At 40.7% G+C, this 121,896-nt stretch overlaps 3 protein-coding genes and 1 long non-coding RNA gene across 8 annotated transcripts in view; 3 read left to right on the top strand and 1 right to left on the bottom strand.

Annotated features, from left to right (window-relative positions):
* Nucleotides 1-631: 631 nt before the first annotated feature.
* Nucleotides 632-2,669, bottom strand: LOC119900693. Its single transcript, XR_005444088.1, has 3 exons — nt 2,517-2,669; nt 1,595-1,662; nt 632-993 (listed from the first exon to the last, which is right to left on the bottom strand). It is a non-coding gene; the product is annotated as an uncharacterized LOC119900693 (long non-coding RNA).
* A 9,922-nt stretch (nt 2,670-12,591) lies between these two features.
* Nucleotides 12,592-67,857, top strand: LOC119900690 (unconventional myosin-IXb). 5 transcript variants are annotated; one of them, XM_038715870.1, is made up of 45 exons: nt 12,592-13,008; nt 31,556-31,776; nt 31,942-32,161; nt 32,577-33,086; nt 43,631-43,725; nt 46,398-46,460; nt 48,077-48,176; nt 48,629-48,729; nt 49,116-49,245; nt 49,339-49,428; nt 49,781-49,897; nt 50,117-50,251; nt 50,626-50,747; nt 50,878-51,019; nt 51,149-51,344; nt 51,809-51,884; nt 52,444-52,536; nt 54,113-54,226; nt 54,575-54,614; nt 54,789-54,911; nt 55,021-55,101; nt 55,390-55,500; nt 55,799-55,924; nt 56,045-56,194; nt 56,309-56,469; nt 56,627-57,772; nt 57,883-57,958; nt 58,138-58,253; nt 59,045-59,160; nt 59,842-60,035; nt 60,128-60,235; nt 60,350-60,520; nt 60,604-60,645; nt 60,755-60,866; nt 61,013-61,086; nt 61,895-62,087; nt 62,219-62,347; nt 62,629-62,734; nt 62,876-63,007; nt 63,846-63,969; nt 64,269-64,319; nt 65,219-65,334; nt 65,431-65,570; nt 65,692-65,743; nt 66,062-66,203. In XM_038715870.1, the coding sequence occupies exons 2-44, from the start codon at nt 31,619-31,621 to the stop codon at nt 65,703-65,705; spliced, it is 6,414 nt and encodes a 2,137-aa protein (XP_038571798.1). In that variant the 5' UTR covers nt 12,592-13,008; nt 31,556-31,618; the 3' UTR covers nt 65,706-65,743; nt 66,062-66,203. The 5 variants fall into 5 exon arrangements, with proteins under 5 accessions (XP_038571798.1, XP_038571794.1, XP_038571796.1 ...); XM_038715866.1 differs by lacking the exon at nt 65,692-65,743 and having other exon boundaries at nt 66,062-67,857; XM_038715868.1 differs by lacking the exons at nt 52,444-52,536; nt 65,692-65,743 and having other exon boundaries at nt 66,062-67,857.
* Nucleotides 67,858-69,396: 1,539 nt separating this feature from the next.
* On the top strand, nt 69,397-75,816 carry use1 (unconventional SNARE in the ER 1 homolog (S. cerevisiae)). Its single transcript, XM_038715871.1, has 8 exons — nt 69,397-69,545; nt 70,773-70,822; nt 71,101-71,179; nt 72,243-72,395; nt 72,713-72,728; nt 72,822-72,852; nt 73,130-73,292; nt 74,058-75,816. The coding sequence occupies exons 1-8, from the start codon at nt 69,408-69,410 to the stop codon at nt 74,238-74,240; spliced, it is 813 nt and encodes a 270-aa protein (XP_038571799.1). The 5' UTR covers nt 69,397-69,407; the 3' UTR covers nt 74,241-75,816.
* Nucleotides 75,817-98,603: 22,787 nt separating this feature from the next.
* LOC119900689 (insulin receptor-like) overlaps nt 98,604-121,896 on the top strand; it is a 94,528-nt gene continuing 71,235 nt past the window's right edge. The window contains exon 1 of the mRNA XM_038715865.1: nt 98,604-100,046. Coding sequence (XP_038571793.1) covers nt 99,953-100,046 — 94 coding nt within the window. The 5' untranslated portion in view covers nt 98,604-99,952. The remainder of the gene's footprint in view (nt 100,047-121,896) is intronic.

The following is a 121,896-nucleotide window of genomic DNA, read 5'->3' as shown; positions in this document are numbered from 1 at the left end:
CCTGGTGCCCAGACAGCTGCAGAGACCTTGGATTGTTGTGGTGGCAGCCCAGCTGACAGTGAGTGTCCTGGCTTTTTCTCCCTTTTTGTCTGTGATTCTGTTTTTTCCCTGGTTTTCTCCATTCTGCCTGCCTCCCTGTGTCTCCTCCCCTGTGTGTGCGCTTTCTCTCACTCTCCCTCTGCTCCTGAGCCCAGCCAACGACCCACACCTGCACCTCTGCTGGCAATCAGCCTCATCTCCAACAATTCTTCTACCCCGGTTCTCCAGTCAACCCTTGCTTGATCGTCGTTGCTCCTAACCCAGTGCCGCAAGTTCTCTGTAGATACTCACATTTCTCAAGTTCTTGTTTTTTTTCCCCCCCTGTTCCACACTGAGGTCTCAGAGCTGATCGAATGCACCAGTTGTAAATAGGTTCATCTTCTCAGAGGTTGCAATAAATTACACCTCCTTGGGGGTTTCAAAACTATTCAGTGTCCAGATAATTCTTTGTTTTGCACATAGTGTAACTTCTCAGTGAATGTCACATTTGTCTCTAAAAAAAATGTTATATGCTAGTTTTATTTGGACATCAGCTTTTCATTTTCTTTCTAGCAAATAAGCAGAATGTTAACTTATAAATACCACCATGCTATTTTCATTTAAAGCTGTTTACTGTAAACTGATCATTGAAGAATATAATTTTATTCCAAATACATTTAGTCTGAATTCCAATACACAAAACCATATTTTGCATTCATGAAATCATCAATATTAAAAGGTTACAAAATTAACAGTTGTTTTGTATGACTACAAATAATGTGTTGTAACAGTAATTATAATGATAGAACCTATGGATGGGAACCTAATCAGTAGTGTTCATATATTGTGGAGTAAAAGTAGAAACAAAAGGTTAAGCAAAGCAGCAAGGTGCACAAGCTGGAAGCTGGGACTTTTACATTGGGTAGAGGGGGACACAGGTGCTCCACTTCTGGATGGATTCTGCAATCAGCTCCCCTGGCACCAAAAAATACAAAATGGGTCTAAAATTATTGACCAAGCACACGAACAAGCAGTTTCCTCCTATATGCCATAAACCTGCTATACTCTGAGATAACCTCAGCATGATAATCTCTATAGCATGTAACAGTTAGGGTAGCAATGTGCATGTATGATCTCTGTGGTATGTCACCTGTCTAAATGAATCTCTCAGAGCTCGTCAGGTTGGTACTAACAGCAGATTTACTCGCATTTAGGACAAAGGACAATAGTGTAGAATCGTCATCTCATGTGGACAAATATTGCATGCTCTGTCTAGTGGCAAATCCAATGTACAATACATTGACACAACAACACATTGGTCGCATAGAGGATTTAAATTCACTATTTGATAAATAAGTAAACTAAATAAATGAAGTAACACAATTTGTCCCTCTTAAATTGTGAGAACAGAACAACATGCATGAAAACGTTACGTTTTTATATGTATTTTTCCATTTTATGCTAACAGTTATGTAACTTGGTTACATGACAACATACAAGAGGCAAATAACAGAAAATGCATAAACTTAATGTTTAAATACTACTACACTCTTAGGAACAACACACTGCAACATACCTGCATTTATGACAAAGGACAATAGTTTAGAATCATCATCTTGTGGACAAACAGCAGCAACAATCTGTCTGGAAAAACAGCATCGTGTTAAAGTTAGCAAGCTACCCTGGAGAGAACACAAAATTAATGCTTAACTTCATTTAAACATGGCGAACTAAATATTTGACAAAATAAGGCTAGCTCAACCTTTATGTAGTTTTCAACTTAGTTAACATTGTTTAGTTCATGGATATTCACAGACACCTTACCTAATAGCAAATCCTCTGTTGCTTGGAGGATTATCCATAATCCTTTACATTATTGAACGTTACTTGACGCAGGTACAACTTTATAATAGCAGGTGGCATAGTTGTCCCATTTAGAAGGATTTAACCTGAATTTATTTAACTTTGTTAAACAATACACTATTTATTCAAATGTGCAATATTAATCTTTGTTTCTATTTAGTCAAATATGCAATAATAATCTATGCTGACAGGCAATGTGCAATAATCTATGCCGGAGGCACCACTTTAACACTCAATTTTGTTGTATATTTATCATTTAGCTCTTACAGCAACCCATTTTAGCATTTTGCAGAGAAATACAGAGAGAGTTATCTATTACATAACAGGCCGTGCACACGGTGGATATTTACAAGCACAGTAAAGTAGTGTTGTGTCGTTCAAAGAAAGTTTTGTTCATAAGACCTAATCGTGTGTATGACTCGGGAGGAACGGGTTGTCTCAGTGAGTGATTCATTCATTTTCACGCATGCGTGAAAGGTTGGCTGTCAGGTAACTGACAGCCAACTGACTGACATTATATCTAATATCTATTTTTGTTATGGTGGGTGTGGGTTGAGCAGGTTGGAGGACCCAAGGCAGAGGAGGTACGGTTCAAAAGGTGATTTATTTAACAAACAAAAAGCGAGCACACTTACATACTGAGTGGCTGAGTCCATAAAAAGCCAAATGAGAAACGAAACCAAAATCCAACACAGGTAATCCAAAACACCAAGAGCAGAAAATAGAAAGATGAAACACTGGGCGACTGAAGCCACGACTGACAGGGAGTAACACCAACAATGACCAGACAAGGGCTGAACAGAAAGACCACACTTATATACCAGGGATAACGAGCAGGGCAGGAGCAACACAGGTGACAGACATGAGGCTAACGAGGGAGGCAGAGAGACAGCAGGAACAAAGAGAGGCAGGCAGGCAGAGACAACAGGGGGTAACAGAGAGAACACTTAGACAAGCAGTCATGGGTGAATAACCAAGAATGCACAAGTACGAGCTAAACAGAACCAGTAAATGAACAAGGTAATACACAAGACTAAACAGGGAACACAAGACCAGGAGTAAACACAAAAGATATTAACTAATGTACAGGACTAGGAACTAACTGAACAAGACTACACAGAGAAACACAGAACCAAAAACAGACTAAAAAAGGAAAGACATGAACACAAAAACCACATTCCTAACAATTCTGTGACATTTAATAAAGCATAATGTTATTACAGCGCAGTGATGTTGTGCCAAGTTATAGTTTTAACACAGCCGTACAGCAACTTTAGTCCTGCTAGTGTTTAACATTACAGCTAACAGCTGATGAGAGTTGTTCTGGGTCCGCTCCACTTCAGAGCCCTGACAGGATTCTACCTGGAGCCGAATTACCTCAGAGGTCGTCTCCTCTCCAAAACAAACAGACCCGGTCATTAAAACATTAAAACACAGCCACGTAGCAACGTTAGCGTTAGCCCTGTAAACAGCTAACAGCTGATCCAGATCCGCCAGAGAACGCAACTAAACTTTTCCTTTTTATTTACCAACAGAGCCGTGCTGTTGTTTCATAGCTCGTGACTGGTGAACAACCTGCAGTGTTTGATAGCGATGTGCTCATGTGTGTTTCTCTGTCTTCAGAATCAGGACCTGATGTGGCCCATTCTGGGTCCAGAACTGCCAAACTGCTGCATTTACATGTGTTTATTTCTTTGTTCCTCTCTCTGTCCTGGAGTTCTTTAAGAACTTGGTGGCTTGATTCAGATTAGTATTAAATTGGTTGAATTTTAATAAGAGTGTGTTTATTCATATAGTGTATCAAGCTTATTACTTCAATTTACTGCAAATCTGATATTAATATTTTACTCATGGATAGGGACGTTAGGCTACTGTATGAATGAGCACCTTAGAGATAATGATAGTAATTATATACATAAGCCTTTATATGGCTGGTCTGGTTGTATACTCTGGAAAGATTGTGAAATTGGAAGGATTGAGACGGAGTAGTGGTGATTACATATTGACAACATATTTCTGTGTTTTTTACATGGTTTGAATTTGGTTGTGGGCCCAGGGGGGTTTATATAATGATGATATACAGTAATCAAGAGGTGAATTTGTGCATTATACTTTTTTAATCGCCCACTAGAGGGCTGCAGCGCCACAATAACCAGCCTAGTTCAAATGAACGAAATGAACGAAATGACTCAAAAAAAGATTAGTTCACTTTAATGAACGAGATTTGAATAAACGAGTCTGTCAAAAGACTCGAACTTGCCATCACTACAGTAAAGCCACAGTGAACACACTGGTGCAGATTCGTTATCTACCACGTTGGTTTCGTTCTGATAGACAATTTTGTCAACAGTCCACCTCCTCTGCTGCCTTCTGGGAAGAGATAAAGAATTTTCAGCTGCTGCACCACCAGACTACAGAGCAGTTTTCCCCCCAAGCTATCACAGGGGCATAGAAGCAACTTTGAACTTGGGGGGGGACACTGAAATGCTAGGTGAGTTTGGAGGCATGGCTCCCCGATTTTCTTTAAATAAAGCACTAAAATGCTCATTTCTAATGACTTTTGAAAACAGAATGTACTTATTAGTGTGGCTGAAAGAGGGTCTTTACAGTGAGAGAAGATGGAGAACAGACTGAGGAGGGGTTATTATTAAGACTCACGTGCACAGTCAGAGAGATGGAGTATATTATAACTAGAACAAAACTCCACTGACTACATACCATAAAAATCATGGAACAGATGCTAGTTAATGTAGCTAGCCACAGTACAAATGTATTTAGTTATCCTAACGTTACACTTGTGAGCTGATATTTCCTGTGTATCACTTGGCCCTGACTCTCCTTGTAACAAATGTTTGTGAATACAGAACTGTCTTCAGTGCAAACTCTGATGACATGCCATTGGACTAACAAAGTCTTTTTACTAACTCCCTGAGTTTTTCCCTGGTCAGCCCACTCTCCAGACAAAGCATTTGTCAGGGCCTCTGGGTCTTTAGAGACCTTTATTCCTGCATTCTTGAGAATATTATGCGAGTGGAGTACATAACTAAATTAACCTTTAAAATACATTTTCAAAACTAGAAACAGCTCTTTAACTCTCAAAAGTACAGTGATAACCTCAGTTGAGCCCTTGAATACAATAAATAAATAAATATCATATCATTATCAATCTTACTATAAACTAGTGCTTTGGACAGTGCTGGCTTTGGCTCTGTTCTGCTATTGCTTTCATCTCTGCTGCCTGTCTCATGTTCACCATGCATTAGTACTGGTACCACTGGCTAGTAGTGGGTAGAGTAGCTACTAAAAACCTTTACTCAAGGAAAAGTACATTTACTCCCATAAAAAGTAAAAAAAAATGACAAACCTACTCAAGTAAAAGTAAAATATATTTAATAATATAATTAATCTGCTGTTCATCAGGTTAGAAACAGCTACTGGGCAACAGGTTATTTCTAGGGAATGTAATTTGCTTTGCTGGTTGATTATTTGTAATTTAGCTATTTCTATTTAATATAATTATTTTCCTTTTTAAATCTCCATGAATGTATTGATAAGATCACTTTAAAATATCACGCTTACTGCCCAGCCACGATTTGCAGTAGCACAGGCAGCCAATATAATACGATTATTCCTAAAGCATCTATGAACATAATGTTCACAACGATACAATGCCGGAGGCACCACAGAGAAATACAGAGAGAGTTATCTATTACATAACAGGCCGTGCACACGGTGGATATTTACAAGCACAGTAAAATAGTGTTGTGTCGTTCAAAGAACGTTTCGTTCATAAGACATAATCGTGTGTATGACTCGGGAGGAACGGGTTGTCTCAGTGAGTGATTCATTCATTTTCACATTGGGAGCAGCTAGCTGTTGAAGCTGGGTAAGCCTTCATACAGAGGATGCTGTGCGACATGCATAACGCCCAATAGGACTGTTTCATCCACCCATATTTTCTCTCTCTCTGTGCATCTCAGAAATTATTGTTTGCTGAATAAATAACAGCTGGTAACTGCTGAGTCAAAGCCAAGATTAGTTTCACCGGCAACATTCTGTTTATGGACTTACGGTCGGACATCACTATAAAACAAATATAACCAATGTGAAAGAAACAGGCTAATGTCCATCAAAAGAAAGCAATGCCCTTTTCATCAACATCGACGCAGGCTGCTTTCCAGCAAGCCACCAGTGCCATGTTGTGCACTCAATGGATTTCAGTTGTATTAGTAGAACAATAAAGCCTTAAACTAGACATTTGCCTGATTTTCTAAATGTTTGCATCCAGCTCTGTGACTGTGACAAGCGCCGACACCAGGGCTGATCTGTGTAACTGCACGCACAGCCTGGATGACAGCTCATTTTGGTTAATAAAGCCGAATGCAGATTACAGACTGGTTAAGATGTAAAGGTATGAATGGAAAATGTAGCGATCAGACTCTTGAGCTCAAATTCATCCTTTGTACATTGTCTGCTACTTAGCAGAAGGGAGTTACAAACTCAATTTCACTATATAACCTGTTATAGTGTGACAAAATAAATCTATCTACCTATCATTACCTAACAGTTACCTAAATGCGGTGCACCATCAACTCTGATTACTTTTGTTCCAAAGTTTTATCACATTAAATGCAATCACTAATTAGTTTTGATTTCTGTGCAGGACTCTTCAAAAACGGCATTAACCATGTATCTTACACTATTGTTTTTTGAGCATCATTAGCACAGCTTGTCTCGCTTGAAGCTGGCTAATTAGCTAGTTAAACGGCTAAGCTAGCGACTTAATGTAATGTATTGATACCTGCTAATTATTGCTAACAACACATTAATATGCTAGGATTTCACTTACCAACTGGAGCACATGCTTCTTGGAGGGTCTTTTAGTACAATTAACCACATAGTAAGACATTGTCCGCCCAGTATTTGCATGAAAAATCTCCAAAAAGCACAACAGGCTGGTAGCCAAATTGCATGACTGGAATTAGCAGAGGGAAGCTGCCTTAAACACTTCTATGATTGATTAGTTGGACTTAGTGGGCAGGCCAAAACACATTGATTGACAGGTTGGGCTCGCAACGAAAAGGCAATGACAATAGGTTTTCTAAGGAAAAGGCAAAAGCAAATGTATGTATTTATTCATATTCTTTCTTATATTTCGGCATTTATTTGTTTCTTCTTTTATTAATTCTCATTAATTCTTTCTTATATTTCTGCATTTATTTATTTTTTCTTTTATTCATTCATTCTTTCTTCCATATATTTCCACAATTATTTATTTATTCTTCTGGCACTTTCGGAACTCCATACAGAGTCGCTCCTACGCCCCTGTCTGTAATAGAACATGTGTTCTCTTCTGCAGGTATGAAGCATTATTTTGTGTATAACAGCTCCCTCAGGGATCCAAAAACTCAACTATGAAAACGTTAAAAGCATTTTCGTAACACTGTCAATATTCGAAATCTAAGCAGTTGATTTCTCGCCTTAAAACTACTCAGAAGTGAATTTAGTGATGAAATAACATACGAAAGTTGTAAAATTTAAACTTTCTCTGTCTGGCGCGTGCAATGATGATACAGTGAATAGTGACGATTCTCTCTGACCAATCAGTAGTCTGTTGTGTTTTCATGTCACATTTAAGTATCACCTCAGCTCAACTCAGCTCGCTTGGAACCTCAACGGAGGTGATATGAAAAAAGTTACCAGGTAGCAGGTATATGTACAACTTCTCCCAGATGGAAAACTAAAAGGCGGGTAGAGTCGAGGCAAGTTGAGCTGGTACCATGCAGTGGAAAAGGGGCAGTAGACAGTCAGAATGGCTCTTTAGGCTTGTCTTTATTGTCATGGATGTGAGACGCAACAAAACTAAACTTGATTCATGACTACGACAGGGTTAATTATCACAGTTGAATTTTTTTTTTTGCCATTTGAAAAGTTGTCATTATGCTTTTCAACATGTCCACTTGCAAATGTGGTCTTTGTCAAAATAGATGCAAAGGTGAGAGATTCATCTCGTGTAGTTAAAAGCTAAAACAACCCAGAAAACGGCTGCTGTACTGCTGTCTGTAGGTTTATACTTTGAATTATTTTGCGTTTTTTTATGACATGCATTCAGCTTTCTTGTAAAAACGTGGCGTTAGACATTTCCCACAATGCCACTCAATTGCTGACAGTTTGGTTAGAGATTCGGGAGAGCTATGCTAGTCGCAGCTAACGTAGCCTCGAGCCGCTAGCCTCAAGCATAGATGAGAAGGGAGCTACAGAGTTCTGATAAGCTCACTTCTTTCTAACTCCACACCTCCCAGATATTTCCAAACCATGGTGTTTGACATCACGTGAAGTAATTTATTAGATTTCGCACTGCTCCCTCTACAGCCACAAAAGCATTTATACAACTATTTTCACATGCTGTAGCAGAGCTAAACAAAATATTTTTCACCTGTCAGCAAAGCTCTTCCGCTCCTTTCAACTGTAAACAGTCTTTGATGTTTGGAGTTTCCTTTTAAAGTTTCAGACCATGCAGTTCCGCATCCTCTGTTCTATGTCATTCAAGGTCATTTAGAATAACTCCACAACAAGCTGACAGAGACACCTGACATGTAAGATCAGGAGAGGACAAACATGTCGCACAGACAGCCTGAGGTTTTCATTGCAACCAAAGCCTCTATCAACTTATTAGCATACCTTTAAAGTTCCAGTGTGTTATATTTAGGAGGATCTATTTACAGAAATTCAATATAGTATACATAACTAGGCTATGTTTTCAGTGGTGTATTAACAACCTACATTTTGAACCGTTATGCTTTCATTACCTTAGAGTGAGCCATTTCTATCTACACACCTCGCAGGTCCCCTTAACATGGATGTCACCATGTCACCACCTCCCTTCCTGTTTTGGTTCATTGACGTTAAATTACATTGTTTGTTGTGGTTATACAACTACAACTATCAGAACTATGAGGATGATGGAAACAGTTACGCCTGGTTGAGTAAAAATCTGATGACAAATATGTACAATTTGAGAGAGAAATGGCTAGATGGTGGTAACTAAAGAGCCTGAAATTAAAAAAAAGCTAACTCCAATCCTCTCATGGCTGAGAGGTTAGTGGTCACAATATAGAGCGTGTTACTATGGTGACACTATCTGGTCAATTGGTGCAATTTATGAAACAGGATATTTCAAATAAATGTGTTTGCTGGAGTCTCAACCTACAGTATTTGAGGTAGGCTAAAGATACTGACTTGCATTGTGTTGAGCAGTCAACATCTAGTGGCCACAAAGCAGTACTACAGTCATTTTCCATCAAAAGGAAAACATGCAGCATCACTGTGAGACTACAGGAAGATGCTGTATAGCTCACTGAACTCTCAATTTCTCAATGTAAAATCAATGTATTCAAATATAACAAGTCACTTTTGCATATTTAAGAAGGTCTTCTACACTTCCCATCTATGTCTAGTGAGCTCAACATTTCCAATAAAGTTTGAAGACAGGTTCCTTGTAGATTGTACTGTATGTAATGGTCAAATTATGAAAACAACAGATTTAATGATAGTGATTACAAATCAGTAAAATAATGAAATGCCACTAACCATACCATGAACAAGAGTTAGACTAGTTGTATTTAAAAGATACATTAGTACAATAATTAAGAAACTGGTAAGTACAGACTATCTGTAAAATTAAGTACATTGCAACTAATGCCAGGAAGAAACAAAATATCACCTATCTAGTCCACATAGGGATTACACAATATTGGCTACTTAATCTAGTAAACATGCACATAGGAGTCCAAAAGAGTAAAATTCACTGGCCACAATCAGCCAAACAGTAAGTGAACGGTTACTAAGAACAGTGGAGGTCAAAGTGAGGTCTGTGGACCCCCAGGGGTCATTGAGAAAGGGTCCCCAGCAAAAGGCAGTGACAAATAAGGTTTTCAACTGATCAAAAATTCAAATAGGTTAAAACAGTACATCAAAGTAGTTGTTATCTTTATGAGGATGTTTTTTTACTTATTACTAAAATCTCATCTCCAAACAATGTATTTTAAGTGGTTTAACCGAGAATCATGTGACAACACCAGTCAAAATGTCATACGGGATAATGGTAATGATTTTTCTAAATATTATGATATTATAACAAAATCAATAATACTTAATGAATATATAAAGTGAGGCCGTAAACAATATTTAGAGCTCAGAAAAAAAACTTTTGACAAAAAAAACAACTATTTTTTCTCATTATACTGTGATTTCTCTAAATGAGACCCTACTTGTTCAAGTGCTTTACCCACATTTTAACACTGAAATGTGATTTAAAATGCAAAATGTCTGAAAATGTTTTACAGTACTTGGCATCACAGTCAATACATCATCAAAGAAATACAGATCCCCTCTCAGTGTGGTTTCTTCCACGGATTTGGTAAGTATACAAATAGATTTAAACAATAATAAATAAATAAATAATCAAAACAGCACAACTTTTCAACATCAGGTTTAATTTAGTGCTGAAAAGTACCTTGAACAATTTTATTGAAGATCATAGTCACTCTACATCAATATTCATAACAAAATGTAAAGGGTTAAAAAGTTGGGGAACTTTCAATCATTCAAATCACTTCTTTGAACAACAAATATACAAAATGATGTTACTGAACAACATTTTTAATAAAGAAAAACCTTCTTATTGGGTTAAAGTACCTTGAATCACATCATTTAATATCAGTTCATGAACAACACATTTTTTACGCTCCGTTGGTTTTGTCTCCATTGTTTCCTCTTTTTTCAAGTGTATCAAGAGATCTAATTGGCTGCAGGAGTTAATTTGTGTTATTACGTCTGTGGTAGCTAGATGAAAAATAACAAGAAAAAAAGATTAACACACTTAACCCCTAGTTGCTCCAGAGGTGTGCAACCTCTAAAATATAAAGCAATTATAAGTCGCTTTGGACAAAAGCGTCAGCTATATAAGTTAATGTAAATGTAATGAAGAGAGAAAAAAATTTAAAAATGACATCATGATGTCACTAGAGTAGATGGCCTGCTCTTAAAGGGGTAGATTTTCCAATTTGACAGGTTGGATATAATTAAATGTAATTATAATTTAATCTTATTATGAATAACATAATTTGTTAATATTTAACTAAACAATGTTAATAATATGTTAATATCACAATTTGAATGTAAATTACACAATTTAAAGCTGAAAACTGTATAAAAAGAATATATTGGCAAACACATGTCATCCAAGATAACTGTTGACATTATGGAATAGCAGAAAATATCCTATGTGACAAAATTGTTATCCAGTATGACAAAACTCAGTCTGAATCTTAATCATGCAGTAGTTTTGGCTACCTACAGAAATCTGTGACCTTGTTCTTCAACTATGTAAATTCTTGCTAAATAAACATATTTGCATAAAATCAACATTATATATGTTTTTTTGGCGTTATCCCATATGACACAGGATTTTACTATATAGTGTGCTAGTGAGTAAAAAGGGTAAGTTAAACACATTTTTTACATTTTAAGACATACTTACCTTTCACCATTATTTGGGGGTGCTTCAGGGTCTTCTTGATTGTGTGACATGCTGTCTGATATCGTCTCAAAATAAAAATCCCCCCAAAATTGCTCCAGTTTCCTTGTTATCCCAGATGAATTTGGCTGAATGCCAGTTTTGGGACAGAATGCTCCAAAGCACAACAATCAACTGGATGTCATTTTCTTTGTAATATTTAAATGTATTGTTGTCAACACTCAAACAATAATGCCTGTGGGAGAGATGTTAGAGTTTTTAGATTTTTTACAGTTTGTTTAGCTTTTTGCATTTCAGCCTGAGGTCTGGACAGTTATCCGGTATGACATTTTGTGACTATAATGTCTAATAATTCCTACACTTTGTAAGACCCTCAATATATGTTCATATCATTTCATAAACAGAGATTAATAGATTCAATAAATGTGCTTTTTATAAAACATTTCCTTATTTTGACTTCATAAAGGGGTTTGGACATCAAAATTGCATGTCACGTCACTTGGGGGTTTCATACATTTTCTGTAAAAAAAAACAAACAGATGGGAGTCTGGTCTAATTTGTGTCAGTTTAGTGGTCCTTCATGTGAAAAAGCTTAAGAACCACAAACTTATAATGTTGTATTAGCAACACATTAGCCTCAGACATTTAGCTTAGTTGGCAGTAACATTATCTGACAAAGCAACAATCACAAAACAGCTATAATTAACAAAAATGTACTTTCATGTTGCTGCATCAATGGCATTTGAGCAGAGGATAAAAGATGCATGTCAATATTAGCTTGGCCACAGATCTGACAAAATGGTGGATGTTAACAATGTCACTTAAACTGCCATGGAACTGTGCCAGTCATGGTTGCTATGGCAACAGAATTTTCAACTGAAACCAATGGCTGGTGGCAGAATACTGCTCATAAGCTCATGAGTCTCTGTGTGTCTACTGTAAAGAGGTTTTTCTACTTAATATCTAAATCTAAATAATAAAAAGTCTGTGGACATCACCTCTGCTGGTAGTTTAGCAGTGTTGTTGACGCCAGAGCCTTAGTGCAGCCGTGTAGTACCACCGCCGTTATCCTACAGAGGGCGCTGTTATTTAATGCATGTCTCAGAGCAACAGTGTGCCTTCATTGAATCTGGTTGTGCCTTTTTCCTCAACTTTTTTTTCCTACACTGCTCAGACTGCTTCTGTTATTTAGGCAAGAGAAAGGAAGTAGCGACAGGCTAGCTGGTTAGCCGGTGTGAAATCACACAGTCTGTGAGGAAAGAGTGGACTTTTGAGCCTATTTTATCTCCGCGGACGGCTCTTCTTTATTTAATATAGCGTTAAGAGTGTAAGTAGACTACATTTTTTGGCGGTTCGTTTTTATTTTTTCTCCACCCCGTTTGAAATCTTCAGACTGACTCAACTGGGAGCTTTGTCTAGTCTGAGACTCAACCGTTGTTAGACTGGTTGATTACAAGTCGGTCTTGATCTAATCAAAGGAGAAAAAACGCTCCGACTTGGTTATCGTGTATTTTTTTCACCAGTTGGTTGAATTGCGAGGAATGCAATTAAGGATTACACCAAGACAATGAGCAAAACAGCCGGGAAAGGTAACTGTTACGTTAAATAACGTTACTGTTTGATTGTGCATGATCTTGTTCTGTAAGTTAACGTTAAGTTAAAGCAAAAGTGTATGTAAGTTAGCCATGTAATGAATTAATCGAAGTATGTTGGTTTATTGTTGTCGAAGGATTAATTTTTTTTATGGCTACGAGACACTGCATTGACAAAGCTGTTAACGTTATAGGAAGTTACTGTGAAGTAGCTCAATAAATATATCCTCCTCCTAACGTTAACGCTTTTAACTTAAAGTCCAATTTTAACACAAAATGCAGCTAGCTTACTAGCTAGCTTTCACAGCAGTCCTGGCTGACTGTAATGATAACGTTAATAGTTGATAACAGTGTTTGGTCAGTGCCACAGTAGCATAGTTGCATGCAGTGTGAGAATGAGCTGAGAATGTAGGCTGACTTGTTGCAGTGCAACGTCCCCACGCCTGGTTCATTACGTGACTCCATGTCAGTGGGTTGTTGTTCAGTTAGAGTCAACAAGGCTCACTTGGGTTTCAGAAAAAGCTCCACAGTGTGGAGGTTTTTTACAGGCTCTTGAGTCCCTGACATAAATCCAGACAGAATAGTCTGGAAAGGGGCAACTACAACTTATCCAAATTACCAGTGCATCATTACTGTTATTATGTGACCTCCATGGGGCACAATTTATGGCTGAGTACAGCCATGATTGCCAGTGATTGGTGAAGTAGTATAATACAGCAATAATAAAGCAACAGATCTATTTAGAACTGGGAGGTATGTAGATATAATATTGTTATCGTTATTGTCTTTTATTCTGATTTAACAATATAGCTTAAATGTTGTCTTTTCCATAGACTTAACAGCTTTATTGAACTAACAAACAAAAGCTTTCTGAACTTAATTGACTGTCTGGCTGAGTAGTATCAGCAGTGACTGCCTGTACTTACTTTTCCTGTCACTGCACACTAATACTACTACTACTACTTATCACCCACCCCTGGTTTATCATGTAAACATGTGTAACTGCTGTCACTTCATCAATTTAGAGGCCAACAATTAGGACTGGTGATATGGTGAAAGCAATGTTTCCTCGTGTTAATTAATATAATGGCATGGTAAATTTATTCAGAATCAAATAATAACTAATAACGCATTGCTGTAAACATTTTGTAGCTGGTTCTTCTATATAGGAGCACATTGGCCAACCTTAACAAAATATTCCACACAAGCTGAAGGATCATGCTCTCGCTACATGACTAATGTCTGGGTGGTGGAAAAAAGTAATCACACATAGGAACACTAAAATTACGCACATATGAACTTCACTTGGAAGTTCCTCTCCATTCCATTTCCCTCTTTCAATTTCTATGATTTACTTTGGTCTGAACACCTGACAAGTAATTTCCTCATGATAAAATAAGGTATTTACATTTCCTTCTGTCACACAAGCAGCTCGTGCACATATTGTGACCCAGGCCTTCGTGAATGGCTTGAAATACAATATCAGACTAAGAAGTGGGAAACGGCAAAACAGTTAGGTGGGGAACCGGTAGTGGGTGGAACTACAAAAAAAACATTTTTATTTTAATTTCAGTTTGAGTGTAGGTTTCAGAGCAAATTACTGTTTTAAAAGGTATTTTAATTATTATATATTTTTTGCTTTGGGTTTATTTCTCTTCTGATGATAATCAACAAGAACATTGACAATAACAAGTAATTTCTTTACCACAAATGTATAAATAATTATACAACTAAACACAACAAAACAGTCAGTTTTTTCACAAGATGTTTTTGCATTCAAAAAAGCACATAACAGTTCTACTACAAAGCTTCTGCATGGAATATAAATGCGAGTGACATCTACAGGAGGCGTGTGAATGTGTGGTGGGTGTGTGCGCAGCATCTCTAAACCCACTGGTGGTGTAGGGGCCTGCCAAGCACACTGTGCTGTGCATCACATATCAATCCAATCAAAGTCTCCATCTGTCAAATTCAAAATCTAATTAACATCCCAATCCCTCAGAGAAAGCTCAAGTCAAATCTACATTTATTAAAATGGTTCCTTCAATCCTAGCACCTTCTTAGAAATGGTAAAAGGATGAGATGGGATGTAACTGACTATGGATATTATTCTGATATGAACACATAATGCCTTCTAAACATGTGAATGACATCTGAACTATAGCTCTAATATTTAGGAAAATTTGTTGTTGTTTTTTTTTTACCACTTAACATACCTGTCCCAATAGCCTCAAATTATTGCCAACACTAATCCCCTTCCCCAAGTAATGTTGCAGTACAGCCAATTTTATCCCATACCTCCTTTAAGTGCTTCTAAACACTTAGGCAATCCACAGAATGGCTCTTTGAAAGAAAAGGGCCATATGGCCCCCTGCTAATGGTTGGTACTCTGCAAACCCCACTGCAGAGCTGACAGTGGTTGAGGACAAGAGGGGGGTGGGGGAAGGAAGACCAATTACATCTCCTGCTCAGCCTTGAGTTGTAATTGGCCTACACATCCTGGCGGATGCAATTGTGTGAAACTGCGGATGAAAAGATAATTGCCTCAATCATAGCTGTGCCGACATTTCTCAGAGGAGAGATTTAAGGTTTTTCTCAGACTCAGCTTTCATATTCAGTTATATTACAGTTTTTTCAGCCTCTAAGTCATACCTTGTCTGTTGTTAAATATTAATTTCGTCATAGATAACACTATAAATCCTATCTCAGCTGAGCATTGTGTGTTTTTAACAGTCCTCCAAGTTGAATTGATTGAGTTGAATTGTTGTAAATGTAGGTCTGTAGCTGTTCTGGATTGTCAGACGGAACGACACTAGAGGAACCTCAAAGTTGTTTCCTAATATTTCCTAAAACCTATCGGGCAAGTTGCTCTTTGCTGTAATGCTGCAGCCAGCAAGATTATTTATAAAAATGTAAATGTTTTTTTTTTTTTTTTTAAGGCAATAGTGATGAAGTGGTGAGCGAAGAATGGTGAGGAAATTGCATTAGCTTATTTTTACACTGATGGCATGTGAAATTGAATTTTGTCTTGTGGTTAGCTACATATGAGCTTTTTTTGTTTTTAGCTGATGATGTTAGAGGTGTGAGGGCTGTTTTTTGCATTGTAGATAGTGAAAGCAACACTGTGGAGGCTGCAGTGGATCTGTCAACACCTATCTAGTGTCTACCTTATCTTGGGTCTTTTCAGGGTCACATGTGTCGGGGGTTTCAGTTTTGCTTGGAAACTATTTTGTTTCTCACAACTGTTAGATGAATCGTGATTAGTGTGGGAAATTGGTGGCTGTAGATATGCTATATTTCGTTAATGCCCACCACACTAGTGTTTTAGTCTAGTTTCAGCCTGCTGTTTGGTACTAGGCATAAAGCCTGCAGATTGTGCAAGGTTGGTTGACTTTCTCTTATGTTAAATGATTATGATAACATAACATAGTAGCAACATAGCACATAACATAGCAAAGATGTAGGGTTTGTATCGCAACCCTGTTTAATATTATTTCAGTTATTAGGCCGATCTTGTCTCTGACAGAACAAGGACAAAAGAACAGGTTGCGCTATGGTGTGCTGTGGCAGCCGAGTTATTTAATTAAGTCCCTTAGCAGAATGCTTTGTCCCTATGTGCAGTTGGTGTACTGGGCCAAGATGATGTACGCTGCCCATGAATGACGCAGACACCTGCAGTCCCATGGCTCTGCAGAACAGTCTCAGTAGGTCAGATAGACCAGCTAACTCACCTATCTTGAGGCATGTGTAGCACACTTCCTATCTTTGGATCAATGGTATGTTCTTAAAGTGGCTGAATTGATCTAAAAAAAAATTGTTTCAGGTAATCATTTATTTGTGTGTGACCTTAGGAGGAAAGCAACATTTTTTGTTATGCTGTATATACTTGTGTGCTATTGCTATTGTGTGTACTAATGTGAAGCATGTGTTGACCAAGTGTCAATATGTTTGTTACTACATTAGGTATACTGAACTGAAGGGGCTGATTGCCAACGAAGTCAGACATGTAGAAGCTTGTGTTTCTATTACCTGTGTGCTCATCACCAAAATGTCTGTACACTACTGGAGCCTCATTACAAAAACATTTTAGCTTTTTGTTTGTCCTATCTTAACTTAACTTTCAAGGAAAGAAACCTTAACGCTAACCCCTAACCCTAACCCTATCTTCCTATTACAGAAGCAATTCCTAAACTCATGGCTGTATCCTATTCTTTCTCAGACCTTGGCTCTTACTTAAGAAATCCTAACTAGAAATTTTAACTCAATTCTTCAATCCACACTCGTCCTGTCAGGCCTGTAACTGTGTAAACCAACATACATGGGACTGCCACTCACTTTTAGCAATGAGTCGGAGGCATTAATCATGCCGGTGGAGGAGAGGAAACCTCACCTTTTTTGGTTTTCCTCCAAATTATGGCCCAGTGCCAGGATAAAGATTTGAATGGATGTAGCATATCAATCAAATTCAAATGTTAAAAAGTAGCCATTATTACATGGTCGGGAAACTTCAAGCACCATCATGCACTTTGAGTAGCCTTTCAATCATAAGATTTTGGCGTTCATGTTGTTTGTTCCCCATGTTAATTATATAGTATGTAAGAGTTTGTTAGTTATATTGAATTTAGAACATTGTCTATGCCATCCTGCAGTTAGGACGCTTCTGTAATAGCTAAATTCCTATCCTAAGATAAGATGTTTCTGTAATACCAAAAATCCTAAATGTCATTCTGAACTGAAGATTTCAGCCTTGGGAAGTTTCTGTAATGAAGCCCCCAGTCAAGAACAAAAGGCAGGGCTGGGTTAGGTGTCATTCTGCCTTTTGTAAACCTGTGGTTTCGTTCAGCTGCTAGTATGAAAGCTTGAGGAGAGCACAATCTAAGATCTTATATCACTCAGCCATTAAAAGAGCGTCATCTCTATATCTTCTCATCTTGGATGTTGACAGCTGTTTTGAAAAGCTGCGATGGGGAAGAAACTGGAAGATTCCCGCTGTGTTACCTGTTCACTCTGTAAAGATTTGCAGTGACCTGTATTTTGTAGGGACTGGACCAGATGGAGAGCAAATGGAGAGGAATGGTTAGGGAGTGAGCAAGGAATTTTGTGTGAGTAGACAAGGAGAGGTAAAGGGAGGGAGAGTGGTGAGGTTTTAAAGTCATCAATTCCTCAAACTCCTTGGTAACTTGGCTCTTTCAATGTGGCAAGCTGAATTTATGGGCTTCATAAATAGACCCAGCTGTAATGATAGGGTATAAGTGAGGAAAAAGGCAGACTGACTGTTTAGCGATGGCCTACTTACAGTGCATTTATTTGTTGTGCCTTATTCTTTGCTAGTCACTTCATTACTCAAGATGATTGGGATCAAAGCGTGACTATGATTATGCCAAATCTGCCTGTTTAGATTGTTATTATAGGCACAGTTATAAGCCAAGCAAAAGTTTTAACCAAAATATACAACTAAAAAAGTGGTCTGTCAACGTCATGGAGGACATATTTTAACCACTTTCGGGCAGCTTGAGCACACTGATTTCATATGGCATTTAGGTTGAAATCTACATGTGGTGGCATCTTTATTGGTCTTCTTTTTTTGGGTAGTAACCCTCCACAGTGTTTACATTACATGTCTTATCTAATTCAAATGTATGAGAGTGAGCAATCCCCCTCTTTAACAGTTGTGCTACATGCAGTTCAGCAGCCTTATTTTTCAAAAGGATTTCAGCTTTTTGACTCTGGCTATTCATGTTGAAGGGATAGTTATACTTTTTTGACATGAGAAGGTATAAGTTACTTCCCGGGCTTTAAATCCGGCAGAGGCTCCTGTGGTTGGAGATCTCCCAGTGAGAGCCTGCAGCTTGTCAGCCAAAACTGAGTGGCAGCCCCACAGGCTGCAAACAAACAAAAACATTACAGCTACAAAAACACACAAAATAGTTTAACTGTCCACAATAGTTTGACATCTTTTGCACGAGTCCACCGTTTGTTTCTCAATAAACTACATTGTCTGTTGAAGTGTAGTATATTTCTTGCATCAGCATCTCTACCGGTGAACAATGCATGCACCCTTTTGCAAAATAAATCCAGTCTATGCTTGTATCTCAGATTTCACATTTCACACATTGAGTTGAAGCCGTTCTGTCACTCACTCCCTGCCCCCTCACCTGCAGTGGTCACCCTCAGGAAGGAGACTGTTGTGTTTGTGTGTGCGTGTGTGCGTGTGTGTGTGGATGGATACAGATTGACTGACTAGTTGATGTCTGTGGTGAGTGCTGTAACCTCCCCCTCCATCCTCTCTGTGGTCACTGATCCTGTCCCTTAGGTCTGTATTATGGGCAGAAAGAGGGCACACCCTGAGGCACAATTTGTTTGCTGTTACTCTGCACCATAAGCCAGTTCTGAGAGTGACTGTCATATTTGGACCATTAGGCATAGCTATGAAGGGCCAGGCAGATATACTGTCTTGAGTGTGTGTGTGTGTGTGTGTGTGTGTGTGTGTATATCATTATTATTTACCTAAATGTCTATCACAATAACCTCTGTCAGATTTTCCAGTTGTAGGAAACTGACAGAAACTAGCAATAAGAGAATTTTATGGTCCATTGTTGTAGGCTACATTGGACTTAATTGTACTTTTTTGTTGTCTGAACACTGCCTCCAACAAGCACATACAAAAAAACATCATCTACCTCATCTCTCCTGCTTTATCTTTCACTATAGTAATGTGTAACTGACTTTTTTCCAATTGATATAAGTAGTTTGGGTTGTTTTTAGTGCACATAAAGTATTGATTATAGTATCTAATGTACATTCTGAAAAACATGAATTCCTGCCTATAAGGTGGACATGAATATACACCTTGCATATGGCTGGGTAATGACCAAGGACATTGTTATGATGTCTTTTTGTGTGTACTTATTAAAACAACCCACATTCGCACGCGTTGTGGAGACTACAGAGGGTAAAAGAGATTTAAGAATGAACCTGAAGTCCTAAGACTATAAAGGTAATGAAAAGGTACCTAATCTACTACTTAGTCGGCCAAAATCCTCTTCTACTCACTCTTCTCTGTCTTTAAAATGAATTGAGGAAGAAATGAACAATCTCAGCCAGGCAAGGCGGTAGAGGTGACAAACCATTCCCATTATACTTATCTGCCAGGGCAGAAGCAAGATAGTGTGTTACGGATGAAAATGGTGGAGGTGGATCAGTGTTGGACTTGTGCATACAGGGTCCACAGATGGGTATGGTGTTTATTCTACTTTACTTGCATATTGCCTTGATTATGGTTTGATCAGGTTATTTGTGTATATGTAAACATAGCCTAGAAATGGTTAGACTTGGTGTACTATATGACAAGGCTTGATCTTCTTTGGAAAACAAAAAGCAACATACGTATGTGTCTCTCTGTCCTAGTCTCCTAACGACAGCTCGGTCTTACCACTGGATGCCATAAGCTGTGGAAAGTGTCAAGAGAAGTGAAAGAGAAAAGGCAAAGCTGAGAAGAGTACAGACATGGGAGGCACAGATGGGGAAAGAATTGGAAAGAAAGAGACGAGCTGAGGGTAGAAGGAGAGTGAGATGGAGCAGGAACAGTAGGCCTTGGCTGTGTGCTCCACATTGGCTGGGTTATCCTCTGTTCTGTTTGTTTTTGCTCTATTTTTACAGTGCAGTCTGGTCACTGATGAATGGCTCCATATGTAAGTTACATTTCATCTGACAGAAATCATTCAGCATGTCTGGCCCAGGTGGGGGAATAAGGAGTGTTGAGAGACATGATGTGATCCGTACTTTTTTTTTTTTTTTTTTTTTTTTTTCAAGGCATATGACCTTGCACGGCATCATTTTTGTTCTTTCCGACTGTTACTGCCCAGCCCACTTCTTTTAAAATAATGTAGCCGGGTAGATTTAGAAGAAGATCGCCCTAGGCCTAGATGTTAGAACGACATTATCCTTTCTAAGATGCTTATCATCCGCACGCTGGTGTGTGAATCTGCCAGACCACCCAAACATCATCAGGACACACCACAGGGAATATGTTTAATAGATTGTACTAGCTGCACCACATATAATCTACTGCATAATGTCTGAGATTATGCTTTTTCTCCCCTTTGTTACTCCCCTTCATTACACATTCGTCATTACAAGCTCTTTTTTAGCACTCCTGCTGCTTCCTGACCACGTTTTTTAAGTTCAAACTGAGGTCAAGGCATGTATAAAATATTACTAACACTGAGGTGTTTTCCAGTTGGTAGGGCATAGTTTTGGCACTGCTGTGAGCCACCCACACTAAAACATAGTCCCATAGCAGAGAGATCAGAGGCTTTAGTTTCTGTTAGCTTGGTTAAATCTCAGTTTCTTCCTGCTACTTGTGATGTATGCTTTCGGAAAACGGAAGCGGTTTTCAGATCAAGATTTTGGCATTTTACTGTGCTGTCAGAACTATTTGTTTCCTTAATAAATAAGGAATAAAGAATGTGTGTGCGTGGCATATGTAACTGGGGGCAGGGGTAAGGGATTTTAGATAAGTATGAACTTGGTGCAGTGACTATTCTGGTACTACAATGGAGTCATGTGTTTGGGAAGTGTTTTTAGAGCAGGGTAGCCCACATGGGTGAGCGTGTACAATAATCCTCTCTGTCTGCCTCCTTCCCTACGCTTCCTTTTCTCCTCTTCCTGATTTCGGCCTGCAGCTGCCCCACATCTCCAGACGACGTACTGTATGTTTGTGTGTGTTTGTGCGTGTGGTTCATCATGCTGAGTGGGGAGGAAGTGTTTCCGTACTGGAAGACCATCCTGAGCAGCCACATTTTACCTCATACGCACCTGATTTAAATTGTGTGCAAATGTTTGCTTTTATTTAGAGTGGTCTTCTTGATGCTTCATGCTGAAACATCTATCTTGAGGTGGTTTTGATACTTCTATACAAACAAAATGGTAAATGAAAAGCAGAATTTTCCCTAATAATGCCCATTTATCTATAAAATAATCAAACACAAAATCATTGTTATGAGCTCAGGTAAAAGGCATAAAACAACTTCCTTGCAAATGTCATTGCTCCCCAGATAAAATCTCACCAGATCCTTTCTATTTGTAAAAACCAGTCCATCTCAACCAGGAACTGTTGAGATAAGGCTGCAAATAACATTTTTTATTATTTTTGATTACGGTTGAACAATCGATCTGTCATTTAGTTTACTACCACAGAAGTAGAACCAATAGAGTTTTTGTATTTTTTCCTAAAGACTGAATGACAAACAATTGAATCGGTTATTAAAATTGTGACTGATTAACTTTCTGACGATCAACTCATCGATAAATTGACTAAACGTTTATGTCTGAATTTGGGGGATAGAAAGTTCCCGTAATACCTTTCAGCTTCCTCACTAGCACAGAAGAAAGAACCCCCCACATGTCATCATTGTACTGTATTTGTCCACAGCTGCACCAAACTAGTCTATTAGTCCAACATGGCTGAGATGACTGGTCCGGAAAACTCTCCGGAATCTCCTGTCACCACCAACCAGCGTGGAGTCCCAAAACAGCCAATCAGACTCAGTAGAGCCTTCTGGGTTGCATTAAGTCAGACATGCTATGGCCTGACTGGTCTGGTGTATTTCATGTGGATGCTGCTGCTTTGGATCTAGAGTTTCAGCTCATCACACTGATTGAAAACATATATTTCTCAACACCATCTTGATTTCTGTGCATCGTCTCATCCCACTCTTAACCTCTGGATGAAAGACCCTTTGGGACTTGAGTCTGTGCAAGGCAGACGTTCAAGGCTGGGATATTGTTATTTGAGGAGGATTTGCATTTATATGTACATGTGAGCTTCACTGTGCTCTGTTGCAGCACATTTTGAGTGATTTGGTTAAATACAAAGCAGTTCTAATAATTTGTGTTTCATCCTTTCTACTCTGCTCACTGGGCTTGTCCTCAGGTCTGATTGACTGGATGCCGGAACAGAAAAGGGGCAGTATGTGTAAACCAGAAATACCAAGACATCGTTTTTTTTTATAGTAAGCAACGTTCCCTCACCACTGAGGTCCTCCTCCATTCTCCTCTCTGTGACTTTGCATCTGGACTGAGTTAAAGTAGCAGTGCCAAATGTTAGGTGGTGGGGAGCAGAAGGGGGTGACCAGCGGGAGGTTTAAAGGGGGACACTGGGGGAGATTTTGTAAAAGACAGTGGTATGACAGGAGAGATGGAGGGAGAAGGGGCACAGTTAAGGAAGCAGTTAAAATACAGCGTCACAGCTGAGGCAGACGGGTGGCGAGACACAGGGGAGTAGTGTAAGGCTATACCCGGGCCTCTTAGATTACTGACCTGCTGTGAAATGTACATAAAGTAGGAGTTCATAAAGCTGTGGCTAAAACTAATGTTGGATTGCCTCAAGCAACAGCAGGCTGACGTGTGGAGACTTTGGAGGAGTGACTTCAGGTTTGATTTTTAAACTAGGTTATCCAGTGTGTGTTTATAGCCCCCAGCTGTTGATGTTTGCGCCTCTCGCTTGACTTGGAATGATCTGCGTGTGATACGGGGTCATACTTACCTCCGAGGGATGTCAAATGAACAGCAGCCCGCTTTAGCTTGTCAATACTTAAGTCAGATACATGATATTGGCAGTGACAGATCAATGGAGTGCACTCAGACTACTGTGTTGTAATTGATTAGCATTGTCTATGTCCACAGTTGTGGTAAGTTATTGTGACAGACAGCTGGCTATGGCAGCTGTCTGCCACAGAGTTTAGTTATGGTTTGGCAAAAACTAGTGGTCATTGAAGTGTGTGTGTGTGTGTATGTATATGTATATATAGGTCTCAAGCCACTGTGCAGTTTGGCTTAAATGTATCATCTGTGATGTCTTTGTCTGCACTCCATGCTCTTTTCTTTTTTTTCTAGCAGCTTACTTTTGGCAGAGAAGAGGATTTTGACCATGAGCTTGGGCTCCATATTGAATGAGTAGGGTAATATCAACAAGTCAAAGACTGGATCCCTGCGGCTCCTCTCTCCTTTATCCTCTTCTTTAAACGGAGGCAGCAGATGCTCCTCAGCTCTGGTTTTATTGTTCGTGGCTGGCCAGCCTGGGAGCTGACTTAAAGACAGGGGGGAGGAGAGGAGCTTTTAGTTCCCCTTTTCTTCCCTTTTCCTTCACTCTCTCTTCATAGTTCTCTCTCTATCTGTGTTTGTCTTATTAAGCCCAGTTGGTGCCTGCTGGATGAGTTAATTCCCTGATTGAGGTTTCAGTCCCTTTTTAAACAAAAGGCTGCATCTTTGAATAGGCCACATGGCTCTAGTGGGAGGGCTCTGATCCATTCACAGCCATTTGGGTGCATCTGCATTTCCTATAGAGCCTCAACTGTGAGGCTGATTTACCACCACTCGGCAGCAATGAGAGAAATCTCTCTCTCTCACTCACACAAGTCCTGAATGTATTTATGAATCCTTCAGAGAACACATACACACAAGCCAAAAGCCACGGGGAGCACACACAAACAGACACACATCGAGTGAATCTGTACTTCCCTTGCTTCTGTCTGTCTTTGTGCCCAAAGGACAATACAGCCTGCTCTGGCAAAAAGCCAGCCCCTCTCATCTCCATTAGGTCATGCGGAGAGAGTTGTAGTGGTGATGGATACTTCAGTGGCCCCAGCTCCACTTTCCTGGAGGGGGAGGAAAGAAGCTTGGTTTACAGCGTTGTAGCCAGCCACACAGATGAAATCTGGAAGGGATGTATTTGGACCTGGTGATTTTGAAATGTTTGAAATTCAGTGTAGAACAAAATCATTACATTTAACTTGAGCGCAGATGTCCAATTGGTTAGCCTAATCAACCCCACCAAACCTTGGCGCGTCCATCATTACAAACACATGTTGTTGCGCCAAGCACGGTTTAAATCCACAGAGCATTATTTAAATTCTAGTCAAGATCAAAAGATTTCCAACGATATCAGAATTATCAAAACATTGGCAGATGGAACAGTTTATTAATGAAAAAGAAATGGCTTCAACAAAGCCTTGGAACAAGTTAACAAAAAACAAGTAAAATTGTGAAATTAAGTGTGGAAAGAAAATATTGATAACCTATATAGTAATTTTTCTGTCTGTCCAGCATCTTGATTGCTTCACGAAGGAGTCAATCATGTAGCCTAGATTTTTGCGTGAAAGTGGTGATTACCCTGACGCATCCTTTGTTACTACGTAGTCACAATTACACCTAACTTGCTCATCCTTTGTGAGTCAGATCCAGAAATGTCTACAACACTCATGATGAGGAATGTAGCCTTGCATTTACTTGTTAGGGCTGGGTCCTCCAGGACATAGTTTTCTTTTGGTCATGACAATATATTCAATTAAATTAGAAGTGCTGTTGCTGTTAAAATAGCTCTTACAAGGACTCTACACACCTCCACAAACTGTTGAAACCTCCTCAGTTAAACTATGACTTATATATCTTATGGTTTTTATTGTACAGGGAGCCTCCTGACTCTAGTTCTATTGGCACAATTTGTTCTTGATATATTTGTCTGACATGTTTTTTGAAATATTTGTATTAATTGTTTTGGGTTTGGATTGATCTTTGAATGATTTCTCTGCATGGCTGTGGCTCAGATAGTTGAGCAGGTTCAGTTTCCCGCTCTCGTTGTCTACAGTGTCTTGTCCTTGAGCAAGACACAAGACACACTAGTATATTCTACTAAACATATTTCATTTGATTTATCAGATTATTTTCTCAAATAATCAATGAATTGATTTGTCTTTAAAATGTCAGAAAACTGTGAAACATTCCCCTTACAATTTCCTAAAGCTCAGTATGCCATCTTCTAGCATTTCATAAGACAAAGATATCAGTCCACAATTACATAGAGCAAAGAAATGCAGCAAATCCTCCCATTGGAAATTTAGTTGCAGAGAAATTTTCAGCTGATCGACTTATTGATTTCTTGTTTGAGGTATTTTATAATTTATCGCAAGTTATCTATTACCTGTCCTGTCTGCCAAATAGTTTTACATTTAGGTAAATGTTATGCAGATTATGTAGATGAATACTTATATATCTTCTCATCATTTAGGGTTAAGTTAAGATTAGTACGTTTCAAATTACTTTTTAAACCAAAAAGAAGAATTACACAATCAATGTTGGTGGAAATGTAAACAAACCATGGAGGTATTCAAAGTTTTGCTTAGCTTTGCAGTATTTGAAAAGATCATAGTGATTGACTTGACTAACATCCTACTGGGTCCCATAAATGTCATTGTCATGTCGGGACTACTTACGTCCATGATAAGGCGCTGCTTGTAGCCCTGACTCATGAGATTTATAGGATGTCCTCCTGTGATGCTGAAGGGGAATGCTGGAAGTCACCATACCTTTGGTCACACACTGCTGACACCGTAACTTGCTTCCTTTTTGTTCAACTTCCTGTGTACACGTGTGCACTAGAGTGTGAGGCATATAGCCAGGGAGAGACGGGTGTGAGAAAGAGAGTTAACATAGACAAATACAATCTATTCCAGCTGAAGTTTGTTCACCCTCTATGTGTCACTGGGTCATTCACTTCCTGCAAGATCATAGTCAGTGGTGTCTCAGCACTGACTGACTGTTTATACAGTCTGTATATATGAGTGGGTTCCAGTCTTGGGAGGTCCATTAGGAACAAAATGTACTGTCTGTAGCAAAGACTAAGAGCCTAACACTCAAGGCTTTCACACATCTCTAAGTGAGATCATAAACTCTACAACAACTGGCCATATAAAGGCAAAATATTTCTTTTCCTCTTTCCACTAATTGGCACTGCAGACTTACTACTACTCCTCCTCTTCCTTCTTGTTTGGGTGGAACCTTTTATGCTGTTTCTTTGAAGGTGGATGAAGAAGACAGTAGGAGTGGGAGTTGAGAGAATGTTAGTAAGACCTGGTTGGCTTATTTCCCATTTGCATGTGACTGTCAAACAACTCCCTCTTGTTACCAAGTCCAACTTCATTACAACTGAAGTGCTTGTTTTATGCAGCTATTTTTCTTTTCTCCTTCCAGTTTGCCAGATGGGTATTTACTGTTCTTTATTCTTCCTGTGTACATGCAACACACAACACAGTCAGTGTTTTTTGTACACTCTTTCTCTTTAAAAATTCTGCTTGTCAGAATTACAGCATATAAAACGGGCCGTAACTTTCAGTGTTTAATTTTATCTAATGGTTCCCCTGCAACAGAGGATTGGAAGTCAGGGCAGGAGCTTAATCTTAAAAATGTAAAAATATAAAGCCTGACTAGAAATCTTATTTTTCAGTAAGTGATGTTTCTGTTGATTGTACTTGGCTCAGTTTCTGTTGTGTTGATAAACCAGCTCAGTAACATTTCCGTGTGTAGGCCAACCCTTTTTAAAAAAATCTTTCTGGTGAATACAGTGGAATTAATGTACCGCAAGCCTATTCTCCATGACTGGATAATGAGGGGTTAGTTGGGATAAGGTGAGTCCAGTTGGGATGAGTGGTACCTTTTTAAAATAGGGCTGGGCAATAAATCAATAATGATAATTATTGCAATATAATTTTCCCCAGTAACAATATAACAAATGTTCAATATATAGTCAATAAATGTTTGATTTAATTAATCTGAATCACAAACAAATCAGCACTTAATTTTTCTGTTAAGATATTTATTTTGTTGAGGAAAAGGGACTGAAAAAAGATTTACTAATCAGATTTTTTTTTATGTTCTACCTCAGATTTGTTAAGTGATCCACTGTTTGACATCAAGTGTTCACATTCTGACCATAAGGAATAGTTTAACCACACAATTAACCATCTGGTTTCTTCAGTTTTACTCAAGAGCAAAAATCAACTTGAAAGAAATAATGATTTAACATTTATCGGTATAATTATCAGTATCGCATGGTATGAAATGTTTTATCGTGATAACATTTTTGGCCATATAGCCCAGCCCTATTTAAAAAATAAATAAATAAATAAAATAAAGCTTCCTAGTTTGCCTCCTCCTGCCCACTGTAAGCAGTGTCTTCCCATCAACCCTCAGTAAGCAGCTAAAGTGCCAGGCTAAGCTTACGCAAAGCAGACAACCCGAGGACTTATCTTGGAATGCTGGGCATCCTTGCAAAGGATCTCCTCCGCAGGGAGGAAGCTGTATTATCTCAAAGCCTCTGTCTCCTTTGATTGTCCCCAGGGACTTCTCTCTTTTCTGTCTCACTTTTTTAGATGTTTACCTGTATCTCTCTCTCTCTCTGTCTCCTTCTGCCTTCCGCTCTTTTTCTTTGTTCAGTTTTCTCGATGTCACAATGAAATGATTTATGTCTTACACATAGATACTGAAGCTTTGTTTGCTCGTTTGAAACTTGCAGCTCAGGAGCCCTAGGCTTTCCAAAGCCACAGCAGACAGGGCCCATGATGGAGGATAAATGATGCTGTCTTTTGTGGTCTAAATGTAGTTTTGCATGCCTTGGCATTTTACAGGCTTGCATGTTTTTGGGACTGTGGTCAGCTAGCCTGGCAAAGGCACAAGCTCATGAGTCTCAAGTTTCTCTATTTTCCCTCTAATTGTCTACTGTGACCTAAATGATTCCAGAGTTGTTGATGCAGTTTTGTTTCTGGTCCATTATAATATGTAGTGATCTTTGTCTTTTTGCATGTATTAAACAGATTCCTATTATTGCTTTTTATTAATATGTACAAACGGAAACATGAACAGAACTTGCTCATGTGTCGTTGAAGCAAAAAGAAAAGGTATCTGAAACATGCTTGAACAAAGAATCTGTGAAAGCAACTCCAGATTAATGGGTAGATATAACCAACCATATACTAGCAGTACTATGTGGTTTAGTTTAATGTCCTTGTTGATTAAGCAGAGGTGGCTACTTAGTAGAATGTCTGTATTATTCATGTTAAATCCACAGAGCACAACTGGTTATATCGGTCATTGGAAACTTTCAGCAAAAACAAACCTTGTAATGGAGGAATGGAGAACTTGATTTCATAATGCATGCAAACATCTGTGAGAGCCTCTCTTCCCTCAGCCTGCTTTTTTGGGGCATATCTCAGACTATAACATTTCTTATTTTTCAGGTTGAGAAAATAAACTGTCTCCGCTCTAATGATAAAAGTGATAAACTGGCCCGGGATCAGGTTACCAAAGCAGTGCAGTCTGCTTGCCTTACAGTGATTTAAACCAGGTTATGGTTTCCCTGAGGGGAACTTAGAGTTTACACAGCATGCATTACAGATCGCTACATGATCCATCATTAGACAGAACTTTACCCAGCTGCTGTCTGTGTGATTCACACTCAACTATAGATCACTGTTCTGCATTCAGATTTGTTACAGACAACTTTAACCTGGATCACATTTCTTTGGCTGTGGTCTAGCTGGATGCTGCACTGAATCACTCCTGAAATACCTACTTTAAAGGGTTGCCTTTAAATGAATCGGTAATGTTGGCCAGGCTTTCTGTTCAACGCTGATGATGTAAAGTTAGTCAGTAATTTGGGTGTGTGGGGTGAAGTGAACCTGCAGTGTGACCTGAGTGTGATTTGAGTGCTAATTATAATGACGCTTTGGCTGTACATGATTTTATACTGACTCTACCACTACACAGTAGATGTGGAAAACTGCTATTCATACATGGATGAACCTAGAATTGGACAATAAAGCAATGCTAATTATCGCAATATAATCTCTCTAATATAATTTCTTCAATAAAATATAACAAATGTTCAAAAAATATTTGATTTAATTAATTTGAATCACAAACAAATTAGTACTTTATTTTTCTATTAAGATATTTATTTTGTTTGTTTTGTTATCATAATTGTTTTGAATGTTTTACCTCAGATATGTTAAGAGATCCATTTTTCTGCAAGTGTTTGTCACGTTCTGACCATAAAGAATATATTAAAACCACAATTAACCATCTGGTTTCTTCAACTTTTACTCAGAAGCAAAAATCAGCTTTTAAACTTTAAAATAATGTATGGTAATTATCAATATCGAATTGGATATGAAATTTGTTATCGTGATAACAACCCTAGATTAACCTAACTATTGTCTGTCTTCTATGCACAGGTTGCAGATAGCCATGTGTGTACGGATGAGTTATAGATTGGTATTTAAAGTTTAATTTTCTTTTGAAATAAGATCACAAGACCATGTAGCGCATATTTGTCACGTCACCAGAAACCAGTCAAATAATTCATCAGGTAGAAGTTTGCTGTCCCTCCGTCGTTTATTGTGGTTCAGTTCTTAAAAGACCCAGATACATCTGTAAGGCAGCTTCACCTCACCCAGGAAATCAGGGATATCTGTTTTAAGGACTGAACAAACCACTACTTACTCTACCTTTTGGTTTTGGGACCTTGCCAGGCAGAAAAATGGAGTTATGTGGATAGGGAGTTGAGTTGCTAAACACGTTATCCTGCCATCACCATGTTCTACGTTCACACGTCACTGTAGGTGTCTTGTCTGTGAGAGTGAATAGTGTGCAGGCATTACGCCATTTGTGGTTTACCCCAAATGTTTTCTGTTTTTGTGTCTTGGTTGCTATCAGTGAGCGGAAGGGTTTAATTTCTGTGCAGCGCCTGCAGCTGCAACTTACGGTAAAGATTCAGTGGCAAAGCTTTTTACATGTGATGTGATAACAATGCACTGCTGTGTTATTAAATTTGAGTCATTGCCACTGCTGATGCACATGTCTGAGCCCTTTACCCAGGCTCACATATTTTCTAGAGCAATACAAATATTTTTCTTCTATTTTGTTGAAATGGAGCCACAGTTTAATTTTGTTTAACCTACTGTGATGACTGAAGTTGTATTTTTTTTTTTTTTTTTTTTCTTAAACCACAAACTGCAAACTAGTTACATTCACTGTATTATACCGTTGGCTTGCTGTCAGACTAAATATCTTGAAGTTTACCTTAATCTTTGTTAAGTGCATTACATTGTGTTGCAACTATTTCCCTAATACATGCTTCACATTTTGAGTTTTAGTAAATTTTGCCCTTTGGGCACTTGTCACAGTGTCTGTTTGGATATCATTTAAGAAAAGAGCAATTTTTAAGGTTTAAAAGTCTCTGTTTACTTAACTCAAAATTTTAATGTTGAGTTTTAACATATTTTTAGGATAAATCGCTGATTACAAAGAAAGAGGTCTAGGCAAGTAAATAACTTGATAGGACACGGGCCTCACAGATGATCTGTTGCTCATTTATAAGGGCTGTGTCCTATCAAACTGTTACATTTACATGCATGGGCCTCTTTTCTAGGCTAATCTAAGACACACCTCTGTAGCAGAGTTACATTATGTCCCGGGGTCATTTACCAAGGATGAGCTCTCCATGTGGTTTCAGTACTTTGTTGGAAAATAAACTGTTCTGTTTTAAATTTTCGCTTTAAACCATTTTCAAATGCTTGCTCAGAGCTGCAATGCTTTGTATTAGAAACTGCTCACTATCTGGGCTGTCTTACTCTGTTTCTACTGGCATTACACCAGCGGTTGTATAAAAGTGAAAATAACTGTCACTGATCAATCAACCTGTCTTTTTCAGGTGCTGCACGGTGAGAGGAAAGCAGTGCGTGCGGCATGCTGAGGCCACTCCCCCTGGCTCAGGATGAGTGTCAGAGATGGCGCTGCCACTATGGCAACGAACGCAGGTGGAGGAGGAGGGGGAGGTGGGCCAGCTAGCCCTAACAATCACGATGGCCGCTCATACCTGCTCCAGATCTACCCACGGTTGGCTGCCCAGCCCACCACCTGCTGCAACCTTAGGTAAGTGTGCCACAGCATTGTGGCTAGAAAATGTGTAAGCAGCATCAACAGTTTGTGTTTAACTGTGATGTTGTTGAAGTATTTTTATTTTTTTTTGTATTTAATATGTAGAGGAACTACTATAACCCAACACTAATCAGACTTTTGTGCAATTCTACTCATCAGAGTGCAGAAGGATGCTACAGCAGACTCAGTGATCTCGGATGCTGCCACGGCACTGGGGCTGGACCCTGGCCGCAAGTATGTGCTCGCAGAGGTGAAGGAATGTGGCGGGGAAGAATGGGTGCTAGAGGCGGGAGACTTGCCAGCACAGAGGTTTTTGCTGTGGCCTCGGAAAGCCCAGGAGCAACATCCTCAGAGCCTTGGCTTTTACTTCTTACTACAGGTAGAGTTGACAGTACACCGTTCACCTTGCACTCAGACTCAGTGGATGTGGACCACTGACAGAAGTCTGACTATTGCATTGTGCTCTCTTGTCCTATTTGCTGCCATTTTCAGTGAGAAACAAACACGAGCAGTCATCCTACCTAGATAACAAATTACACACTAATGTTGGAAAAGGTATATCAACAAAGTAAGGCGAATTAGCCACATGCAAAATGTTTCCCAATATCTTTTCACCCTTCTCAATGTGTAACAGGAACACATGTGAGGTTAATGCCTTTTGGGCCTGCCCTTACAACTTTCACCACTTTAAGGAAATTCACACCTAGAATATAACCCAGATTATACTGTCTCAGAAAGATTTCAGTTTCAGCAGTAAATGCAAAAGTTTTTTTCTTGTCCTTTCCCTAATCCAGGAGAGGAACCATGATGGTTCTATCCGTTATGTCCACCTCCCCCCTGTATCTAAGGAGCAAGAGGCACTGCGGCTAGCCGCCAGAGGCTTCCTTCCCCCTCCACAGGACAACTTTGCAGACCTCTGTAACCTCCCTGTCCTCAATGAGGACAGCATATTAAACAACCTGCGCACACGCTTTTACAAGAAAAAGATATACACCTATGCAGGCAGCATCCTCATCGCCATCAACCCTTTCAAGTTCCTTCCCATCTACAACCCTAAGTACGTCAAGATGTACGAGAACCACCAGCTGGGCAAACTGGAGCCTCATATTTTTGCTATCGCAGATGTGGCCTACTATGCTATGCTCAGGAAGAGGGTCAACCAATGCATCGTCATCTCTGGGGAAAGTGGCTCAGGCAAGACCCAGAGTACCAACTTCCTGATCCACTGTCTGACTGCGCTCAGCCAGAAGGGCTATGCCAGTGGGGTGGAGAGGACCATACTGGGAGCTGGGCCAGTCCTGGAGGTAAGATGTGTGTCACTGTCAGTGAGTCAAGTGTGAAGTACATTGTCATTTTGATTAAGTCACATCCAGCAATGACAGTACTTCCTCAAAAGTGACTCAACATGTTGCTTTGGCATGTAAAAGCGCACACACACAACACACACAGGCAGTCAGAGAATGCAAAATACACTGAAGTTATATATTGACATTGTTTTATGGGACAATAATTATCCCTAGTTCAGTGGTTATGAATGATAAAACATCCCATGAAAGTATCAGATCCCATACAGCAGTGAGTAAATGTATTTTCAGGCTGTGAGTCAATTGCACTTGTGCGTAGGCTGAGCTAATGGGACATATGGTAGTCCGAGTACACTGTAAAATACTTTGGTCTACTCAGAAAGAAGAAATGAAAAAGAGGATGGGAAGTTAAGTTGCGTTATTAACTCTTCACGTGGCCCCTTGCCTTTGAAAATGCTGTGGGAATCTAGACAAGATAGGGCTGTTTGTTGGTTTTCTATCTCTTCCTACTTTGGAGCACTGATGTTTCTGATTATGTGTGAAATGCAACTGCTAATCTTGGTCTGTTTTGGTAACTGGTTGTGTAACATAATGGTTTCTGGTTTTGACTTTACCTCTATGAACAACATGAATTAAATTTGGATCTGTTGTTGACCAACAGCTGGTATTTCTATGTTGCTGTTTCGGTCAGGTGATTGTGCTTCTCTTCCTGCTTTCTGCTCTCTGAGAACTTCGATGCTTGTACTGACTTTCTCTCTGTAACTGCTTACAGGACAGAATAAACCAAAACTAAAGCTACAGAAAGCTTTAAGTTACTGATTTTGATAGCTAGTGGAGAATGTCAATAAATTATGATGTGCAATATTTTTGTGCAGGGCATCTGAGCAGTATTTTTGTGCTGGGCATCTGAGCAGTATTTTTGTGCAGGGCATCTGAGCAGTATTTTGGTGTAGGGCATCTGAGCAGTATTTTGGTGTAGGGCATCTGAGCAGTATTTTGGTGTAGGGCATCTGAGCAGTATTTTGGTGCAGGGCATCTGAGCAGTATTTTTGTGCAGGGCATGTGTGCAGTATTTTGGTGTAGGGCATCTGTGCAGTATTTTGGTGTAGGGCATCTGTGCAGTATTTTGGTGTAGGGCATGTGTGCAGTATTTTGGTGTAGGGCATGTGTGCAGTATTTTGGTGTAGGGCATGTGTGCAGTATTTTGGTGTAGGGCATCTGTGCAGTATTTTGGTGCAGGGCATCTGTGCAGTATTTTGGTGCAGGGCATCTGTGCAGTATTTTGGTGCAGGGCATCTGTGCAGTATTTTGGTGTAGGGCATATGTGCAGTATTTTGGTGTAGGGCATCTGTGCAATATTTATTTGCAGGGAGCAATATTTTTGTATATGGCACCTGTGCAATATATTTGTGTAGGGTATCTTACAGTATTCTTGGCGTATATGTTCTGATGTTTATACAGTACATCTGTGTGGGATGCTTCATAGAAACTGTAGTCAAATTGTACATGTGTGCTGCTACGTCAACCGTGTTCCCAAGACAAATTTCTCCTAAGGGAGACAACAAGGGCTAATCTAATCTAATGGTGCGCAGTGTTCAGGACTGACTCTGGATGGACAGACTGACCAGCAGTCTGTTCCACTGAGTCATATGAACACAGACAATAGAGCATCTCCCTTGCTTAGTTGTCTGATTAACTAGAGTGAGTAACTGCCAGAACACACATCTTTCTTCACTCATGCATTTATATTCACAATTAAATTTTCAGACTGTTAGTGAACCAGTTTAGGACATACTTATTTATTCATTTTTGTCATTTTAACTTGTCTGTGTTTTTTTGTGTGTGTGTTTTTTTTTGTCAACTAAAAAGGAAGAGTAAATAACTTTGTATGCTAACAGACATTTAGAAACAGATACTGCATGAGGTGTAACCAGTGAGTGAAGGCTTCCGTCTGTAAGGCTGCTCAGGGTATCTTTTATGTTGCAGACAGTTAAATAGCAAGGGCTCAAGGGCAGACTGCAGCTCTCTGTGTTTGGTGACAAGAGGCACATACAAATGCATGCAGACAAGTGACATCTGTTAGTGCTTACATTGTTTAACAAAAAATGGTTGCATCATGAAAGGTAGGTTTTTACACAGTATTGTTTTTGCTTGAGTTTAATCCCCAAGCTACGTGGCAAAGAACAGAGTTGACTTCGATTTGTTTATTCTTCATCTCTGTAATGAGAAACGGGGTCTCATCCACTTTCACATATGGAAGAATTTACCTCTGGTTAGACCTCAAGCAGGGTTATGATTGTGAAGTCATTTTCAGCATTCACATCACTCCCACTCTCATGTTGTCTTATAAGCAATGGTTCATTATGACTGTCGTCTCACATTGTACTCTTGTGTAGTGTAGGCCCCCATGACTGGAAGTTTAACCTCAGAATTAACTATATTCCTAACTTATAATGTATATTTTCTATTACACATTTTATATTCGACTGCTGGCTCTGCTGAATTAATCGTAATGGTGTGAGTGTGATATGGTGTGCTGAGTGACCCCTAATAGGGTGGCTTCCTGTCAGCGATGTAATCTGAATGTATGTTTGTGATTTGAGATGTATAGAAGCACTGGAGATGAAAAAAGATCTCCCTGAGGCTGCAAAGTAAATGTCAGACTGGTAAGGCCCCTATCACCTGAATGTCATATAGACAAAAAACAGAAATCCCAGAACTTCAGTTTCAGTTTAATAGCCCTCCTTGGTGTGAGGAACTAATTACTCAGCCCGGATCTGGAAGTAAATCTCCTCTACATATTTTTTTGTTTTATTTTGCAGTGGTGTGGCTGAAAATAAACCTTTTAGCCAGAAAAGCTCTACGTGGAATGTGGTTTATTCAGTACAACACGGTGCTTAAAAGTAAAACCCCTCTGATCTGTGGGAGAAGCACACAATACTGTGGAATAGAACAAATGAAACAGAGATAATTGCCAACAAGTCATTGGTTTGAGCTTTACTAGCAATAATAAAATGTGGGCAGCCACACTAACTTGCAGGCACAGTGTATCCATCCATCAACTGTCAGGTCTCTGTCCAGACCCTCTGACTCAGTACTGGAGCCTTCACTCACAGAACTGCTGCTTCTTTCAGATGCATTTGAAGAAGTGCAGCGTTGGTCCCTTGATGCGTGTCAGTCTGTCAGAGTGTTTGGTTCCGGACGGCTGATTGAGGGAATGGCGGGGGGGGCGGCGGCGGGATGCAGAGATTTTCCCCTCCATCAGCAGAGTTCTGGTCCCTTTGGCAGACACACTGCCTCTCTGCAGTTCACTTCCAGAATGCATTGTGTGCACGTGTGTTAGCCCTGTTCAGAGCTGTGGTTGCAGGGGCAGACAGAGAGACTGGTTCAGTCTTTGCTGGTCTGGTCAGTGGAGGAAGTGGAGGTTGGACTCCATCTGCTATTGAACAGCTGTACATTTCCCCTTGGCCGCATTATTGCATCTAAATTTGCATACGTAGACGCAGTTGCTTTTATTGCTTTTTCCACATTTTTATGCACTAAGAAACCCTCCTAGTTAGTTTATGTGAAGAGATTCTGTTTTGACAACACTCGCCAGCTTTTGCTGCACGCTCATAAGATGGCTGACATGAAACAACAATCACTTTACAGAGGAAGCAATAACTCCTCTGAAATTATGTTCCCTGCAGTTTCTCTCCACACAAATAGTCCACCTCCTTCCTGACAAGTTCCAGTCAAGGCACTATATATTGTGTGTAGAATGTTATTTTTAGATAAGTTTACCAAAATTACTTTAACAAACTGATTTTATTTGGTCCTGAAAGCTGATCAGGTCACAGTGATGGAAAGTGTGTGTGTGTGTGTGTGTGTGTGTGTGTGTGTGTGTGTGTGTGTATCTGTGTATCTGTGTATCTGTGTATCTGTGTATCTGTGTATCCGTGTATCCCCAAGCTATAGGGGAGGTCTCCAGGCCTGGGTCACACATTTTGAGGAGATGAGATCACCGTTTGTGGTGTTTGACTCTGGCTGTGTTGCAGGCAGATTGAATGGCCCCAACCTGAAACCATGTGGGAATTTCCTTCCTTTGTCTTGAAAATAATGCAGGTAAAGGAAAGATTGCCCTTAATACTTACTGCAGTTTGAACAAATGAGGCTTCTACCTGCAAACAAGCTCTATATTAGTATTTCACTTGTGAACTGGTCCAACTGGTTGATCCTCTATTACGTGGTTCTTTCGGTGTCTCTGTTTTCTTTTGAAGCCTATTCATTCTAATGCCAACAGGGCCATCCTCTGTTGTAGTGAGTTGGCTGACGCATGACAGGCAATATATTGGAGTAACGTTTTGTGTAAACTGTATATTTCTTTGATGTGTTTTTGCTCCATCCATGCTCTTAAAAACACATTTTGGTAAGTTGACAGCTCTGTACTCGCAGAGGTTAAGAGGAGAAAATTATCACCAGACCAGTCAGTGAGATAATATATAGCCTTTTTACCAAATCCTAACCCCCTAGTTGTTAAGGAAGTCCCCTGTAAGTCCCCAGCCTCCTCCATGCCACTCTGTCTCGCAACTTCAGACAGGAAGTTCCTATCATCCGGAACCCTTTTTAACAGGAAGTAGCTACGACACAGGAAGTAACTGCAGTAGTTCTCTCTGCCATTAGCTCAGGGCTTTGAGGGGTGTGGATATACCAAAGTAATGTATTGTTGTTCAGGAAGTGCAGAGGAGTAGCTGGCCATTCTGTCTGCTGATCCATTGTTTATCTCTTAGTTAAGGGTTCAGATATATTTGGTCAAGCTGGGTGGCATTGTATTAGAATCTGGTAAAAGCTGGCATTAGAGAGTTTAAGTCACTGCATCCTGCACATTTGTCAAAAACGCATACAGTATACAAAGGCCTTATTGTAAGCATACCATCACACCAGAATTTTATTAAAGAGTATAAAATGCTGTTCCTTACATGCCAAATACAGCTTACATGTAGCAGCATGCTGCAGGCTACTTTAATGTCTATTCATGGTACTCTGACCACACCACAAGCTAAGGTTTGATGTGGTACCCATCTAGACATGGGTGGAGCTGCTTGAAATTGCTCCAATCTGGTAAAACACCAGACCACAAGAGGAGCAAAAACTGGTGCTTGAAAACTTTATTCTAACTATTCCAACCTCTTACATCTTCATTATGTGACCCTCTATTATGTACGCACACAGGGGTAGACCAAATCATTTAGCCGTTTCAAGAAAACACTGAAATATAACTCTCCCATGTACTGTCATAAGGGGCAGATTCTGGATGGTGGGAGGTGACATAGTAAACAAGTGTTTTGGCAGCGTTGCTCACACATCATGTACATCATGACCTTGGCACTCCGTATGTTACCCCATGACCCAGTCATATAGACTTCTCAGCATAAATATAGGGGTGAAATAGAAATTGTTTATTTTTTGTGTTTTTTTGGCAGTTATTAATTAGCTCAGTTTGCATCTTCAGGTATTTTCAAGAACATCTTTCCCCAGGGCAAAACCAACATTTAAATCCAGACGTGGACAGTACAGCAAAGAAAAGTACCGCAGTGCACTTCTGCAGAAAAACTGGGCACAGTGTAGGGGAAATACTGGATTTAAATGCCCTGAGCAAAGCTGTTCTGTTACCAGGCAGACAGCAAACACCTGTGAGGTTATGAAATTGGCTTTGATGATGCAAACTGCTGCTGGATAATAGGCAAAAAATTATGTTTGTATTTCCCTCCCCAAGAGAAGTCTATGTGACAGAGTCGCGGATTAACATACAGAGTGCTGATATGACATATGTCAAATACAAATTTGGGCCAACTTATTCCAGCAGTGATAAACACAAATACCTATAAATGTAAAAGTTAGACACAGAAATGAAAAGATTTAGTTTCCCATTTAGGAATAATGTAAGAGTGTGTTAGCAACTCTACCTTTTTGTGAATTGCCCAAAATCTTAATGCTACGGAAAATATACCAGGACTAGATTGGTGTATGGTTGCACGGTTCAGTTCATGGTGTCATTGCAGATTGCATTCTTATGTTCAGAAGTGGCGTCACTTACCAGTTGTGACACCATGTATGATGTATACTCTTGATGCTGAAATGCGTGTGTGGACTTTGCATACTAAGTTGTTCATACTATTAAAGATGAGGATTGCCGAAAAGTTTCCACTAGATTAATAAGTAACAGACAGTAGAGCTTAGAAATACTATTTTATTCTGACCTTCATGCGGTAAATGAATGAAGTGGTTCTATATAACTGCATTCAGTGGAACATTGAATCAAAGTACCAGCCCCTCTGAGCGCTATTGACGATGTTATTGTACCTTAAAGAATCAGTTCTTTGTTAACAATTCAGTTGAGTTAAGCTCAAGGGGTTTAAGTGTAGTTGGTGGGATATAGTGGCGGCTTGAAGGCCAAGCATAGAGGAGGAACTGTGTAGAGATGTGGTTGCATTCAGTCACTGCCAACGTCATGTGATCTCACCAAAGCATTTTTCACATTCAGGACAACAACAAACAGTGATTATTTTGTCACTAAGTGCCACTGGTGTTTTGACTCAACATTGTATCTACCAGTGATTATATAGTTTATTACCTTGCTTCTTCGTTCTCTGTAATTGAGTATACAAGCTTGAGTTGGGAACATGATTGTTGTAGTAGTGGGTGTGAAGTGTCTGCAGCTGAATAAGCGAGCACATCTAGAGGTTTGATGAATTTTTGCATGAGCGCCTGCCGTTGCCTGCTGAGAATGTGGGAACTGTCTTTGTGGCGGTTGGACTATTTAAAGTCCTTTTGTGAGTGTATCCATGCTGTAGCGAGGTGTCTATGTCAGGGCCTTGGCAGCGCCTGTGGAAACATTGAACTGAAGCTCTTTTGAGCATCTAGACTTTAAAGGATGCAGCAGTGCCTCAGTGTCATAGCAATAAGCCCAAGTACCCAAGCACCAGCTGTAAGGTTTTACTGACCACAAAAGAGTTTTTTCTCTCTCCTTTCAGTTTTAGTAGTTGAAGACCTTTAGTTGTTGTTGCGTTTTTGAAATTACACTAAAAACTGTAATGCTCCCGGATCATCACAGAACAGCGCACCAGTAGCGCTGGTGCTCCCAAGATTTAAGAGCACCACTTAAATCGACGTGCAACTCCCCGGGGCCCTCAGCACAATTCTATAAAGGGGCCCTCCGACCTGTCCTGGGAGCTATTTCCACCATTTGCCATTGCCACACAGTCACACCTGACACACCAGTGTAACAATCCTCCTTCCTTTAAAATTGTTTGCTCCATCTGTCGATCTAAGAATAAGTAGACCTCTGCACAACAGAATGAGGTATAAACAAACAGTATTTTGGAAGAATCTTAAGAGAAGTGAGTAATAACATTTCAGTTCATTATTTAATCAGTAGTCAGTGTCATTCCATTGCTTTGTATTTTGCATTAGTCCAGAGTTGTAACTAAACCTTAACTGAGAGACTAGATAATCGTTATCTTGTGTTAAAACTACGTGTGCCTATGAGGAGTGGACTGGTCCACACAGAGGTCGCTCCCGGAAAGTGCAAGTTTCATGACTTGTTCACAGTTCACACGCAATGCGGCTACATTCTGTTGCCCGTTGGTGTTCATCAGAATTGATAAATAGTTGTATTTCACAATCACTTTTGTCAGTCACAAAAACACAGCCCTGGAAGTGACACAGACAGACCAAGACACAGTGCACGCTAGCACATCATCTTAACTGTTGGCTGACATCAAACCTGGAGAGGAGAAAGCACAAGTTAACTGGTTGCTGTTACCACAGTTCACTCTCTGGTGTTTGTTTTTTTTTTTCTTCTTTTCGTGACCAAAAGAATAGTTCCGCTTCATCCTCTCATCAAAGTTAATAAGTAAAAGTAAACACTGAAACCAGCTTTGACACGTGGGGTGGCTGGGCCCTATGCAACTTGCATGATAATATTTGCAAATCACAATGGTGCTCTGATTCATAAAATTTTGTGATGCTGTCTGCAAAAATGGTTGCAAAATGTGACTAAATGGTCACAGTCTGAAGCCCTGCAGAAGTGACTTATAGGAGCCACCACACACAGCTCAGGGAAAGTATGACGACTCAGAAAGTTGTTTCTGAAACTGAATTTGTTTATTTCTGTTGTCATCTAATCTTGTATACCACATCAGACGATATCCTTACGAAGATGTTTTTTTTGTTTGTTCATATTTGCGCAAGTTTATACTACACGTAACATTTAATGTCCCTTTAGAGTATATAATTTATACTTTCTCGTCTCTGCCCCATGTGCCTTTGAGACAAACAACTCCTGAACTGCAGTGTTTCAGATACATTCCCCTAGTTTGGTTTGTAAGGAGAAGTGTGTGTGTGTGAGGGGCTGAATGGGGATGTGAGACTTAATTCGGGTAGGTCTGGCTCTGTTGAAGTGGGAATGTACAGGGGAGCTGGCTGCCAGAGAAGGCGGCTCACCACAGAGAGGAATCAGTTAAAATTACATTAAACGTCATGAGATGATCACTGGATCTACGTACCCACAGCATGAAGATACTGTATGTACACACTGCAGATGGCTGTGCCTACCTTTCTTTCTCTACTTCTCACTTTCCCTTCCTTCTGTTTTTTCCGTAACCTCATTGAGATCAACCCCTATTTCGTAAGAGTTCAGATTAGACCACATCTTTCCGTGGACACGATTTGACAAGCCGTTGTTCCGCTTCTCCATACCTGCTGAGCCTTCCAGCCAATCCGATCCTCTGCTCCTGGGCAAGTTTGAATATGAAAGATGCTGTGATATGTTTAGCATTCCCTCCATGGTGCAGCGGTCTGGGCTTTGCAGACATTTCCCAGGGTTTTGTGCATTTGGCTGCAAGGTTTGTGGAGTGGGGGTGATCAGAATAGTACTGGGCACATTGGGTCGCCTTGAGCAATAAGACGCTTTGGAGTATCAGTGCCAAAACACACTTATTGACCCTCAAACCTGAAACAGAAGTGATGGCATTGTCAACACAGGCAACACCTGAATGAATAAATAAATTTATGATCTTACACATTATATGTAAGCATTACTAAACATGCATCCAGAAATGCACATACCACAATACCAGTGTGGTAGAGTTTGTGTATGTTATGCACACAAATGCAAAAAAATGATTAAGAGAGAGAAAGCCCAGTGAGTGGGTGTGTAGGAGCCTTGTCTGAGCAAGTTCAGGTTACGATGAAGTTGGATGAAAATGGTGACTGATAAGAGAAAAGTGACACCTGCATCTCTTTCGTCATCCATCAACGGGCAACAACTCTTGCCTCATTCTTCCCTCAGGTCTCACATGAACTATTTAAAATCACATTTTTGTTTTGAAGTTATATTGGTGCAAATGGGTAAAAAGAGAAGAAAATATTTAGTAAGACAAGAACAGAGCTACTGCAAGACTGGCAGATCTACTTGAGCAGCAGAAATGAAAATGGGTTAATGGATCATCCTAAGGACTCTCAATCAGACCCTGTAGATTGTGTGTGTGTGTGTGTGTGTGTTAGTGCCCCCTAACTTTAATCAGCCCCAACACCACTGTATCAAATTCACCCTGCAACTGCTTTGAAAGATACAATGTGGCTCCTATTTAACATGCACTGAGTCAACTTCCCCTGCAGTGGCCTTTTGTGGAGTGTGTGTGTGTGTGTGTCTCTATCTGTCTATCTGTAACCATGTGAGCATCATGAAAGAAAAAAGAGAGCTATTCTGTGACCGTATTAATGTGATAAACGGGGCCCCTCTGCGAGGCCTAGTGGCTGGGCTCTGTGAGCCCCTGGCTGAGTTAGCTGTAGCCTGAAGCCTGGGGAGAAGCTGGTCCTCTCTGTTTCTGCTGCTGGTCTGACACTGCTATACAGAACGGCTGTCCCAACCTCATTTATCATCACTAACTTATGTGCATATGCTCTCTCACTCACTCACTCACTCACTCACACACACACACACACACACACACACACACACAGTGAACAAGGGAATGAGGGGAAAGGTCTTGAAGGAGGAAAGAAAAGAAAGGGATGGATGGGAAGAGAGTGAGAGGAGGGCACTGCAGATGCTCGCCCCCTCCTGAGACCCCCAACATGCACAAGCATGCGCACACACAGGCACACACACACACACACAGTCCCAGCCCCCTTCTGTGGTCTCAGCTGCTGTTCAAAAACAAGACTTAACCCCTTGACTGTCGAGTTTCTCCGTTGTTATGGTGATTTGTTGTTGTTGACTTCAGAGAGGTTGCTAATAGACAAGCTGGCTTGAAGATACACTCCCAGATTGTGTTGCACCCAATTGTACCTCCATAAAGGTTTAAAACTCAGCTGAGGCACTGCAATCAAACCCAACTACAATTTTGTTGTCTTATAAACCTGTTACCTCACTGACAAGGAAAAGCGACCATAGTGATATTACAGAAAAGTTGTTGATTTGACAACACACTGCATGTTTTTGACTTCAAAGCCTTAAACTTTACTTTGTGTTTCTGTTTTCTCCTGCTCTTCTCTGTCAGGCCTTCGGAAACGCCAAGACAGCCCACAACAACAACTCCAGCCGCTTTGGTAAATTCATCCAGGTTAATTACCTGGAGAGCGGTGTGGTCAGAGGGTGAGTAATTAACAGAGGTCGCATGTCTGTGTGTGTATCTTTCACTCTCATCAAGGCCTCAAACAAAGTCGAGTCAGGCCACGTTGCCTCAACATGCATTACACACCATACAGGGGCATTTAAATGATTGCGCTCTATGTCCTCTTCCTCTTGCTGTAACTCGTCATCCCTTTAGTCTAATATCTTCCTCTTTGCTCTCTTTTATCATTGGTCATGTGGATTCTACTCTGTGCAGTGTGCATGTAGACTAAAACTTTCAACCAATGGCATGCCCTTCCTTTTTCTTAGCAGTCAGACTCTGGTTAGGAGCTGCATCAAAGTCTGGTCGACTGTGTCACTTCCTCATTTCCACAACAGCAGAGGGGAACAGCTGCTCAATACAGTGTCTTAAAAAGACAACATGATGTGCTGTAATTGTGGTGAAAGAGTTGAAAGCCCGGTACAGTGTTCATACTAAAGGCTAACAAGATGATATTTTTAAACGCTGGTGTGTATGCAGGTGTTTCATACTAGAAATAAAATTTGATTTGAAACATGTAAATGCCTGTGGCGACAGCTGCTCAGCAGCTCAGTAAGTGGGCATCCCCAACCTGATAATCCCCTGATGGCAGCAGGTTTCATCATGCTCTATTGGATTGCTTTGACTTTATTTTATCCCTTTTTTTATTCTATTTTACTTATTTTATATGTATCTTAAACATGTATTTTGGTCTTTTCAATGTTTTCTTGCTTGTATTGTTGTCTTTGCACTTGTTGAAGCACTTTGTAACTTGTTTTTGAAAAGTGCTCTACAAATAAAGATGATTATTATTATTACCCTGAGAAGGGTCTGTAATCCAATCAGGAGAGTTGATTTTAGTTGGCTGATGCTGCTGTGCTATAAAGCGAACCCACTTAGACGAGAAAATGCTGAAAACTACGAATGTAGTCAAACAAACACTTAGTGTACCATCACTGTGTAGCCTTCTGCTTCACATCAGTAAAGTGTTGGACTCGGAGTACCACCACAACTCTGCCCTGTAGACCTGACAAAGGCTGCCTGTCTATCTCTCCATCTCCTGTGGCAGCCATTCAGATAGTCAATAGAGGAGATTAACAAAGAGAAGGCTGCTGTTGTGCTCTGCTTTCTGAGTGGACTGACTAACTGACAGAAGAGATATTTTTGTACTCTTTCTGTGGGTCTCTGTCCGGCTAATCCTTCCTCACTGAGCGAGATGAAGCAGAACGATGAAAAGGAACACACATTTTTGAGGAGGTGTAAAAAAGAGGTGGTTTCCATCCATTCATACAGTGCGGATGGATGTTTCGGTATGTACAGTATGTGTTGTGAGACTTCTCTTACCCCTGTGATAAATGCTGATACTGTATAGACAGTATGTCAGTCGGCTCCTGTGTACTTTTCTGAAACAAGGCTCCTGTCAACATTCTTGCTGATGTGCACTGTTCTCAATTAAATTAGCTCATAAACATACAATCTTTTCAGGAGATATCATATTTACATACTATCTCCTGTGGTGGCCCATTTAGATTCATTTATCATCTGGGCTTAATGCTCAGAAACCCCCTCAAAATACATTTACAAACATTACATGTGCACAATTTACTTAAACTCATCATGTAATGCGTTCAGATGTGAAACAGGTTCACTGAAACAAATGTACCTCCACAAGTACAAAACCACAGAACCAAGAAATTTAATTTAGATGCCTAGTTTGGCGGACCTCTGTTTAAGTTTTTCAAGAAGCAGCACCAAGCTGTAAAGGCCTATGTGGCCTGTATTTCTGTATGTATTCATGGATGTTTCAAAAGCTGTTGACACGGTTAACACCTGTACAAGATACCTGTAGCTAGTTACAACTGGTTCAAGGGAAAGCCTAATCTAAATTCATCAGTTATTCAGGGCACGCCACAAGGCTCTGTCCTGTCAAATTCTTAAAAATAGTATTTGTGGGTGTGTTTGTGGCCATGACACTTCCAACAAACGCCAACCCAACATTTTTATAATATAAATTAAAGTAAGTGCACTGTTCTGAGAAAAGGGAACTCAAACTAGCGGATCTATACAGCAGATGCATGAACTTGGTCTCAATAAATCTATCTATAGTTTTGGCTGCATTTTTAGCAGATGTGTTTCTCACAGCACAGCTCTATTTTTGGTGTGTCGTGAGGACTGGCGTCAGTGTTGTTTTTGCCTGGTTATAGAAAAAACAGCTCTGACTTATAAAATCTTATTTAGACAACTTTATGACCTTAGTCTGGTGTAGTGGGTAAATAAATACCAGCGACTGCAGTGGTCTGAAAGCATACCTCTACCCCTCAGTCTCCTCTGTCCGGCTAGATGTTACACAATAAAAGAAATTAATTCCAAAGTTGCCTGGTTGTTGTCTGTATGGGGTGTGTGATTTGCTACGATCCATCCGACCCTATTCGAACGCTTTGTTCACTCTTTGATTGTTCCGACCATCTGCCCTGACTTCCCCTCCCACTCCTCTTATTTTTTTTTTTTTTTTTTTACCAGCCCACTTTCACATATGACCTGAAAACGCACACACACAGACAGGGCTGAGTGACCTTTAGAGTTAAGTGATTCATCCTCCATTGTTTTTCTTCTTCCCCATTTTTCTTGTCCGTTTCTACTCCACTCCTCCCCTACGCCCCCCTTTCTCATTTAGGGCTGTGGTAGAGAAGTATCTCCTGGAGAAGTCTCGTCTGGTCTCCCGAGAGAAGAACGAGAGGTGAGGTCTTGACCCTTCACCCTCATTGACCTTCATGAGGCCCTCTGTACAAACATGGGGAGCCTCTGATGGTTAAATATGAAGTTCAGCTGAAGACTTCCGTCTGAAGTCTTTGACTTTACATGGCCATCTGCCAAAACGCTTACAACCCCACATACATGAACACACCTATTCAGACACTGTGGGTTGAAATATTATTCACCTAAATGCTTGATTATGTACTAACTGTTTGATAATACGAGCATTAGCTGTGTGTCCATAGTGAACTGAATAAGGTCATATACCATACGGTGTGTACTTGCGTTTTGAATGTAGCAGTGATGGCTGATATTGATATAATTTGGTTTTGCCTAATTTTAATGTGAACTTCACTGATTCTGGATCATGTGAGTCATTGCTCCAGAACACTATACAAACAAGTGAGAAAGAAATAATCACTTTCCTATCTGCAGGGTTAATTTCGAGAGAAAATGCCTCACTCACCATGTCATCCCTCACTTGTCCTTCACATCATGCAAGCCTTTGTTGCTCACTGTGACATTCACTCCCAAGTAGACTATCAGTCTGTTGCTACTTGTGTGAGTAATATGCAAACAGATATTTGGGCTTTGGTAATTGGGAAATACTGTCAGAGTGCAAATCACCCACTGTCGTTTCATATGCACTAATATATTTTACTGAAGAATGAGTTAAAAGAAGAGACTGAGAGACTTTTTTACATCCAGTTACTGCATCAATGAAACCAATAGGGGAAAAAACCTGATTTTTAAATGAATAGTTACCCTTTATATACAGCAAAGCTTTAGCCATGAAGTGGTAATGATTTAACTGTTTACGCAGAAAGGCCATTTCTAACTGCACAACAAACAAGTCAAGTTTTAATCCATTTTAGATTTGCTCAGATAAAGATACACACAAGCAGTCATCCGGGTAAAACCACAGTCTTCCACTGAGCAGCTCAGCTGAAGCAGCTGATGCCTTGTATAAAAACATACTGTGGCTGTTTTGAGTGGGAAGAACATTACTCATTCATGTTTCCTGTCCAGGTTTTCCCACCTAGTTTTGGAAAATGTAGTTGCCTTCCTTGACAAGCCCGCCTTCGTTACGTTCACGCTTCTAGCAGCCTACACAGTGTACTGTTAATCACCTGGCCTACAGTTGCTGTTGACAGTGTAACTTGCCTGTCTAGTCAGGGAGTGACTGTACTGTATATGATGTCATTATTTCTTTGTGATAAGTGTGGAAACTCATTACTCCCTTGTGCTTTTACAACAAAGCTTTGCCGCCTATCTACCTACATGCCCACTGATAGCATGAGTGGAAAACTGATATTAACATCACTGAGTTCCAGACATTGTCTTCTTTCTGTTAGCTTTTTACAATGTTGACTCTTGGTTTATCACCAAAACTACCCTTTATTTGTGACCATAAACATGAAGCTCAATTCCGCTGATAAACTGCTCACCAGATAATAATACAAACAAATCATGGAAGCACACAAGAATTAGTTAAACCTTTTGAAGAGCAGTTTAAAGAAGTTCTTGCAGTTATAACTTGGTGTGAGTACAGTTCTTGAGCAGTACAGGCATTAAGAACGATGTTTGTTGTTGATCCAGGAACTACCACGTGTTTTATTACCTGTTGTTGGGAGCTTCAGAGGAGGAGAGAAAGGAGTTCAAGTTGCTGCCGCCTGAAGACTACTTCTACCTCAAGCAGGTACAGTACAACTCCAGTACATGTCCCATCACATCCAGCAATTTATAATATATCCATTTTATATAAATGGTACTCTTACTCTTCACTTTATTAACTTATTTTCTATCCTGTTCAGTCTGCTTAAACCACTGCTTAAACAACCTTACAATCATGTTAATGAACTATAACCTGTTTGTGATTTGACCTCTAAGGTAATACTGTAATTCACTGTGAGTGGACCTTGCATTCATGAAGACTGTCAAGCTTCTGAATAAGCTGCCGTATACACTGCGCACATGTGTCCTGCATGTTAATGAAGCAGTCTTTGTTCTCTCAGTTTTTTTTATTCCCCTCTCTCCTCACCCTCCTTGCCATTCACCTCTGTTCTTCACCTGTTTGTGAGTCCATTTTGTGCTCATGCTGTCTTTTTCTCATATTTATACATCTCTTCTAACGTCTGTCTTTCCTTGTAGCAAAACTTTAAGATAGAAGATGAGGAAGACTTGCGTCATGACTTCGAAAGGCTGCAGCAGGCGATGGAGATGGTTGGCTTCCTTCCTGCCACAAAAAAACAGTAAGTGAATCAGTAACATGTTCAGTAATAGTGCGTGTAATTCAGGAAGGAGAAAGGATATTCTTCCAGACAAGTGGATGGGATTTGGATGAAAATTCATCCTGAAGTATTACATACATTATATACATTACCAAAATATCAGTTACAACAAAGAGACCCTTTTAGAGCACCAGCCACAAAATTAGCTAATGGGCTAATGTAACAGTTTATTAGAGACAGTGTGCACTGCACTACCATACAATGCTTCAATTCACTTCACTAGTTATTGATCAAAAACAGATAAGACGGAAGAACAGCATGTGTAACATTGTTCCTGTATTTGTCATATGACTGTATTGTTGCAGTTGCTTTCACTTTATGCAATTTTTGTTGTGACTGTGTTGCAGGATCTTTTCTGTGCTTTCGGCCATCTTGTATCTGGGCAACGTGACCTACAGGAGGAAGTCGACAGGCCGAGACGAGGGGTTGGATGTGGGACCGCCAGAGGTCCTGGCTACACTCTCAGACCTGCTAAAGGTAACGTGTGTTTGTTTCTGTATGACTCCATATTTCACTGTGTGGCGAATTACCTGTGTATGTCAGTATTAACCTGTGTGGGTTACCTCTCAGGTTAAAGAGGAGCTGCTGGTTGAGGCGCTGACGAAGAGAAAAACGGTGACAGTCAACGACAAGCTGATCCTCCCCTACAGCCACTCTGAGGTATGCACCAGCCATGAAGACGCCTCTGCGACTTGGCATTACTAAAATGGCGTCCAACTGCGCTCTAACTTATGTCTGCTTCTTCCTTATGCCTTTCTGCTTCTTTATTAATACCACACCTACAGTAGATTTTCTTCTTTCTTGTCAGTGTGAAATGTTGTATTATATCCTCCTTTTTCTCTGTTAAAAAAAAAAAATCAGTTAAATCCTTCATTGATGTTTGCCTCCGTCAGATCTTTGTTGTAACATAAGTATCCTAATTCCAAAGCACATTATGAAATAGCGCAGTTATTTCTGTTGTTTTGAGTTTTCGTCACAATATGCCGAATCAACCCTGTCTTTCTCCCGTCAGGCTATCACAGCAAGAGACTCCATGGCCAAATCTCTGTACAGCGCCTTGTTTGACTGGATCGTGCTACGCATCAATCACGCGCTGCTTAACAAGAAAGATATGGAGGAATCTGTCCCAGTGAGAGACTCACACACACACACACACACACACACACACACACACAAACACTGGAAATTAGATTTCCTCTGCTGACTTACCTGGAGGAATTTTCATGAAGAACAGAAGAACACTCTACATCACTAAATGCTATAAATATTGTTACTCTCGGCAAGATGATTGTTATACATTCCCCTTCCTGCTCTTCTTTAGTGATGTGTTGGTGTTCCTGTTTTTCAGTGCTTGTCCATTGGTGTTCTGGACATTTTTGGCTTTGAGGACTTTGAGACCAACAGCTTTGAGCAGTTCTGCATCAACTATGCAAACGAGCAGCTGCAGTATTATTTCAACCACCACATCTTCAATTTGGAGCAGGTGAGCAGTCTTGTTTCATTGCCCCCACCCCTGCCCCTTGAACAAAATTATGTCTGTTCTCTTCTCTGTGTTTATAATAACGACTGTTTAAATGGTGACTCATCCAAACATTTCCTGATCTCTGAAGGGACAAAAGTATGCATGCAAGTTCATGTTCAAAATATTTAGTCATTTAGTCAAGCTTTACTGGGAAAACTGCTGCATCTTTTTAGCATATACAATAAAAAAATAATTAATCTGTTCTGGATCTGTTAGTCACTGTTTTGCATTTGAGACCAATCGGTTAAGTCATTCAGATCAAAAGATCAACCGTGAATTTGCATGACTAGATTTCACCAGTGAGCTTATTCTCTGATATGTCTTGTCTCATCCAGGAGGAGTACCAAGCAGAGGGAATCACCTGGCACAACATCGACTACACAGACAATGTGGGCTGTATCCACCTCATCAGCAAGAAACCCACTGGCCTGCTCTACTTGTTGGATGAGGAGAGCAAGTAAGAACAGCTGCAGACAATGATGATGATAAGATGTCTTATAGCTGCGAGTAGGAATGACAAATTTTCTTTTCCTCTCTTTCTATTCTTCCTTCTTTCCTCTTTCCTTCCCTCTGTGCCTGTGCTCCAGCTTCCCCCATGCCACAGATGAGACATTATTGGCCAAATTCAAGCAGCAGCACCAGGGGAACAAATACTTTGTACCCACACCAGTCATGGAGCCTGCCTTCGTCATTCAACACTTTGCTGGGAAAGTCAAATATCAAATCAAGGTGAGGAGGACGGACAGCGATGATGTGAAGTAACATAAGCAAAAGAGTTTGAAACATACTGTAGTTAGTATATAATATATAACCTGATGGTGCCGTTTTTAATGTTCTTGATATATTCAACCATGGCAGGATTTCCGGGAGAAGAACACTGACCACATGCGTCCCGACATTGTGGCGTTGTTGCGGAGTAGCGATCGTGCATATGTGCGGCAGCTCATCGGCATGGACCCGGTGGCCATGTTTAGATGGGGCATCCTGCGCGCCACAATCAGAGGCATTGCTGCTTTTAACGAAGCTGGCCGCTCCTGGGCCGCCAAAACTTCAGGTACATTATCACTGTGTTAGCGTCAGGCCATCCCAGGTGAAATAGTCTTTAAAGATTCAGTCTTAGAATATGTTTTTGTAGTTGCTGATCTGAATTATGCTAATGCTAAACAAAGACTATCATTCTTGTTTCTTCAGTCAGAATTATGTTATAAAAGTAAAGGGTTTTCATTATAGGTAGATAGGAAATTTATCTTTTCTCAGGTAAGCACAGAGAGGAATATGGAGAAACATAGGAATTTTTTGGTTTTCCGTGCAATTCTTAATCCTCCAGACTATTCTGGTGCTCTCAGATTTAGCCCATTGACGTAGGAGCCTTTTTATGTGGATTATCAAGATTAAATAAAGTCAGGACAAAAACTAAAACAACAAAAACTGCTGCAATCATGTGACTTTTATCAACCGTTGTTCTACTTGAATACCTACTTATGATAAAAACATTGTGTGTTTGTGTTTTTGTTTTAGGTGTTGTCCGGCCAATCTCCAGAACTCCTTTAGGAGAGCTTCAGCGGTCCAATGCCCCTATAGACAGAATGTACAAGTAAGTAATGTACACAATTGAATATAAAACTATGAAACTTGTCTCACTTGTTTTTTGTGGTGTTTGGGCTGGTTTTCTAATTGTCAGATCTGTTTCCACTGGAGGAATCTGTAGCACCTGTGGATGTGGAGGCAGACTGTCAGTCCTGTTTAGTTTATGGTCAATAACTCAGACAATCAACAGACTCATTGTTTAAAATTGGATCAATATAATATACAGCCTTCATAAACCTTTCCTCAACTTATAAACCTCACAGAAGCATATTTTCTGTTTGATGCTCATTGTTTAAGGTGAACGAAATCACCTACAAATAGTTGGTGAACTGTGGACCTCCACATTTATCCTGTGGTGCTGGATGAGATGAGGAAGGACAATGTCAGACACCTGAATTCTGTTCAGCTGGGTTACTGTAACTTATCCAAACTGAATCCATAAACACTGACAGTTTTTTGGATTCACCCTGACAGATGAATCCCCGTTCACCTCATCTCAGTCCCCCATATCCTCTCCACCTTTTGGTGACCCCGGTGTGTGCGGTTCTCTCCTTTCCCCTCCACAGACGAGCGTCTATGCTCGATTTCTGCTTTGATCACTCAGAGGAGCGCCCACTAGAGGCCTTTGAAGACATCTTTGCTAGCTATGAGAGTAAGAAGTAAGTGATTTGGTGGACAAGAGAAAGGAATGAAGACATGAGGCCAAGCAGGAAGGAAATATGTTTTAAATGGGGTAATAGATACTGGTTTGCTCTATTTTCTGAGTTTGCTCCCATCTAAAAAAAGTATCTGAATTTTTTCTTTGCTGTTTAATATATTTTAATCTAAACCAATGTATCAAGTGTTTTTTTTTTGTTTGTTTGTTTGTTTTAATCAAAGAAGATCTGGCTTGTCAAATGTCGCAATATCTGCTTCTTTAAATATAAAAGCAGAGGAAGTTCAATACACAGACATAACGGCACCGCAAAGTTGCCCTTTACTTTGTTACTTTCCCTCACTGTAATCCCCATCTTTTTCTGTTGTCTGTTCTCTCCCTCCTCACATTTATTATTCTTGCTATAGAGCACAGGAAGGTGTTTGTACTGGCCTACTCTGATTAGCTACCCGGATTACTTACATCAACTGTGCAGCTTTGGAAGCACGCTTGTATTCATACACGTACATAGGCCCCAAGTCAAATAGACAAAAACAATAGGGGGATCTTTCTCAGAATGGGAACAAACCCTGAATAATATTTTTGGATTCTTGGGCCCAATGAATCTTGACCTTATACCTCCTGCTTTCAGATCTAAAATTACTTGGTTGGGGGTTTTTTTTAGTTTTTTTTTTTTTTTTTTTTTTTTTTTTTTTTTTTACAGACGAGTACCTGAACTGAGTTCAACCTCTCAGCACATTGTTACCATTATTAAATCATCCAACCCCTACCAGATCTGCAAACACTGAGGTGTAGAGGTCAGATTCTCAGTGAATCATTTCACTGTATACATTGCCCATTCCTTCACTGCCTGACCTCTGTTCTCATAGTCAGTCTTGGTAAGTATAGAAAAGTATTGCATGGACTAGCTCTGGGACACGAACAGTTCCCAAATTAACCTCACCAGACCCAGAGTCCAGTGTAACACCAGTCCCCATTTAAAGGACCATAAATCCAGCAGCCTCACCACCAGTAACAACTTACAGTCACACAACCAGTAACAACCCCAGCATGGAAACAGACCAGCTACAGCTAGCTACATGGAACGTCATCTCAGCTCTGCATGTTAACTACCACAGTGGCAGTACATGCCCCAATCTCTCTTTGTGTGTGTGTGTGTGTGTGTGTGTGTGTGTGTGTGTGTGTTTTTCTGTTCTTAAAAGGGATATGGCAGCATGGTTGGGTGGTTTAGTGTGTCTTGTGGTTTTCATGTACATAAACATGAACAGTGGGAGAATACAAATATTGGGTTATTCTTCATGGATGAGCAGAGCACGAAGTCCCCCTTGATTTCAGACTTCCAGCCATACTGCAGTTTGTGTTCTTGTCTTGGGTAACTGTGGTGGTGGTGGTGTGTTTTCATCTAAGGTGTCCTAACAGTGGAGTTCTATCACACTCCGCTTTATGTTTTTTTTTCTTTCCTTCCTCCTTTTGTCGGATTTTCTCCTCCCTACTCCTGCTCCCCGTACTCCCCCTGTGTTTCCCTTTTCCACACTGTTGTGTGTGTTATGTGTGTGTGTGTGTGTGTTCGGTGTGATTAGAGACATGCATGCAGAGATCATCAGCTCCATTAAGAACTTGCAGCTGGATGGTGAGGACCCTCGCAAGCTGCTGCAGTCCTGGGGTCGCCTCCGCTTCCCTCGACACGTCCTCCAGTGAGTCTGCAGACAGACCTGGCATCAGTTCTTCTCCAGATCAGTCCAGTCTAGTTGGCTCAGGCAGAACATGCTCCTATTAAACATCTTATCTCCTGCAGCAAACTCTCCCTCCTCTCTGTCGTCCTTACCTTCATTCATCCCTTGTCTCTGCCCGTCATTCATCCCATTTTCCAGGTGCAACGCCTGATTTCATCACTGACTTGACAGCGCATGAAGAAGTCACCCGTCCATACTAACCCGGCTTCACGCACTCCATCCACTACTTGTTCCATCCTCCTGAGTCAGGCCTTTAACGCTTCAGTGCCTCTAGCTCACCCTGCATCTTTTTTCTCCCCTTTTTCACAGGAAAAACAAGAGCACCAAACAGAGGCAGGTCATCCCCAAGGTAAACCCGAGTAAAGACATAAGACCCCAACTTTAGGGGAAGATAAACTGAATATTTAGTGTTTAAAGTCATATAAAACAACTTGGTTGATTTTATTAGTTTGCCGTCATTTCATTAAAATCATAATGATTGAGTGTAAAAAGGAAATGCATTAACTGTATTACTGCTGTGTAGAGTTTGCTGGATTCTCGGTCTCTGAAGTTCATTGTGAGCCTGACATTGCACGATCGCACTACCAAGTCTCTGCTCCATGTGCACAAGAAGAAGAAGCCTCCCAGCATCAGTGCCCAGTTCCAGGTAACATCACCTACAGCAGTTTGCACGTTACGCACAGAAACAAGCCTAAACACACCATTCCACCAGCAATCCTGAACATTCAGCAAATCCCTTTCCTCGTCTTCTTTAGACCTCTCTCACCAAACTCTTGGAGACTCTGAACAGAGCAGAGCCTTTCTTCATTCGTTGTATCCGCTCCAATGCTGAGAAGGTAAGACTCTGTTATTGTTAGTCATTTGTAAACGTGTTCTTTAATATCTCCTGTTCAAATCCCAAAGTTATCTTCCAGCTATGTTAAACCAACCTCTTTGCTCTTCTGCATAAAGACATTACTAGAAAAAATCAAAAAGTCTAAAGAATGACATTTTTCACAAAATATGCAGCCCTAATGAATGATAAAATTCTTAAATATGCTGATGATGACCATTGTTTAATTGGTCAATATCTAAATGGTAAGAGAATAATGGACCATGCCTCTTGTGTCCTTGTGTATGAGCAGAAGGAGATGTATCTGGATGAGGCCTTGGTGGTTCAGCAGCTGCGATACACAGGAATGCTGGAAACCGTTCGCATCAGGAGGTCAGGCTACGGAGCCAAGTACACATTCCAGGTACTATATAGTTCCTCCTCTTAATCCATGTGATAATCACACATAAAAATAATGTCACTTTACAGACACTGAATAAAGAAATATTTGGATGTTGAATAGAAGCTGATGAAACAATGCTACAAACACACCCAAAGGCAAGATCATTGTGCCATAATAATAAAAAATGATGATGATGATGTTGAGCACTGAACAGTTTAATATTGAGCATTAGGTTTTGACCATTCATCTGCCATATAGGTCCTCTCTTCAACAGTCTGTTCATTTCCTCTTTGTGTTAATTATTGTCTTATTCCTGCAGGAGTTCATAGAGCAGTTTGGGGCTTTGCTGCCAAAGAACGCCACCGCCTTTAAAGAGGACATCTCAGCATTGTTTGAGAAGAAGATGGGCCTGGACCCCACCACGTACCAGATAGGCAAGACTAAGGTACACCACTAAACTCTCCTGAGTTTTATTCTGCTAATAAATAATAAAACCGCATTCTTGTCCGCATTTGCTCCCATTCCCTTCTGTGCATGTGAACTCCGGTGTGTTCTGTCTGTTCAGGTGTTCTTGAAGGAGCTGGAGCGACAGCAGCTTCAGGACACTCTGCACAAGGAGGTAATGCGTAAGATCATCTTCCTTCAGCGTTGGTTCAGAGCTCACCTGCAGAGGAAAGAGTTTCTGGACATGAGACAGGCAGCCATCTTGATTCAGGTAAGGGCTGCCATGCCAGTTTATTCATTCTGTTTGTTATATTCCCATGTTAATATTCAAGAGAGAACTAAAATATAATACTTGCATTTAATCCTGTCTTGTACTCCTGCTTAGCGTTCATGGCGCATGTATTGCAAGGAGGAGCAAAGGCGACGGGCAGCCACTCTGATCCAGGCTGTGTGGAGAGGGTACAGACAGAGATCCGAGATCCATCGCCAAAGACAGGGTGCTACCAAGATACAAGCTCTAGTCAGGGGACATTCAGCACGCAGAAGGTAACAACACAGAGACACTCAGATAGTGTGCCACTGTGGACAGTATATTATTAAAAGTCCAGTTCAGAACAAGCCAATTGGACAATAGGTGGTCATGCGATGCTCTAACGGCGTTTAAAAAAAATGCATATTCATATTCATGCCTTGTGTCTTACAGGTGCCAGTCCATGCGTGAGGAGAAACGAAGAAAGGAGGAGGAGGAAAAAGAAGCTCGGAAGAGGGCAGAAGAAGAGGAAAGCCGGAGGAGGAAAGAAGAGGAGGAGGCAAGGAGAAGAGCAGAGAAGGAGGAGCAAGAAAGGAGGAGGATGGAAGAAGATTCAAGGAGAAAGGCAGAAGAGGAGGAAGCAAGGAGGAGAGCAGAGGAAGACGAGGCGGCCAGGAAAGCGCAGAAAAAGAGGGAGGAAGCAGAGAAAAGACTGGCGAGTGAGCCTCAAACAAGAGATGATCCGGATATAGAGCTGGTCACAGAGGAGACGCTGGATCAGAACCTCCCTGTCCAAAAGACAGAGGAGGAGAGGGGAGAGGAAGGCAGAGAGGTAAATACAAGCTCACATATAGAGGAGGAACAGGGTGAGAAACTAGATTTGGAGACCAACGGTACCCTGGCTGAGGCTGGACCACAGCTGGATGAGAAAGAAGAAGATGAGGATATGGAGAACCAAACACTAGGACAGTCAGATCCAAAACCTCCTCTGCCCTCTGATGGGGTCACCTGTAATGCACTTACACTCACATCTTCACATGAGGGGATGGATGAACAAGCTCCCTGCGATACCTTCACCCCTTCCAATGCTGAGCAAAAGAGAGCTCCAGCTATTAACAGGGGCCAGTCATCCAGGAGCCTGGAGAAGAGAGAGCAGAGGAGACGAAGAGGGCTGGAGCACAACCAGAGAGAGACCGAGCGAGCTTCCACCTCAGCCAGCAAGGATGAAACTTCCCCGCCAAAGAGCAAAAACCAGGAGACCTCTAAGTTAAAAGAGCGGGCCGACAGCAAGGAGCTGGACCAGTACACCTTTGTGGCCTGGAAAATGAAGGAAGACAAAGGGCCAAAGAAGGAGGCAAAAACTTCTCCTCCTTCTGCCAGTCCTGTTCGTCCGTCTACTTTGTCCCTGCAGCCTGCTGACCCTGTGCCCGAGAGAAACGGTTTAGGTGAGGGTGCTGGAGTGGTAACCCTACATCGCCGTCCTGGGGCGATTAAGGAGAAGCCGGAGAAGTGGAAAGGGAGGAGGAGTGATGGAGAATTCTCTGAGAGCACTAGCCCTCCTCAACCATATAACAGAGAGGAAAGGAGGAAAAAAGCACTGTATGTCTTCTATTCTGTTCATTTTCTCTGATCTACCCTCATGTTTGGTCTCTAAAATATAACTTTTTTTAAATATTAGAATTAACAGTAGATCTTCTGTTCACCTGCAGGAGTGAAACAGCTTCCGCATCGATTGACAGTTTGTCTCCAGGTTCTGAAGGGGCTGCTGCTGTTTCAGCCAGAGAGGTATTTTAAATGCTTGAAATGGGGAAGTGCTTGTTTTAGAAGTTCAAATATAAACTTTTTGACAGTTGATATTTTACGTAACAATCTGTGCTAACAGGCAAACATTTTCTGGTCCAGTTATTCACTAATATATGAATAGTAGTAAATAATAATATAATAAATAGTTTTCTGTTCTGCAGATGATTTCCCTCTCAGAAAGCCATGGTGATGGCACAAAGGCAAACTCCTTCAGAAAGAAACACGACGGTTCTGGTCACCAAGACTCTGCACACTCCATCCCATCCACACCAGACAGGTACTGGACTGCACTGGATGCAGCAGGCATTCTATACATTTGTTTGAAAAGGAAATTATTGAGTGGGTACAGCACAGGACTGTGTGGGCGACTGTGTCGATAGTATCTATAAATAAACGTTCTGTGATATCATACACTGCTGAGGCAAAGAATTCACATCATCATCAGTTTTATGTTTACAATTACAATGTCTGCTTGAGTCAGACTGTTCATGGGAAAACTGTTTGTATTGTGTAATTAAACTATCCCCCGCTCCTTTTGTGGTGCTGCACGTTTACAGACGGAAATTTGGACAGAATTTCCCCCAAAATGGATTTATGTGCCAGAAACGTGTGCTTAAGTCACTGGGCCAGAGTTTTTAATCAGACGGAGGCATCGGGTGAATAGCTTTGTTTTAATTTGTATTGTTGCTATGGGGACACTGCTGGAGCGGAGCTTGAATATGTGGCACTTTAAAAACAGACTCTTTCAGGATAATTTATTTTTGTTGGTATTTAAAAAAAATTGGACATTAGCTATTTACTTAAATTATCTGTTTTGTCTGTTACCAAGCAACAATCCATGGGGTTACACACATAGTTACACAAGTCATATGACTTGGAACACACAACATGTCAGAAACACAAAAAACAAGCTATGCTGTTAGAAATGAATTGGGAGATATGACATTGTGTATATATGAGGCATTTTAGAGTCACACACAAGAGTTTTGCCTAACAATGTTTGTGAGTAGTCTTTATAGATAGATAGATAGATATATTTTATATTTGTATATATTCTGTGCCCTGCAGGTCAGGTGGTTTCTTCAGCAAGATTTTGAAAAAGCGGCCGCACAAGGAGGCCCAGACTCCAGACAACGGAGAGACGCTTGCTCAGATTCTCAATGAGAGGCCAACTGGAGGGGAAGGTAAATACAAACGGGGGACTGTTCAGTCTGTCTTTGTCAGCTTTCACAAGAATCAGGGGATTAACTGGAGCAGCGAGATTAACTTTAACCCCTAAAATTTGATTGGGTTTTTTTGGCGCATACCTTACCAAAAAATTACCAACCTATCACCCAACACCCAACACAAACTGCACTATTTGCTGGACTGCTGCAGTCCACTTTCATCATACATCATGACATGAGAAATGGAAAGAAAACACAGGTGTATTATCACTGTTACTCTCAGGCCTTAACTAATCCTGCTGATTGCTTTCTGAAAAAATACTGACCCGTGCAGGAGCACACTCGCTGCCTACAGAGTAACTTTACTCCGGGTTCAAGTTTCTTCTGTGGTACTTTAGCGCACTTTACATTCTGCATTAGAGGTTTGAGTTCAGTTTAAAAAAGGAGGAGGAGAAGTAGTATGCGTTCACTTTTTCCTCCTGCAATATATGTTGCTTTTATGACGATATATTGGTGGTGGAACAGTGGATGAGACACATGCCTTTGGTGTGAGAGACCCGTGTTCGAATCCACTGTGAGACACCAACGTGTGCCTGAGCAAGACACTTAACCTAGTTGCTCCAGAGACGTGCGACCTCTGACATATTTAGCGATTTTAAGTCGCTTTGATGGTATAAAAACATTCTTCTTCCCTTTCAGCCCAAATGTCTGGACATCCATCTCGGCCTCTTTCCCAGCAACATGGGGACCGTGCTGGTAAAGGTTTAGGCCGGAACCCCACCATAAAGATCAGTCGTGCCACGCGGGTCTCTGAGAAGTGGAACGCCTCGCTGGATCGGGAAATCACAAACGCCAATGAGTTGCGGCACCTAGATGAGTTTCTGGGCAATCAGGTGAGTGATTGGCACCCAGATGTTTACTTACTTAAGGAAATCATTTTCTCATTTACCCATGAAAATATTTTTTGTTTGTGTTCCCTTTATAGGTCAATGATTTCCGCTCCAGGGGGAAGCCGCTGTCAGCCACGGAGGCCATCTTTGTAACAGCCACCATGCAGTTCAGAGAGACAATCAAAGCCATGTATTCTCTCCCAGTGAGTCTGTCTGCAGGCACATAACACAAACATAATGCATCCTGATAAGAGTTTTTTACTCACTTCACCCTCTCCTCTTCCTCACTTTCTCTCCTGCCCTCTGAACTATACTAGAAACCCACTATTGGCTACAAGGATCTGATGACAGGCTATCAAAACAAAGTGATCCACCTGGCGGGCGACAAGCAGAAAGGAGAGGTTCAACTTGTGGTTAACCTCTTCCAGTCAGTGCTGGATGGCTTCATCAGAGGAGAGATGAAGAAGGAGGAGGCAGAGCCTGCAAAGGTGAAATTCTTCATCATGTAGTCTGTTCAGTCTAAATATAAAAAAATAATGTACCCATGCTTATGATTGTCTGTGTTTTTCAGCCTGCCAAAGCTAGGAAAAAGAGGAGAAAAAAAGATAAAAGTGTAAGTATGCAAAGTTTTTTCCACCTAATTTTGTATCTGTATTTATTAAAATGATTTGTAATTTAATACAGATTATGACATCTAATCGAGTGAATGTCTGCCTTGTTAGATGGAGAGCCCCCTGGATCATGTTTTTGTCAACTATCAGGTCAACATTGTGCAGTCATGTGACCAGTGTAGTTCTTACATCTGGGGCATGGAGAAGGCCTACATGTGTAGCTGTGAGTTAACACCCTGACAAAACACAATTTCTTCTTTTATGGTTAATTGATTGGATTTTTCTTCAGATATTACGAATAAATCTTGCATCATAACATAAAGAAACAAGTTCCTGTGCTGATTAATTTTTAAAATATCTTGTCAACAGATTGTAAAATGGTGTGCCACAAGAAGTGCCTCTGCAAAATAGTGACTGACTGCTCCACTACCAGTGCCAAAAAGGTAGGTTCTTATTTTTAGAAATCACAGGCCTTAGGCCTTAATTAATGACATGCTTGTGATATGTAAGGGTTTGGAGCGAGGCAGGCCTTTTTACAGTATAGAGAGTTGATGTCCTACTTTAAGCTAGCCTCTGTTCCACTAGGCACTTTTCTCATAAAGTCTGAAACTTGTAGTTTTTTCTCTGTATTCTAAGATAAATGACTGACTATCACAGCACTAGCTGGTAAACATTTAAGCACCTCATTTTAACAAAGATGAAATTATTTTGTTAGGACTCAAAATGAGTCTTTGCTACAGACGCACTGTCAAGCCTGATGGGAACTGTAGCTGTTGAATGTTAACAACACAATCTGTCTTATATCTCTTGTTAAAATTATAAGGGGGGTTAAATTTTACTACAGTAAAGAAATGGATATATAGCTTAGGATATGGACAAACATTAAGTATCATGTTTCAGCTTTTCAAAAAGGCTGATAAAAGTAACCCTCTATGACAAATTAGACAAAGAATGCTGGAGGAACAGTTAACGGAGAAGTGGGGCACTACCATCGCTCTCTATATTGCATTGCATCCAAATGTTGACGTATTATTTTATTAAGAAAGTTCATTCTTACACAGTATAGGGTCTCACCTGGTAATACTGTAGTAAAACCTTCCTTTATCATAGTTATAAGGAGCTATATTTCAACATCGAAAACGTTTTGAAGTGAAGCATATGTGATTTCCACGTATGTTATAGCTAGACTGTGGTGAGAGGACTGGTGGAGAAAACTTCTTACTGACGGCTGCTGTCTGTTTGAATCCACAGAGTGACGAGGACTCTGGTGGTCTGCACTTTGGGGTGCGTGTGAGTCATCTGGTCAGTGAGAAGAACCCAGTACCCATGGTGCTGGAGATGATGCTGGAGCACGTGGAGATGCACGGCCTCTACACTGAGGGCATCTACCGCAAGTCTGGCTCTGCCAACCGCATGAAAGAGCTGCACCAGCGATTAGAGACCGGTTAGACTCCTTCTAATTTACATTTACAGCTAACTGAAAAACACATCCAATTTCAGGCAGTGTTTTTTTAGTTGAACATACATTTAAACTCTGTCATGGCTCCTTTTTGATTTTTCTGTTGGTGTGTTTAGACCCCCACCTGGTCTGCCTCGAAGACTATCCCATCCACACAGTGACGGGCCTGGTGAAACAGTGGTTGAGGGAGCTACCAGATCCACTCATGACCTTCACACATTACAATGACTTCCTGCATGCAGTGGGTGAGGAGGACATTCCCCACCAGGAGGCAGCATTTTACAATAGACAGTGTTTTCTTCTCAGTGTTTTCCCTCTCTGCTGCTGGGTCATAGACTGTTTAAGTTGCTTATGACTGTCTTGCTTTAAATGGCTAGTAGTTAGGGGAAACTAAGATTTGACATGCATGGTGGAAAACATTTATCAGTCATGATTAAAAATTAAATGGAGGCATTTTCAAAAATATTATTAGTGTTCATGGTCAGATATGGGGTTTCATTTATTATGTGTTTTTTCCTCTTGGTAGAACTGCCAGAGAAGCAGGAGCAGCTTCAGGCTATATACAAAGAGCTGGAAGAGCTTCCTACAGGAAACTTCAACACATTGGAGAGACTCATCTTCCACCTTGTCAGGTTGGAGTTCTCTCATTGTGATCATGACATAAATGCATCAAGGCAACTCCCCCAAAATGTTTGTGGTCCACACATACTACTCACTACTTTTTCAAGTGTGCAGCTAATCTACCCGCTAAAATCTAATAAATTTTCTTGCAGGGTATGCAAAGAGGAGGCTCACAACCGTATGTCTCCTAACTCATTGGCCATAGTCTTTGCCCCGTGTGTCCTGCGCTGCCCAGACAGTGCAGACCCGCTGCTCAGCATGAAGGATGTTGCCAAGACGACCACGTAAGACTTTCATGAAAGCAAATTTACCAAAATCCGCTTTTTGCTTTTCCTTTATTTTGTACAAGGTCCCCGCGGCTCCTTCAAAGGTTTTAAAATAGAAAAAAAGAGAAATTACTACAGACTATAATAGTGTTCCAAAGTGTCTCTTGTCACAATAATTTGTTTTTCTTCATGGATTATCCATGTTTACCTCTTTAACACAGCATTGTATGAGTTCACGTTCACAAACAGACACAATCAGTTCACCAAAAACAAGACATGTTCAATGACCTGTGCTGTTAGTGCAGACAGGAAGCGTGTCCATACGGTGCATGAACGTGCCCAGTCAAATTTTTGGATTTTATTTACAGAAGACTGCGACCAGTACTTGTACATGTAGTTTTTGCATGCGGATGTGTAAACAGCCTGCATGTTCACTGATTGGGAATATGCAAAGTCATTCACTTGTGATGAAAATAAAACCGCATATGTTGCCAAACATGACATTGCATCATTCATTACTTTTTTAAATTGGGTTGAATTTGATATTAAATGAAGGGGGGAAAGGATACAATACATAAGGCTAATAGCAGAGACAATCAAACATAGAGCAACAGGTCAATGAGTCTTGTTAGTAGCATTTGTACATTTAAAGAGGCGCATCTCTTTTCTATCAAATAAATTGTTTTGAAACTTTAGGGTCTTAAATTATATATATGTTAAGGTCTTAAAGGGTCTTAAAAAGCATTGAACTTGACTGTTAAAATTGTCCAAGAACTGTGGTGTAGTGCATTGTTAATTTCACATACTGTATGTAACGCGTGAATAACCAGTTTGTTTGACCCTCCTTGCCCTGTAGGTGTATAGAGATGCTCATCAACGAGCAGATCCGACGCTACAACGAGAAGATGGAGGAGATCGAGCAGCTGGAGTATGCGGAGGCTCTGGCTGTTAACCAGCTCAAACTCAAGAGACAGAACACGGTGAGAAACAAAACGTTGCCTTGCTCTAGGTCGTACAATTAGTGTGGTGTCAACACCATGGCAGCAACACAAAGTTTTAGATTGTTGCTCAGCCTCATGCCTAGATTTTAAGGAAAACCATTTAATAATTTAAAAGGTCACTTATCCATAATGTCTTATTATATCGTACACTCAACAAGGCGTCACTAGTTAATAACATTTTCCTGCCTCGCTAAAATTGTACAATAGCCTCAGTGTCAGATACTGTTGTTTTTTAGGTTACGTGGGTAACATGGCCAATGTTCCTTGTCTCTCTTTAGCACTACTGGCATTTACCTCTCAGGTTCTCAGCTCCTTACAAAGGAGTGGTGGTATGTATCATCGAGTTCTCCTAGTACAGTAGATCTAGTAGTTGTAGTGTGTAGTAGGCTGCCATGTAGAAGTGCCTGTGCATGGCATGTTAAATGTGGGTGACACTTTGGCTGTTTTTTTGTTTTGTTTTTTTCTTCCCGTAATCCCTTTTACGCTTCCTTACTAACTGGTAGTAGTTTGCATGTTGCTGTTTGCTATTATTCTTGTTCTCTTTATGAGATGACAAGATGGTTCTGGGTTGGTGTCATAACAATACACTTGTTGTCTTATTGGAAGACTACAGACTGACAAAAGTGTGACTTGCTGTTGATGGTTATCATTCTTATGTTCTCTTTTTGTGCTACTCCAGTGTCCCCTTATCTTATTCCATTTTTTTTTATTGGAGGAAGACCACAAAGCTCTGAAAGTCATGTTATATTTGTTGTTGAGTGGTCCGACATTTCTGGATTGTAGTGATGTGTCTTTTAACGTTTATCATAGCTCAAAATTATTTTTTTGCATATTTAAACCCATTAATCCAGTAAAGTTTTGAAAGGGTGGATGTTGTAATGGGTTTACAAGCTTCTTTTACATCACAGCAACTTCTTTTCTCTACCTTTCTAAGTTATTCTGATTCACAGATGTGCTGCAAGAATGTGCAGATGCATGAATGCCACAGGCACAACCTGCCTCTTCTTTTTTTTCTTCACTAACAAATTCTGGAATTGGTTTCAGATTTGGGTCAAAGCTGTGTGTATGTTGTGGTCATTTATGTTTATTGTGTAATTATTGTATTCATGTATTATTATTGATTATTATGTAATCAATAATTCCATTTATATAGTAATTACACAATGGACTTTGGATTTTTACGTTGAGCTGGTTGAGGTATCAGTGTGTGATTTTCTGTCTTCTGCAGGTGCACGAGAAAGTCAGTTCAGATCTCAGCGTGGTCCCCGAGAACGAGCCTCTGGACTCAGACACTGAGGCTGAGAAGAACTTGGTGGAACGCATCAAGTCCATCAAACAGGAGAAGTAAGGATGCTTTCTGTTTTATTTCTCTGCCCACCCCGGTGTAGCACCCCCCTCCATTCTCTCATGTTGCTACCCTCGTCATCTGTTTCTCTGCAGAGAGGATCTGGCCTGCCGACTGCCAGAGATGGAGCAGCCTGGTTCCGACCAGGAGAACTTGGACTCCGAAGCCTCGCTGAGCTCCGAGAGTCTTTTGGACGAGCAGCAGCGCTCCTCTGTTCACAGCTCAGAGCCCGAAGGTGAGCATTAAGGTTCAGCCTGGCCTTTCCATCCTTCTACCTGTTTCTCTCACTCCCCTGTGGGTTTCTGACCAGACCACGGGGCCGCTGGTTTGGGCCCTTCCTGTCTTTTGTGGTGCAGGTCTGGACCAGTGATGGTGATGGGCGGTGACGTCTGCTCTGTAACGAAGCAGGTTGGAGGAACAGCAACCGTGTTTGTGTGTTTGTGTGTGTGTTTGTGCACAGGTCTGCACGTGTATGCATGTAGATGCACGTGTGGCACCGAAGCATGCTCAAACTTTATCCAAATTAATGAATTGAATATTTGGTACATGCCCAATCAAATGTTTGCCAAATGGTGCTTGAACATAACGTTTGGTAGATAACATACATGGTTGCATGATCTTCCATTGGTCTTCACTCTCTCAGTATTTTTGTTTGAATGTAATAAGTAGCTTTGAGGAAAATATGTTTGTCTTCCTCAACTCTTCTTCTTTCCTCTTTCTCTGAAGGGCGAGGTAGCTTCCAGCGGAGGAGACACAGGCCAGTTGGTCCACCCAAATCATCAGACCTGGCCCAGCGACCTAAAGTCCCTGGTGAACGCACCTCTCTTCCAAACCTCACCCCTGCTAGCTCCACCTCCTCTGTGTTCAGCTGCGCTTCTTTAACCTCTGAATCCTCCAACGCCTCCTTCAGGCATCAGCTGCAACGCCGCAACCCCGTCATCCCAGACACAGTTAAACTCCCCCCAGGCGTCCTCACCCTGTCTGCAGTCGTGAATCCAGGTCAGACTCATACCCCTCTGGGAAATCAAACATTAAAGTACTTGATCAAGAGAAGAGAGCAGCCTGGCCGCCGTAAAGACAGCACCCAGTCCATGTACATCGACAGCCAAGAGTCTGACCTGTTGTTGCATTTTTCCTCCTGCCCTCCCTCCGCTTCCACCTCCTCGGCATCCATCTCCACGGTCACAGCTTCTGCTCAGCAACAGCACCACGACACACAAGCCTCAAAGGGCCAGAGACGTTTTTCTGACCCAGACATACCTTACATGGAAGATGATGTCTGACCGGGGCAGAATATAGTAAGACTAATATAAATGACCTACAGAGTTGCCACAGATGACACTGATGGATTGGGGCCAGGAGATGAGAAGAATCACAGTAGAGGAACACAACCTGTACATTTGAAGGTGAGATGATGAGATGTGCATTATGCATGGCGAGTCTACAAGTTGAACAGGAGCGACACAAAATGGAGGCTGTTCCAGTTGCTGTCGTCAGTGGGAACCAATCAAGGAAGTGTAAATGTGTCTGAAGTCTTGTTGTCCTCTATGACAGTAAAAAAAAAAAAATAACATGATGTTGCCAAGCACCTTTTCTACCATTTTAATATATATATAGTGTTTACTGTTGATGAATTCAGTTGGGACAGAGGTGTGTTTTCTGTAGCCTCATAACGATGGACCAGCCATTTTGTTTTGTTTTTCTCCTGTTTTTTTAAAAACACATTTGTGCTAATTTGGGGAAATAGTGCAGGTTCCAGCCACACTTTTCTTAGTTGTCCTAATGAGCAAAACATGCTCACTGAAATGTTAGCTAGTGCCTTGGTAATGTACAGTAAGTTGACAGAGTTAATTTCTCATGTCATCTGCTTCCAGAGTGAGTGAGTGAGTGTGTGGGGAGAGCTGTGGGATAAAGAGAGGTTGTCTCAGACTTGTTTATTGTACTGAACCGACACAAGACATTTTTGAAACAAGGACCTAAATGTGCAACTTTTGTATAGGGGCCTTGTCACAACAGCTGCAATGGACAACAGTGTCTTTCCGCATTTACCTTCCACCTACCGCACAAAAAAACCACACAGATAGGAAGTCATCGCCTCACATAGCAAAGGGAAGCGGGAGCCGCACACGCCACTTTTTCTTCTTTTGAAACAACAAAAACACAAACCCAGCCTTGACGCGACAGCCGTGCCATGATGTCTTCAAAGCCCGAAGTCCTTGAACTCACTTGACCCTTTTCTAAAATGAACTTGGCTTCACTCAGCTGTACCGAACCTGCCGTTCAAAGCAAACAGTCCTACAATGAGCAGGTCCTGCTGAAGCACAGCTCTTGGTCAACCTTGTATAAAATGTAATACTAATGTTCCCCTCTGACTGCTGTTGAATGATGTCTGTTAGTTTGTCTGGAACTTTGAGGACGATGTTCTGATGTGTAATGTGTAACAGTGTGTGGTTGGGACTGAATGACGTGAACTGTAATGGTGATTAGTATTAACATGACAATACAGAACGGGATGCTTGTAACGTCTGCTGCCGTGTGTTTTGATCAGGAACTCCTTTTGATACACTAGGTGAGAAAAGGTCAGCTTAGTTAAGGGAAGAATATGCAGGTTATGTACTTTTTTGTTTGTTTGTATGTTTTATGTAAACTATGAACCATGAGAGTTGTGAATTTTCCATAAACTAGGCTTTTCCAAAAAGGCTTAACAGATGCACTTCACCCATTATCGCCAGTAGTTTGACAAGAAATATAAATGTAGTCAGTGACAGATTAATTAAAAATGAATTGATTTGCTTTAATTGTTGTATTTAGACAGAATAGCAGCACCTGAATGTTACTTAAGTCTTGCAGTTTTTACAACGTGGATATTTTGTCACACAGGAAATCCTTTGCTAATTGTAGTTACACGAATGCTGCTGTTGAAAGTATAGATAAAGACGAGTTAAACAGTTATGTTGAATCAAAAGAAATAACCTCAGGATGAAAGCCTTTGCTGTTTTTAAAGATCTTCATCTTCATTCAAAAAATTGTTAGAGCTATCATCACATTTTCTTTTAAAAATAGATCTTCTTATATTAACTATAAACTAAAGCTTTGGCTGTTTAAATGTTCACTTTCACTGTTCCCCGTGAAGCTGCAGCAATGACTTGATAAACCTGAGGTCATCTCAAAGGTAAGTAGAGTTGTGTTTTAACAGGAACAGTTCAAGGACTCCATTTAAGTTTAGTCATATAGTCCACGTGGAATCGCAACCATCATGGCTGCCTGCTGTGATGCTCAGCTTTCACACAATCACAACACTGACATTGTCTTTGGCAGGTGAACTCCTACAGGAAAATCCACAGCCATTTGAAATTATATACCAACTTCAATGAAGTTTTTGAAAATTGTTTTTGATTTTACCATGACCTGGTGGAGAATAGACAAAGCAAAGAAAACTGTATCTACATAGTGCATATTTCACGCACAAGGGGGATGTGCGTGTTTCACAGGTGTTATTATTCAGTACAATAATGACCTCCAAAATAAATAAATGAAATGCATGTAGTCTACAGTATATACACAACTGTGGAATCTCAGATCCAGATATCCGTTAATAATAAAACTGGTCATGTGGTGAATAAAAGAAGAAAACTATGAACACATTCAGTCCTCGTCAGTAAGTGTTACACTGTGTTTTTAGTATTGCTTCATACTGCTTTTGCTGAAGGAGACTCCGATGTGGTTGAAAGCTCTGAGCTAGTGAGTGTTGGAGGTAAGAGGTGAAAAACAAAACTGGACATGGAAAAGCCCTGAATGGAATAAATCTCCTAAATGTTATTTTCTTCTATGTGCTTTGCATTACTGCCTTCTTCTGGATTTAGTCCTCCGTGTACATTTCATAAATGTCAGGCCCCTTTCTTATTAGTTAAACTGGTATTATTTAGGCAACGAAAAACATAATAGGCAAAGGTCGTTAAATTAAATAATAATTAACTCGTATAATGAATAAATAAATTGTTTTTTGATTGAATTTAGATCACTTTAAATGGTTTAGGTGAACGGCTCGATCCCCCGCCTGCGTCCACTCTGAATGACGTCATACTGTTGCGACGGTGTGTCGGCTTCAAACATGGCTTCCAGATTAGAAATAAATTTTATCAGATTATTGTCTCGCTGCGAGTCCATAGCGTCTGAGAAACGAGGAGAGACGGAATGGAGATTAGAAAAGGTAAGAGAGTGTAAATAAGGAGTATGTCATACCTCCCGGCTGTGTTTTTCTCTGACATTTATTAGCTAAAGTTAGCATGACTGTTGTTGTTGTTAGCTGCAGCTGTGAGCCTGTTAGCCACGTCGTCACTGAAACCGGTGACTGAAGATTTTCTTAGATGGTATCTTTCAGTGGTATTCTACTCCCGACGCATTGAAAGCATTTAACTAGTACGGTGTACAGTTGACTTGTAGCTTGTTTGCTAACCACGTTAACTTACTGTACGAATGACAGGATAACTTAATCCTTAGCAAGCAGTCACGTTGCACAGTGCATCTGAACTGCAAAAGTTCACATTTAAATCACCAAGAAATCAGCACATAAACAAGTATATACCAGGCCAACCAATATAAAAATACCAAGACCATCGCTACAGTACCATACTGACACTATATCCACTCAGTTTCCAGTTAGGTTAGTTTACACTAATGTAGACTAATACAACAGTCCTGCAGAGAATCCAGTTCATGAAGGTTATCATGTTCAGTTTTTACTGAAACTGTTTTAAAGAGAATGTAATTAGTGGTGCTGTTGCCTTACAAGAGGTGTTTCTTTTTGTCCACCCTGTCAATATCAATGAGAGTAGAATAAATATTAAAATAACACAAGCTGCAGCATCCAGAATGACAATAAAGTCGATCTGACACCTCTGTAAAACAAAAACCGAACATTATAACCTTGATGGTGGCTTGTGGCTAACTGTACCTAATAATCTGGCAGGTGATTGTATATGCTTTCCTTGTTTACAACACGGAATGGCACATTCATTAGTTTGGTTTATATATAAATTTTATATTAATATGTTGTCATGAATGCTATCACTTATTCAGAGGTGGTGAGAATGAACGTCCTCAATCACTACTACTCAGTCTTCTGTTCTGTAAACACTAATTCAATTTTATGCCACTGCAATGTTCATCACAGCAACACGCTGAATTTCTAGGTGACATAGTCAAATTATCTTCTTAGTAATACATTGTAAGTGGTTGACAGCCGCTATTAACACCTGGCTGGGTTCTTAAAAAGGGTTTAGGTCTTCAGTGCTGCTTTGTGCCTGCTTTTTAATACAAAAAAGCACAACAGAGTGCGCGCAACTTGGCATCACTCAAGTTCATGTCTGTTTCAAACATAATCTTCCAAAAAAAGTTAGGCAACATATAGTTACTGTTTGTGTTTTCTCTCCTCTAGTATGTTGGTGCCCTGGAGGAGATGTTGGTGGCTCTGAGGAAAAGCCAGAGGTGAAGTCTCTCTTAACTCTCATGTATCTTATTGATATTATTATTATTGCTAATTTATAACACACAAGTTGTTGTAATGTTTACATTTAGTGTAATGAAAGCAACTAAAGATTTTCAACACTTGTGAAGCCACTCAACCTTCTGATGCAGGCACATCTCACTAACACCCTTGTTTAGTCTCTCTCACTGTTCACATTAGCGTTGTGCTTGGCCATGTAATTTATTTATGTATACATTTAATAATACTGTTATTCAACAGCAACTTGTGTCTTTTTCAGCAAGCCCACACCAGAAGTACTGACTGAATACACAAGAAAAGTTGATTTTCTGAAAGGACTTTTAGAGGCTGAGAAACTGGTAAGAGGCAATATTTTACAAATTCATCACCCATTTACACCATTCATCGTTTTAGGGGCAGGGCCACCTATGGTGTTGTCAGTTTCTTGAGGGCCCAAATGCCAGGGCAGCAAGACCATCAAATAAAACAATGATTTAAAGTCCTTATCTTGTTAATGCTTGTCAATAATCATAACCAGTCATCAGGGATGCTGGCCATCACTCACAGCTGAGGGGGCTGACAGAAGTCTCTTCAATGATGTACTAAATGGTGTGCGATATTCTGGTTGATTTGGGTTTTTTTTTTTATTTGAATGGTCAGAATAACTTATATTTAATAGTTATTAACATTGATCTCAAACAATTCGAGGAAGTTTTACATTACATCAGACCGACACACTTGAACACCAGCATACTGTATGTCAAAGCAGCCACAGCAACCACACAGTCAACAACAGGGACTTAAAGTTCATCATAGCACAGCGAGGAAACAGGCATTTCATAGAGGAGACAAGCGTATATAATGCAGCTGTATCTGTCTGTCACTATTAACAGATTTCAGTCTGCAGCAAAGTTTATACACTTCACTGATAAAACCACAGACCTGTAGAGTAGCATTAGGCTTCATGATCAAAGAAAGCCCACAGAGCGACCCGGTGTGTCTGACGGGCAGTCGGAATAAGGTTTCTTGTCTTATTCTTTTGCTAATTTATCAAAGTTTGTTGCATCAGCTCAGTCGACCTCAGAAGTTCAAAACCACTGTGGCTGCAGGTCATATAATTTATTGAGGGGCATAAGGCAAAACTGAAGGGGCACTGCATGGCCGTTGTGGGCCCCATGAAATTTCTGCCCTACCCTCAAGATTATTTCCATTTTTCCACACTATGTACTGGATGTGTTATTGTCACTTTAATATTTATAGCAGTGTTTAAAACCTGTTCTCTGTATTTTGTTATCTGAACTGTACATTCCAAATACCTAAAAACATGAAGCAGCCAGTTCTTGTTTCAATTTTCTTTTATAGGCTTTTTTTGACTGTTCAGTCTGTTTTCTCACCTTCAGTCTCTCCGGATCTCATTCACAGTCTTCACCAACAGAAAAAGCTTTAGCTAATCAGTTTCTCGCCCCCGGGCGAACACCCACGATCGCTAATGAGAGGATGCCTGCCACTAAAACTGTCCACATGCAGACGAAGGCCCGGTGTACAGGAGAGATGAGGGACGAGCTGCTCGGCACGGTAGGACAAGACGCACACTGTAGACAGTTCTGTCCTGAGCTCTACCTCCCAGGAGAAACAAAAGCTGATGGAGATGGACATCTACATTTTTTTGCTCACACCTCCAGCTGACAGTCCATTTACAATTGGTTTACCATTTAATTTACCTTGTATGTTAGCTTTCAACTAATGTTATTGGTTTTGAGGTTAGTACGTTGTACTCACGCTGCAAAAATAGTGCTCTCCAGATGAAATACATAAGGTTAAGAAGAAAAAAAATATACCCCGCACCCCACATTCTGTCCAACTCACGAGAATATTCTTTTGTATCATTACAGGGGTTGTCAGGCAAAGGTAAGAAATTATTCCTCGTATTTAAACATGCTAGTTCTTCTAATTGAGAATGATATTTTAAGAAGGTGATGTTCTCCTTTCCTCTCTATATAGGCTCATCCGAAACAGACTTGCGAAACAGAAGGTAAAGCTGAACATATTATTTGCCGTCTCACAGAACTAAGGTCCATTACACTGTATTTATTTATATACACGACTGTAATGTTGCGTGATTGTTTCTGAAAAATTTAAACTCTGTTAGATTATGTCTTGCTTCATCATTTAGTTTGTCACTCCTCACTACTGCTAATGCTAAAAGTTCCTACTTCTAGCATTTTTTTTGTTGCGACTGTGTGTAAGCGCCTCGGCTATGTGCCTGCAGCAGAATAAAAAAGTAAATCAGGCTGTCCCGCCTTGTGCAGAGGTCTCCCTGTTGATGAGCGTCAGTCTGCTGCAGAGCTGGAGGCTGTCCTGCAGCACCACCACAACCTGCAGGAGAAGCTTGCCGAGGACATGCTCAACCTGGCCCATAATTTGAAGAACAACACTCTGGCTGCACAGAACATCATCAAACAGGACAACCAGGTAACTGGATAGACACTTTGCAAGTATCACAGTATTTATAATACTGTATGTTTTAATCATACTGTATTTACAACACTCCCAACATTACTAAAATGTGAAATATTTACCTGCCAACAGAGACAGGAAGAGATCAGATTTGTTTGTGGGAATAAGCTGAATATTTAACTAATTGTTAGCAGAGAGACCGATGTTTAGAAGCTTCTGCTTTGTGATAAGTTGTTGTTGTTGTTGTTATTATAATGTCAAAGAGGATGTTTTGCTCAAAAGTTGCAGGTGACTGTTAATCATTAACGCCAGATTAGGCAGTAGCATGTGACTAGAAGGTAGTTGGAGTTTGTTTTTAAAGAGGCAGATTTCCGAAGCACCTAAACATATCAAAATAAGCAAAATTAAGTTCAGGTCGATGACTTGTTAATAGTGTATTTTATTCTTTATTTTTTAGTTTATTGTCCACCCCTATGTCAAATTTTACCACTAACAAACTAAGAAATGTTGTTTATGTTCCAGATCTTTTCATTTTCTCTGTATGTTATTGGGCATACATTAGATGTATTTTGGAAGTTTATTAGGTTTCAATTTATGTTTCTGTTCCCCAAACATTTCCCTCTTGTGGTGCCATGAGTCTCAGCTGTCCACAAGTGGGCAGTATAAGACAATTAACATTCATAACCAACCTAAAACCCCTCCACATAAAATCTAGTCTAGTAATCTGTCATATTTATCTCAATGTTTACATTATCGGTCTTGTGTTCCTTTCTCTCCCAGACTCTGAGCCAGTCGCTGCGTCAGGCGGACATGAACTTTGAGAAGCTGAAGACAGAGTCGGAGCGACTAGAGCAGCACACTAAGAAGTCCGTCAACTGGCTTCTATGGCTGATGCTCATCCTGGTTTCCTTCTCCTTCATCAGCATGATCCTCTTCATCAGAATCTTCCCCAAACTCCGATGATGACCGTTTCCAATCATGAACTCTTTAGCCCTGCAGCCTCCTGTGTTTACAGAGCAGTAACTACATAGGCCTCATAGATCTGAACAGCGATGTCTGTATGTGTGATACCGATCAGTAGTGTTCAGAACCAAAACAGTGGGACTGAAACATTTGCACTTTGGAAACTGAAATTCTTCCTATAAATGGGAAAGTTTAAAATGTGGTTTGAAGCATCAGGATTCCTTTTTATTATTATTTTTTTTTTTTTGAAAAACAGAACATGAATCGAGTTGAAGAGCTTCTTGGAGCAGCAACGAAGTCTTAATACCCAGACAACAGAGACTTGAGCCTTAAGTGTTTTCATTTCTCTTCAGGTAGGCTACTAGCCATTAAATACATTAATGTACTTTCTCACTTAGTGGGACTCAAGTCAAAATCATCTTTGTGTAGAACATTTTTTTTTCACTGTGCATACATATGAAAGAGGTCACCAACCGTCCATCATCTACCGTATGCTAGCCACAGTTAACGCCATGTTGAATGAATTGAATACAGAGACTTAATTAATTAATAGTTAATTAATATTTAATTAATAATAGCTGTGTTTTACTTTAACTGCCCTTATTTAGCATTTATTAACACTATACAACACACTACAAACAGCGTTAATCAGATTTTTAAGTCTTAATCATTGTTTAGTATTTGTAGACAATTATAACTTTACACATGTAGACATTTTATGTTATTTCAACAGGGTTTTACTATATTATCTGTGCTTATACCAGCCTCCACCTATGAGTTACAAATACAGTCAACACTTAAAATCTGTTTACCACTACGTTATAGTGTGTTGTAAAGCATTTATTACGTGTTTATATAGTGCTTAGAAATGCTAAAGAAGGGGGTAAAAGCAAGTCTTACCAAATGCTCACTAAAATAAAACATTATTATCACAGGTGACATTAATCTTTCCGTGGAGCCATTCATTGTGAAGCGATGTGGAGCTTTGTGCTGTTCGGTTTGTTTTAGTTCACCTCTTCTCACGTGTCTGATATCATCACTCAGTCCTGTTCATTTTTTATGAGTCTGTATGTTTTGGTTGTTAATATTTGTGATGCTTGCTGATGTTGATGAAGTAAGATTTGCTTATCATATGACTGTAACCCCATATAAACATTCACATATAATTTAGAGCGACATCTTTGTATATGTGTGTGTGTGTGTGTGTGTGTGTGTAAGGTTGACAAGACATTACTTCCAGAAAGTATGAAGATGTTAAATTGCAAACAATTTCTTTTAATTGTTTTGGCATAATAATTGTGAGTAGTGTGTGTTGGAGCTTTGTATGACCATTACTTATAAACTAAATACCAAATTGCGCCCTCTGTTGCTCTGAATATGACGTGATGCAGTGACTTGATGCCACCAGTGTGTGTCAGTCATATCCTTAGAAGATGAACAGATAATGACCTCAATGACCCTGATGGCCTGATCAAGCCCTGAATCCTAAATTAATCCTACTCATTTAGAAGTGATCTGAGGGTTGAAGTATGGCTAAATAAAGGCAGTTGGCCACAGAAAAAGCACACAGCAACCATATGTGACTCTGGCTAATTTGTGCATTTGTCAGCTTTTGTGACTTCTTTATTTAGTGTGATAACATTTGGGAATCACTGCTCCAAAAAAGGGTATTTTTCATGCAAGCAGACACGGTGAAAAAGCTTCTAACAGGTTAACAGTCCTGCTGTGTTGTCAGTCTGACTGTCATCTGAGGTCTGTGGAGCTTTACTGGCTTGTCCAGGCTTGCAGCTCTGCCCCCTCGCCCTTCCTCTCTCCTCTCCCCTCTCCCTGGCTGCTTCCCCACCTCACGGCTGGCTGGCTGAGCCGAAGCCCGGCCTGCAGTGTATTTTAGGATCCCTGGGGGGTATAGCCGAGGTATGCAGGCCACCAGGAGACCAAATGAGGTTGTGTCACCGCGGAGGGTCGTCATCCCTCAGTTAAATCACAGCTGTTTGCTCCTACATTCTCAGGCTTTTGCTAATGCTATGGCTCTGTGATCTGCTTGTCTGAGGCTGCAGCTCTGCTTTTTGAACTGAAACTACCATACATGACTTCATCGGCGGTGTGGTTTCTCATGTTCATTATGGTTGTATTATCCCATTAGCTGAAAGAGACCGCTTAGTTTTGAGTTTCCTACACATACTCCAGGGTTCTGGGGTGTGTTACGAGTACAAGTTCCTGTATCCAGCAAATGCCTCAAGATGTGTGGGGCCCATTCATGGCTCTTTTAACCTCTGACCCAGGAAACCTGAATGGGTTCCTTCCTGCACTCTTTCCCACAGGGACACTCTGAAAATAGTGTTTGAGGCTCTGTGCTCAAAAAGGTTGAGTTGTAAATTTAACTCAATCGATTCAGTACCATTTACCATTTTTATAAAGGGGTTGTACATTTTAACTCAAGTACTCTACTTAAGAACATTTTTAAGGTGCAATGATATTTTTCTTGAGTATTTCCATTTTAACCATTTTATATATTTTTACTCCACTACATTTATTTAATTGATATCGTTACGATTTTGCATGAATATCATCAGGTCATAAAATTTGATGCATTGTTGTAGATTTAACTACCCAACACAGTTAAAACTAGCTACACAGTAATGCATTAATACTAATAATATCATGTAACACCCTGACAGGGACCATTCTACAGACTGATGATTACTTTTAATTGGGAATTAAGTACATTTTGCTGCTAATACTTTTGTACTGAAGTAAAATTATGAATGCAGGACTTAGTTACCCTCTAGAAATTGGCTGCAGACGACCTGGGCCAAAATCCATTTATTAACAACTCATCAACACTTTCAGGTCTGATTATTAAAAACCTTTATCAATGACGTTTGAACATTTATAACTGCAGGCTTGATGGCTTAGAAAGTGAATATGAGTGACTGAAAGGCAAAGAGAAAAGGATAAACACCAGCCAAAGGGGTTATTCACAACCCGGGATCTCAAAAATAGTTCTTATTAAAGGCTTATAAGTGACTAACTTTATTAATTATTAATAAGCCTTAGTTTCAACTTTGGTACCGCAACTTTCTTTAAAAATCTTACTTGTGTAAAACTTTTCAGTGACCTCTCTTTAGTCAGGAACTTTTTTTTTTAAATAATAGTATGCATGCAACACAAGATATAAACAAACAGAATACACATAAAGATGAAATACATTTACACATAGTGTGCATATCTGCAAATACACATGAATATGTTCATACATTTCTTGAAAATGAAACATTCAGACCAACATATCTGAGGTTGCACGCTGTGTGAGGGATCTTCCAGTCAATAGCAAGCAGGTTTTCTCAGCTGTCAGACCTGTGAGGTACACTCTAATTTGTGACAATAGTAAATGGATCAAATAGCATCATTTAGGATTAGGACAGTTCATTAACAAGGAGTATATTCAGGTATTTGTGCTGCTTATGTTTGAGCTGGCATGTGTGTGTATGTGTGCGGTAGTATGCTTTTAATTGGTTTGATCCTTCTGAACAGCAGAATGCAGAGGAACAAATTGTTAAGCATGAGAGAACTTCCATCCCCTCTCGGTTTAGCACTGTGCCTGTTAAACACCCCAACACTTCAGTCTTTTTAATTTAATTTTTGGCTGCAGCTACAGGAGGATTTGAGTTGCCTACGGAGATGATGAAGGAGTTTTCTCTTTCATACTCATTTTCTTTTTTTTCTCCATGTACTTCCTTGAGGGAGCAAAAGGGTAAAGGGGGCTTTTTGTTTTCTTTAAAAAAAAATTCTTCTTGCCAAAATGTTTGAATGTGCTGTAATGTTAATGACCTAAAGAGAGCGTCAAGGGGCTGCACTTATTAAGCTTGTAATGTGAGTCACTATCTTGCACACACACATTCCCATTCATGGAAAACAGAACTGATCTGCTTCTGTCTTTTCTCTCAGTCACTGAGGCACGGTTTGCAGTGGCTTTGAATTTATTAAATCACCATGAGTCAACAAACTCTTTGATTTATTTTATTGACTGGCTGCTTTTCTGGTTTAATTTTCCACTTTGTTAGCATTGGTTTCCAGTATTTCTTAAGTCAGACATGGAAATCCTGTCTACATCTATATTAAAGTTGGTGCACAGCTAAAAGACCAGGGACAAAGATGTAAATAAGTGTTTTTTATCATTTTACCCACACAAAAACTCATGTATTGTATGTTATTAACACATTACAAAGTTGTCAATAAACCAAACCACTTTTGGCGCAGTTAATTTTTATTCACAGAGCAATTTTGTAGTTCACAAGGCACAGCTGCATAAGTAAATTAATATTATAACAGTAAAACTTTTGTGCAGTAATGACTTCTGTGTTTACTGGAGTCTGTGTCCTCTGATCAGGGCTGCACCACTGTTGATCTCAATCTCTTAACCTGTCATATCTACACAGGTGCTGTGGAAGTTTCTCTGTTTTCATTTTGCCGTTACTGTTTCCTTCCACAGGACCCGCCTCCCTGTATCTCTGTCTGTCTGTGTGGTTGTGTTGTGTCTGTGTCTCTTCCTCAATCTTAACAGCCTAATGAGGGTTCCTCTCAAAGCTCTATCTCTCTCTCTCTCTCTCTCTCTCTCACACACACACACGTACAGCTGTGTTGTGGCAGCTCTCTGACTGGAGGGATGAATTAGCTGAAGCACCTAGAAGGACCACTTTCACTTCTCTTACAGTATGTGTGACAGCTGAGGAGACAGGTTGATTTCAAAGACAATCCACCAAGAAGTAAATCACAGTAAAACCAACCTGCCATAGCTCCTTTGCTGTATGTTTGGTGTGTGTTAGTACATACCTGTGCGTTTTTTTCCTGTTCATGCATGTGTGTTTATTGCACCCCAAAGACCTGAGCTATATGTCATTCCCTGCAGACCCCTATTGCCCATCTATCACTACATGTTCGCAGCCTAGTGTCAGCCTAATGTGGGTTAATGCACTGAACCTTCCAGCCTATTTGTCAGGCAGCACGGCGCTGAAAGCGTCCCCAGTGAAAGAAAAAAAACCTCCCTGCTGGTTTCTGCTCAGCTTTTGATGTATAGAGCCCAGGTAGTGCTGCTGCTGAGAGGCTTAATTTCTTGGTTCTCTGCTCCTTCACCTTTCTAGTGATTCAGGATCTCCCAGCGGGCTGTTGTTGGTACTACAAGAGGCTTTGTGGCTTGATGCTGGGAAGACAAGCTAGTCTCTCTCTTACTATGCCATAGGAGCCTACAAGAGCAGCAGACTTAAAGGAATAGTTTGCCATTTTTTGGATATGTGCTTATTTGCTTTCTTGCCAAGCGTTAGATGAGAGGATTGATACCACTCTCATGCCTGTATGGCAAATACGTAGCTAGAGCCATTTAGCTTATCTTACAGGGAGAAACAGCTAGCCTGGCTCTGTCTGAATGTAATAAAATCCACCTACCAGCACCTCTAAAGCTCACTAATTAACATGTTTTTATCTTTAATCAATAGTGAAAAAGTGTAAAATGGCAATTAACTGTCTTGTTTTTGTTTTTTTTACGGTTTTTGGTAGGCTTCAGGAAGTTACTGCTCCCAGCCAAAAAATAGTTTGTCACCATTAATCAGTGAGCTTTAGAGGTGCTGATAGGGAGATTTTTTTCACCTTCAGACTGCAGAGCTGCAACACTTAATTGACTATTGATAAACTGTTGATAAATTGTTAAATTTGAAAAGTTGAATTAAATTGAAGGGTTATATCAAGCAACAATGCCTCACATTTTCTTGTTCCAGCTTCTCACAGGATTTGTTGCTTTTCTCTGCTTTACATTTTACTAAATTAAATATTTTGGGGTTTTTAGTCTGTTGGTCGGACATCACCTTGGTCCCTGGGAACTTGTGATGCATATTTTTCACTATTTTTGGATCTGTTATAGACTAAACAGTTACTTAATTAATTAAAAAAATAATAATAATAGTAATAATCGCTTTGTCAATCAGCCTGACTTCATTCAGAGCCGGACTAGCCGTTTCTCCATTTCCAGTAAGCTAAGCTAACCAGCTGTTCACTACCACGGAGAGTGGTAGTGATCCTCTTATCTAACTCGCGAAGATAACTAATGAGCGTATTTCCCCAGATTTAAAGCTATTCCTTTAAACTGGTGTTTAAACCTGGAACTGACATGAAGGTAAGAAGTCACAGGTGGCTTGGATGCAGCACTTGTTTTTCTCTGCATAGACTGAACCTTTGGCTGGGAGTCGCTGCTCAGACAGGGAGGAGGCCTTGAGGGTAAAAACTGTCAAGGACATAAGGTGCTGAACACGATATGAATGAATGAAGCAGGGCCCAGCAGATGGGGTTTTGGGTTCTACCTGAGGCTGTAGCCGAGACCGGCTGGATGTTTGTGGAAAAATGTGTTGTTTAACAAAATCTCAGGGCCTCTCCTGGGCCCCTTCAGCGTTCTCCCCCCGGGAGAGCCCCTTGATGCCATAGCAGGTGCAGGGCCCCTCCTGCAACAAGGGAGGCTCCTCAGGATAGCAGATGAGGGGTGTGTATGCTGGGAGTGAATGTGTGGTGTTGTTTGCATCTACAAGGTTTCTCTCTCAGCCTGAACCTATGTATGTTGCGAATTAAAAACAAGCGAAACTACTTTTGAGTTTGATATGAAAATAATCCAATTCTTATCATTATGTGTGTGGTAAAATACTGTGTTGATAAAAAGGAATTAATCCTTGGCTGAGGTGTTATTTGTGAGGATGTTTGAGACCAAGGATTTCTTTCAAGGGTAGTTTTAACGTCATTCATCACATGTTTTGTCCGCTGAGTTGGTATGTCAAGGCCAACCAGATGGTCCATGATTAATCGCAAATACAAAATTTATCCATTTTGGCAAAATTCTTCTCCAAGGTTTCCAGCAACCTGTTACTTTCTCAGTTCAGCCTCTGAGAAAATGCAGCCCAAACAAAGAAATGATACAAATTCAGTAACAGCAAGCATTTTTTCAAAATGCTCAGTTGCTAAAGCCCTAACCATATTTTGCAAATTTAACATGTTGTGTAAATTTAACATGTTTAACATTGTGGTCGCTACTAATCCTGTCTACACATGGATAAAAGTGGAGTAGACATTGCTCCTGTCCCATCCACCATATTCCGACCAGTCCAGATCAATAGTGATGCTGCTTGTTTGGTTGTCAGCTCTTTGTACTTTGTACTATTGCTTCTTTTCTTTCTCTTTTTCTTCTTGTTTGTTAAATGACTGGATGTCTCAGAGGGGACGACAGGGAAGACATAACTGGCTCAATCCTGCCCTCACAGCACTGCACTTTAATACAATACAAAACCATTGGTTTTGTAAATACCAATTCAAGAATTTCCCCCCACCTGCAGGGTGAGGACATTTGACTTACAGTCCAATCCAACTTTATTTATAAAGCACAGGATGTTCTGCAGTCATTAAGCTTTTTCACTGTGATCTCTGTTGAATGTGAGTATTTGCTGCTCTGTCCTGTACCTGCAGCAACATGAAAATGTACCAAAATGCTGTTGTATTATTGGAATCCACTGATATATAACATAATTATAGATACAAATTTAAAAAATAAATACTAGATTGATACAATTAGCCTAGCAACATATCACCACATACAGATGAGGAACATTTGTATGTACAATAAGCAATAAAAATAGTCAAATGATCCTATACTCAAGTACTGTAGTTTTTGAATTACTTGTACTTTAAGTTACTTTATACTTAATATTGTACTTTTTTTACTCCACTATATTTATCTAACAGCTGTTACTTTGCAGATTAAGATTTAACATATAGAACACGCAGATTATAAAATATGATGCCTTCTCACAGATTAAATTATCCAGCAGTAAATAAGGTTGTTGAAATTACTTGAAATTACTACAACAGGAAAATGCCACTTCCACTTTAATACACCCGTGACAATAATTCAATAATATACAACGATCACAATCATGTTTGCCTGCGTAACAAATACTGTTACTTTTGATACTTTAAGTACATTTTGCTGATAATACTTATGTACATACGTGAGTAGGATTATTTTTAAACAGTTGTATTGCTACTTTTACTTGTCTCAAATGTCTAAATATTTTTCCACCACTGTTGCTGGACAACAAACTAAGACAAAATCTTTACTGAGCATTAGGAAAAACTGTCCCTGTCCCATTTTTCAAAAGCAAATTTTATATTAACGCTCAGTTGTCCTGGTTATCCAGTGGTGGATAAAGTATTCAGGTCTTCTACTTCAGTAAAAGTAGTAATATGACCGTGTAGAAATACTCTGATACAAGTAAAAGGCTTAATGTTGCAACTGGTAAACGTATGGCTAATTTTAACTACTTTATATACTGCTGGGTAGTTTAATGTATAATAATACATCATCATTTATTCTTTGGTTTTATTTGTATTAATAATCCCAATATGCAAAGTAACTTGTAACTACAGCTGTCAGATACATGCAGTGGAGTAGAAAGTACAATCATATATATCACTTTATTTCTCTATCTGAAAAGTAGTGGAGTAGAATTATAAAACAACATAAAATGGAAATATTTAAATGCTTTCTAGGGACCTTTGTTGCACATCATCCCTCCTGTCATCTCTCTACTATCCCTGAAGACAACAAATAGTAACAAATATTACATTTTATACTAAGGATCAGCCCCTCAGCTGGTCAGGTGTCATTAGCAAGTTCAGTGACATGACATGGTGAAGTTGCTTTTTGGATTTTTCTGCACAGCCTGGTGTGAAAATTGCACTTCTCAGTAAATGTCACTCTTGCCTCGACTGCTGCTGCTGTAACAGTTACTGATATTGTATTCCCTCTCATCTCCCCAACCACGTCTCCTCAACCCATATCTGTCATTTACCTGCATCTCCCGCCTTCTCTCCCACTTTTATCTCTTCACCGCTCCCTCTCGCTCCCCGGTCACCCTCTCACCTGTTTCTCTGTCTTCTTCCGTCTCACACTGCAGCACAACAAGAAGAGAAATGTTACAGCTGAATAAAACATCACAGGACCAGGGAGACAGTGGTGAGAAGCCTTGACCTGCAGTCATAGTGCATTTGCTCAGAGCTGGAATGTTTTTGATTTAGTAGCTCAGAGATCTTTTGACTAAACCCTCTGCATGGCTGCTGCAAGTCAGTGGGAAATAAACACTGTGATGTAGCTAAATTGTAGCTCATTGTCTTCTAGATTTTCCTTCGTTATCCTGCAAATAAGAAGACACACTCTACTCCTGTCACTCTTGAGTATTTTCATTCTGTGGTTTGTGATGTTCAACAAGTTAAAGCCCTAATCTTCCTGTTGTCTGAGCGCCAGGCAGGTGATAGGAAATGGAGGAACACCGGCAGAGCTATTGATCATAGTTCAGGGATGCACCAACAATTATCTTATTATTATTTCTTCAGTTTTGTGCTTCTAAATATATAACAAAATCACAGCTAGTATGTGGCTGCATGTCCCATATAGCCCTTTTCACATCAATTGTTCACTTCTGATATCAACAAGCTTCTGTCAAAGTTCTGGTTGACCACTCTTCTTGACAGAATTCAACCAAAAGCGTTTTGCAAGTAGGCTACCCGTCTTTTCAGGGCAATCTTCATATTTATTTTACTTTAGCCGGATTTCGCCATCCCCAAACTACCACCCAATTGCGTCCAAGATTTAACTCTCTACCTGATTGTTTGATTTTGTTCTGAAGAATTCGTCATTACTCCATCCACTTTCTGCAGTGCACCAGCTACACGGCCAGCAAAACAGCTCCAGAGCGTGATACTACCACCACCATCCTCGAAACATACCTCCTGTGACTGGAGGGCTGCAGACTCTTGTTTGTTTGCCCGTGGGATCAGCAACAATGGACGGCTCCTTTCTTGCAGCATAGCCTCTCACTTGACTGATGACAATGTACCTGTGATCCAGCTTCTACATCATGGCAGACTAGTTTGTTTTGGTGAGTCTTGGATTACATCTGACCATCCGCACTAACTATCTCTCGGCAAAGTGTGACAGTTTGGGTTTTCTTCGTGGCAAAGAAACCACTGTTCTTTGCATTAATGATCTTGGGGCCTGACATTGCTTAAAGATGGCCCCTTGTGCACTTTCTCAGATCTATACTGAACTCTTTCGACTTTCAATTAGATGTTTGTGGCTCAGCCCAGTCAAGCAAGCCCTACAGGCACAGAAAAGTGACCAACTGTAGTAAATCATGATCACTGACATGAAATGAAGATGTTCAGTGACATTTTACTTTCTATGCACCCAGTAGCTAATTCACAATAAATGGTACTGTATGCTGAAGCTGCATGAATATTTTTGACCCATCAGATTTTGTCATATTTTTGAAGACCCACAAAAGACATGCCTATATGTTTTGTCATCATTCTGTCGCAGAAAAAGAGTGGAGCAGAAATAACAGAAATCCTCAAACTGCAATGACATAAGTGTCACTGATAAGTGTATGTAAATGTTTGACCACCACCTACAAAAAAGTTAACTAAGTACACACATCAACATTTACTAAATGCGGGGACATCGCCTGCTGATACAATTACAACATGTTCCTAATCATCGTCTGTCTAATCTTAGCCTGCATGCTGGATGGGGTTGGTTATTTTTGCACACACTCTGAATATTTATGTCCTAATTTGGGCTATTTTTCTCTCATGTATTCAAACTGGGGTTATTTATAGCGACTAGACACACTGTACTCTCACACAACCAGCCTCTCTCAGGCATGCAGTCATCACACACACACTTGCACTCTGTCAAGTAAATGACATTAGATTACAATAATTCCAGCTTGCGTAAGTCTAAAGCCACAGCTTGTTTGTTGACTCCCAGACCCTTCACTGAACTTTTACACTCATCCTACTTCCCCATCCCTCTTCTTGTGAGAACATAAATAAACACTGTTTTTATTATTGTGGGAAGTTTCAAGACACAACACTGTACCTCCCATCCTCTGCTTGCAGAGCACTTTGCCCCCGGGGTCACGGAGCAGTGGTCAGTCAGGCCTGAGTCACAGGAAGTTGAAGTAGCATGCCTCAGGGCTGTGCTGGAAATAGGACTTGGGAAGAGTGAATAGCCTTGATGCCTGGCTTCCCCACTTCCGCTCCTCCGGGACGGAAAAGAACAGGCCACACAAACACACACTCAAAGCTCTCTGTCAAACAACTGACAAGGGCTCGGGGCCAGTACTTTGGCTTCATTCCACAGGGTCAATCACAATAGTAACAGGCAGACGGAAGAAAAGGAAACTAATCAAAGATTCTGGCAGTTTGTTTGGCAACCATGTTACAACTAATTTAGCTTGGGGAACAGATAATTCACAGGGGAGAAATAGCTTTGCAGGTTCAGGTTTGGGTCAGGTTACTATCAAGAGTAGCAGTTGGTCTCTTGCTCCCCTGTAACTGATGGTGTCGTGAACGCTGCAATCTGTCTTTGATCCTCTCAGAAGAAGTAGTTCTCACCTTGGATGTGGTGTTTGCAACATCCAGGATGGGTGGTGTGCGTCTGGGTCTGTTTCCTCTGTAAACACTAATACAATGCCACTGCATTTATCCCACAACTGTGTCTCGCTCTCAGGAAGTAATCAAGTGTTTTCCCCTTTCTCTTATTCAGTCCCGAATAGTGTGTGCGAGAGAGAAAAATACATTCTGCACTCTGACCTGCATTAGCCTATCATGTTTTATTTTTTAAATTCACTTTAAAGGAAAACCCACCCCTCCTCTATGACACATCTGCTATATGTTATTTATAGGCTAATGTTAAGAGCAAATATATTTCAGTTGCATGTTTGTACTTTCATAAGACATATGGTTTAATCCACAGATTTTTAAACTATTTCCTGCCCAGGTCAGGGGTCAGAAAAGACATGTAATTATTAAATTCCTGGTGTATGGTTAATGCACAATGTGTGTCCAATAAACATCAACAACTATGTCAGTGTGGTCCATGCACACTGTGATTCAAATGCTTGTAAACTGCCACCACTTAACACTCAAGTTACTGCAAGTTCCACCTACTTTTAACTCAAGTTAAAAAGAAATGTGAAATAGTCAGGAGTAGGAAATAGAAATTTTAATTTGCATGTCCAACAACCTGCAAAGTGCATTCAACATCAACCCACGGATCTATACCCAGCAAAGTGGACACAGAGGGTCATTGTCAGGTCCCTGTGTTGCTGGAATTCTGGGAATTTTTATCCCCGCTCTGATCTGCACTCACAAGTCGTCACTTTGTGGATGATGACTCACTCATGCAATTATAGAAAACGGTTAAGGATCATAAAGTATAAACGACACATTTTACATAATGACACAACGGCATCTACAGCAAATGACACCCATCTCATCACTTGAGATTTTGGATTGAATTTCCAAACTCATGTGCAACCACTCCTGCTGCTAACGATTGGGTCACATGCCATGACCACTGCATGGGAGCTTCTTATTAAACCTGTCAAGCAGACAAAAAACAGATCCTAAGTCATGACACATGTTCGGGCCAGTCTCTGTGCCACTAGCTTCTGTTGCTCTGATTCTTTCACCTGCGTTTCTGAAAGAAGATGAAGTGTGTTTCTGAGGTTTTCTTTCCATATTCTAAGACAAACTGTAGTTGCTATACGAAACTGAAACCTTTGTGATTTTTACAAAGAGTTTTGTCAAAGAGCCTGTCTCTTCTGTCGGGCAAGCGACGTTTAGCACATTAGACACGCATATTAGATGGTTTTTCAAAAAACTAGTGTCCTTATCCAAACATATGAAGTAAGCCACATGAAAATACTGTTGAAAAAGACTCCAAGGTTGAATTTTTTTCATAGTTACAAATGTCCGTGGGATTTTGATCTTTTCTTACATGTACTTCTGCAACAGAAGCTGGCTGCTGTCCATCAAACACAGACAGGGACACACCTCTCCAGCAGCTGATAACAAAAGAGTGTTTCTGAAATTTCCCCAAACACCAATATTTCTTCTCTTTCAACTTTCTGCAAACGAAAAGTTTCTAAGAACTGAGCATTTTGCATGCTCACGGTCATGTGTGTGCTTTTACATGTGAATGGAAGCAACAAAACGATTCCCATATTCCCATTGTGAGGGGACGTTTGAGAGCCATACTTTGATGTTGTGCAGCACACACTATCTTCCTGAAGCCAACTCCCCTTTTCCTCCTGAGCCCTCGGTGCCCTGGGAGCTGTGACATTGACCTGATCTTGACTGTCCTATGTATATACTGTGCCTCTGTCTCTGGATGTGTTGCTCTCGCTGTCACTCTGACAATATGTGGATAAAGCTGTCACTGACACATCCTCTCAGGAAGGACATTCAGGTCCCAGCTTGCCATGCAACACACCTCCCCAGTTCCTTATCAACGATAAAGCTAATCCTTTCACCCTGCACATGGCCTCGTGGCCCCCCTGAACCCATCAGTGTGAGAAAAAGAACATAGGATAGGAAGGAGGAGCTTTAGAAAATGAGGAGACACAGAGGTCAGGATAGAGAAGAAAGTAAAAATTTAATGGTGGATTCAGATTTAAAAGTATAAAGAAAAAGAGCAGGTGGTGAGAGTTTGAGCACGGAATAAGAGGAAGGGGCAGCAGAGGTGAACCTGATCGTCTAATCTGTTTACAAATAAGCGTGTTGTGGTCCATGTGAGGGAAAAACAAGGCTCTCTGGGATTTGTGTGTGTGGGACCCAGGGTTAAGTGTCTTACACACAGACCAGGGGTGAACACACAGGAACACACAACACACATGATGGAGCAGGGTGTAACCTTGGCGGAGGCTGGGTTTACTGAAGGATCCTATAGTTTAGTACACTGTGACAGAGATAGAGCTGTCTGAAAGAGGAAGTCAAACCTTTCCTTTAGAACATAACCTGCTATATAACCTACTTTATCTTCAAGGTGGTTGGAGAATTCACTTGGTCAGCGTGACATATAGAATCAAAGGAAGCTGGATGTCAGGAACAAGGCTGTGTGAAAGTGAAATAAAGTGAAGACAAATCTAAATCAAATCAATATTTGGTGTGATCACCCTTTGCCTTCAAAACAGCAGCAGTTCTTCTTGGTATACTTGCACAAAGTCAAGGATTTTGTCTAATCACATGTATGATTAAACAATACAGGTGCCAATGATCACCATCTCAATACAGGTTTAAACACTATCATTAACTGAAAGGAAAACAGCTGTGTAGGAGGAATACAACTGGATGAGGAACAACCAAACCTAGCTAACAAGGTGAGGTTGCTGAAAACATTACAGCATTTTTTCACACCTAAAATCAGAATCAAAATCAGCTTTATTGCCAGGTATGTGTACACATATGAGGAATTTGACTCAGGATTGTACATTGCTCACAATGTTCTTACTTATACAATAATACAATAATAAAATCAGACACAGGCTACAGTATAGAGAATACATATGTACACACTATAAACAAAAACAAAATAGTCAGATTGAGAAAATAGTACAATGAGCAGAGTGCAAAGGATGCAGGAGTAAATTAATTTTATCATAATTAATATTATTATTGTGCACAATGTCGGAGATATGCAGGTACACATACCTGCTTCCATGTACACATTGCGATGGAGCACTGTGTAAGGATGCTGGAATAAATAAGTATTACATGCAGGTGTTCTGTACTTGAGGTGGGTGGATTTGGTATACAGTATATACAATATGACAACAGTATGAACAGCTCTGAAATAGAGAATGATGAATAAATAATAAGTGGTAACCAGTAAACAGGTGGCTGATTAGAGACAGAGTTACTGGATTAGTGCACAGGAATTGTTCCTGACACTGTGAGTCAGAAGTCAGCCGTTCATCAGAGTGATGGCTTGTGGGAAGAAACTGTTCCTGAGTCTGTTGGTTTTGGCGTACAGTGCTCTGTAGTGGCGACCAGAGGGGAGAAGCTGTGGGGGGGCTCCTCCTGAAGTCCAAGGTCATCTCCACGGTTTTGAGCGTGTTAAGCTCCAGGTTGTTCTGACCGCACATGAGAGCCAGCTGATCAACCTCCCGTCTGTAGGCCGACTCATCTCCGTCCTGGATGAGGCCGATGTTGTCGTCAGCGAACTTCAGGATTTTGACAGATGGGTCTCCTGAGGTGCAGTCGTTGGTGTAGAGAGAGAAGAGCACTGAGCAGAGCACACACCCCTGGGAGGCGCATGTGCTAATAGTCCGGGTGCTGAATGTGATGTTCCCCAGCCTCACCTGCTGACTCCTGTCAGTCAGAACGTTTGTGATCCACTGACAGGTGGAGGCTGGCACAGTGAGCTGGGTGAGTTTGGTGCTGAGGATGTCTGGGATGATGATGTTGAACGCCGAAGTGAAATCCACAAAGATATGTCCCTGGAGAGTCGAGGTGTTGCAGGATGTGATGCAGTCCTAAGTTGACTACATCATCCACGGACCTGTTAGCCCAGTAGGCAAACTGCAGGGGGTCCAGCAAGGGGCCTGTAATGTCCTTCAGGTGGGCCAACACCAGTCTTTCAAAGGACTTCAAGACTACAGATATCAGGGCAACAGGCCTGTAGTCATTTAATCCAGAGATGGAGGGTTTTGGGGGGACCGGGATGATTGTGGAGTGTTTAACCAGGAGGGAACTTCACACAGCTCGAGTGATCTGTTGAAGATCTGTGTGAAGATGGGGGCCAGCTGGTCTGCACAGATCAGGCAGGATGGTGACACACTGTCTGGGCCAGGAGCCTTCCTAATCTTCTGCCTTTGGAAGAGCTGTCGCACATCCTCACAGATCATGAGTGCAGATGAGGGGTCGGAGAGGGTCGGTAACAGTGTGGTGGTGGGGGAAGGTGACTGTTTGAAGTTAAAATACTTGCGTAGTACTGAAGATTGTATACATAGAATAAATATACTATATGTACATAAGATAAGATAAACGCTAGCGGCTCACCAAAATGGTGAAATTTAGCAGTGTTTACAATATTTAACAACTTAGCTTAGCGTTTTAGCATGCTAACATTCGCTAATTAGCACCAAACAAAAATAGAGGCTGGGGGGAATGTAATTAGTTTGATAGCATGGCTAATAAGTATAAACATCGGCTTTGCCAAGTCATTTTTCTAGGGCTTTAGCCCCGGATGTTCTGACCAGTGCTTGAAGCGCAAAAAAAAATAGGTGCCAGTACCCCCCCATCCTCAACCACAAGATGAAACTAGTAAATGTTATAGCATTTATATATATATAGCAACGACTTTGCGCATTAACCACTTAATTTCCTGCATTCTGAACACATTTTAGTCTTTATTTATATGAAGGGATACTAAATTAAGGTGACAATTCAAAATATAATATAATGCAAATTTGTTTCTTCTACAGTCCCCTCCAAAAGTATTGGAAAGGTAATGCAAATTCCTTTGTTTTTGTTGTTCACTGAAGACATTTGGGTTTAAGATCAAAAGATGAGTATGAGACAAGAGTTCAGAATTTCAGCTCTCATTTCCTGGTATTCACATCTAGATGTGTTGAACAACTCAGGACATACCACCCTGTTTTTTTTGAACCCACCCATTTTTCAAGTGAGCAAAAGTATTGGAACATGTGACTGACATGTTTCTTGTTGCCCAGGTGTTGCCTTTTAGGTTGATTGTCCAAACATTAAATAGCTCTGCATGACTAGTCTAAGTTTTCATCCTTGGTTCAAACCTATAAAGACTGCATTTCCTGTTAAAGAGGATAAACCAACATGAAGACCAGAGAGCTGTCTGTGGGAGAAAAGCAAGCCATTGTCAAGCTGAGAAAGGAAGGAAAATCGACCAGAGCCATTGGACAAACACTGGGCATTGGGCATAGCAAGCACAACAATTTGTAATGTCCTGAAAAAGAAAGAAACTACTGATGTACTGAGCAACAGACGTTGAACAGGTCGGCCAAGGAAAACAACAGTAGTTGATGACAGAAATATCGTGCAGCAGGACAATGACCCAAAGCACACTGCCAACAACACAAAGGACTTCATCAGGGGGGAAAGTGGAAGGTTTTAGACTGGCCAAGTCAATCAGCTGACCTTAACCCAATAGAGCATGCATTTCACCTCCTTAAGAGGAGACTGAAGGGAGAAACACCCCGAAACAAACAAGCACTGAAAGAAGCTGCAGTAAAAGCCTGGAATAGCATCACACATGAAGAATGCAACAGTTTGGTGATGTCGATGGGTCGCAGGCTTGAGGCAGTTATTGCAAGCAAGGGTTATGCCACCAAATATTAAATGTTATTTACTTGAAGATTATTTGTTCCATTACTTTTGCTCACCTAAGAATGCTGTGGTCTAATGCAAACGGTGATATGTCCTAAGTTGTTTAACACATCTAGATGTGAATACCAGGAAATGAAAGCTGAAATTCTGAACTCTTGTCTCATACTCACTTTTGATCTTAAACCCAAATGTCATCAGTGAACAACAAAAACACAGGAATTTGCCTTACTGTTCTTCCATATACAGTCTGTATATTTCAGTTGCATGTTTTCATATTGTGCATTGTTTCACTTGTTATTTAACATTTCTTGTAGCAAGCTGTTTTTCAGAATATTTTTAACAAAAGCTTTCAAAAAGTGATGGAGACATTCTGGTTCTGACCTGTCCCCGGTGTAAATGACACCCATCTGTCAACACTTTTAAATGTCCCGCCCCATCCAGGCTGTGATTGGTCGGCAGCTTGGGAGAAGTCCCGGTACGCAAGAAAATGTCCCGGTACGTCAAAGCGTAAAATGTCGAGGTGCCTACAGGTGTGACACCAAAATGTGTGACCTATCAGATTCTGTGACCCAAATGGGAAGTTAAGCGCCAGAGGCTTTGTTGACGATGTGAAGCGGCTGCAGTTTGGTTGGGTTTAGGTACCAAAAGTACTTAGTTGGGTTTAGGTACTAAAAGTACTTGGTTATGGTTAGGAAAACATCGTCGTTTGGGTTTAGTCATAGAGTCTGATGGGTCACAGATTTTGGTGTTACACCTGTACTGCGTACCGGGGTGTTCCGGTGTTCTGACGATCTAGTCTATCGAGTCGCTCTGCCCTATCGAAAAATGCTACCTTATGTGTTCCCTTTTCCAATCCCATAAAGTTTAAACTCTCACAGTATTATGAGATATTCTGTTTTTTTGATATATTATAACATCATTTCAGGGGTAGCTATTCTGATCGACTAATATCCCCTATCAAATAATGCTCCCACCACAGAATAATTTTATATTGCACTACTCACTCCATGTGTACTGTACGGAGATGGGGAGCATGTTGAAATACTATATTATGCCATCTTTATTTAAGATATCAGGAGTAGCATATTCTGATAGATTAATGATTTTTTGATGTTACTGACGATCAGCCACTTTCTCGATGGCATTCCCAACAGCACGGTTGCACATATTTATGGGCGTGGAAACAAACCACGCTTGTGGGTTATACGCATGCGCAGAACCCCTAAGTAGCACATCTCGATAGGTAGCATAAATCGACAGAACACCGGCCCACTTCAAGCACTGGTTCTGACTGCAACCCCGAATGACGCAGCCTGGCTCGCAGGTCTTCAAAGAACGCAGGCTACTCGCAATAATATTGCTACATTTTGTTTTAAGTTCACGTAACTCAGCGTTCACCGTTACTCAGCATGCCTGAGGGGAAAGAGAGAGAGAGAGAGAGCACATCGCTCACAGGTTCAGGGCTTCTCAGCGACTATATTCCCTAGCAAATTAGTAATCATAAAATTTAAATATATATATAATATTTTGTCAGTTTCTAGTCAGTGTATTTGCAACACAAACGGTTAACAGTCCCCCGCAAAGCAGCGAGAGAATAACATGACACACCTGACCGCGACACAGACATCTTTTGCTCGTTTTGCTGTCTCTGTCCCCGTCGCTCAGAGACACTTTGCTCTGTTTGGGACTGTATCTCTGCTCAAGGATGTTTCCCTCTGAAGCCAGTAAGCTAAACTTTATCATTTGTGTGGATTTGTGGTGAGAGAGGTTTTCAGTTTTCTACCTCTGATGAGTGAGCTCGTCCCATTACAGTCCCACGCGCTCTGTGTCTGTGTCTGTCAGCAGAGCAATAACGATAATGCACAGCAGAGGGGCAGGTGTGGACTTCATTCTCATTATATTGATTTTAGATATTACGACTTTTGATGCAAATGTGAGTAGATTCTGAATGTGCAGAAATGAACAAGAGCAGAAATCAGATCAATGATGTAATAATTATAAAATCAGAATGATGTATAACATTATACATAATTAAAATGTAGCTCAATGTTTTATAGGTAAAGTCAGTATAAGTTTCAGTTTCACAAATGGCATAATAAGGTAGCAACAGAAAATGAGACGGTTGATAGAGTTGCTGGTATTTTGTGAGTCGTTACAAGTATATATGTGGGGGGTGGAGGTGAAAATAGGTGAAAACATGAAAGATTTCTGGGCTGGGCTAACATAACATTATTTAACTGATTTATGTCATTGGATCATATGTTATTATTATTTTTAGATCATATATTCAACTAAATTTAAAGGCAATTCATCAAATAGTCCAAGAGTTGAGTGATTTCACAACAAACCAAAAAATGTTGCTGGTGGAGCTAGAGAAAAATTCAGGGGCTCACCACTGTCATTAGGATTAATCCTAAGGGGAACACTTGTGTTTGTACAAAATGTCATGGCAATCCACCAACACGTTATTGTGATATTTCAGATATTATGATGATGAATTCTAAATAAATTTTGCAAAAAGCCACAAAATACCAACGTATGTCATATGGCCCCGCACCCACTGCTCCTGTACAGGAAGAAGAGCTGTTCCACATCACAAACCCGCTACAGTATAAGTGCAATAAGAGAGTAGTGTTTTGCATGTAGGATACATGTGAAACTCATTAACTTATGAAAGATACTGAAGAAAATTGTATGCAGATACTTTCTGCAGATGTACCAAAATACATAACTTCCTTTTGTCATAGATAATGTGATTGCATTGCATCAACCATGTATCCTGTTGTGTATGTTTCTGTAACATCCCTTTTTTGATGTCACGTGCGCTGCAGCTTTGGCATATAAAGACGAGTGATGTGCAGTTTCCTCCACATGAGAGGAATAGGTGTGAACTCTCTCTATCGCTTAAAAGACAACATACAGTATTTGTGACTGCATTGTTGTAATTGAGAGACACAAGCGAACAAGGGACTTGAGAGAAATGGGCAGTTGTTTGTTTGTCTATCTCAGCTGCAAGCAAGGGGGCCTGAAGAACAGGAACTGCAAGTGCTAAAAGTGTAAATCACTAACACAGGGAGCCGTTTGAAGAGGATAATCCAGGAACGCTTTGTCTGTTTAAGCTCATGACCCTCTCCTTGGTGGACATCTCACACACACATTCGCAAACAGATTCCCTCATGCATACACAGACACAGCGACCAAATGGAGGTTCTTGCTTCCTGGCTCCCCAGGCAGATAATTACTGAGCCTTCCGCACCAACAAAGGAAAGAGACCCTCTCCATTCAAACATATTAATCCCTCCATTTACAGACTGCAGTAGAGGCGAGTTGGGAGAGAATGAGCGGGAGTTTGTTTTGCCTTCTGCATATACCCCACCACCACCACCACGCCTTGTGAGGCATGGGGGGGTGTATGCATTTGTAATTCATGTTATTGAATGCTGCTTCTCTCCACAGAGCTGTTATATGTCACATGCTGCGTGGTTGATCAGGGTGATGCCAGATCAAGATATAATTTGGACCTGATAAAGCCTTGACTGAGCATTGAGGCTTACCTACACAGGGCTGAAATTAAAGACATGGAGTGAGAGTCTATAGTACTAGAGGGATGAACATCATTCAAAAGATAGCTTATTCCTTAAGTTGGTGTTTTGATGAGGATGGCAGAGAGAGCAATCTAACACGTCGCTCCACGATCTCATGTAGGTGTTCGCCTGGGTTAAGATTTGATGATTTTGAAGGCCACAGCGTTTTTATACTCACCAAACCACGTGCATCAATCTGGTATGCCAGATGGGTATTTGTGCAGATACCGACCTTATTAAGTGGATCGGGTGATATTTATTAGTCATGATGTGACTAATCCAGCTTCTTTGTCAATGCCATTTTAAAATGAAGTGTTTCCACCATCAGTCACATTCATTCAGCCACAGCGGACTCAGTTTTTAGTGCCACGGCAATCTCTGACATCATGTTACTTTACCTGAAAGCGATCCGAGAGAGTTCCACGCAGTGAGCTACGCAGATTTGGGTAATTCGTAAAAATAAAAATGTGGGATTGGTAGTATCTGCAGATTCCCTGAGTTCTGTATGGATGCATCTGCATTCATTATGTTTTTCAACTAATTTATTCAAGTTTTTCATGTCTTTAATTTCTAATGGCTTTCCTGAATAAAGTGAACGGCAGAGTCAGAGGCGTGTGGAAGTTTCTATTATAGTTTCAGATAGCTACAATCATTTGACTTGTTTGCCATCTTGCACTTGATTCTTGTTTATACTTTCAACACCTAGCTGAAGGAATGGAAGAGACCTTTATCAGCTCCTCTGATAAAGTTTGTTGTGCCACTGCGGAAAAGTTTACGTGGATATTTTAAAAACCCCACAAACTGGGACATTTGTGGGGGTGAGGAATGGAATGAGTGCAGCTGTCAAACTACAACCATCATTGTGTCATTTGCATATCTGCATTTCCTCCAGTCTGAATGAACTACCAAATACCAGGTGGAAACATCCCAATTGGGCACCAGAGCTTGTGATAAAAAGAGAAACATGTTCATGCCAGGCACTACAGCTTTACTATATCCATGTTCTCAGTAGGGAGCGACAGAGGAGAACTCTGTAGAGGAAATAAGATGTTTGGCAATGTTTAAAACCCGACATTTGATTTTAAATTCTTCATTCGCAGTCATTATTCAAAGCAACCTTTACCAAACGATTCCTACAACCTCTCAATGCTGTGTACATGCTGACCGAATCACATTATGTTTATTTGACATAGCTCAAAGCTCCCCACGCTCGCCTCTTTGGTCAGATTTAATCCTATTTATTCACAGCGCTGTATCCCCATGTCCCTTTTTGACATTTGGAGTAAGTGAATTCACTGGAGTTATTTTTAGTGCCACCTACTGACATGAAGTCGTAGTACAACAGAGCAGGAGCACTGCTGTAGTGCTGCACAAGTGCAGCATGTGTTGGACTCAGAACAGCACTCTAGGTAGGTTAGTGGGATAAAAAGCCATTCACTTAACTTCCTCTACTCCCACTGAAAAAGGAAAGAAATTGGTGTCATGCACAGTACCTGAGGGGAAGTGGGAGAAGACTGCATGTGTTGGCGTCAGACAGCGTGACTGCAACAAAGAGATCTGTTTTGACTAGATTCCACAACCCTTAGTCCTTCAGACCTGTGACATTTAATCTCACTAAGACCTCATTTACTCTGTTCACTGGGTAACAACATTCCTCAGATTAACAGCAAGCCTGCTCCACAAGCTCTTAGCAGAGTAGACCAGTGTGTACCCATCCATGCACACAAACTGCACTCTTGTGTGATAAACAGGAAGCAAATGTTCTGCTCTATTCTAATGTAGTCTCTTTGATTCTAAGTCAATTGGTCAATATGTTAAGGTGAGAACTGTGGCAATACTCAGACATCCTGTAAGTTTTGGTAGGACAAACTTCCAGGTATTGTTTGCAGTTGAGTTCCACCAATAGGACAGGTTTTATTATAAGGATATTTGTTATGCAAATCTGAGGGAGCTGTGTGTGCTTTCCTTACTGTAGGCGTGTATTGTACATGCTTCCTGATGCAGGGCCAAGGCAGTGTGAGATGTTTCCACTGCTCTATGATACAAGGCAACTTTGTTTTGCCCACAAATCTCGCTGCTCTATGACAATGTACAAAGGAAAATCTGGTGAAAATGTAAAATCATTAAAAAATAGTTGTGTGATATTGTATAATGTCGTATAAGTGCCAGCCCCATCTCAAATGATCAACTCTTACATGCTGTTTGGTTCAGCATGAATGCAAGCAGGGACATTGTTGGTGGAAAAAGGATTTAGTGAATGCAGTCTTTTCACATTTATGGGGTTTGATTCCAAAAATTCTCTGTATCTTTTTTGAAGAAAAGCTGCTACCTGAAATGCACTAAATTATATTAGCTTATCACATATTGACACACACATATATTGGCTGATAAGAGATGGTTACTGGAGAGCCCTGTGTTGATTTTTTAAGTTTCCTGCTCTGAACAGATGAATTCTTTATTAAACATTAAGGGCAAAATGCTTATTTTACATAGTTATGTTATAAAACTCTGACACTACACCTGATGCATAGTTATTGGTGTCAGTTGGATTAAGCAAGATGACTAACCAATGATTCTTGCCCTCTACACTGGCAGTCCAAATGGGAGACAGATTTTCTTTATTTAAAAGGTGGTTATCGCATTTTAGAAAGAAAACCCTTCATATTTCAGCTGAGGCTGCGCCACCTCTTCATATAAAAGCTAGGGTAGATAAGGGCAGGAATACTAATGACATACGTGGTACAAATCTTTTCAGTGAATCCACACATAAATACACAGTACTTACACACGGTAAGTGTAGCCACTTAAATCACTGTTAGTCTGAAATGATAAGAAACATGAACTGATTTTGTTTTTGACAGACTCTAATCTTAAAAATATCATCACACTGGTCAGTCAATTGATTAGAAAATTACCTGCAACTATTTGTATAAACGATCCAGTTTCAGTTAATTTTTTCTTGAATTCCAGTTTCTCACATATCAGGACATTCTGTCTTTCTTTGTCATGCAGAGAACTGAATAACTTTGGGTTCAGTTCATTTTCACTATTTTCTGACATTTTACAGACAAAACGATTAATTCAGAAAATAGATTAAATAATAATGAAAATGTGTAAAACTACTGCGGGGCTACTGTGTTTTTATTACTTTGTCCACAGAATCTATCCACGAGTTCAAACTGGACTATGACATTTCCAGTTGAAACGTCCTGCTGTGGTGAATATTAACTAGACCATTTGGCAGGTGATTTTCCACTTGAACACACTATCGATATCAGAAAAGGGGATCTTCATCTCGACTCATTTATTTTCATCCACACATCTATCCAATACTATTCTCCAATGTCCCCGTGTTTAATTAAAAAAAAGGTGTTTTATATTCACCTTGGCCCCGACAAAGAGCGCCGGTGTTCCTGGTGTCAGACAGTCCGGATCCTGGATCCCCTTGGCGCGGTTGAGTGCGCCAAAGTCCGCTCCGGGTTTTCCCACAGACCATGTGCGGCCCAGCTGAGGTGACTGGCAGGACTTGTTTACTGGTGGAGAGGCTCACAGAAAAGAGAGACGGAAAGAGGGGGAACGTGAGGGAGAGCAACCGCTAAACGGAACGGGAATCCAAGTTTTTACACTTGACCCGTCTTTTAAACTCTTTTTTTAAATATTTGTTTACCTCATCGTTTTTTGACTATCGGAGACGGGGTACTGACTCTGTGTGGGTTATTGTTTTTATTTTTATTTTTAACTCTATCGCCGACACTCAAACCTCGTTTGTTTTGGATTAGCTAGCTAACGTTAGCTGTTTTCCCCCCACCAGCTAACGTTAATCTGAGGAAAAGAAACGGGCGGCGTGGTGGAGAGTTTTTCTCACTTCAAAGCAACAGAGCCCTTATTTTTATCGGCTTTTTTCTCTTTCTTTCCACCTCACAGTGGATGGGAACGAAGTAACGCGTACCTCCCCAAGTTTTTCCTTCTTTGTTTTCTTTCTCCCGTTTTGTCGTTTAATGGGTGTTCATTCGTTTGCGGCGTGGTGGCCAGCGGGGGTGAAGGAGTTCAGAGGAAGGTCGTAGTAGGGGAAAGCTGTGTCCCTGAACGTTTTTCCTGCACGTAGCTGCTCGGAGGAGTTTCCTGGGATGTGCTCCAATCTGTCTTAAAAAGGGGTGAGCTTGTGAGAAGATAACCAGCAAACAAGCGGGGGTGGGGGGTGGGGGGGGGTCATATAAAGACCTGTGGACTTCAAAAGAGGGAGTGCAAACCCGGCCAACTCCCGTTCTTGGATCTGCATGTGGCGATATCCATAACTTCAGCCCAAATCTGCCGTAGGAACACAAGAGGAGGCTGTTTTTTTGTTTTTAAAAACGTTCTGCATGGTAGAAATACCTCTTAGCGATTTGTTTTTGAAGTGGGGCTTCCCTCATTGGAGCCGTGCATTACAGAGAAATGAGCCAGGGGCCAGTGGACCTCCTTCGGGGACCTCCAAACTAGCCTTCCTGCGTGTGGGATATTAATAATAATACAGTTACTTCTCTGTTGGTCCAGTGGAGCAGCAACGATTAAACAGATGAACGTGGACTGTCGCCTTCACTTATGGAAAATGAAGATTTTTACTCGCACATGTGTTGCCAGAACCCAAGATCACGTTATTTAGTGGTCTGCATTTTTTCCAGGGCTCGCATACATCACAAACTTGGCTGGGAAGATCCTAAATTTATTACCCCCACCTCCCCCCCGTAAGCGGGGGGCAGTCTCAAATCAGTTGGCTAAATTGGACCTTACTTTTTTAAGAATTTGATACTTTTGATATTCCAAAATAAAAATCTCCCTAAAGATTGGAGGTTTTTTTTATTTGTTTTTGAGAAGAATCAGGAGGAGAGCACAACTTGCCCTCAAGTCAAAATGAGACGGTGGACGCTAAATCTGCGAGCACAAATTGTGTTTTTTATCATCAGCACCTGCATTATATGCCAGTGTGGACTAATAAACGGAGAAAGTAAGTATTTTTTATTAAAAAAAAAAAAATCCAAGCAATGTTGCTGTATGTTTGACATGGCACATTTATTACTACCAGCATTTAATATAAACATATTTTGAAGTTTGCACATGCAGAAGAAAGAACATTTGTTTACTTTGAATAATACAGTAGACATTGCAAGTGTAATTTTTTAGTATAGGGGGATTAACTACATGATAAAGACACAAACATACCAAGTCTCTGTTTTAATATTATGAGGGTAATGGAAAATACGATTATCTTTTTGCTTTTATTTGATCAATTAAGATGGTAATTTTAGTCACGGGACTCGCCTTCATTCTGACGCATGCGTAAAGTTTCACACCAGTTCTAATTAAGGGGCTAGTAAATTCAGTTGTTGCGTATGCGTGGCCGCGCTAATAATCGATCTTCCTCCGTAAAGTTATTGGGCAATATCCCCGCAAACCTCGTGCTGTCTCTCTTAAACGTACATATTTTAGCGGCCTGCGTTGGATGCGCCAGCCCCAGGGCCAGATTAGTCGCTGTAACTGGACGAGTGTGGTCTGCTGCAGCGAGTCTAAACTGGGAGTAGCTGGATTGGCCCTGTGAGCGCAGCTAGGCCTCTCATGGTGACAGACACACAGTAAATACAACACGCGCACGCACGGCGCTGCTGCAGCCTGAACGTAAACAAATTAGCCGCCGACGCTGAAACGTCTCTTTATAGGTGGCGGATTAGCCTGCCTTGATCTTTAGCCCCAGATTGGACCGAAGTGTGGGCGTCTTCCTCGCCGGAGATGGCTATTCGGCGTGGTGCTGTTGTCAATGAATTAGGGGTTTTTGGTTGTTGTAGTAGTAGTAGTAGTAGTAGTAGTAGTAGTAATAGTAGTAGTAATAATAATAATAAAACAGAGTGTACTCAACAGCGTCCTGATGGTTGGGGGAGAGAGAGACAAATAGAGATAATCCTGCTGTGAATTGCCTAATGACCTCGCCTTTATAATGATATGAGTGGAGTGATACGTTTCAACGATGAATTTTGTTGTTGGCACTGTACATTGTTGTCATGTAGTGGAGGCAAAGCCACTTCATGGTCGGCACTATACATTTTCATTAGCAGACACATTTTCATGCACAATCTTAGTCTATATCTTCTGAAAGAGCTTTTATGGGATAAATTATTATTCAACTTTTAAGTACAATATCAGGTTGAACCAAGTTCTAGAAATCCACTGACTTGACTCATAAATTAATTTTCCAGCAGTAAAATTAACCTAATTGTATTTTCCAGGTAAATCTTTACCTTTTATAATTTGTTGCTTAAAGTAGTTTGACCATGTCATAACTTACTGGTGTAGCATTCAGTTTCAATGAATGTATAAATGTCTTGATCGAAAACATTCATTGTAGACGAAGAATGGCTGGAACGCAAGTGCACTGAAATGAATTAATGCGCATGTTACTTGTTTATCTGTGGTTTTACCTTTGGCCCACATTTGCACTTTTGAGGTTTGTGATCAGCATTTTAGATGACGTGTTGCACAAGTTCACAATATGTTTAAGTACACGAACCTAGTGCATGTGGATAGAGCAAGTGAGCAATAACAGTGGTTTAAAATCAGGGAACAAATTACCTTAATGAAACCATTCATGAAATAGTTTTGCTGTTCCTTGTTTTTAATGCAGTAATGTTGTGGATGGCCTCCAATTGCCAGGTTCAAAGGAAATGTTCTGGCTACTTTACTCAGGTCATGTATGCAGACAGGACGGAGGCCCCTGAAGGGGGTCTTATGAGACAGGACTGCTAGTACCCCTCCTTTCTCTTCTTTCTTCTATCTTTCTCTGTCTCTCTCTCAGGGAGTTGGGTACATGTCATTGGCTGTTTCTGCTTCCTGATTTGCTCAATTCTCTGGGAAGTGACCATATTTGGGAGTCGTGAGATGTTTATGCCTAAGTGTGTGCATGTGCGGGTCAGCAACTAAAATACTTCATTCTGAATGCACACGCTGTCTGACATCTCCACCTCAGTCATGGGAAAGGGGAAGCAGTATTGATATGTAAACCACGCTGCGGCTGTGATCTGCTAACTGCACTCTAGAGAATGTGATAAAGCTTTTTTTTTTGCAGGCTGCTGTTCGTAGAATTTGATTGGGCTGTTTGTCATAGTTATCCCCAAACAGTTTGTGAAGTAACCGCTGAGTTGTCTCCTGGTCTAACTTGTGAAAAACAAGTTGTGCAACTGGGAGCCTTGCCCCCTTTTTGTTCCTCTCAGACTTGTAAGCACAGATCTGTTTGAAAGGGGTAGTGAGCGTATGCGTGTGTATATGCATGTGTTATGTATGCTTTCCACAATCTGTATGCTCTGATTGCAGAAGACTACAAAGGCAAAAACAGCTCCCACTCTGACAATCTGAATTAAATGTCCAAAGCAGAGTCCTTTTTATTCAGAAAGAACATTTGAATAGTTGTTTCTCCAACTATGTTGATGTAGTTGATTTAAAAATAATAATAATAATAGGGCGTGTAGAGATGTGTGTGAGTTTGTAGCCCATTTGTATGCTCGGCACTCTTCACTGAAGTGCACAGTGGCATTTTCCAACAATGCTGTGCATGCTGTGGAATGTGTTTGAAGTGGCCAACCATGTAGTTGCCTGTGCATGTGTTTCTTGTTTGTGTTGTGGGTACACGTTTATCAGTATGTGCCCCAGTCACCCTGTGCTGTCTGCAGGATCTCATCTCTCAGCTCCTGACCTGCCCACTTCCGGGCAGTGTGTGTGTGTGTGTGTGTGTCCGGAGGAGGTGGTCTTGCATGAGAACAGTGTGTACCAGAGCGGCAGCCTCAAGAGTGGACTGCCTGTTAGCTATAGCCCCACTTCCCTTAGTGGCCCCTTGACCCACCACTAGTGGGTACACATAGCTAATCACCACAATAAAGAAATAGCAATAGACTGCCTAAAACGCAATGAATAAGAAAAATTATTTTATTTAGGGATGGGTAATGAAACCCGGCATTAAACAGCCCCGGGGCTAAAGACTGGTATTTATTATCAGGCTGCAGCCTCTGCCTGCTCTGTGTCGTGGGTGGAGCGCCGTACCCTATGCTGTAGCTTAATGGGAACTACATGTCACGGCAATCTGGACTGCAAGAACTGTGATTGGTCGACATGGCAGCACTGCATTTCCTCCAAGCCCATAGGAAGTACTCTGTGCTTTTGAAGTCAATTTTACTAGCGGCCAGTCCAACAGCTGTAACACGGTGGATCAGTTTTTTTTGAGCGTCACAAACCCATGCAAAATGGCTCATTTCACTATGTGATCCATTCGGTCCATAACATTTGAAAAGTCTCGAAGGGTCGCTCGAAAATTATTTTACCATTTATTCATGTTAACTTATGGCTAAACCGGAAGTTAGCTGGCTCGGCCGGCAGAAGTCAACACAGTGGACACTACTGCAAACTGGCGGTGTAATTACAGACACCAACGCAGAAGTATAAAGCAATAAAAGCGCAATAAAACGTTTGCAAGTAAAAAGACAGTACTTTATCAATTCCCCTGTTCAACAAGCGTAAACATGTAGAAAGCGATATTTTAATCTGCTCTGTCCGCAGTCTCTCATCCACCGCCACTGTGTTTTACACAAGCACAGTGTGCTAGCTCGGCTAATGGCGAATCTTTACAAACAAGCTAAAATGAAAGCTGGCTGTAGTAGTCTAGCTGTTTAGTTCAGGAAACACAGGAATATGATTTATTTTACTGACACTTTAGATTTCTTTTCAGTGAGGTATCATTGATGACTTTGCTGTGGTAAACTTTAGTGTTGCTGAAACAACATGATATGCACATTGAACAGAGATATTGGACACGGCAGAGTTTCCTCATATCGTGCAGGCCTATGCACCGCACATCAAATTCATCAAATGGACTAATTGCATGATGTTTTATGTAATTGGCAAGCATTAATGTATGACAAGCAGAGTGGCCATTTCTCTACTGAATCTTTTCAGTACACCTTAAAGGGAATTATTGTGCTTGTAAGATGGCAGAGATTAAAAGAGGGACTGTTTAAATAATCATTCATTTTCTAAATGTTTATTTGAAGTCCCTTTTACATATAGTAAAGTTAGTAGCTCCGATTTAGGAGTTTTGAGGCTGATATTGATGTTTGAAAGATCTGATAACAGTATATAGGCCAATATTCAGTATTTGACATAAGCTTGAGAAGATGAAAAGTTCAGTAAAAAAAAAATCCTGTTTTTCTCAGCTTTTCATACATAGAGTAGATTAAAAATGAATGCAAAGTAATTTCTTAACAGTAAATGTTTTTGTCTGTGGGTCTCATTGCTTGCTATTAGAACAGCCTTTACTGTACATTTATTGGGCTGCATGCAGAATTGAGGCTTTCACAATGCAGCTGTACCGCTGATTGCAGGTTGCCATTGTATGTTTGGGTAGTCCATGTTCACAGAGCCTGCAGACAACGTAGGTCATGAACTGAGGCTCCACCAGCTGTGCGCTGCATTTTCAGGAAGGCAGTATGTACTGCTAAAGGAAATTAACTATTGGGGTGCCTTTCCTAAGTGTTTCTTCCTCTGCACTTATCTCTCCAAGTATCCCTTTCAACTTCTCCTGACTTGCCAATGCATTTTTTCCCCATCGTGTGTGTGTGTGTGTGTGTGTGTGTGTGTGTGTGTGTGTCTTCCAGACAGTCTTTTCTAACAGCAATACAAGCGAAGGATGAAACTCACAACCTGGCCTTTTTGACTCTCACAATTCAGTTTCACAGACAAGTAAATACATTCACATAAATACACATACATGTGTTTGCTTTTGTTCACTTTTGTCTGCTTTCGACATACACTTACTATGTACTCTGTTAACAGTGTTTTCATTCTATAATCAGTTGAAAAGGCTGAAGCCTCAGTGTCCAGTGCTATGGGGAAAAAAAACAACTTCTAGTATATCCATTCATATTCTGCCAACATTGTAATTGCAGAATTGATCCAGAATCTGAAAATGAATTGATTCAAAGTAATCACTGTATTTACAGAGTCACACCTTAGTTTAAGCTTATAGTTGGTGTCACAGTTACAGAAGTTTGAGGCACTTAAATAATGCAAAACGTCTCCAATCTTGATCGCATCAGAAAAATTAAAAGTACCCAGTAAACATTGTAAGCTTGTCGGCTCAACACGAGAGGAAAAGAAACAGAAGAGGTTTTATCAGTTGTGCCAAGGAATACTTTAATGTTATGGCCTGCCAGCCCAGGAGCTTCCTTGAGACTTGGGTCAGTGAAAATTCCTAAAGGTGAAGGGGAAAATGGAAAAACATTTGTCACTAGATTGCCAGTCATAAAATGCTCCCCTTTAAGAAATAATGTGATCAAAGGAGTTCTTCCCATCCAAGTATCTAAGTATAGTGTCATGTCAGACTGAAATATGTGCATCAGTCTTTACACTTCTGTAATGAGCAGTGCTGTTTTAAAAATAATAATAATAATAATTATAAAATTATAAAATTTTATACAAAGCTTAGCTGATGCCCTCCTCTCTGACTCCCATTCCTAGATAGAGCACTGTGGCTGTTTATGTAAGCCTCTGCTCACTGCACAGAAATGTGGTTGAGCTGGGAGGGGTGGATGGGGTTCGTGAAACACACACACGCATATATACACAGAGAGAACGCCGTTACACCATGCTGCAACAATCTGATTTGATAGTCCTTGTTACTGTTTGGATCCTGCCCTGTTTTAACCATTGGTGACTTCACACAATAAAATCCAAGTTGAGCTTGCCCTGTAACATGGGGATCAGCAAAGGGATCTTTTGGAGGCAAGATCAGACACTGGCTGAGGCCTTGTCAATGTCCTAATGTCAGTTGAGAAAGTCACATTGAGAAAATCCATGTTTTTGTCTTCCATCTACAACAGCTTGGGCTCATTAACCATCACAAAGAAACTGATAAGGATGACCTGATTTGATTATGATGAGTAAAAGTGTATAATGTCATGTGATCCAGGCTTTAGCTATATATCCAAAATGACTCCCTGCACAGTTTGTTATTCATGCTTGCTTAGTAAACAACAGTTCAGAGTTCAGAACAGTGGAGATGTCTTTGGTAGAAATGACGTAAAGCTTCTACCACGATTGGCCGGCGCCTGACCAGTCCAAGAGAGATGAGTGTTTTTCTATTGTTTTGGCATTTCAGTGGACGGCAGACTTTATGTAAGCCATTTGTGTAGACAAAAACAATTTTCTAGATTTATCTACATTACTGTGAGAGAGGAAGGCTGAATGGTTTGTGTCACATGGGAATCTGTATCTGAAGAGCTGGTGGTTACACTTTAAGAAAACCATTGTGTAATTGGAAGGTCACACTTTGAGCAGTTACCGTGTGCATCTGCACCAGACAGTGATCCTCTAGCTGTTTCAGTGTTGCCTTTCTTTTGTAGCTGATACGTATGTAAGTTTGTATCTTACAAGGGGAATGTGAAGAAACAACTTCCTGTTTATAGTGTAACAGGGCTGTGGAGAAGATGGAACAGAAAGTTGAACAATATGGAAAAATTTATCACTATAAAAAAATTTCATACCATTCGATCGATAATAATCACGATACATGTCAAATCATTATTTCTTTCAAGTCTAGAGACAGATTTTTGTGAAAATTAAAGAAACCATATGGCTTCAACCAGATGTGTGGTTAAATGTTTCTTTATGGTCAGAATGTGACAAACACTTGATACCAAGCAGTGGATTACTTTAAAAATCTGAGGTAGAACATTCAAAACTATTGTGATAAAATCTTTTTTGAAAAATAAATATTTATTCTGTCCCTTTTCTTCAACAAAATATCTTATTAGAAAAATTTAAGTGCTAATTCATTCGTGATTCAAATGAATTAAATCAAACATTTATTGATGATATATTGAACATTTGTTATATTGTTATTAAGGAAAATTATGTTGCGATAATTATCATTATTGATTTATTGACCAGACCTAGTTAGTAGATGAATCTTGAAGCTTTTGTCTGCTTGTACAGTTCAGCTAAATTTTGTTTTTTTAACATTTAATGGAGCTACAACAGTTGTCTAAGATCTGTACATTCCTTTCTATACACTGAAGTAATTAATGTACATTTATGGATATTTTAAAGTTTAAAGTAACTGTTAAGCTGTGTGATGAAGGCTTAGTCCTGTCAGTGATTTGATGATTTTATATCATTGAGAAACCAATTAAAATGTTTCTGCCTTTTGAACAAATATGTGCCGTTGATTTTACGAACTTCATAAAAATAAAGCCTTTTCCTTTTTCCAAAAATAAAAAAAAACTTTGTGCAAATTCCATCCTCTTTTCCTATCTTATGTATCATACACCCCATTGACACCTTGCATTAACATGCGTCTTTCCTTATCCAATAACCTATCCCGACACAGATCACATTTTATTGCTTGGTGTAAATGAGTGTGTAAGTGCACTGGGATGCATGAGAGAATGTGCGAGTTTGTTGGGCTAGAGTGGCTGTGTAACTGAACCTGATGGGTTAAATTTATTTTGAGGACTGTCATATGACTGAGAGTTGGCCATTGACACAGAGCCCAGTGAGTCTCTTAGCAGTTAATTAGAACCCCCCACACACAAGATTGTAATGTTGATAGCTGCTGTTGAGCAGAGGAATCTGTTGATTCAAGCTATAAAATATTGGCTACAACTGCTGAATACGACATATAGAAATCTATCATTGTTAATAGTAAATGTCAATTTGCACATCATGGTTTTACAGAACCAGGCAAGAGTTTTTTTTTCATTTATGATCACACTCACACAAATTAAGCCAACCCATGCAATGTTGTATTGCAATAGCTTACAGTCATGTTTAATTTGAGCCATTTTTCTTGTCAAATTAGAAAACTTGTTTCACTTTCCTGTATGAAATCAAACTTGAATCCCAACCAGCCAGCGTCAAATATGAAGAGCATGACTGAAAGATAATCTTCATAAACGTCCATGCGTCAGCCACTCTGTATCTGACCAAGCAGCTGTTTCTAGTACGCTCTGGGTTAGAAAAATACATCAAAATGTGATTAGTGAAATATAAAATCTGAATGAGTAGAAGTTGTTTGCACCACAACAACTTGTGTCCTTGCCTTTTCTTTCTTAGCTGTCTCTCTCTCTATGCTCCCTCTCATCCACTGATTTGATGTTCTTTCACACTGCAGATGCGCACAGCCTGCGGACCTGTCTTCCACACAGACACACACCTGCTAATCCCTCTGTATGGGGTGGGAAAGCCTCCTCTTTCAAACCTCTTAAAGGTGTGAACACCATCCATTTCACACCCCTCTCTCTCTTTCTCTCTCCCCACTCTTTGTTTTCTCCTCTCTTATTAGGCCTGCTTTCTCCAGCTGGGCCTAAGTGATGCTTAACATGTACACCTGCACATTGTGAGCAGTAGCAGCCAGTTACATGGACCGTATGTTGTCGTGTGTCCCGCGCTGGGTCTGTGTGTGCTTTTATGAGCACTCATGCTTGTGTGTGTAATGTGTTCAGTGATTGGGGTGGGGGGGGGGGTCTGTTTTTGTCCCGATGAACTAGCCTGAGATGGGTTACTATGGTGACAGCACTAGCTGCGCTTGCAGTTGGTTACAGGGCTCCCCCTGAGCATCTATTGACAGAAATGCAAGATAATATACATACAGTGAGGAAAATAAGTATTTGAACACCCTGCTATTTTGCAAGTTCTCCCACTTAGAAATCATCGCAGGTGCATGTCCACTGTGAGAGACATAATCTAAAAAAAAATAATCCAGAAATCACAATGTATGATTTTTTTAACTATTTATTTGTATGATACAGCTGCAAATAAGTATTTGAACACCTGAGAAAATCAATGTTAATATTTGGTACAGTAGCCTTTGTTTGCAATTACAGAGGTCAAACATTTCCTGTAGTTTTCCACCAGGTTTGCACACACTGCAGGTGGGATTTTGGCCTACTCCTCCACACAGATCTTCTCTAGATCAGTCAGGTTTCTGAGCTGTCGCTGAGAAACACGGAGTTTGAGCTCCCTCCAAAGATTCTCTGTTGGGTTTAGGTCTGGAGACTGGCTAGGCCACGCCAGAACCTTGATATGCTTCTTACAGAGCCACTCCTTGGTTATCCTGGCTGTGTGCTTCGGGTCACTGTCATGTTGACCCAGCCTCGACCCAACTTCAATGCTCTAACTGAGGGAAGGAGGTTGTTCCCCAAAATCTCGCAATACATGGCCCCGGTCATCCTCTCCTTAATACAGTGCAGTCGCCCTGTCCCATGTGCAGAAAAACACCCCCAAAGCATGATGCCACCACCCCCATGCTTCACAGTAGGGATGGTGTTCTTGGGATGGTACTCATCATTCTTCTTCCTCCACACACGGTTAGTCGAATTATGACCAAAAAGTTCTATTTTGGTCTCATCTGACCACATGACTTTCTCCCATGACTCCTCTGGATCATCCAAATGGTCATTGGCAAACTGAAGACGGGCCTTGACATGTGCTGGTTTAAGCAGGGGAACCTTCCGTGCCATGCGTGATTTCAAACCATGACGTCTTAGTGTATTACCGACAGTAACCTTGGAAACGGTGGTCCCAGCTCTTTTCAGGTCATTGACCGGCTCCTCCCGTGTAGTTCTGGGCTGATTTCTCACCTTTCTTAGGATCATTGAGACCCCACGAGGTGAGATCTTGCAAGGAGCCCCAGTCCGAGGGAGATTGACAGTCATGTTTAGCTTCTTCCATTTTCTAATGATTGCTCCAACAGTGGACCTTTTTTCACCAAGCTGCTTGGCAATTTCCCCGTAGCCCTTTCCAGCCTTGTGGAGGTGTACAATTTTTTTCTCTAGTGTCTTTGGACAGCTCTTTGGTCTTGGCCATGTTAGTAGTTGGATTCTTACTGATTGTATGGGGTGGACAGGTGTCTTTATGCAGCTATCAACCTCAAACAGGTGCATCTAATTTAGGATAATAAATGGAGTGGAGGTGGACATTTTGAAGGCAGACTAACAGGTTTTTGAGAGTCAGAATTCTAGCTGATAGACAGGTGTTCAAATACTTATTTGCAGCTGTATCATACAAATAAATAGTTAAAAAATCATACATTGTGATTTCCCGATTTTGTTTTTTTTAGATTATGTCTCTCACAGTGGACATGCACCTACGATGACAATTTCAGACCCCTTCATGATATCTAAGTGGGAGAACTTGCAAAATAGCAGGGTGTTCAAATACTTATTTTCCTCACTGTAACTATATTTTCAGTGGTGACCGTATATAATGAACCGTTCTGTTTTCATTACCTTAGAATGAGCCATTTCTATCTACATACACCTCTTACATGGATGTCGCCAAGTTGCAGCGCCATGTTTCTACAGTAGCCCAAACGGGCAAAAGTCTCTACTGAGCGCATTTGGTCAATACGTACGAAGAAGAAGAAGAACAACAAGTAATGTTGTAGTAGTAGATGACTGGTTTTTAGAAGTAAGATAGTGTATCCTCTGTGATTTTTTTCAACAGCAGGGACAGGCCAAAATCCCATAGCAATCTTTTATTATGGACATGTATCCAACCAAACCACTTGCTTTGTTATAAAGTATCTGTTAACATAATCCGGGAAAACCTGTGCTCCCGATCCCCAGTGGTGTTACCGAAAGATTCTATCGTGTCAAACTATAAGCATTCGCAGAGTCGTGTAATTACGACATCTTGACATTATTATTACATCATTGCAAAAAGAGAAATAAGGACATAAAGAAGTACACAGAACTTTGATTTGTGCAAAATCACGTATTGCATATACATATTTTGCAAACATGTCATTTGTAATATGGTTATAACGGTTAGCTTGCTGTCCATGCAGAGTGAACTAGATGTCTGCGAGTTGTTTGCATGCTCTAATAATGCTAATCCAACACATCTTTGTAGTAGTGTCCATGTTGATTCCACATTCCGACTTAAGCACATGAACACACACTGAAGTCGGAAGAATGACTTCACAACTGTTGAAATGGGAACATCTGAGGAGCACGTGTCTGCGCCGCTGGTTGCAATTCAAAACCCTCACCTGACCTGTAATCTGACAGGTCAGCTCACACACTGACGTCCAGTGTGCTGTATGATTAACAACACAGTGCTGACCTGTAATTAAGTCAGGCCAATCAGCGTGTGTCCTCTGATATGTCGGAGGAACGCATAGAGTCTGTCAATGACTCATGAGTCTAGTCCTACTCATGAATTCTGTACTAGACTTGCTGCAATAACAGTGTTTTTATTGATCCGTACTGATAACCTTGGTAAATACAGTCATTGACTTGTCAGTTTCGCATCGGTCAGATCAGTGCTTACTGATCAGACGTCCACAGAAGTCTTGCACGAGACTGGCAAACAGCAGTGGTAATGCTCTTCACAGACCCCTTCTACTTTCACAACATGTAGTATACGCACTCTTCACTGCATTCTCACCAACATTACGACAGATGGAGAGGGAGACGGAAACCACCTGCTTAACAGAAAGACGGTATACAAAGCAACCTTCTGTCTTGTGCCCACTGTTACTGTTCTGTCCACCCCTGCACCATTTTCATAGTCATGAAACCAGATGGGTGAGAATCTGGTTATGCCTCCCAAAACTACTGGCCATCAGTAAATGTGATCTTTTAATTACAGAATATGTGCTTGTATGATTTCATTTGGAGTTCTTAATTAACTTTATTCAAATTAACTGGTTTGTTTCTGCATATCGGGAGTGAAGTGGCCTTTATTTGTCCTTGGCAGTAAAACATATGATAACAGTCCCACTATCTCTCGAGCTAGTGTTGTAGTACTCGAGACCGGTCTTGGTCTTGAGACCGGTCTTAAGACCACTTTTTGATGGGCTTGGTCTTGTCTCGGACTTGACTGCATTTGTACTCGGTCTTGTCTCGGTCTTGGACATTGAGGACTCTGTATTTTATTTCAAGACCATAACTTTGGGAATATCAATAAATTGCTTTTCCATTATCTGATTTACTTGTAACATCCTTTCTTTGATTGGATGTAAAACGTATTGCTTCAAATGCAACCAATAACCCTAATTAAAAATTTGTTGTTAACTCCTAACCGTGATGGTAAACATGGAAAAGGAGTGTTGAATAAAGATGCTTACGTTGATTTCAGCTCAGAAGGATGAGTACCCAGAGCTGGCAGCTGAGTGGTGTAGGCAAGTGTCTTAAGCATACTAGGGTCAGTTGCAGGGGGCGCCAGGGAGACATCCCAAGTTCCGGGAATAATGGAGCAAAACATCAATGAAGGGTGGCTCCCGGCTGATATCCCTGCAGCTGGCCTGACAGACATTTTTCTGTTTTTTGCCATGCAGGTTTTCCTGTGCTGATACACAGTGGAAAACATTTAGTGCGAATCATCAGATCTCAGATTTGTTCTAGACCAATCAACCAGCTATGGGGAGTTTTTAGAAAATGACTCACCGCAAACTTTCAAAACCCTAACTGTAGGGCGTATTTCTTCTTGAAATTTATTCAGAAACTGGTTTGATCATTAGCAAAGATCAAAGTCCTACAGCGAGCCTGCAAAAATAATTCTCAGACAAGCAAATTATAAAATTTCTCCGGACTGCGTGGTGGATTAAAGTTCATGTGAATTGAGTTGCAGGGTAAAATGGTATTGAACAAAAAAACCCTGCCAATTACCGTAGTCCGCATTTCATTTAACATCAATTGCTGCAGCTCACAGAGGAACTTTCATAGTTGCAGATATTGATGTGATTTTGGAGTTTATGTGAAGAGTGGGGCTGCTTTGTCCCTAAAATATGGACCCCTGCACTACTCCAAATGCAAAGCTCTTAAAAGGCTCAATCTGAAATATACTTTTTAAGAAGTTTAAGAAAGTCTTCACTTCCTCTTCCACCTCAAACAAAGCATTTGAGTAGAGATGTAAGCATCTATTATGGCAAAACATTAAGCTCCGAAGCATTCGGGTCAGACCTTTTTTTTAATGTCATTGGATAGTTGTTGTCTGTGTGTGTGTGTGTGTGTGTGTGTGTGTGCGCGCATCATGTGCCTTCTGCTGCTGTAACAATGTTTAACTGGTCATTAGGTGTCATGCTGTTGACACTGAAGAACAGAGTGGAGTGAAAGGAGGGTCCCGGTGTGGCAAGGCTGATACCGTAGCTTCCATCAAAGTGTTCCAAAACACTGGAGGGACTTGTGCCAAGCCAAAGTGAAAAGGCACAGAGAGATGAAGCGCTTGCACTTAGTTTATGAGCCAGCATCAAGCATTCCTAATTCACTTACAGTTAAAGGGGACCTAGATTGAATCATGCCTTGCTGTTAAATGACAACGTAATGAATGGAATTAATTCTACAATACCGTCGTAGCCACAGACCCTCCACTCCAGGGGCCCATCTGTCAGAGGCTAGCTAACAGGGAGTGATTTGTCGCCTTATGAATGTTAAAATGACGTCAGTGTTCCTTCCATGCCATACCTAGCATAAGCCTGGATATCCTGTTCAAGGAAAAACCAACAGAGGAGGGCAGTGATTTGAAAATCTTTGGGAATTTGGGAAGGGTTTTTGTGGAAAAACAAAACATCAGGGGGAGGGGTATTATTTGTCCATAATGAAAGACCCACAACTAAATGTTTATAGATAACATGTTCAAAGTACTGTGCCTGCTCCAAGAAAGTGGCGTTACAAGGCAGAGAATAATGAAAACAGATTCCTGCAAAGATTCATAACACACTTGTGCTTTTGTTCAACTGATATCACATTTAGTCATCACTTTTCATTGTCAAAAATAATGTGTTTTTTATTATTAAAAAGAATGGGGAAATATCAAACTTTTTTTTCAGGGCTGGAGGGGCATGTCTGCGTCTTGATTGACAGCTGCTGGCAGAGTGCGGGTGACACTGTAGTGAACAAGAGACTACCAACAACATCTTACTAGACCAAAGTGACCTCCAAAGGTCCTTGGAGGTATTGCTATCCAGCCTGCAAATTGACATTGTTCCCTTGCGAGCATTTGTTCAATCACTCGTTCAGTAGGCTAAGGCGCAGGACAAGACGTATTCGTGTTTGCGAGTTAGATAGAAAGGCCTTTAGCAGGAAACCTAGTGTAGTAGTTTATCTATCCCCTTTTCCACTGCATGGTACCAGCTCGGCTGCCTCGACTGTACTCGCCTTTTTTTGGTTTTCCATTGTGGAAAAATTATACCTGCTGCAAGGTACTTTTTTCTGTATGACCTCCGTCGAGGTTCCAAGTGAGCTGAGGCGATATTAGAATGTGATGTGAAAACACAGCAGAGAGCTGATTGGTCAGAGAGAATTGTCACTATTCACTGCATCATCATTGCGCCAGACAGAGGCCAGCAACAGAAAGTTTTATATTTTACAATTTTCACACGTTATTTCATCACTAAATCCACTTATGCTAAGTTTTGAGGCGAGAAATAAAGAAAAAAAAGAAATCTGCGTAGATTTCAAAAATTGACAGTTATATGTAGTGGTGGCAGAACAAAAATGTGCTTTTAAGTTTTTGGAGTTGAGGAGCTCCGCAAGTGGCGGTGGGGGAAGCCTGCACCAACCTGCGGGAGGAACCCGCGAGGCCGGTCAGCAGCCCACTCACAGAGCCCTCTGGTCTGACAGTCACACAGACCGCTGCAGCAACAACGGCAGAGGAAAACACAGCTGTAAAGTTTTCATATTGCTTATCTGTCTTTACATTCTGAGGAATGTTCAAACGTGTTACTTAAATCAAGAGACAGCTGTTTGTGGGTTGCTGATGTGTGTGTCGCATTGAATATTACGTCGCGGCAGTTGTGTGTGGCGTTACTATGACAACCAGCTACATTGAGGGGTACTATCTCTGGGTACTATCTGCAATGGAAAATGGAGGACGGCAGGCCAAAGTCGAGTCAAGCTGGTAATGGAAAAACAGCAAAAGTCTGTGGCTCTTGTGTTGTGTAGCGGGCTGCTGTCTGGCTCAGTGTGACTGTCTGCTCTGCTTACGATACGGCGGTGTTACTGTTTTATGTGAGATTGGATTGGCTTACATGCTATATAAAAGGTCCCCACCTGCGGAGACGGATACCTGACAATTACTGCTAAAGTAAAATATTAAATATAAATGTCTTCCTTTTCACTTCTGATTTTTTTTTATTCCTCAAAGGACAAAAGAGGATGTGTGTTTTGCAGGGTAGATATGTATGCTTTAGTAGACACACAACAAAAAGCATTTTAATTTCAATTGGACTTTAAGTGGACGGAGATACTGAAGCTGTGGGTACAGGCTTGAGCAATGGAAAAGGCAGAGGGAGAGAGGGTGTGTATGTCTGTGTGTGTGGTTTTCCTGCAGCAGCCAGTGAGAGCTGGTGGTCTTAACGGTGCAGACAAACAGGCCATTAAACTGACCCGGCCCCTTTGCTCTCCATCCCTCCAGCCTCCCCTCTGCTTCTCCCTCTTTTCCGTCTTGGTTTGTCAACTCTCCCAACATCACTCTCTCTGTTTGCTCCTGTACCACTTTGCTTTAACCTCACTTTTCTCCAGCTCATACATACGCGCACACACACACAAAGTTCCATTATATATATATATATAAATATGTGTGTGTGCGTGTGTGTGTGTGTGTGTGTCTATATATATATATATATATATATATATATAAAATGTATGTTATATACCCAATTGGAGTCTCATTTCAAGGCAGTTGAAATCAAATTATTTACTCCCCTCTGGGTGTTTTTCTTCGTTTGCATCAAATTTTGGATTCAGTTGTAGCTTGGAGATGGCAGCCTTACAGCAATCAGTCGAAGCAATAGGATTTGCCATGCTTAGGATGAGGTCACTTGTCCATTCACCACACAGGGAATACCTCTGCTAAACCCCTAAACTGTTTTAGCTGGAGGTTAAAACTACTGAATGTCAAAACTGTTTGCATGTTGAGCTACAGTCTCGGCAGCTGTCCCATCACAACTCTCCCTTTCTTGTCTGCTTCCCACTTAGTCTTTATTTTTTACAATCTTAATGCCGAGTAACTCCAGCTATAGTACTACAGGAAATGGGTTAGGATTGGAAATGTAGCTTCACAGCCACTGTTCACTCAAAGATGTCTTCAGCAGGAAGACAGGCAGATTTGGAAGAAGAAAGAAAGCCATAGGGGATGGAAGAAGCCGATTTTGGCAGAGCCATAAGGCAGGCGTAGGTCGTCCATCCCCATGTGTAGGTCTGGTCTGTGGGCCGGAGCGTTGGTGGGGCCGGGCCCTGCAGCTGCTGCCGTGTGGCTGCAAGTCAAGCAGGGGAACTGAACCCCGGCTGCCTCCCTCTCAGGCTGAGGCTCACCACACCAAGACGCTTCACTGTGCTCCACTCAATAACGTGGGAAGATGAAAAGGAGCATCAGATGTTTTTTTGTATTACTCACTCTGTGTGTATGTGTGTGTGTGTGTTGTCGTCTGTTTGTCTAGTTCTTCAACAGAGTCCAGCCTGCAGTTGATTACCCGCTCCTGTTTCATAGCCCTCTGTCTGTTCACAAATGTCTAAACTATGTCAGGAATGCTTCTCCCCCCAACATGCTTTTTATTTGTTTGGTGCACCACCTGGTTTAGCTGTTTGTAAGGCGTGGCCAATATTTCTTTTTGTGTGTGTGTGTGTGTGTGTGTGTGTGTGTGTGTGTGTGTGTATTACCAGCTGTCCAATTATTTTCTAGACAGGGAACATGTCAGTTGCAACTGGTAATGAAATTAAGTGGAAAGGCTGAATAGATCTGTGTGATTGTGTGTATTTGTGTGAGATTACACGTTGTCACAGCCAACAGTAAAGTGCCTCGTAGTCACAGCGAACATGTTCACGTCTATGTTCTTGCAGATGCAGTTAGCATCAGTGGGCTGCGTTTTAAAATTCTTTCATGTGACTTTTCAAAAGCTTAAACTGCACTACACTGCACTGCAGGAGAGTATGAGGCAGAGAGGGAGGAGAAAGGACTGGAAATGAAATGAGGAACTGGGCAATGAGGAAAAACCTCAGATACAAAGACAATGACCATCTTATCTGCTTTACATATGGACTGAGGTTTTTAAATTATTGGCCTTTGTTTGCTGTTTGTGAGTATGGAGTCAGAACAGGGGTGCAACAGTGTGCTGGAGAGAGAGTCGGGCTAGTGTTGCCAGATGAGATGTATTTGAATTGTCTTGAAAATTATGAGCAAGTTTAAGCCCTTCTTCCATTTATTCATTTAGCTGACGCTTTTATCCAAAGCGACTTACAATTGCTATATATGTCAGAGGTCACACGCCTCTGGAGCAACTAGGGGTTAAGTGTTTTGCTCAGGGACACAATGGTGGATGTATCACAGTGGGGGATTGAACCCGGGTCTCTCCCCTGTTCTGTTTTTGATTGTGAAATCGGCTGCTGGAAGGACCTTAGTCTCAGCCATCTTATCTCATATCAGTCTTACATGTAAGATGGGCATCAGACATGTTTCACTGTCAGACTACACATGTCTACACGGTTGATATTTGGTGTTTGGCTTGGTGGACATGAGGGATCAGTTCCTATCAGGTACCCTGCCACTCTAAGAAGATGTCAAACAGGGCCGGAGTACACATTCTGCTCCTGTTTCTTCTGCCCTCCTTTTCACCACTTTGCCTCTACACCTGTCTTTTCCTCCTCCCTCGTCGCGGCCTTGAGTCCAAGGTCGAACCAAGCTCAGTGGAACTAGAAAACAGTGAGTCATTGTTTTTAAAAACAAGTGATAGTGACCCGGCGCCTCGCCTGCCCTCCCCCCTTACTTTTTCTCTTCCTCATTCTTTCTCTATGTTTATATTCTGTCTGTTTGTCTCCCTCTGTCTGTACCTATCCTTCCCCTTCTCCTTCCTTCCGTCACCTCCCTTCTTCTCTCCTTTAACAGTGCCGGAAGGTAGAGAGAAGGAGGCGAGCCAAAGTCACCAGTGTGATCTGATTTAGGCCTCCCTCTTCTCTTGGCCAGCCATCTGACAGCGCAGGGCCTGTTGCTCTTTTCTACCCGCTTCAATCTGCCACAGCCTGGCCCTGTGCCACAGCTGTAACAGGACCCAGCGTTGTGTATAAATAGGCTAGGCCAGCTCCCTTTGCCATGCTCCTCAATGGGAAGCTGAGGCAATGGAGGAACAGGTGCTCCAACCCACACACTCCATCTATCCCCGCTCCGTCTCTCTTCCCAAGCCCCCCCCCCCCCCACCACCTTTATCTGATGTCCTCAAATGTGGAAGTACAAGTCAGTCGTGAAGCATGTGTTCGCTACATTCACTTGTCGTATCACTTGGTCATTGTTGTTGTTAACAGAAGATTTTTAAGAAAAAATAATTCCTGAGTGGTTTCATGTAATGGCACACTGAGCTTATTTTCACTCTTCAAAATGCGCCCCTCTCCGTCTTTCCCTGGCTCGTGTACTGTTACTTTGGTCCTCAACTCTCTTTGTTTTGGAGGTACAAGTTGGTACATGTTAATCAAAATGCCTCTCATGCAATTTCTCCGCATCATTTTTCACTGTAGAAGCCACAGCTTGGCAGTGGGCGCACAGAGAGCTGGCTTTACTTCTCAGGACTTTCCACAGCTATATTAACAAACAAATGCATTTTTCCACTGGCAGTCCACTTGGCACCGCGGCTGCATATTCTCTCTCCTGGGGTTTGTTCAGCAACTGAGCTGTTGACAAATCTATAATCAGCAGATCACCTCATCAGGGGCAACGTGCGTCTAGGCTGACAGAGGCAGGAAACTTCTCACAGTTCAGAGTTAGCTGCCACCTGGTTTCATGCTAGACAGGTCAGGTTTCACGCTAAGCTTATGTTCGGCTGCGCTCTGCTACATTGAAAAGGTAGAGGCAAGCTGGTCCTTGGGCCACAGAGGGCTCCACACTCACCTTCTAAAACTGCCACTCTCTCACTGCCAGCCAGCACTGTGTCAGCCAGCCCACTACTTTTAGTTGATGCATATTAAATTCTCTGCAGGGAGCACAACTCTAAAAATAAGAGTAGAATCTGTCTGAAATTGTAAGGACACTATAACTGAGGCTGCAGCTGTGAGTGCTTACTGAATAGTGGAGATGGCAGTTTCTGTCCGAGATGGCCGTTACATTAGTATGACCTCAGTTGCACTGGCCATGCTCAAGTCAGTTTTTTGAGTTGTAATTATGGCAGGCTTATTCTGTGAGCTAATTCTGCTTCATATTTGACACTCAGAGGGAGTAAAGCTGTGAAAGAGACGGATGATGACATGCAAAAATGGCCGGGAGCTAAATAGACATTGGCCAATATGTCATTTAACTTCAGAGGAACAGATGATTTGATTATGCTCATAACAACTAGGGCTGTAGCTAACGATGATTTTAGTACTTGAAGCTTCTATAGATTATTTCAACGATTTATCGATGCGTCGTTTAAGAAGTACTTTTACTTGGTGGCGGCTAGCCTTCAACTCAACAATCAATCATGATTTCAGTTAAATGCTAAAGTTGCTGTTACCGTTACCTTGTCTGTGGTCCGCTGGCAGAACACCGGGTGCTTTCTGATCAGGTGCCGTCGTGCTGTTGCGGTAACATTAGGCGACATAAGTGTCGTTTTACGGTGGACGGACTGTGGCATTACAGAGTTGTTGTTTTCTTTAGCTTGAAATAATCCCATACATTGGACACTTTCTTCTTCGGCCCTTGCTATTTTCTTTCTCTTCCTCCACTTTGCAAACAGCTCCATCATAATTACGTGTTCACACAGTATAAGCACAATGAACAACAGTAATAAATGTCCGTGCGAAACAGTGTGCTTTATGGTAACATGGATTAAACAAAGCATGCATTTTAGTAATTGATTTAATCGATGAATTGTTTCAGCCCTAATTACAACAGTACCAATACTTAAATTATCTACAAGGAGAAGAGGTCAATGTAAAGAGGTTAGACAAATGTGTTTAACCACAGTCGTCCATTCCACACAGCCTTGATTTGCTCTGCAGTAAAATCTAAATCAGAATATTTATAATATTTAATATTTATTATAATATAGAATTAGCTTCTTCCCCCTGTAGATGAATTGTGTCCACAGAATTTAGGTTTTAGGTAACGTGAGCCAGGGCACATCTAAATCAGGGTTGACAAACTTGATACCAGTTAGTCTGTTTTTCCAATTGGCACCTTTTTTAATAATCAAAATCTGTTCTTTTGCCAAGTAGATTAAAAGTGCTGGAATTTGTTGAGACACTGTTGATACAGAGTAAATTTGACAGCTTAATTTCAAATACACACACACTTGCACATCACGGAAGCAGAAGGACTGAGTACATTATACATAAACTGTGTTGTTATATAGTACTTGGCACTTTCAACGCTTAGTATTTAATAGGCGTTTTCACATTTTCATACTGCTAGTGTTGAGTCGTGTGTGAACAAGGAGCTTTTGCCATAATATCGAAGTTAATATCCTTCACAGCCATTGGACTACATGTAACATTACCGCTGAAGTTTAATTTTAGGTCTGAACAATATATTGTGTATTTTGTATTTATTTTACCTTTATTTAACCAGAAAAAACTTATTGAGATTAAAAATCTCTTTTCCAAGAGTGTCCTGGTCAAGACAGGCAGCAGCACAATTAACAAGGCTGCAGACATTTAAACATATAAATATAATATGAACATAAAACTTATAACAATTTATCATGGGAATAAGTAATGTTACAAGGTCATAAAATATAAAAATTTCATAAATATTACCACAAGTAATAAACAACAAGAATCATCCGAGTAATCAATCATAACATCTACAGCCATAATTGCCAGCCTCCATGTCATTAAAAAGTACTTTAAAAGCAACCAGTGAAACCAGTATAAAGGATGCAATGTAACAGGGCAAGTCAGACCCACCATCATAAACTCAGTAGCAGTTATACTGCTTGACAGAAAATGAAGGCTATGCCTTAAAAAAAAAAAGTCAGTACCTCTGATAAATAACATAATGTAACATAGTTTAATTGCAATTTGGTTACTTGTTTTCACATGCATGCTTTTCCTGCATAAGAAAACCGCAATCACAGTCATTCTCTGAGCGGACTGAGGGTCTTATGTTGAATTTGGTGTCTATCTTTTAAATATGTGATAAAAATTCTCAAAGGGAAATGTTGGTTGTGGAAAAAATCTCTAAAAAAAACATTGTTTCTTTCTTCTTTGAATTGCAAACATTAAAAACTGCATGTTGCTGTCTATACTGCAGAAAAAATATGAATTGCAGTGCTGTTGTTTTTTTCCCCCCAATGTCGTTTAGCCCTCTCCATCCTGCCATTCTGCATTATGTTCTCTCGTCTGTGTGTATAAGTGGTGGTCACTGAATGGTCACATCATATTAAAGTAACATTAAGGCATTGTAGGCTAGTGTAAAATAGCATTCAGGCATTGCTTGTGTGAACAACAGACGCTCCACTGGAACAGTTTGGGCAATTTATTCAGTTACTGTTAACAGCATCAATGTGTGAAAAGACCTTTTAACTATTCAAGCAGCGCACATAGTGACACATGTCTAGACTCTCTCTCTCTCTCTCTCTCTCTCTCTCTCTCTCTCTCTCTCTCTCTCTCTCTCTCTCTCTCTCTCTCTCTCTCTCTCTCTCTCTCTCTCTCTCTCTCTCTCTCTCTGTGTGTTGTATATATTTATGTGTTTGTTGTCAAGAAAACTGACATTCTGAGGATGCAGTTCCTCATAATGTCTATGTAAAATGTCGGAAAAGGAACCGTTAGTATGTTAATCTCCTGTTGAAGAGTTAAACTCATTCACCTCGCTCCATCGCCAAGCTTTTTCCTCTGCTGTTTCTGTTTGTCCCCTTA

This window comes from Micropterus salmoides, unplaced genomic scaffold (assembly GCF_014851395.1).
Source record: "Micropterus salmoides isolate LMB-PRFRI ecotype aquatic unplaced genomic scaffold, ASM1485139v1 Ms_hic_scaffold_13, whole genome shotgun sequence".
NCBI lineage: Eukaryota > Metazoa > Chordata > Actinopteri > Centrarchiformes > Centrarchidae > Micropterus > Micropterus salmoides.
Note: the sequence above shows the minus strand (reverse complement) of the source record. Positions and strands in the feature narration are given on the sequence as shown.

What these genes read in the sequence shown, in the direction of transcription:
- use1 (XM_038715871.1), top strand. Translation starts at nt 69,408, where the DNA reads ATGACGTCATACTGTTGCGACGGTGTGTCGGCTTCAAACATGGCTTCC. An exon ending in GCTCTGAGGAAAAGCCAGAG is followed by an intron (nt 70,823 to 71,100) that starts GTGAAGTCTCTC and finishes TGTCTTTTTCAG; the next exon opens with CAAGCCCACACCAGAAGTAC. An exon ending in TTTTAGAGGCTGAGAAACTG is followed by an intron (nt 71,180 to 72,242) that starts GTAAGAGGCAAT and finishes TCTCATTCACAG; the next exon opens with TCTTCACCAACAGAAAAAGC.
- LOC119900690 (XM_038715866.1), top strand. Translation starts at nt 31,619, where the DNA reads ATGAGTGTCAGAGATGGCGCTGCCACTATGGCAACGAACGCAGGTGGA. An exon ending in CTGCTGTTTCAGCCAGAGAG is followed by an intron (nt 57,959 to 58,137) that starts GTATTTTAAATG and finishes TCTGTTCTGCAG; the next exon opens with ATGATTTCCCTCTCAGAAAG. An exon ending in AAGCCATGTATTCTCTCCCA is followed by an intron (nt 60,236 to 60,349) that starts GTGAGTCTGTCT and finishes GAACTATACTAG; the next exon opens with AAACCCACTATTGGCTACAA.